This window comes from Marmota monax, unplaced genomic scaffold (genome assembly GCF_021218885.2).
Source record: "Marmota monax isolate L192 unplaced genomic scaffold, Marmota_monax_Labrador192_F-V1.1 WCK01_AAM20220418_F8-fsc00036, whole genome shotgun sequence".
Classification (NCBI taxonomy): Eukaryota; Metazoa; Chordata; class Mammalia; order Rodentia; family Sciuridae; genus Marmota; species Marmota monax.
Window position 1 is genome coordinate 10,939,360 of NW_026694491.1, and position 144,179 is coordinate 11,083,538.

The 144,179-nt window shown below is 36.8% G+C and overlaps 1 protein-coding gene and 1 pseudogene across 2 annotated transcripts; one reads left to right on the forward strand and one right to left on the reverse strand.

The window, feature by feature from the left end:
- Window positions 1-18,025: 18,025 nt before the first annotated feature.
- On the forward strand, window positions 18,026-103,132 carry Kitlg (KIT ligand). 2 transcript variants are annotated; one of them, XM_046419341.2, is made up of 10 exons: window positions 18,028-18,222; window positions 52,483-52,596; window positions 64,147-64,209; window positions 77,544-77,714; window positions 80,178-80,334; window positions 81,036-81,119; window positions 89,773-89,882; window positions 90,533-90,600; window positions 91,685-91,761; window positions 98,664-103,132. In XM_046419341.2, exons 1-9 carry the CDS (start codon window positions 18,208-18,210, stop codon window positions 91,722-91,724), a joined length of 822 nt encoding a protein of 273 aa, XP_046275297.1. In that variant the 5' UTR covers window positions 18,028-18,207; the 3' UTR covers window positions 91,725-91,761; window positions 98,664-103,132. The 2 variants fall into 2 exon arrangements, with proteins under 2 accessions (XP_046275298.1, XP_046275297.1); XM_046419342.2 differs by lacking the exon at window positions 81,036-81,119 and having other exon boundaries at window positions 18,026-18,222.
- A 33,781-nt stretch (window positions 103,133-136,913) lies between these two features.
- On the reverse strand, window positions 136,914-138,221 carry LOC124075724 (selenide, water dikinase 2-like; annotated as a pseudogene).
- Window positions 138,222-144,179: the final 5,958 nt, after the last annotated feature.

Below are 144,179 nucleotides of genomic sequence, written 5' to 3' on the forward strand. Positions count from 1 at the left end.
AAACAACTGGGTCCTATAGCATAGCCAACTTGATACATAAGGTTAAGCATCAGGTTAGTCCCTTAGGAAATTAAACTAAAATCATATTGAGATACCGTTTGTTATGGTTTGGATCTTAAATGGTCGTCTAAAGGTCATGTGTTGAAGACTTGGTTTCCAGATAATGGCTCCATTGGGAAGTGGTAAAAATTTTAGGACAGAGGGCCCAGTTGGAAGAAGTAAGTTATTGGGTTGTGCCTTTGAAGGGTGTATCTTGTCCTTACCTCCTCCATCTCTTTTTCCTCTCTTAGTACTCCCTGACCTCCATTAGGTGAGCAGCTTTCATTTGCCATACATTTCCTGCCATGATGTTCTGCCTCACTGTAGGCCCAAAAGCTACCAGGTCAAGTGAACATGGACTGAAATCTCTAGAACTTTTAAGTTATTCATCTTTCCTCCTTTCAAGTTCTTTATCTTGGTTTGTTGTTGTTGTTGTCACAGTAATGAAAAGCTGACTAACATACTTTTTAGAATAGCTAAAAGAAAAATATAACACCAACCACAAAGTAAACTAAAGATGTAGAGCAGCAGAAACTCCCATAAATTGCTAGTCAAAATGCACAGCTCTTAATAACTCATGTATAGGGGCAAGGCTTGTAGCTAAATGGTGGAGTACTTGCCTAGCACATGTGAGACACTGTGTTTGAACCTCAGCACTACATTAAAAATTTAGGGGAAATCATATAAAAAAATAAATAAAATAAAAGTATTGTGTCAAACACACACACATACACACACAAACAACTCACATAAAGAAAAAGAAGTCACAAAGGAAGATATAAAAAATTTTAAGATATGTCACAGGACAAGCAAAATTCCTGAGCTTTACATGTTATCAACAGAAAAATATGTACAGTCACATATCACTTAGTGATAAGGATACGTTCTGATAGATGCATCATGAGGTGGTTTTATCATTATGAAAACATCACAGAGAATACTTAACTAAGGCAGCTATAGCATCACTAGGCAACAGAGGACCATTATTGTATATGTGAAATACATATACAATAATGAAATGAAAATAAATGAAATAAATAAATAAATGAATGAAATGAAATAAATAAATAAATACATACATACATATACAATAATGAAATGAAAATAAATGAAATAAATAAATAAATAAATGAAAATATAGCATATTAAAATATATGGGATATAGTGAAAACATTACTTAGGAAAAAAATTATACCATCAAATGTTCACATTAAAAAAGAACTATCTCAAATTAATTTCTTAAATTTCTACCTTAAGAAACAATTTAAGAAAACTAGCCCTAAAACAAACAAAAAGAAATTAATAATGAAACCAAGAGAAAAATTAAAAAAAAAAAACTAAGAGAAAATAAAGTCAAAAGCTGGGTTCATTGAAATTATCAATAAAATTGATTAACTATTAGCCAGAGTCACCAAGAATAAAAGAGAAGACACAAATTACTAATATCAGAAATGAGAGAAGTGACATCTCTACAGATCCTATCCATAGAGTACTGAGAGACTATTGGGTGGAAAACTTATTCCATGAATTCTACCATTTAAATGAAATGGGAAAATTTCTTAAAAAACACAAACTCTCAAACCTTATTAAAAAAAAATACATAACCTGAAGTGTCCTATGTCTACCAAGAAGCTGAATTTACAGTTAAAAACTTTCCCAGAAGGAAAATTCTAGAAGCAGAGAGTAGACAGATTCTATTATACATTTAAAGAAAACCACCATTTGCCATTTATAGATGGTTTATATGGTCAAGAGTTCAGGAGCAGTTCCATTGGGTGATTCTGGTTGATAGTCTCTACATGGTTGCAGGTGACTGAGGCTGGGGTCACCTTACTGCCTTCTCTTTTCATATATCTGGACTTTGGCCTAGAAAAGCAAACAACTAAAAGCTAGGCCAGCTGGAGTTCCTTGAGAATCTCTCTCTGCATCACTTCTCCATGTAGTCTCTACAGTATTGTGGCAACATGCTAGCCAGAGTGAAAACATGGTTGCTCAGGATTCCAGAATGAAGAGCGGATGGCAGGGGCAAAATTCAGATGGCCTTCTGTGACCTCTTCTTAGAAGTACCATAGGATTAGTTGTGCTACATTCTATACATTGAGTCATTTACAAAGGCTCCTCAAGTTTTAAAGGGGTATGTGCAAGAGGAGGGAGACATAGATTCCACCACTTGGCAGGGAAGTTCTGAGGGTCTGCGGGACTGGAAATATTCTTGCAACCATTTTTGGAAAATACAATCCACAGCAGTAGGGCTCTTGCTGAATATAACTGAGATGGCAATTTTAACTCATGGTTCTGCTGCAATTAAGTTACTCTATTTAAATGGATCTAAAATCCATATTGAATGTATAAATGAAATGGTAGATTAATTTAGAATGGAAACTTAGTCATGTACACTTTAAAAAAGAAAACATTTAGGGTTGGGGTTATAGCTCAGTGGAAGATGCTTGCTTAGCACGTGTGAGGCGCTGGGTTCGATCCTCAGTACCATGTAAAGATAAATAAATAAAATAAAGATATTGTGTCCATTCTACAAATGAGGCTATTGGTGAGGGAGTCTTATCCAATCTGACTAATGTCCTTATAAGATGAGGAAATCTGAGAACATAGAGACGCCAGGGGTGTGTATGCACAGTGTGACAAGGCAGCAAGAGGACAAGTGAAGAAAAGTGGGTTTCAGAAGAACTGGCAGCAATTTGATCTTGAATTGTCATCCTCCAAAACTGTGAGAAAATTAATTTATTTTGTGTAAGTCATCCAGACTGTGGTATTTGTTATGGCAGCCTTAGCAAACTAATACAGTCACTCAGGCTACTATTTAAGTAGATGAGCGAAAGTATATATTTCTAATATCTTCTAATTATTGTATTAAGAATTTTCTATACCAAAGTCTAAGTGAATTGATGTGAAGTCTATTCTTTTTAGAGTCTTATTTTCCTGAATTTTCTACCTACATTTGTGCCCCTCGTGGGCTCATGCCTAAAATCTCTGGCTTTGTGTGTATGAGATCCTTTTATGAAATATAGTTCTAAGTTTAAATAATATTTCTTATTACATAAGTGTCCTTGGAAAAGCACAAGTATGATCTAAGAATAGATGTTTTATTATGAAGTCTACCTGAAGTTTAAATATCATTTTGGTTATAATTAATCTTAAAGAAAAAAAAAAACAGAACAAGGCTGTGGTGTCAGTGACAGAGCATGTGAGATTGAGTTAGTAGCCACGAAGGTCTTTCACACTTAAGATTGTGGATGCATTGCCTTTTCTGCCCAATGTCAATGCTACTGTCACATAATCAATATTTAGATATAAAATGGTAGGAGAAACAATAGTAAACATTTTATTTCAATTAAAGAAGGTAAATTATATTTGTACAATGTTTTTGTAAAAATCTGAAAATATTTGTGTTTGGATATTTGTAAATGCATGTTGACTTTTGTTCGTATGTCAGTTAAGCGAATTGATCAAACCATTTATTAACTGTGTGACCCTGGGTAAATTCCTTAATCTAAGACACTGTTCCCTCATCTATAAACTAAGCTAATAAAATACTAACTTCAAAGGACTTGAAGGAGGCAATTAAACAAGAAAACGTGTGTAAAACTGTTAGCAGAGTAACACAAGCTCAATAAAAGTTAGCAACTATAAGCACTTTTTACCATAAAGCTCAGAAGTTGGATCCCTCACAGAGAGACTCTGGTTACCTCAGGACCATGTCATATCTGGCAGTGTAGGCTCTGAGTGAGTTCTCTGGTCTGAATCAAGTTATACTGAACTAAATTGATTAATCGAGTTATACTGAACTTTGCTCAATGCTGCATTTTCATCACTTTCTAAAAATATTTTAATATTACCAACAAAATATTTATAAAGAGATACTGAAGTATTTAACCAGGGAAAAATTAATATATTAAGGAATCAAAGTCCATTCAAGCTTATTCTTATATGGTAAACACAATGTTTTGTTTCATTTGAATTTTATTTTTACATCTAATAACATGTATTTAAAACTTTAGTGCTTTTTTATTCTAATTTGTTATATATGACAACAGAATGCATTACAATTCATATAACACATATAGAACACAATTTTTTCATATCTCTGGTTGTACACAAAGTATATTCACACAATTCATATCTTCATACATGTACTTGGGGTAATGATGTCCATCTCATTCCACTGCCTTTTCTACCCTCTTGCTCCCTCCCTTCCCTTTCCACCCCTGTCCTATCTAGAGTTCGTCTAATCTCCCCATGTTCCCCCTAACCCCATTATGAATCAGCATCCTTATCAGAGAAAACATTCGCCATTTGGGTTTTGGGGATTGACCAACTTCACTTAGCATTATATTCTCTAACTCCATCTATTTACCTTCAAATGCCATGATTTTATTCTCTTTTAATGATGAATAATATTCCATTGTGTATGTGTATATATATATCACATTTTCTTTATCCATTCATCAAATGAAGGGCATCTAGGTTGGTTCCACAGTTTAGCTATTGTGAATTGAGCTGCTATAAACATTGATATGGCTTTATTCGTGTAGTATGCTGTTTTTAAGTCTATTGGGTATAGACTGAGGAGTGAAACTCAATGTTTTTTAACAACATGTAATCGGTAACCATTTTCTCTTCTAAATAGACATCTTTCAAAGAAAATTTAATATTTTTTAAAATTCCAGTTTACTTTGTTGACCAAAATATTTATTTTTTTCCTTAGTTATCTAGAGTAGATTCATTTGATTGTGATCTTTTACTTCTGAGACTAGCAGAACAATTTGCTAATTTTCAACTCCAAAGATCTGAAATCAGTTCAAAGCTCAAAGCTGATAGTGGTACAAATACTTTCAATTTAGCACAACGGTGTTCTCTCTGTTCTTCTCCAAATGTTACAGAAAATTCATCTTTTTTTTAACATTTAAAAACCTGAAACAATAAGCCAAGGATATCAGCGCCTCATAAAACCATAATAGGAAAGCCCATTTTGATTGTTTCTTGTTCCTCCAGGTTCATCCAAAGGATCGCTATTAAGAGATGCCACAATCATAGAACAGCAGTAATGTTGTGTAATGGGGACAACATTTAGGGATTCAAAATCTCCACTGCTTAAAATCATTTTTCTGATAAATACCCTAAGTTTTTCTAGATCTCAGCCTCTTTTTTTCTGGAAAATGGGACGTATGAGATACATGATGTATGTATGTCCTTACTGATGAGGGTATGATTATGCTTTGTAAAAATGAAAACAATCAAATATGAGATATTTTTAGTGCTACATGTTATGTCTACTGTGGCATGTTTTTCTCTATAAAAATAACTGTTATCAAATACTATCAAAAAATCCTACAAGGATTTAATAATGTAATTCTAATATTTACTGCATACCTACTATGTACTATTTATTGCCTAACTGAAAGAAAAAAAAAACTAGAGATCTTAAATACATTACAGCTTAATCTTTAAAATGCCACTACTTACTGGGTGCAGTGGCACCCTTCTGTAATCTGAGTGACTTGGGAAGCTGAGACAGAGAATTACAAGATCAAGGCCTGCCTGGGTAACTTAAGGAGACCATGTCTGAAAACTTAAAAAAAAAAAAAAGTTAAAAAAAGTTTCTGAAAAAGGGACTGGAGTTGTAGCCCAGTGGTCAAGAGCCCCTGGGTTTAACCCCAGTACCACAAATAAAATGGAATAAAATGCCACTACTAGATAGAGATTATTAACCTCATTGAGAGAACAGAATTACTAAGAGCATCAATCCTATATGTTTTGTCCCTATGGGCAGTAAAAAGTTTTCAGGCTACAGTCAGGAAATTTTATTATTCCCAGTTTATAGATGGTGCTTCTGAGGCTTAGACCTTGAGTTGCCCAAAGTCAAACAGAAGGCTAGTAACAGACAAAGGCAGACAATAACACTGCCCTGAGAAAGTTACTTGGAGTTCCATTCAACCTATGGAGAAACCCAGACTCAAGAAGATTAAAGATGCTCTTCTAAAGGTCCCAGGCAGGAAGTGGTGGAGCCAGGATTTAAACCCAGGTCTGCTGAATGCAAAGCTGATGTTCTTTCTACTACAACAGTATAAAAGAATCTAGGTTAGATAAGTGAGCCGCACCTCCTTCTTTCGTTTAATAAACAGTTGTAAAATAAATCATTTTGTGTTTTACAGCTTCCTGGTTCACTCCCCCACTCTCCACCCCCACACACCCAGCTAAGAAGCCCTTTCTCTGTTCTTCTATCTAATCCAACTGGTCTCCAAAAGTCAAACCTGTTCTATTTTGTTTCCACAGAGGAAGGTATGTGTAGCATTACTTTCTTTTTCTTTTCTTTTTACCAGCTCTCCTTATGTTGCTGAGTTCAAGGATTATCTTCCTTAACAATGCTAGATCTTTGATGTATTAGATTTAGGAGGACATCTTTGGCATAAGGATGAACTGACAAAAACTCTTTAGTGTGAAGTTCAAATAGAAAAACTTTGTGCCACTGCAAATAATCAAGTTTTTAGCCAATACTCTTTGTTCACAGTGTCCCAGGGTGCAGGCTGTTCTATAGTGAACCTTCTCCCTAGGAATCCTTCCTTCTTCAAATACTGTCTTTGGGTTCACTGTAGGTGCTTTCATATCTTATTTCTGTTCAATGCAAACTTTTTACTTTCTCTTTTTCTAGTGAGCACCCTTGGAAACCAGATGAAGGCAGCTTCTTTATCTTGATAGTTGATCAAGATAAACCGACAAACACAAAGGTTACAGAGATGATATTGTACAACCTATACTAAGGTCGGTAACCAGAAACCCAATAACAGTGATTAAGGGAAAAAACAGCTCAGATAATCTTCCGCTTCCAGTGTTTGCCCCAAAAAAGCAAAGTGCTAGCCTAACTATTTCCTTTGCTCTACATAAAAGAACCTTGTTCCGCTTTAGGAGCCCTTCATTGTCATGAAATCAGCCATTTGAATCAAAGTCCTTAAGGACATTTTGCTCGCTGAGCATACTGCTTTGAAAGGTGTCTAATTATCCTGTAGCACTGGGAGCTACCCAGCATGCCCTAGCACTTGACAAGTTGCTTTTTTACCTTTCAACCACATGAGAAAACCCTGCAATGTAAATACTGTAGTATCAGAGATACTTTACTCATTTCTCAGTCCACGAATGTGTCTATTGAACTGCAAAGAATTATTAAAGGATACAGTGAAACATCATGATTTAAAAGGATGGGCTTTTAGAGTCACTGAAACATAGGTCAAATCCCAAATTGGCCAAGCCTAGCTTTGTGACATGAGCCATCATTTAACTACCCTATGGCTCGGTTTCCTCATCTGTAAAATAAGGTAACTGCACCCACCTCACAAGTGGATTTGACTATCCTACTTCTCTTTCTCTAAATAATGACCACACTACACACAAATGACTTACCACAACCAAACAAAGAATAGCAGGAGCGTTGTGAGTATTAATGTATAGAATACAGTAGATATTAAATAATATATGTAAACTACTTAGCACTTGGTCAGTAAAACAATTATGAAATGACCTCAAGCCTATTTTGTATGCACATCTCTTAGGCTCTTCATGGTTATGTGGCCCTGGATCACATGGAAAGTAAATTACAGATCGAGTTTTGCCACATACATAGACATTAGTAATAATACACTGACATGTACACACAAATCAGGCCATAGAAAGTATTCTTTAAAGCTTAAGTTCCACTCTTGATATGATGAAATGCTACCATTAACTTCTTGCATGAAATATTCACTCACAACAAACACATCATTAGAAACCTGCCTGAATCAATAGCTGGAACCTGTCTGTTTAGGACTGAAGTCCCTAGTATTATTTCCACTGTTAAAATATTTGGTCCTCCTTCAATCCTTATACCATTCTCATGTTTATGTTTTCAAAATAATATTAGATAATCCATATATTCCAAAGAGCTTTAATTTTACCAATGAGACTTCTCTTCTTATATTGATGATGATCAATAAGTCAGTATCTTTGCCACCAAAAAAACACCCTATTTTCCTGTATAGTATGCTCTTTATGAATAAGAACAAACATTCTTATTGCTAATGTAGTTCCAGCATTCATGTATAAGCTAGATATGGGTGATATAGATTTTAATATCATAAGTGCTTGCATTAGTACCCTCTAGGGCATGAAACTTCTAGTTAAAGACACTTGCTGTCTACCTTTACACTGAAATTCTTAAATGCTTACAACACTTGGGAAATAGCCTCGTTCAAATAGCACAAGCAGAATTCCACTGCATATATTAAGGGAAACAAAAGGTATGATAATAGCTTTAATCAATCTAAGCATGCATTCTTTATAATTAAAAAAAACCCTACATATTTAAAAAGCCAATGATTGTGACAATGTTACATTATATTATGATAACTGCCTCACCTTGGGTGTAGTTCTGAGATGGTATCTGAGATGACCATGGGGGCCTCCATAACATGGAGTGAACAGCCCAGGATGGAAACAGAATAAAGAAAAGAAAGATAAGTAAGGGTGAGGGGTGTGTAGGGCTCATACAACAATCTCAGAGGTTTACTGGCCACTCAAAGTTTGGATCTCTAAATTCCAAAAGCCCTCAAGGCTTCTGGAGAATAGGTTGAAAATTGGTCAAGATCCCCATAACCTCTAAAGATGGGGTCACTGCAAGCAGGCAGTTTCTAGCTGAGAGAAAACACAAACAATGAGGAACATTGTTAACAAATGTCTTTTATCCAAACCTGATAAGTGGTCTGATGACGCTGAAGGGAGACATGAAAAATCTGCTACTTGTATGAGCAAGTTGCACATCCACTACAGAAAAAAAATAAATAAATAAATAAATAAAGTATCTGCAGTGACTATTTCAACTGCAGAACCCACAATAATAAAACTTATCTATTTCCTATCTGCCTTAATGTCAGGCCTATTCCATACACCCCCATCATTCCTGTTTATAATATTTATAGGAAGAGATAACAAGGGGAGTTGCATTACATGTTGTGATAGAACTTTTCAAAATACTACATTTTTCTATACTCGTGCACTATTTATTAACTTTGCCATTTCAAGAGTCGTACAGAACAAATGTGTCTAATGGGAAAAAATAAGCCATGCTCTAGAAACTTCTCATTTAAATGATTCATTAGGGGACACACATTTCAAAAGCAGAATATAAAAAAAGAACATTACCACAGTTGGAGCCACAAATCTCCCTTAAAAGCAAATAACTGAAAGGGATAACATCATCGCCAAAAACACTGACCTAAATTAATTGATCTAATACACATAAAATTTATGAGATATGAAAGTCGTAACCTAAAATTATGCAAAAATGTACATCATATGATATGTTTTAAATGGTTCTGGAGAAGAGGGGCATGTGGTGAAATATATAAAAGTTTTAGTACTATAAAGTATTTAAGCATCTAAAATATATGTATTCAAACCTCCTCCATTCTGAGAATACAGAATATAGAAAAGTAAATTCCCAGCATATACATATTACTGAGAAAAATCAATTTCACCTTTTCCTCTTCTCCAGAAATTCTTCTCTGAATTGTCTTAAAATCATTGTTGCATTAATAATAAATCAACACTTGTAGCTGAGTGTGGTGGTACACCTTTTTTTCCCAGCTACTTGTGAGACTGATCACTTAAGCAGAAGAGGTTGAGACCACACTGGGCAATGTAGGAAGACCCCCATCTCAAACAAGAAAACAAAAATTCTTTTTACCTCCTTCAGTGCTAAAATATTTACTTTTTGATCTTGCTGCTTTGACAGTACTGCTTCAGGACTATCTGGAACATTTTTCATAAGTCAAGTGTGGAAATAGGGATTCTATCCCACATACTATCATCAACCTGGGACCTCAATATTTTAATCAGCAGATTGGTTGTGTAACTACATTTTAACCCAAATTCTCTTTCAGTTTTAAAACTCATGTTCATAAAATGTCAAAATTTCTGAAATATCTGAGGATTAGGAAAAGACAAATGAAAATACTTATATAAGTTAAATAAAATGATCATTTTTTAATCCAAAAATAAATTTTAAGTAAAAAATAGTTTGTTAATTTATTAATTTATTTATTTACTTAATTTTTGGAGTACTAGGAATTGAACCCAGGGCCTCACACTCTGAGCAATATTCCCAGCACCATTTTACTTTATTTTGAGACAGAGTATTCATAGATTGCTTGAGCAGACCTCAAGTTTGCTATACTCCTGTTTCAACCTCCCAAGTAGCTATGATTATAGGCATGCATCTCTATGCCCAGCTTATCTTAAACGTTAATAATAAAAAATAAATGAAAGCATAGCTAACTTTTATCAAGTCCTGGCTGCATATTGTTGTTCTCATCAGATTTCCAGGACTCATTTTATTAAACTCAGTACATTTTGAGCAACATCCTTCTCCCCTTTACTGAAAGGAGGCTTGTGTTTTACAAATTAATTTTCCCATTAACAGTAAACCTAATTAAGGTTGTAAGGAATGAGCAACTATTCTGCTTCAAAGAGGAAGTGATATTTGAAACAGGCTTTCAATAGTGAAAAGGAGATTTCAGGCAGAAAATAGAAGAAAAGCTATTCCATGCTAAAGGAACAATGTAAGCACAGGAACAAAGGTATCAAAGAGGAAATGTTGAGATGTCCACTACAGGCATTTGGAAGGAGGTGGATAGTAAAATAGATGAGCATGGTAGCTATAAATATTGTGGCAAAATTATAAGGATTCTTAGATTCTATTCCCTAGGTACCAAGATTAAAAATATATTTATAGGCAGTGAAGTGGTGTGATGAAATTTTTCTGTGTGCAACTCTAATTTTGGCAGCAAGTTTGAAGTGAACCAAAAGACAAGAAGACCACTTGTCTGGGAATAGTTAAGGTGATATTCATAAAACTCTGAAGTAGGACAGTGATAACAGGAATGATGACATGCTTTGGAAGAAATTATTAAACATGTTAAAAATAATGTTTTGGAGGGAATTAGTTATTAACAAATTATTAATAAATTTTTTGGAGGACATAATGTGTTTTAGAGAAAATGTTAATTTTAGAGAAAGTCACTAGCACTATCTGGAGGTATTCAAAAATTTGCCAAGCAAATGGATTTATGAATAAATAACAGGAGTTATTTCTGCAAAGTTGAATTAGTAGTTTTGAAGTGTACCAGAAAATTCTCCAAAATACAGTGGGCTGGGAGCTGACCAGGCTGAGTGGCTCTGAGCTCCTGCCACTCCTACCGTCCACAACAGGTTGTCCTTGTACTTCCACCTGTTGGACATCCATGAGTTTCGCCAGAACAAATTCATGGACAAGCAGGAAAGAACAGCAGGAGAGCGTTTGAGAAATTCACAGAAAATAGCAAGGCAGTGTTACTTGAGTGGCATGAGTAGGCCTTAGCTGTAAGAGGCTCCATTATAAGAGTTCTTACAGCAAGAAAGACTGTTAAAAAAAAAAAAAAAAAAGACTTATGTTACTTGAGAAGAATTTTGGATGTCCAGGAAGGTGAAGAAGGGAGTTGACAATGAATCTTCTTCCTACAAGCTCCCAATTAAGTATTTCAACACACAAATCCACTGAAATGTATTTGATTTTAGAGGTAGAGGGAGAAATCATCATTTCCTAAATGCTTTGCAGGATCTGAGAGCCTGCAGATGCTGCCTTTATCTACCAAATAATGCAGAACTGACATTTGAAGGTCCACAAAGTGGCTGACCAATGCTGGTCAGGTGTACTCATGTTGCTACCTGTTTAAAATGGTGGAGGGATGATTTGACCAGGTACAGATCCAGTGGCTACCGAGAAAAGGTGAGCTTTGTTGTTGTTGTTGTTGTTTGGTTTTTAAAGTTGGAAAAGCCAAAAGAGTTTGTGCATACATCCTGCCTTTCCAAAGAAGGCGGCAGATGCAGACTCTCTTGGGTTCATTGCTAAGTGCTTGCTGCATCATTGAAGCTCTTGGCTTATTAATATCTACATTGTGATGTGTTTCCTGTATGTGAAAATGTGGTGAAGAGTGGAATGGTAATAAATGAGAGTTCTACTGCTCAGGAAACTCGCTGTGGAAGGGGTGGACATACGACCTTCTCTAGCCATTCTTGGAGAGTGAGGATGGAAATCCAAAGCCCCTTGCCCCAGCAGTATGGTGAGCCTTGGCTACCTTGCTGCTGGGTGTTTTGGAGAGGCGTTTTGCCAAGTATCTATTTATTGTTTCTTATTCCTTTGATTTGTATGTAATTTGGAGCGTCTTTATTTTAATGTAGTGCCAAACATTTAATAATGTTTTGAAAAGATGCATCATGTTTATTTCCCCTCACATTTCTACTAGAATATTTAAGTGTCACAGTGAATTCTCCTTGGCCTACCAGGAGTGACTTTCCTATCCTTTAACCAATCAGTGGATTCAATAGATCTGCTTCTAAATCGGCCCCAACAAGGAGCTGAGAGGAGTCAGAAAACACTTGGTGAATGACAGGCCCTACGGAAAGATACAGAATATAGTAATTCTCAAAACGAAAACAGGGATGCTCATAATGGAAGAAGAGTGATAGGAAGTCTTTTAGGCAGAGAAAAATAATCTTAACCATTGTCCATTTGTCTGGGTTAGATATTGTTTGTTCTACTTACCTATTGAAAGATGTTGAGCAAAACACTTTACTTTGTTGATCTTCAGTTTCCCTATTTATAGAGTATAAAAGTGATCTCCCTCACAATATTGTTGTGAGAAGTTAGTGACATAGTATAAACTAGGGGCTTATCCCAATTCCTGGCAAATCTGTAGCATCAACAACTAATCAGACCAATATTTAAGAGACTCATTGTTTTCTGCAAAGCGTTCTAGCTATTGAAGATAAAATAATGAGCAAAGACAGACATAATCCGTGACTTTAACCAAATAACCACTCGACTAAATATAAAACTGCACTGTTTTGTATAAGAGAGGGAATGCATGCTTGAGTTTCCGATGAGTTGACCTGAGGAAGAAAATATAGGACATATTGATGGAGTTGAGCTCTAAATGATGAGTAGATATTTACTAGGCAAAGTGATTCAAGGAAAGGCAGAAGGAAGGATATATGCAAATGCTCTGTGATGGAAGGAAGTTATGAAAAACATAGACAAAAGTCTTCTCCTCTGCACAAGGAGCTCAAAAGGAGTTGAATTTGAAGCTGCAGGGAGGGACCAAATCCAATAAGCTCTAAAGCTTAGTCAAGGTGCTTACTTCTTATCCCAAGAACAATAACAAGCCATAATGGAGTTATCAGCAGAGGAAGTGACATAATTAAAGAGTGATTCTTATCTTTTTAAAAAAATCTTCCTTAGTCATCCAAAATCAGAAGTGGATGCCATCCTTCTAATCTGTCTTGGTCACACAATACCAGTTTCAGTTTAGGGTGACATTCTTTCAAAAGAAGGATAATGAAAACAATTTGTGTCTAAAAGAGGAGTGCTGCAAGTGGTGAATGAACACAAGATGTTTTACATGAACAAAGCAAGACCTAAGAAGATGTATTTACTAAATCAATCATGCTTCTTACAACAACAAAAACAATAAAGCTCAAAAAGAATTTTAAAGTTTTCCAACAATTAATCAAAAAAAAGCATGAATGACTAACCAACGCAAAAAGTATGCAAGTAAAGACTAGATTATCATGAGAAGACTTTCTGCACAAGGTTTTAAATGCTGAACTCTCTGACCTGTATAATAGGACTATACTGCTTCCTTAAGAAAACATCCCCATGCCTTCTGTCTCCTGGGGACATAGCCCTGCCTCATGTTAACTTTTAAAGTAGCTCCCTGGTCCTCTTCAACTAAGGAACTGAATGCTAGCTTGTGTATTCTCTCAAAAGCAAGCTTTAAAGTCTGTTTTTTTCTGACCCACTTTTAACCTCTGGATGAATTTATCTACAATCTTTGATTTGCATACCAGCTCTTTTTAATCCCTTTGATATCTTCTTTAAATTCCTTTGACTTAATTTCAAATAACCTGATTATGCAACAAAACTGTAAAGCGGCAATACAAAGGAAACAAAATATCAGAGTTGCTATGGGATGAGTATGTCCTTTGGAATTTATGGCTGGAAACTTGGTATTCAGTCCAGCTGTGCTGAAGGGATACTTTTGCAGGGTAATTGGGTCATGAGTGCTTTGCCATCAAGACTGGATGTATCCTATGGGATATCACTGTGTTATCAAAGTGAACTCTCTGGCATGCTTGCTATTGAACCATGTGATACCTTCCACTATGTTATGATGTAGCAAGAAGGCCCTCACTGGATGCCAAGCAAATGACAGCGCCATCCTCTTAGGTCTAGCTAAGAATGATGAATTAAATAAACCTCTGTTCTTCATAAATTAACTCAGTGTGTGTTGTTTTGTTCTAGAAAAAGAAAAGGGGCTAAGACAAGAGTTATGGAAGGGAAAAGTAGCAATGATATTAATATGGCTAGAGCTTTGGAGTGGTATAGATTGGAAGAGAAACAGAGGTAAATGAGAGGTAAAAGAAGGGAAGGAGAAAGGAGAGTAAGTGCATTGTGTAAGATGAATGCAACATGCCAATAAAAAGAAATTGAACTGAATTTCTGATAGATCCACTGTCTGGTTTCTTTACCTAGCCCAGTTATTAGGTCATTCTTTCCTATTGGTCTCATAAAATTAGTATGATTTATGCTTCCCAGACTTCATTAAGTGTCATCATGAGTTTTGCCATATTCATTTTCCTTTACTACTATTTATTATTTACTTAATGTCACACATTAAATTCAGTTTAAATTGAAACTTTTTTTTCTAAGAGGAATAGGGATATGTTGGTTAAATGGTACAAAGCTTCAGATGAATAAGTTCTGGAGATTTATTGTACAGCATATTAACTATAGTTAATATTAATGGAAACTATACTTAAAAACTTCTTTAAAAAGTAGATTCTAAGTGTTCTCATTCCGACAAATAAGTATGCCAAGTGATAAATGTTAATCATCATTATTTAAAATTTCCCAGTGTACAATCAGACATTACACTGCACATGGCAAAAGTATGTATTTTTATTTGTCAATTATATCTTAATAAAACAGGGGAAAATAAAATACTTGATTTCAAAAAAAAAACCCAGCTTAATAAAGAAACAAATATTTGCTAAACTTCAATTATTAAAATTAAGCAAGCATTTTAAATTTCATATATAATGTATTTATACTTTTTTTTTTTGGTAGCAGTTATTGAACCCAGGGCACTTAACCACTGAGTCACACCCCAAGCCCCTTTTGTATTTTATTTAGATTCAGAGTCTCACTGAGTTTCTTAGGGCTTCCCTAAGCTGCTGAGGTTGGCCTGGAACTTGAATCCTCTGGCCTCAGCCTCCTGCTGAGATTATAGGGCTGTACCATCATGCCGGCCTAATTTTTGATAAAGGCTACACACACACACACACACACACACACACACAAATTCAAGCTATTACCAACTTTGAATCATGTTTTATATGCTATCTAAATATATTTTAAAATAGACATTTTAATATATATCCACTTTATAAACAAACAAGTTCATCTGTGTACCACCTAAAGTCATCTAGGGAACATTTATAGTTATGGATGTTTCATTGCTAAATCTTTGAGGCAAGGTCTTCTGGCCTGCAGTAGATCTGAAGCAGAAACAACCTTCCTCAAAACCATTTCCCTTTTCATGAGACATAACAGGGTAAGTTTCAGGAACACAGCTTCTTTGTACCTGGTAGATAGGCAGCTATTTGGAAGACTCTTAAAGCAAAGTGATACAGAAGGCTGGTTATTTAAAATTAGGATTACCAGGGAAAAATCATTCAGTCAAATGATTTTCTAATATAATATTTGTTGTCTTCCACCTTCTTTCCACCCCTTTTCAAAATGGTTTATAGCACCTTTCTGATTGAAAGTAAAAGCAATTATTTAATGCTTTCAACTTTTGTGGTTCTTTTCTCAAAAATTTGTTTTTGTAACTATGGAGGAGGAAACTCTTCTAGCTGGGTGTGCCCACAAGGTGAAGCAAATGAAGAGGGATGCAGTGATGTACTGACCTCATATCTGTTTCTGTTCTCCCTGAACTTGTTTATTGTTAAGTACAGTAGACTAATAGTCCCCCAAAGAGATCTATGTCATTATCCCCAGAAGCTGTGAATGCCATGTTACATGGCAGTTCCATGACAAGGGATAATTAGGCCATAGATAGGATTAAGTTTGGTAAACAATTGACCTTAAAATGGGGAGATTATCCTGGATTATCCAGGTAGGTTCAATGTAATCACAAGGGTCCTTAGAAGTGTAATAGGGAACAGGAAAGAGAGAGAGAGAGAGAGAGAGAGAGAGAGAGAGAGAGAGAGAGAGAGAGAGAGAGAGGAGGTGAGAATTGTTTGAGGTGAGGACTCAATTTAGCATTGCTGGCAGTTTTGAGCTGAGGATTGTAGACAAACTCTAGAAACTCTGAAAGGCAGGGAAACTCTCTCATAGTCTCCAGAAAGAAATGCAATCCTGCCAACAGCTTGGTTTTAGCCCAAAGAGACCATTTTGGACTTTTGACCTCCAACTCTAAGATGAATTTGTGAGCTTTAAGCCATTTCATTTATGGTGTTTTTTTACAGCAGCAAAAGAAAACTAACATGGTGAACTTCAAACTTCATCTAGATTTTCTTCTCACTACAGATTTGGCATATTTATTTTTAACAAAGGCAAGTGAACTAATTAAGGCAAATTTGGAATCTTATAGTCTTAAGAAAATAACTAATTCCCGAATTCATATACAATGCTTGCTCCAAAAGATCATTGAGGTTAATATCTAACATTTTCATTATCAAGCTAACAAAATGCTTTTTAATGTTCTTCAGTTTTAAGAATAAATATTGAAGCCTTTTGGATAATCAAATAGATATCTGCTCAAAATATTTTTAGAAGGCAGTACAGCCAAGGCTCTAGATTTATTTTAATCTTTTTGTGTGTCCTGGGATTGAAAGGGCTCGAGATTTAAATTAGCACTCTGCCATTTACTAGGTTGTTTCGGAAAATCAACCGGCCGTGTTTCACCATCCGTAAAATGGAAATTTAAAATAAAGGATCAATCTATACAATCGGTTTGTGGGAAAGATTTAATGAGAGAATTTATGTTTAAGTTCTTAGTCTGGTACACAGGAAATCGGGGCATCGCATACTGGTGTTAGCTATTACTATTACTGTTGCATTATCTTTCTGAATCCAAAAACTTCTCTAACAAAAAGTAGAGCTTTCAAAACCTGTGTTGTGTTAACGATCTGCACGTTTAATAATCTATCGTTTTTCTTTCAATTTTGGTTTCTAAAGACACTGCAGTAAATCATTCCTGAAAATAGCATCTCTCTTAGCAATACTTAACCCTGCGTCAATAATTCCTTTAATATTAAATATTCAACTCACTAAAGTAATTGTTTTTAAAAAATCGAGGGGGTAAGACATTGGCATAACTACGGATCCTAATTAAACTTTTTTTTTTTTTTTTAATTTCCCTAAGGCGAGGTGGGGTGAAGCGAACTCCTCTCGCGCACAGCCTTCGGCGTCCTCTCCGGTTCTGCCTCCAAGTAAAAGACGAAGCTCTCAGCTCTCTCCAACCGCGAGGAATTTCGTCTGTCCTCAGGCGGTGCCAGGTGAGTCCCGGCGAAGCCGGAGGCCAAGCTGGGACTCGCAGCGCCCTGCACGCGGCTGAGCGCGGCGGCAGCAGGTTGCTAAGCTTCTCCCAAAGCGCCCCCACACCCTCGTGGCAGCTCGCTGGTGCGCGCCTAGGCCCCCAGGCTGGGTACGCGCTTGGCCTAACCCGCCCAACTTCTGGGGCATTCACCGCACTCTGGCCGCCCTCCCGGGTCTCCGCCTTGCCCTTGCCCGCGTCTCTTCTCCCCGGGGCTCCGGAAGGGAAGGAGGCGTGTCCAGAGCAGGCGGGAGGGATCTGTATAAAAGCGCTGGCGGCGCGGTGGCCCGGGCTTCACTCGCCGCCTCGCGCTGGGACTGGGAGCGCTGCGGGAAGCACGGGCTGTAGAGAGGGCGCTGCGCTCGGGCTGCCCAATGCTCGGACTATCTGCCGCCGCTGCTCGTGCAATATGCTGGAGCCCCAGAACAGCTAAACGGAGTCGCCACATCGCTGCCTGGGCTGGATCGCAGCGCTGCCTTTCCTTATGAAGAAGACACAAGTGAGTAGGGCATGCCCGGGAGCTCACTGGCTTTCCAAGAAAATCGTGCCCCAAAGCCCCGAGGAGGCCGGCACTCCTTGAGACCGGTAACCGGTATATGCAGGGTTGCGCCTGCCGGGAGAGCCTAGAGGGTGCGGGGGAGGCTGGTGTGGTGTGCAAGCCAGAGCTACCCAGCCTGGAGGATCGGAGAGGAGTGGGAGTGATGAGAGGGAGTCGGTGTCAAGTTTGGAGCCGCAGCAGTTAAGTTTGGAGCTGTCAGTCAGAAACTGCATCCGATGGAAGGGTCGGTTCTTTGGCCTGGGAGTTTCAGTTATCACGGGAAAGCATGTCTTTGCACGGGAGCCGTTTTCCTGTGGATTCCGGGAGATTATGAAACAGCTCTCCACGTGCCATCCTTGCTCGCTGGAACCCAGATTTATTTGTGCAGTCCTAGGTGGGCGCGGGTCGAGCCTTGGACGCGGGTGCAGCGGCGGGAATGAACCCAACACTGAGCACCAAAGTGGCCGCGCTCCCCGGGGCGGGGAACCTGCCCGGCCGCGTGCGGAAACTTGGCTTCATGTGGCGTTTGCCTAGTTTGCAGCTCTGGGTGGGCCCTCCAGAGAGCTAGAGATGAAGTAACGCCTCCACAGTGCATGCACCTTCTTCCATTACAAAAGAGAAAAAGTTCTTCTTTTTTTAAATGGGCACATCTAATGATAGTTATTGAGATAATACCCAGTGTTGCTAAATTGTGCTTTGTACATGAAACACTGTGGGTAAAAGCAGTGCCCGGAGGTACAATTAGAGTCTTCCCCGCCCGCCTTGAAACAAATATCTGCCTGGACGTCTAGAAAGGGACGCCACTGTATCCCCATCCGCAGTTCTTTGAACCACTGAGGGTTCCTACCTTTTCTTACTTCTTCCTTTCAGAATTGTTCTGGTATTTGCGGAGGGTTGGGTAAGGCTGCCCTTTCACCCCCCAGAGGTTCTATAGGAGATTGCATTTCTGAAATGTGTGGAGGGATGGAAGTGGTGGGGGAAAAGGGAAATTGAGGATTTATGCAAATCGGTAGTTTAGAATGAAGGCGACAGTGTGTTGAAAATGCTTGATTAAACAACCCGCTTAACATCATGCTTTAAATAGATGCCTAGTCTTGGAGATGTACACATAAGGACGGAAGTAGCAAGAATAAAGTCCCTTCCACCTGTGTGGAAAAGGGCAGGACAGAGAGACAGTGCCTGGTGAAAAAGAAGTAGTCACCAGAACACTCTCCCAGAGTCTCTAAAATGAGGAAGAGAAGTGGAGTGCCTATCTCCTCTTTTGCAAGCCGGTTGTTTTTAGGCTTTGCACTGGACACCACACCTGGAATCACCATAGTGTGCTGTTGAAATGCAAATATTAAGGATTCTTGCAACAAGAAAAGTTTTATTGTAATCTTTTGATGTATCCGTGTTTTCTGCTTTGTAGAACAATAAGCAAGGGTGGGGAACCTATTGTTTTTATTGCTTTTTATAGTAGCATCTGCTGGCATGAATGGTGATGGTGAGATCTGGGTGGAGAAGCAGCTAGCTTCTAGTTCAGGAAGAGCCAAACCTTCCTATTTAAACAAGAAAACAGGAGACAGATCAGGTTAATGTCCAACACTCCAAAGACAGGCGATGCACTATCAAGTCACTTTGAGAGTTCGAAGGATGGATGATCCTTGCACCCTTGCTTTGCAAAACAAATGTGAGCTCTGTAATCTCCTTTCTCGCTTTGATTAAATGGCTGTGTCAATAGGATTACATGGAATAATTCCATTGAAAACTAGAAAGAGGTCAGTCTAGCCTGAACACTGCGGCTGTGGCCTCAGTGACTCAGTGCTGCCGACCAGAGACATTTGAGACAGCTAAGTATTTTAGAAATGTGACCTGTTCAGACCAAGTTAAAGTGCAGGCCCTTTGGGGGGACTTGCTGATGTTAAAGGGCTTGCAGGCAAAAGAGGGCAGTGCTCTTGTTGAATGAAGGCATTCATTGCCTAGGATCTAATGACCTTCAAGGTTTCCTTTAAGGATAGTTTTAACAATTCTACATTTCTGTCACTGAAAAGGGGGTCCCTGGAGATAGCACAGAATCAATAAAATAATCCATGGCATTAAAGGAGGGGATTAGATCCAGCTTCATGTCAAATTTTCTAACCCAAGAGTTAGAAGTTTTCTGTGTAGCTCTGCACAGATGAAGAATAACATAAGGAAATTGGACACTAACATTAATCTAATGTTATCTTTGTATCTATTAGTATACAGTTGTTTAAATAGTCACTTATAAACATGGCAGAGTTCCAGTATAGGCCAACTGGTTCTACACTCTCTCATTAACCACAAATGAAAAGACAATTTAGTAATATTTTTTACATATGTTAATTTGAATTACACAGTTCTTCAAGAATCATGGGGACACCAGGCATTTTGGCCTTTCAGTCAAGCTAAATAAGTGTGAAAATTCCATCAACAACCACTTGGGGTTTGATGAATGATTCTTTCATTTACTTAGCACCTGTGATATGCTTCATATTTGGAAAATAATTATACAGGCAATAATCATGTATAATAGTGACAATAAATTTAATTATAAGTCTGAAGAAATGTAGTGTTTTTTCATTTTTCAGATTTTTGTTTGCTTGTTTTTTTTTATCCATGCTGTGTGATTTTATAGTTCCCAAAGGAAATTGTGGCTCTGGCTAAGAAAGAGCATCTCTTTCAATATATAACCATTTTCTTAAACATTATAGTCTGATATATTAAATAACAATTGGGAAGCCATATTTCATAGCACCAGTGAAAATCTGGTTAAAAGTGCTGTCAGTTTAATGTGCTCAGTGCCACATTTATTGATGTTACACTTGCATTTTAGTTTCTTTACAGGTTTTGAGAGTTGTCATGACTGCTGTCAGTTTCAGTAATATTGAGATAGGAAAAAATTGTCTTGCAAATGGTGTAGAAAAAGCCATTTTAGATACACTAAAGCTCTCAGGGAAGAGGCAAATATAATGTTAGCTTTCACTAGGAAAAAAAAATCCTTTTCTTTCTTTTTTCCCTTTTTTTTTTTTCTATATGAAGTTTGCCATGCGAGTAACAATGCAAGTTTACTTTATAGAAAAAAAAAATTGTGAAAAGAGCATTTTTACATCTTGTCCTTATGATCACTCAACTTGGAATGTGTGCTTTGAATATTCCTAATTTATGTAGTTTTTAATTGACACATTCTGCCAAGAGTTTAAAACTCAAGTGCTAAGTCTATTACATTTAACATAAAACAGGGAAAATAACCATATGGAAATCTGAAGTTTTGTGCCAAACCAATTAAAATTGCTAAATTTTATTTAACTGCTGATTTGAAGATAGCAAATTGTGAGTCAGATTTGTTCTTTAATGATAGGTGATACAACTTGTACCATCACCTTTAATAACATTAAAAAAATTCCCTGCCCAGATATCTATGAGTTTTGGAGGTTTCTTGCATGGGGTGGGAATCCCACTACATGTGCCCCCTGGTTTTTCCCTGTCTGGGAGCACCTACAGTGCTGTGGGAGCTTTGTAGGCTTCAGCCTCTGAGGACTTAGATTCCAATTCCTGTTTTACCTCTAGAGACAGATGACCTTAGGCAAATGAAAGGGTTAAGCTTCTTGGGATTTCCGTTTTGTAGTCTGTCTGATTATAAAATAGTTATAAAAATTCTTCTCAGATGGTAGCTGTACAGACTGAAGGAGATTGCATAGATGTCTCTATCCCAGCACCGTGGCTGACTGTAGTTCCAGTCTGAAATTGTTGTTTCTGAGAAGAGAATTGCCTGCCTGCTAACTTTTATAGGCCAGAGGAAAAACTGGTCATTGCAAGTAGATGATGTTTAACCAACAAAGCAGAGACCCAAGTTTGCCTAAGTAAGGATCCTTCAATTCAGTGCCTCCCATTGTAGGTTGTTATCTAACTGTGGACTGTAATTAACACATGACAAACCAGGAATGTGTGAAAACGAAGGTGATATATGGACATGAGTCATGTGAAGTTCTTAGGTTTTTTTTTTTTTTAAAGTAAATATGAATGAGAGAATCAAAATACAACATAGAAACAGAAATGGAAATGCTGTCTCTGATTCAGTTCCTTATTGTCAATACTCTTGCTTTCTGAATTTTCCTTGTGTGATTTGGATGGTTTATTTTATTTTAGACTAAAGAACTTAGTCAGCTTCCTACCCCTGGTCTTGCACTTGATCTGCTGAGTGAGGCCATGCATTCATTTCTGCAGGGTGTCTTTGTTGTCCTTACCAGGCAACATGCAGTGACATTTTTTTTTTCTCATTATCCAAGTTTGGGACTCTTCCCACCCCCCAACCCCCTTTTCTCCATTACCTTAAAGTAAATTAGGGTAAGGCATTTGGATATAAATCTCTGAGCAGGGATCTTTTATCTTTCCTTTCTAGTACATGAATCATGAGCAGCTGCAGGAACTCTGTTTTTGGTCTTAGTCACCTGTGTAGTCAGAACAATTTATAAAACAAATTGAGAGAACACCAAGATACTTTTATAATATATGCTGCTTTCAGAGCTGTTTTGTATAGACTTTGTTTCATGGAAACCATTGACTGTAGCCTTACTGATTTATAGATGCAGCAAAATGTTTTTGCCTTTTCACTTAATTATGGGCACACTAAAAACTATTTACAGGGCTGGGAATTTGAGAGAATTATCATTATCCTATTCCTATCCCTATCTATTTCTGTCTGTCCAGAAAAAAAGAAGGGGTGGGGGTGATTTTCTTATAATTAGGCCTCATGGTTCTTTTTTTAAAATCACAATGTGTGTCATCTAAAGGAAAGCTGTTCTTTATGTAGCTCTCTTTGTCCTTTGCTACATTTTACTGTTTTTTCTAGGCTGCCATATTGGCTTGGGTATTAGGAGACTGTTCTTTTATTAACCTGAATAGTGAGTTGTATGACTTTGACAAATCATTTGAACCTCTCCAAATCTGTTCACCCAATTGAAAAAATGAGAAAGTAGGACTAGGTGATTTCTAAGTGCCTTCCAGTTCTAAAATTCTCTATTTCTAAAATACTAGTAAAATAAAAATTTGAACCAGATCTCATTTAAGCTTCCTTTAATTCTGAGGTTTATGTAGCCATTGCTTCAATATAAAATAAATGATAGCCATTGTTTTATGATTATAAACCATCCCATAGGAAGAAATTAAGGAGATTTAAATTTAGACTGTTCTACTTTTAGCCATTTCGCTTACTACTTGATATTTCTCTGTAACAAGAGCAGCATTTATACTTTCCTATTTTAGCAAAATCCATGGTTGAAGAGGACCTTTGGTTTCTTTCTTCTAGTCTTTTAAGTTCTATGAGTGAGGAAGAATCCTGAGGCAAAATCAGATAGCCCAAGGAGATAAATTAACAAGGTAATGCTTTCCTGTATTTGCCTGTCTTTTCTGCCCCTGAAGTCTTCAATGTCTGTGTGCATGGAGTTGGAATGGAGAGAACAAACCAAGGAGGAATCTGATGACATAATAGAAAAACTTTAGTTGGGAGAATTAGAGGAAATGGCTCTGCATTTGGCTTTGCCTTCAGGTTTGTGACCTTGGGCAAATCACCGAGTCTTAGTATCTCTGAATTATATCCAGAAGTTAATCCTGAGAGGATCGTGAAGATGAGACACTGCAGCTGGGGACACAAAGATGGAAAGAGGAGGGGACCTTGGGAGAGGGTTCCTGTGAATGATTCTTTGCCAAGTCCCCAGTTGCTTTGGCTTTTGCTAGAGTCCAGTACCATCCTGGAACTTCTCTTGCCCCTGTCCATCCTTTTCTTAGCTGAGAGCAAGTCCAGTATCCACAGCAGCTTTTTCTTAGAATCAGAAGCCATAGCTGTCCTTTTCTTTTTGTTGATATGCGAATATTCAAAGAGACCAGCTGGACCTTCCTCCAGCCAAGAGATCACAGATTCTTCTGAAAATAGGGTTGTGACTGTGATGGTGATGCTCTGCTTTGAGCCTGGTGAAGTCTAGTGAAGTACTGGTTAAAACAAAGTTCAGCTTGAGGCAGTCCTCCCATCAATTAAGCAAACAAACAAACAACAACAACAAAAGAAAAACACTTTATATGAATGCAGGAATTCAGTGTTCATCTGTAGCTGTTAGCCTTGACCTTAGGGCCCTTGAGGGCAGATTAGAGCATGGCCATAATGGGAGGGGGCAATTGGGTTGCCCTTTCTGTATTCCCAGTACACAGGCAGCAGATCAAAAGCCCCCCAGCTGTCTTGCAAAGAATGTCTTTGCTCTGTAGGGTGACCACACAAAAGGGTGTGAAAAGATGACAGCAAACCCATCCATCCAATGCCTGCTTTAGTGCCTCAGTCACCTTTGCAGAAAAGGTAATTCCACTGCATAATTGTTTCCCTGTGCAAACCCGAGGGATGTGTTGCATTTGTCTTGTATGCACATTATTGTGTTTTCTTCCAGGGTCTGAAGTTCATCCTGGGAACAAAAGCCCCGTGGGTGCTTAGAACTTCTGTCTCTTTTTCACCTTGACATAAAATCCCTGAAGCAAATGACCTTGCCATTTCTGGGTCTTCCCTAAACTCCACTGCTGAATTGCATCTCGTTACTGGCTCCTTTCCTCTAAAGGTGTATGTTCCAGGGGTCATGACTATTGTTGCCTCTAATAATCACCAAGGAATAGTGGTTGACTATTTTGAAGAAACCTCTTGGGACTCTACTGTGTCGAGCTAGCACACTGCTGTGTCCTGGGGGTTCCTTTCTCTAGACTGCCTTAGAGCTACAGAGAGAGTGTGCTTTGTTATAAAGGGCTTGCCGGGCTCCTGGGATATGTTGTCCGTGTGGATGTACTGCCTGTTAAAATTTATATTCAGGGCAGAACATTAGATGGAAGAGCTGGGGGAAGGGAGCATAGAGATGTTTCCATATAAAATAGTTTATAACACATTCTAGAAAACCTGAGGATTACAAAACAAACCTCAGTCGTCACACGTAGAGCCATTATTTATGCTTCATTGTAAATCCACAATTTAACACTTCCAAAATAGTAAGCACATTAGGTCTTTCAATTTTCGACGATAACCACCTAAGACGTCAGTGATTGCTTTGGCCTGGGTCTCTGGTGGTTTTAGAAAGCTTCTGTATTTGCTGGGCCCTACCCAGAGATCTTTGGTGTGTTCTCTCAGACAGAAAAATAACCCTAACACATAAGTCATTCTGCTGTTTATTTGTTGGAAAGATAAATTATCACCATACAGGGGAATGGATGTTACTCTCTGCTTCCAGGTGTTCCACATTGGGAACTGAAATACAGGGATGATAAAGGGGTTAGGGAACAATCAAAGAGGTAATTGGCATAGTGTTTTAAATATTTGAATGAAATTAATTCTATGAGAATAGGACAGAACTACAAAATAGGTATATGTAATTATTCCCTTGTTTTTGTAACAAATTATGTTGTCTTTTTTTTTTTAAGTTTTAAGATTTTTAAGTCCTGCTCAAGAAAAGTGTTTTTCAAACTTTAGTACACTTTGTTTATAATGAATGCACCAAAGCCATAGTACTCTGTGCCTTAGCAATATTTAGAAAACAGTGAAACTCTTTTCTATTTGAATGTTGGGTCTTTCTTTCTTTTTTTTACATCTTTTATTAAACTTGGTTGTTTTTATTTCATGTACATTTATATTTCACTGTAGACATAATAGCAAGTTTTTTTAATCTAATGCTCACAATGAGAACCTGTTATAAGACCTTTGCAGTTTTATATTTATTTACTTCTTACAATTTTAAACAGTTAGATAGACTTTTTAAATCCAAAACTGATTTGACCATTTGTTGTTTACACTTCTGTACAAATGTTACATGTAATTGATTCAGCTTGAAGGAATGAATTTACTATTATACAGATGAAGTGTTTGACATTTGAATAGGTAGTTATTTTAAATAGTTTCAACCATTGTTTTATCAAATTAAACCATCCTGACAGTAGAGCATGCCAGAATGGCACTTAGTAGAAAACACTTCCAAGGTTAATTAATTCATTGAACTTCTCTCCTGGGAGGTAGGTATTATTATTTTTTTTTAGAATCCCATTTCACAGATGAGGAAACCAAGATAAGGACTTGTTGCCCCTGCCAACTCTAGGTATTTGTCACAAAGATTGTCACCCAAGAGATTGGGCTGGTGCATTGTGTATCAGCCTGGCTTATTCAGTACTTCAGAGATCTGGCTGCAAGAACATTAAACCAAAACCAAATGCAATTCAGATAGTCACAACAGCTGCCTGCATTAGAATTTGGATAACAAAAATTTCACAATTGCTATTGCTTAGTGGAGTAACTCATCCTAGATGCTCAGTAAATATGCATGGAATGTTATGGAACAAATGTATACTTGATTCAGGTCATTAGCTGCTGATCCATTTTTTTTTTCTCCACTAACAACTGTACTAGTATATTATCTATACAGATGAGTTCAGTTGATTTGACAGGCTACTTTTTTCACCATTTATAGCTTTCATTTTCAGTGAACATGCAATTCATTTATTACTAAGTGAAACTAAAGATGATGTGGGTGAAGAGAAAGTATTAGAGTTACAAATGAATAATAGTACAGGTTCTGCCACTTACAAGCTCTATGTGACCTCAGGAAGCTTTTCTTACTGACCTTCATTTTCCTAATCTTTAAAATGGGCACAGAAATACCTAGTGACAGTGCTGGTGGTGATTAGATGAGATACACTAATATCACAGCAACTGGCACTTGATAGATAATCATTTCCTCCTCTGCCAGAATAGCAAATCTCAGAACATTTTAGTAGCACTCATATGCTATAAGAAGTCAATTCACTGTTAGTAATTCCTGGCTTTGGCTATAAGGCTTACATGCACAGATGAATTAAAATAATCCTTAGAGATTAATACATCATCTATGTTCTTTAACTCTCCTTAACAATCTTAGTAGATTAAAAAATGTTGCCCCCAAATTTATTTCCTTTATCTTTCTCCCCTTTCTGTGAAAGGGAACAATTACACAAACTGGGCCCAAAAACAAGTTAGAAGTAAGAGATCAGCTTATTGAATAAGAAAATAAGACTAGTTATCAAGTGAGTATCCATCGATTATATACCATGAATGAGGAGCTATACTACAAACTGTGCAGCTTTAACTCATTTGATTCTAGCAAAAATGTGATAAAGTACATACTATAATGACATGATACCTCCTTTTTTTCTTCCTTCCCCTCCTCCTTTTCTTAAACAAATAGGGGAAGTAAAGTTCAGAGATATTAGGAAAATTTGCCCAAGATTAAAAGGAAAAGAGCAAACAAGGAGCAGACCTTGGGTTTGAAGCCTGGTCTGTTGAATTCCAAAGCCTAGATTCCTCTTAATAACTGCAGTTCAGGGCATCCCTATTCAACTTGTGCTATTTTGGGGATCTGAACCATCCCCTGAAGACCCACATATTGAGGGGGTTTGGTCCCCAACCTGTGGTGTCATTGGGAGGTGGTGAAACCTTGAGGAAGTGGAGGTTAGTGGAAAGAAGTTGGGTCACTAGGTGTGGGCTTTCAAATGGAGATACTGGGACCCTGGCGTCTCCTTTTTTTCTTTTGGCTTCCTGGCTTCTATGAGGTGAAAAAGTGTTCTCTATCACACTCTTGCCATGATGTACTGTGCCACTGCAGGCCCAAACTGATGGGGCCAAGTGACCCCAGACTGCAACCTCTGAAACCACGTGCCAAAATAACCCTTAGTTTCTTATAAAATGATTGTCTCAGGATTTTTGTCACAGTGGTGGAAAACTGAGTAAGACAACCTGTAAGGCTTAAATTACTTTTTTTTTTTTTTAAAAAAAATTTGTATTTAGAGGTGATCATGGGTTTTGCTCATATACCAGGGAAACCTGAAAGCAAGCAAAGCTTAGGCTTCCGGTTGAGTGACAGGTTGCTTCAGATCCTTAACACTTCAGTGTTGCACAGAAGCATAAGTTGCTGAGATCAATCAATACTGTTGGCAAAATGCCAGGGGCCATACAGACTCGGCCGTGGCTCTCAGCAATAAGTGGTTGTGGAAGAGCATCACTCTAACAAGTCAGGGAGCCTGACCTGCATCAGCAGCCCCTCCCACTTCAGTCTCCTGAGCCTTCAAATGGAAACTTCATCCCAGATTCATCTGACTGTTGTAAACTGTAAAAATACCATTTTTCTTGATGGAAATAAGAGTTACTGCCAAAACCCTTAGTATCTTTCAAATAAAGTGGCCCTTGGTTGGCAGAGGGCCAATTTTAATTTTTTTTAATTTTTATTTTTTTGCAGTGTTGGGGATTGGACCCTAGGCCTCGCACTTGCTAAGAAATTACTCTGCCACTGAGCTGCATCTCTAACCCTCAAATATTTAAAAATTGTGTTTCAAAATAATTTCGTGGAAAAAGAAAGATGCATCAGAGATTACTTTTATCATTTTTTTGGACCTTATTTGTATGCTGTTGTTTAGAAAACTATTTAATATTGTCTTTGATTATGTCTGGGATTTAAAATCTCCCAGTCATTTGTGTTACAGTCTTTCCTTTGTAATTCTGTGTCACTGCAACTGCATTCATAGTACGAAATTATCTTCTGCATTAAAATTAAGATTTTTTTAAACAAATGACTATTGGAGCATCCGTAGCAAAAGCATTCCCTTGGAACTGACCCATCAGCAGTTTAGGGCAAGGTGAAGAGAAGCTTACTGGACTCGATCCTGCAGACTGATCCTCTACTTTGGATGGCTAAGTAGGCCACCATCTGAGCCTCAGTCTCCCCATCCACCAAACAGTGAAGATTGTACCTTTCTTATAGGTGGTTTCTCCTATATGGTTGCTAAATGAAGTAATCCACAAAAAGCACTTAGTTCAGTGCTTGACACAAAGGAAAGATTAAATAAATATTTTAGGTTGTTACTAATATGGCAAAAACTGGAATATAATGCTCATCCGTAGTGAGTACTGCTTTCTTAAGGGAAATGACAATAAATGCCGAGTCATCACTGCCACAGTGAAAGGGAAAGTTGGAGCAATTTATCCAAATAATGTAGAGCTCTGATTAATTTTTGTCTGGAGTAATTTAATTATTTTTATTTCTTTAGTAGAAACTGGAAAAAAAAAAAAAAAAAAACAAGAAGCCTAAAATATTTAGCATTATAATCTCAAGAGAGTTTACCTAGAGCAAAGTTACTTCTTTCTACCCTGTGTCCAAGGTCACAGAGTTAATCCATGGTGGTGCTGGCTCATGAACTAGAAATTCTGGGTCTGAAGACTGCATTCCTAAGATCAGTGCAATAACTAGAATTGGGGAGACAGGACATAAATTCTTCCTTCTTTGATACAGTGTGTGATTCCCTACATTTTTCCATCTGGGAGCATCCAAAGAAATACAGTCAATTGTCAGGAAGAAGGAAAAGAGCATTGCTTTTATGTCAAAAGCACTTAGGCTGAGGGTGGAGCTCAGTGTTAGAAAATTTGCCTAGCATGTGTAAGGCCCTGGGTTCAGTCTCCGGTACTGGGGGAAACACACACACACACACACACACACACCCCTAGGTTTTACCTCTGGCTCCTGAGTCTAGTTTGCAGTGGGATCTTAGGCAATTTATTTAACTTTGCTTAACCTTTTCTTAACCTTCTATAAAATGGAGAAGTAATCCTTTGCAGGTTTTCTCTTTCCATCCTTTTTTCTTTTTAAACCCTTCTTTCCTTTTTTTTACCCTAGAAATGATATGTTGTGTGCTTAATGTGACAGACACAGAATTGTGTTATCATATGAAGTATTTTTCAGATTTAATTTATATTTTCCTATCATACCATTAACTACTAAATTATATCTGTGCAAAGTATTTGACTCATTGTCCTCATGTAGAGTAGAAGGAACATGCATGTTGCAATAAGATAGAATGAGGCTTAAATCTCAATACTGGCTTAATTCCTAGTGTTGTTCACTAAGATCATAGTTATGTTATTTACTTTCTTTCTCTAGGCCTTAATATCTTAATTTTGATCAGGGCAATAGGGGTGATAGTACATAGTTTGGAGAATACAAAGATTAAAATGAGATAATATAGCAAAATTTCCTGACCCAGAAGTGATGCTCAATAAGTGGTATCTCTAAGTCCTTAGGGAAAGGTTTATGCCAGCAAACAGATCAGTATGCATTAGCCTGTGGACTCCGTGTCAGTTTATTCCATTTGTAGGATGCTATAAGAATTTAAAACATATTGTCATTAAGAACCAAAGCAAGATATGGGTAGTTATAGGAAATGGGATTGTGTAACTGTGAACTGAGATCCATGAAGTATCTGGACGTGTGTAACTAAGGATGCTTATACAAATCTTGGCTACCTCATAAGTCCTAAGAGTCAAGAGAGGCAGCAAGTAACAGTGAAGACCCAAAGACTGTCCTGTTCAGAAGCCTAGGGTCATATTATTCTAAACCTACAGTGATGAGAAATATAAACTTTCCAAATACCCGAAAACTTGACATTAATTAATGTCTTCCAGTATGAACCTCAAACTACTTTTAATAGTATGATTGTTAATAGCTATGGAGACTCAGATATGGAGGCTCCTCTTGTATGGTTTTGAGTCATTTAATTCTTATCCTTAGATTTTCTCTTTTGTAAAATAAGGCTTATAGTAGAGTCTAATTCCTAAGGTAGTTCTGAGGATTAAATGAGCTAATGCATGAAAAGGGCTAGCACCAAGACAGATACCAGAAAACCTGGGAAAAGGTTAGTTGCTTTCAAGTAAAATGAATTTTGCATTCAAAGGTTGTGGTTTTATTACTTTTTAAATATTTATTTCATAGGTGTAGAATTAACAATTTGGAAAAGTTTCCGTTATGAATTTGGGTACTATTTTCTTTTCAGTGATTTTTTTTTAAGTTTTGTTTTTTTTTTTTTTTTTTTGCTAGGAATGAAACCGAGCATGCTAAGCACACGCTCTACCATTGAGCCACCTCCTTGTCAGTAATTTTATTTAGAGTTTAAGAGCTTAATTGTCCAGGTTAATCTTCCAGTAAGTTTTGTATCAGTCAAGACAGACGCAAGTTACTTTTATCAGTGCATTTCTTCAGGTAAATAAGCATTCTGTTCTTTGACAGAACATTAAACTGTTATATTCCTTTGATGGAGTGCTGACTTGTTCAAGGCACTTCAGAAAAAGAGAAAACAGCTCCCATTTTCTAATATTTTATAATCCAAAAGTTGTTTCTAAAAAATTCTTGTCTAAATCTGATTTTTTATTTTTATTTTTTTGGTACTGAGGATTGCACCTAAGGGCGCTCAACCCACTGAGTCACATTCACACCCCTATTTTATTTGGAGACAGGGTCTCACTAAGTTGCTAAGTGCCTCGCTAAGTTGCTGAGACTGACTTTGAACTCGTGCTCCTCCTGCCTCAGCCTCCAGAGCCATTGGGATTACAGGTGTGCAACACTGCACCTGGCTTCTTGCTAAATCTTTGCATATGGATACCTCAGTGATTAATTTACCAAACTGGAAATGTGTGAAGTAAATTTGAGTTCAGTTCAGAGGAGGATCTAACAAAAAAAACTTAACCAAGACAAAACTGATGTAGAACCTTTTAGGTATGGAAAAAGGAAAAAAAAAAAAAAAAAAAGCAAACGTCTATTCTTTTAAGGTCCAAAGGAGGAGAAAGAGGGCGGAAGCATTGACGTGTATTATGTTTGCACATTGCTTAGGAGCAGAGTTAGATTTCAAAAGAGTTTAGTTTTGTAGCTTTCCCTGAAGATTTGTTTGATCCTAGTATTTGAGGGATAAAGCAGGAAAATCAGAACAAGTACTTGGTGACCGCGCAAGAGATCCATGTTCTAAATTCAGGTATCTTGTGTTGGTCTATGGTTTTATGCCTGTGAGGATATCCATTTCATCTTCTTACTCTATGACTTTAAAGATTCCTACTAGTGCACACAATGCAGAATGAAGAGAAGTCAGACCTTGCCACTAGGCTGGCTCACATTCTCCACTAACTGTATTACCTGTAGGATAAAGTCCAAATTCTCAGCATACCATACAGCGTACTCTGTGGCTTAGATGTTGCTTATCTCCACCACTCCCTGAGTGGTAGATTTCATTTCGTGTCATCTCACTATGTCCAGAGACATGCCCACCACACTGCCCTTGATCTCTAAGGCCCTGATACCTGACAGGCCCTTCCTTTGCCTAGCTCAGATGGTTCATCCTCCAGGAAGCCCTCTCCCTGTTTCCTGTTTGCCTTCTTCCTAATCCCACCCTGAACTCCTACATCATTAAAAAAAATTATATCACTGCTTATGTTATACTGAAATTATCTTTTTTACTTACCTTGTTAAATTACCTGATGTTCATGTCCCTAGCTAGTGATACTATGCCAAAATCTTGGCAAAGATTTTGAGTTAATGAATCATACCAGACGTATCTTTGAGGGAAAACATCCAACTAAGCATGGATCTGGCTTTCAATGATTTTATGCCTGCTGATCTCCATTGACACCAAGAAGAGTGAGGAGGAACTTTAAACATCACTGTTAGGCATTGGAGTCAGTTGGAGGAGACACAACTGTGTACACGGCAGCACTTTGCATAAATGTACATACATAATTCTCTTTAGAGAAAAAAAGTGATAAATGAGCCACTTGGGATGGTAGAAGATAGTGGGTAGAGTGAATTAAAAAGAAGAGGGTGAGGCAGTTGCTTCACCTTTTTTAAGAAAATAATACAATAGCTTACATGGCAAATACCTATTGAAACTTGCTAATTCAAGATACATAGAGGGATTACGAGCCAGAAAGGATTTCAAGACAGAAAATATTCATTTCATGTGCCAGATTCTGAACTATGAGCTAAGCATATTACTTACTTTATCTCCCCTAATCCTCCCTATCTTTGAGGGTGATAGTGGGATTATTCTATTTTATGGAAGATAAATGTGGGCTCAGAAAAGTTGAGCAAGTTTCTCAGCATTTCACAAGTGTCAGTCACCAAACCTGATCTGTTCCTAATCTCTTGCTTGCTATTAGTTAGATCATCTTCTCTTGCTTAAATAAAATGTTAAACAAAAATATTTTTCTTGATATAGAATTATTATAAGTGCAGTAAATGGATTCTTCCTCCCTAGATTACCAACATTGAAAATGCTTCCTTTAATAAGTTCCTCCTCACTTTCCTTGGTGTCAACTGAGATCAGCAGGCATAAAATCATAGATTGTGCTAGTTAATAGGTAGCCAGTGCAGTAGACAGGCACAGGATGTTGTGTAGTTTCGGATAACGATGCATGTAATTTCTGTCTAGAAGGTGCTGAAGGACAGAATTTATGACTATGTGACAAGTTTTAGTGGTTCCATTTGAATTACATTTGTAGATTGAAGACAGAGTTAATAAGTTTGGCAAAAATAATGTTTCACTACTTACAATCATTTATTTAAGTGTGGAGAAAGAAACTTGGAGAAGGTATTAACCAGGGGTGATATTTTCAGACTTCACGTGTAATTAGAAGACACCACCTGAGTGACTCAAGACAAAAATACTATTTCCTGATATCATGCTTTAAAATAATATTGCCCATATTTTATGTACTTTGAAAGTTCATTTTGGGGGAATACTATCTTATTTGCCAAGTTTTCAAAATTCTAAAGTGATAAAATTATGCAACCTTGTAATATGGACTATGTTCCTCTTTTTTTCTTCCTTTTTTTTTCCTTTCTAGTCAGGTAAGCTTCATTCAGCAAAGAATTAAAAGTTAACATTTCTAAAACCAATAAAACTTTTCAAGTTTTCAAGTTTTATAGTTGTATCACAAAGATCAAAGTATACCTCCTGCATCAATTTGCAAACAAAAGCTCCAAAAAAGACCATAAATGAGAAGAAAATATACAAAAATTGAGCAATGAAGGAGATGTGCAGAAAGGTTTGTGCAGATCTGGCAATTTAAATATACAGCAGCTGAAGCATATCATTCCAATCTCATTTAGCTGGATGCTCTGCTCATGAGCCCCTCTCTTCATTTCCTGAGGAAGTAGATCTCTATTCTCTCCCATATGGTGAGACAGTCTCTTTGCTTTCCAAACAGTCCTGTTTACATTTATTTCTCCATCCTCTTTTGATTCCTCAGCAAAACAGCTGCTTTGAAAAGAAGACCAAAGGATTATCTTGAGATGGTTACCCATTTACTGTTTCTGCTGCCCAGAAGGCAAAGTTCATTTCTTCTTTCCCCTAGTATTATTTAGAATAGGATTTGAGGCCTTGAAGTACATTTTCCATATTCTTCTTTTGTTTTTTTTTTGCACTTGGAAGGTGAGTTGATAGCCTTTCTAAAGCCATCCATGAGGACAAATTTCAGAACAAAGAAAAAAAATGTATTTACAAGATTAACTGAAAACCTTTAAAATAACAACTAATAATGCCAGTGCTCCTATCCTGATACATTCCTATCCTGATACATTGTAAAAAAAATCATCTCCATTTTTTAAATTTCTGATGTACCTCTTCTTTTCATTAATGAATTTAGAGGCTCTTAAAGAATCTTGTTATAGAGAATACTAGGCATAACTTCATAGATCTTGTTTAAAAATCAGAATAAAAATCTTGCCACTTAGTTGTGCTTCTTAGAGCAATGAAAAAGCAATAAGGTAGCCTATTTATATATTATCTACTTATTTGGTGTGGAGATGTGAGATGTCATTGAGTCTGCACATGTGTAGTCCCATGGCTTTCTGTTTCTGGCACACAAGTCACAGGAGAGGACAGCATCATCACTATGCCAGAGTCACTTTGAAGGAAGGGTAGCTGGTTGTGTTTCATGGAAGTAGGAATGGGTCTGTCAAGCTGACATAAAAAGGCTTCAGTTCTCTAAGCCCTTTTATGTGGGCTTTATGGGGGGATAACAGACAGATAAGGGTCAACCAATGCTTTGGCAAGAGATAAGATTAGCATTTAAAAGCTTAGCCTATGTCATCACTTCTGGATGTGTCTGGTCCTAAGTGAAATCTTATTCTACATCATTCCCAGCACAGAATCACCGTGCATTATTTTTATGAATGGCTGGTTTAGAAATTTTGATCAGTTGCAGTTCATTGGGGTGATTGGGGAAATTTATAATTGCATGGAATTTTGTAGACTTCTAGGAGATCTGCATACACAGTGTCTACGATCTACCCCTGTGAGGTATTTTTAGTCTTTTTGATGTTGTTCCCCCCCCCTTTTTTTCTTGTTAATATGCCTCCATAAGGCTAATAAAAGAAAATAACTCCACTTTATTATACTTATCTAGCTCCTTCAGAAAGGGAGCTCTGGAGACTTTACTGCCAGGTCAGCACTTTAACTTATCACACTTTGGCACCATCTACCAGGAGAGGCATTTTCCAGTGGTTGCTTATTCATTAAAAATTATTTAGTATTTATTATAATCGAGGAGACTATGTGCTAGAGGCCAGAGATACAATGATAAACAAAACAGTAACATTGTCCCTGATCTTCATAGAGCTTACAGTTTAACCTAGGTTTTAGATCCTATTTTTCCATTACCTGGACCTAGAAAAGTATTCAAAGTAGCAAGAAAATTAGAAATTCAAACTGAGAACCATTTAGTTAATTGATTAGCTGACTGTTAGGATTTGGTAGTTACTCGTTCCAAGAGTAAGAAATTTGACAATGGTTTATACCCAGTTGCTTAAGTAAACCCTTCTGTTTATCTTTCTTCATTCATTCATTCTAAAAATATTTACAAGGGGCTTCTCCAAACCCAGCACTACTCTAACCACTAGGGACTTAACAGAGGGGGACTGAAAGTCCCTCCCTTTATGGTGCTTACACTTAAGTGCAGGAGACAGATAAGCAAAGCTGGTTGGTGATGTTGTAATTCCATTGTGTAAATATGAACACCATCTGCTGAGGATCGAACTGTACATTATCCAGACTTCCTCTCTGCCCCATTTTATATACCCGAGTTTATTCTCAAGACAAGTGATTTAGATATTGCCACCACCAATGGTCTGTACTATTTAGAAGAGAATTTGATTGTTGTAGAATTCTTATGAGTCATTTAGTCACCGTGAGCTATGCATACAATCCACAGTGTGTATATACCATGAATAAAGATGGGGTCAAGGTGTGAGAGATAATAATAGTGGGTAATAATAATGCAATCCTCATTTTCACACCATTTACATTTCTATCAGGAGGAACAAACAATTAGTAAGTTAGTTGGGTTATTGAGGTAATTTTTGAGAATAAAAAATCGAGTTGATGGAAGGCTGGAGCTGTAGCTTAGTGGCAGAGCTCTTGTCTAGTGTGCATGGGTGAGGCACTGGGTTCCATCCTCAGTACCAAATAAAAATGAACAAATAACATAAAGGTGTTCTGTTCATCTGCAACTACAAATTTTTTAAAAAAATCATTTTGATGGAAATAAAACTGATATGATATGATATGATATGACAAGAACAGCTCTGTAAGGCAGGTTACATGGGAAGGTTTCCCTGAGAAGGTGATGTTCCAGATGAGTCCTGAATGATAAGAAGCACATGGTGTTGGCAGTAAGTACCAAGAGTTTGAGGCAGCAACATATTTAGGGGGATTCAGGAAAACAAGGGAGGCCTGCCTGGCTACAGCATCATGCAGAGAGAGCCCTTGGCAAGGGGTTGGTGTAGAGATGGTCCAGTCTGTGTTCTGTAGGCCTTGGTCCATAGTTCAAGTCTTACAGTAAGTGTAATGGAAATGGAGAGTTCAAGCAGGCAATGATGTTTTACATTCCCAGACATACTATTGTACCTATCAAGCTTAGAAGCAAAAAAAAAAGGCTATTTTCAGGTCTTCATAGTCCTTCAGTGATGAAGCCTGGAAGAAGCTTTAGTTGTACAAGATGAAATGGTAAGAAGTGCATGTTTTGAGCTTTATACTGCTGGTAGAGAATATGGTAGGACTTGACAGACCAGATGTGGAAATGGGAACAAAAATAATCAAGGTTGATGCCCATATTTTTGGCTTGAATCGTCATCTTTCAAATTTGGAAATGACATTATTGGGGGTGCTTATTCTACATATGGTTGAAAAGACAGAATTGAAAAGATCTATAACACTTATAAGACAATTGCCAGGCAATATATTAGGTTCTTACGTCCATCATTTCTTTTAATCCTTAACAAATGTGTTAAGCAGATTCTTTTATTATGCCCATGTTATAGATGAGGAAACTGAAGCACAGAAAGATCAAATAACTTCTAAAGGCCACGAGGCTAGTCAGGGCTGAATAGAGATGAAAATTTGGGCAGTCTAACTTTAGTAAATGCCTTCCAGCCCCCTTCCCAGTCCACTCTATCTCACTTCTCTGTGCATGAGCGCCATACACTTTGTTTTCTGCAGCTGTTTTGGATGTATTACTGAAGCTAAAGTTGACTTTTGAAACTCTACTATTTAGGTTAACATTCACCTATTGCCCAAACAATTTGGCCTTGCTTTTTCACCAGGTAGAAATGAGCCTCCCTCTACTTTGGAAGAGCTGATCTGAATCCAAGCCCAGGGAGCAATTTCACAACCTCTTTTATGACCTTTCTATTTGGTCTTTAATCTATGGGAAAGGCAGAGAATACGGGAAAGTGTGTCCTTCACCCTACAACTTTTAGGATTCTACCATTCAGGGATTAATGCTACTGGTAAAACAACAGCTAGCATTAACAGTCACCTAATGACCTCCTTTATCAACCAGTCCACTTGTGGGTACTTTACATAACATTGTCTTAATCTTCTCAAAAACCCAAAGACATTACCACAAGAAGATTGAGATGCAGAGAAGTGACATCATTTGTTTAGGGTTTAAGAATGTAAGTGACAGAACCAAGATTTGAATCCTGGTTTTGCTTTGATAAAGTTCTTTTGTTGTAAACATCAACATCAACGAATCTGCAATTGAAGTGTATCAGGGAAACACCAGGCATGTCAATGAATCTGCTGTTTAGGTGCATTGTTACCAGAAGGGCATGTCCAAGGCATGCCAAACATAGTAAATATTTTGCTTTGCTTTGGTAGAAGTGTATTAAAACTCTTATGGATTAGCAATCAAATTTTTTTTTTTAATTTAAAACAATCCTTATTTTACAAGTTGTAAACTGTAAAATTCCCGAGACCAAACTTTACGAAAAGTAAATGCTTAATAACTTTGTCCTTTTCTCTTGATTTTTTTTTTTTTTGCTTCAATGCAAACAGTACAATCCTAATAGTTAATTTAAAAAAGAAAGGGGTACATTGGAATGTATTGGATGCTTTATGCAACCATTGGATGAATTGCAGGCAGGAGCAGAAAGCTGAACTTGCTGAATGCTCCCAGCACTCAGAACCCAATTAAGTCCACTGCAGTCACTAAAGTTGTTTCGGCTGGTGCAGGAATCTGTTAGTGCTGCTGATTGCAAGTCTTGATGCCCGGATACACCCAGGCTAGCAAAATGAAGGCCCAGCATCCAGCCTCTCTTCTCAAGTATTTCCCTTCCCAATAGAAACCTTGCAAAGTTTTGCCTGCTTGGCAGAACCTCACTTCTGCAATCCCAGGATTGAAATGAGAAATGGAGCTTTTAGCTTTCAAGTCACTACAGTATAGGAACATAAGCTAGAACAGAAATGGAATGGGATTTGAAAGAGCAAATTCACCTTATCATCCACACCCACTATGCTTACTTCTCTTATATCAAGTTACTTGAAATCAGAAGCATCTAATGGATAGCCCTTGAACAAAATGCAACCTTGCATACCTTTTTAGACACTTTTGTTTATATATTTTTTTCTCTAGCCACATAGCTCTGTTGAGCTACTGAAAATAGTAGGTCTCAGACTTTAGAATACATAAGAGCTAGTGGTGCACTTGTTAAAAATATGCAATCCTGAGATGCACCCTGAGAAATGTGAATACCCTGTGGCACCCAGGAATCTGCATCCCAGATTATTTTTAAGGAAGCACTCCAAATGATTACGCTTTTCTCTAAACACAAGATGGCAACTCCCCTCTTTTCCTTTGGGGCACCTTCAGTGAGGGAGGGGAGGATTTCAGCGTTTATTCAGTTCAGCAAAAAGCAGTTGGTGTGTCCAGCACACATTGCATAATCTGGAAAGCTAGCTCCGTGACCTTTGCAAATCAGGCTTGTCATCTGATGTGATGGAGAAAATGATCAAGATTGTGCATGTTCTTTGAGCTCATGCCTTTAACCCCACTGGTTTTTGGTATTTGGAAGCAGTTACAGCAGAATATAAAGAGTTAGTTTATTTTAATCTGGTAAAAACCCTAAGTTTGGGGTTGGGGGAAGAACCCACAAATTTGTTTGAGACTGCCTGAGCTGCTGCTTCCTCAGATTACAGTTTTTTTGTTTTGTTTTGTTTTGTTTTGTTTTTAGAAATTGAAATGCCCTGTGAAACCATACTTGTCAGACTTTCAGGCTGATCTGATAATGCATCTGAACACACTTAATTGCATCCATTAAAAAAAATAAATAAATAAGAGGTTCTAGGAAGTTCAGGCACTCGTTTTCAGATTTGGCATTTGGGATCAGATGGCAGACGGGAGCCTGTACTCATTTTTCGTCACTGAATTGTTTGGAGTTCAAAAGATTTTACAGATTTTGAAGAATTGTAGGCTTTTGATTTACATGAGATCACACTTTGGGAAATGAGTCGCATATTTGGAAGAGTATAAATTGCACTTTAGCTGTTTTTGGACAGCTACAGTCCTCAGAATTTTGCATATTGTGGTACTTCAAATTTAAAACTAACTGGCATGAAAATAACACCATTCAAAGAAAACCAGTGTCCATGAAGTTCTGGAGAGGGGTATGTAGTTTTCAGAACTGACATGAAATTTTTGATTGTTTGGTTTGGTACTGGGGATAGATTGATACTGGGAATTGAACTCAGAGGTACTTGACCACTGAGCCACATCCCCAGCCCTACTTTGTATTTTATTTAGAGACAGGTCTCACTGAGTTGCTTAATGCTTCACTTTTGCTGAGGCTGGCTTTGAACTCAATCCTCCTGCCTCAGCTTCCTGAGCCACTGGGATTACAGGCAAGTGCCACCGTGCCTGGCTTGTTATGAAGTTTTTACTCTATTTCCATACTCTGGCCAGTATTGGACCAATTCCTCTATTTCTTTGAAAACACACATTTATAGCAAAAAGAGTCAGCAACAGATATGTAATTCTGTGTTCAAAATTTAGGTAGCATCCATCCGTTTTCTAAACTACTTCAGTTTGTTACTTATTAACATCACCATAAAGTTGATTAGAATTAGCCATTAACTAGCATCTTCCTTAGGTAAAGTGGGTTTCACTGTGCAGAGGGAGTTGCCTACTCTGCTTTGCTATGTTTATGAATAGCTAATGGCCTATGTTTCTATCATTATTATTAATGAAATGATCTGTACTGATGGCATGAATGTTTCTTTTAAAAATAACAAGTGCTTTTGAGGTGTTTTCACACCGGGACCTGGCCACTCATTAGTCACAGGTGAGTCATCCCCTATGCCTAGACTGTTTAAGAAAGAGAAATGCTGAGTTTGCCACATTAGCCCAACCTGCTGCTTCCCTTCCAAGATGGAAGTGAACTTTCCTCCCTTTCCAGATATTACTCATTCTCTTTGTCCTGTGGGGTGAACTATTCTAGCAGCTCTTTGCTGGTTCCTCCCACTGGTTCCCTGCTGTGGTCTGTCCACTGGGGTCTGATTTCAGTTCTATCACTCCAGGCACTCTGTGGACATTCATGTCTTCAAAGCCAGCTCTGCTAGGTGTTCTGCAGGAACCATAGTGTTGACTTCCAGTGCCAGGTATATTCATCGTATCCTCCCTTTAGATCTTGGTTTTCCATTGGCTGCAGTCAACTGGTTTGCCCCTCATGCATTAAGCGTCCCATTGTCTTAGTTCCTGTGTAGCTGATTCATGAGGCAAGACCTTCCTTATTTGGTGATAATCCCTTTCTCAAGTTGCATATCTGGCTCAGTGAATAATACCACTTTTAACCTAGTCACCCAAATTATAACCTGGGAGCCAGCTATTTGTGTCTCTTTTCCACCCCACCCACTTTCTGTCAGTCAACAGGGCTTCCCATTCTTTTTCCCACTCTTGAACTTGTCCATTTCTTTCCATTCTGACTGGCACTGCACTAACAGAGGCCCTTGTCTTGCCAACTCTGGATGACATCAGTGACCTCCTAATTGGCCTCCTGCCTCCCAGTTTGTTCCCCACCCCACCGATTACATTTTTCATTCTGATACCTGATAAACCTTTCAAAAATGAATTAGGTCTGGACATTCCCATGCTTAAATCCTGCATTGACACTTTAACCCCTCTAAGATAATCAAGATCAATGAGCACAGTATGGGGGGCTTCTGCATGTTCCCCTAGCCTCAAACATCACTACATATTCCTTGAAACCAACTCTCCAGTCATATTATAAACATGGAATTCTTGTTCCCTCACTACTGTGGACACCTGCTATTCTGCCAGCTCTTTTGGACTTTTGTTTGAAGAAGCTTCCGGGAGCTATCTTTGAACCTCTCCCTCGAAATAATTTGTTCATATATTGAACACCTGGTTTAATTGGAGGTCTATTGCCCCCAACTCAGGACAGGTTTAGCTGTACCTCCTGGGTCTTTCCTCTCTCAGAGTGTTCTCCAGTAGCCAGAGCTTCCTGAGGTTGATCACCAGACTTCTCTTTTATCTTATGTACTCATCAGAACTTTAATTATGGTTTTTGGGTAAGTGGCTTTGGGATAATCTAAAAGCACCCAATTTCCTTTTATCAAAAGGAACAATTTATCACATTAATTTGGGGTTTCTTCCCTCCCTCTAGCTGTGTAATTTTTCTTCTTTGTTTTTAAATTTTATGATGTTGGGGATTGAACCAGGACCTTGTACATTCAAGGCAAGCACTCTACCAACTGAGCTATGTCCTCAACCCCTTGTGTAATTTTTTTTAAGCTACACAACAAATATTGACTACTTTAAGCTACAGTTTAATGTAATTTGATTTACCTGCAATTTTCAACCTAGTAGTGACCTAATATTGTGGTTTCAGTTAAAGACTGATTCAGTTTAATGGAACTGTATGCCTTCCACAAAATAGACTTTTAAATAAAATGTGGTAGTTCTTTAAATGTAAATGAAATCAGTTTTGGTGTCTTACGGGCTTAGCATTTTTCTTTCCAGCATAATGTAGGTCTTGGATTTAAACCCAACTCAGGGATTCACTAACAGAGTGGCTGTAAGGAAGTTACTTCATCTTTCAGAATCCTGTTCTATTCACCAGCAGAATAGGGTGATAATATGAAGTAATGTCTCTCAATCACTCATCCTATGTGTGATCCTTAGGAGTCAATATTTGTTGAGTTATTTCTGTGTGTGTGTGTGTGTGTGTGTGTGTGTGTTACTGGGGATTGGACCCTGGGCCTTGTGCATATGAGGCAAGCACTCTACCAATTGAGCTATATCTCTAGCCCAACTTATTTCCTTTTAAGTAGAGTTTACATATATAACGAAGCCTGACTACCATAGGATGATTTTTCTCCCATAGATCAAATATAATTTTTAAAGTTCCTTATTACATTAAAGACATTTTTCTCCTTTTTTTTCTTTATAAGGAGTTCCATTCTAGGATGTATTTTTTTTGTTACATAACTTCATTTACCACATATTTTAGTGATCACCTATACTTCAACTTCAATTTTTTTTTTTTTTTTTGGTGTTGGGGGATTTGAACCCAGTGCCTCATGCATGCCAGGCAAGCATTTGCCACTGAGCCACATCCCCAGCTCAACATATTTTTATTTCACATCTTTTCAAAAGTATGGAAAGAGGTAGAAGAATTATCTTTCCAAGATTTTAGCACATCAATTTGGACTTCGAGCTTCATTGAGTTTCACTTGGCTATCCTATTAACATCTGCTTTACTGATAGCAGTAAATTTTAACAAACAAACAAATCTGCTAAATTTCTGCTTTGTCCCTTTGAGATTACTGGCCAACAGTGACAGAAGAAATTTGAGTCTCTGTAGGATGATTAGGTGCTTTCTTTATAATGTTAATTTTTTTTCAGCAATAAAAAATTCTGAAAAAGTCATAATTAAATTGTTGTTATTCCCCAAATTAGAATTCTATTGTTGGTTTACTTCAAGAATATTTTTAAAGGGCTGGGGTTATGACTCAGCGGCAGAGTGCTTTTCTAGCATGCATGAGGTACTGAGTTCCATCCTCAGCACCACACAAATTGTATTTATGTTTTTTTTTTTCCGAGGATATGGTTCATATGACCTCAAAAGACCTGAACCTAGAATGAACAGCCTTACCTGCATCTGGATAACTTACTTTTCTGGCTCCAGGTAGCTAAGCCAGTTGGCTGTCTTCCAAAGCACATTTGGGATACAAGGGAACCGCCTGCTTCCATAGTTGGAATGTGAGATTAAAGAAGAAATGAATGTTTTTGGCAGCAGCTGCTGTTTTGTTCTGGGCAGTTCTAATATCACTTTGTAAGTCTCTGCATAAATAAAAATGTGCTACACTCCACTGCCTTTTTGACTTGGTGTCTGTGGACTTTTGTTATATATATTTTAAAATTACTGCTCACATACATAGAAAAGGGTGTTTTTTTCTGTTTTGTTTTGAAATTTTAAAAATTGGAATATTCTGGTTTCTCAGACAGCCTGTCTTCCCCTGATGTTTGTGCATGTCCATTTTTACCCCTGCAATGGAGTCTATAGTGTGACTTCTTGTGTAACACAACATGTACAGATCAGCTAAATAGTTTGCTTTAGGAGAACTTTGCAGCTCCTGCTCCTGGCATGTGGCTTTTCACTGTAGGAAAAGTGCTGTGTTCCGGAGGGGCTGGTGATTGGGTGAATATTCCACTGGAGACTGCTGAGGTTGGTTCTCAACCAAAATGAGAATTAGGTAAGGCCTTTGTCTTCCGGGCCTTGAACCTCGTCTTCCTGTGACTTTCCCCACTCTTTTAAGTGCTCTTCTAGTATTATCTGCCACTGTTAAAACCTGCTCCTAGGGAAGGACCTGATATCTGTCACTTTCAATGGAGTATGACTTTTAGACACTTTCACCTCTCTCTACCAGGCTGTTTCTGTTGCATGATTCAGTCCTAACAGTGCATACAGATTTCTTATTAGTGTTTCCCCCTTATCATCCAAGTAATTTGAAAGCAACTATTAGTAATGGAAGGATTATTGCAATTTTCTGTTTTGTGGGGAGTATGTGGGGGGCACTTCTGATCCATGCCTCTAAATAAGAAAGAAAGTGGAGAGCTGCCATCAATAAGATTAGTTATGTGTCTGCAATGAAAGGTTATCTTGAAATGAGAGGTTATCATACAACGAGTGTGACCTAGAGAGAACAGTTGTACGATGCTAAAACAAAGTAGCCAAAGAAAAATGTCATCTGCAGACACGGAGAATGTTACAGAAAAAACAGTGAGATGATTACCCTAACAGAAAAGATACAATTTAGAGCAGAAGTCACAAAGAAGGGACATTTTGCGTCAGCACTGTATCTCCACTGGGGTGTGTGCATGCGTCTGTGGGCACACCCACGCAGTTAGGTACCCACATACCCTTGGTGGAGTTTACAGAAGTTGGAGAAAGAGGAAGAGAGAGAAAACAAAGATAAACATTTTGTTGATATATTAGCACACTTCACTTGATTGGAAGTCCGTTGTCTATTAACTGCAGCTACACTAAACACAGTTAAAAACTAAGAAGTGAATTGACAAAGGCATCAGAACCCTCTGTTTTCAGTGCCATTGGTGACAAGTTTTCAGTGTAAATTATCCGTGTGACTGAGGGTCATGCTTTCCTTCCACAAAGTAAACACACTTCAAAACAATATGTTGTGCATGGTACATGTAAGTTAATCTGTCAATTTTAAAAAATAAATTAAAAAAATAAAGGTCATATGTACTCTTTGTGTGGAGGGTTCACTCTATAAAACCCTTTCTGAGGCTGTTTTACACAAGCATTTCTGAAGTCCTTTTCTCCCTGGTTTCCTAGTGAATCCAAAGCCTCATAAACCACACAACGAATCATTGCATAGCCCCTCTGATTCTAACAGTTTTTCATTTGATTCCCACCCGAAGGTCATGAGACGGGTGAAGCAAGAATTTCTTACTCTTTTTTTTTTTTTTTTTTTTTTTTATGGGCTGATAAATGGATACTCAGGGGGATGAACGGATTGCTCGAGGTCACTCGGTAAGAGCTCAGAGGCTTTGAGATCCGTGTTCTGCCCATGGTTTCCAAAAGCATGTGTGGAGGTTTTTTCCCCTTTTGCCCTTGGAAACCTTTGTTCATACAAAATCTTACTTGGAGGCATGAACAAATAAAACAGAACAAAAGCTGGGCTTCTTTGCTAAAAATATGGGGGTTGGGGCGCAGAATTCTGGGAGGGCAGCTCACTTTCTTTACCCGGGATAGCTTGTATATCACTACACTCTGCTCTTCACTCATTCATTCATTTGGAAAGTGTGTTCATTGAGGTTTCCATTTTATTCTTCTATTGCTGCTCTAACAAGTGGCCACAAATTCAATGACTTAAAACACAAATGTATTATATTGTGGTTTTGGAGATCAGAAGTCCAAACAGGGGCATACTAGGCTAACACCAAGGTGTCAGTGGGACCACATCTCTTTAAAAAAGACACTAGGGGAGAATCTGTCTCTGTCCCTTTTCCAGCTTCTAGAAGCCGCCTGCATTCCTGACGCCTGGCAGCTTTCCTCTGTTTTCAGTGCCATTGGTGACAAGTTCTCATGTCCTGTTTCCTGACCCTTCTATTATATGTCTGATTACAGACAGGCAAGTTTCTCCATTTTTAAGGACCCAGATGAAAAGATTGGGCTCCCACAATCCAGAAGTGTCCCCATTTCTAGTTCCTTAAGGTCATCACATCCGCAAAGTGCTTTTTTTTTTTTTTTTTTTTTAGGAAAAAGGTAGTTTATTCACAAGTTAGCAGAGTTGCACCTGGGCATCTCTAGGGCTATTATGATGCCAGCCCCACCCCACCCCACCCCACCCCCACCAAAGAACCCATAACGGCTGGGCCGTGTGTTATTCTCATCAAGAAAGTCTGTGGCAGGCTGGAAATAGGCATGTTGGCAATAAGAATATGCTACAAGTGATGACCTGACAGTCTGGGGGAAACAGGAAAAGTACGAAACAAACAAAATCCAAAATAAAAATTTTAAAAACAGTCATTCAAACAAGTACAGTAATTTGGAACAACTGAACTTGGAGGAGAACAGTCACGACGACGCAACTGTGATGCTTTGCCAGTCTGCCTTTTATTTGATGAACTCGCATCATCAAAGGAAAGCAGAGTTTAATATTTCTGCCCACTGTTTAAGAGACCAGGAACGTGTGTGGGCTATATATTATAAAGCTTTCTGTATAGGATAATTAATACTGAAACTTCCATATAAAGAAGTAAGCGCTGTGTTTCTGCCCAGTCCGGAGGACACCATGAAAGTTTTACTACTGCTCTGCAGAATCTTCAGTGTTTCTAATTTGATTTCTCCTCTCTCCTAATGTTTAGCTGTGCTAGAATGAATGGTTGAATTTTTAAAAAGGGGAATCCTTCTTAACGGTAGCAACATGTATGCAAAATAAAATTACAACATGAGTTTATTTATATTGGCTTTAAAATAGAGCATTTCTATAACTACCATTTTTTTTTCAGGGATATTAGAGTATTATGAAGTTAGAATAGATTTAATTTTAGCCCTGACCAAGTGTGTTCCAAGAAAAATGACAACATCCTATCTTTATAGGTACTTGTATTTCACCGACACCAAAAAATTGAGGCTGTCCAGGTGAAATTATTTTGCAATTATTATAACAAATCTGTGTTAATATATTTCAAGAAACTATCAAAGGACATATTCTAAAAAAATATGATCATCTGGATAATGTAGAATATTCAGCTGTGCATAGAATATGGAAGAAACTTGCCTCCATATGCTTGGTATTTGCAAGATTATTAAAGTTCTAGAGATATGCTGTTAAAGTCCTCACAAATGATCTAACAGATTTCTAGGAGTGCTGGGACGGTCTCCAGTAGTTAAAAGGACAGGAACTAGAATCGGACACCCCTGAGTGTATATCCGGATTTCCTCATGCAGAAATCTTCAAATCTCTCTGTACCTCTATTTCCTCATCTTTAAAATCAGTATATTTGAAAGGTTTAAACTTTGTTAGTAGATGTGCAGAATGCTCGGTACATAGTCCATGTTCAAAAATTTTAGCTTTATTCACTCTATTGCTTAAACAAACAAAAAGTTCAGTACAGGCACTCACATTCCAGTGTCGTTCTGTGGACTCCTGATGAACTGCACTTGTACTTAAAGCCAGGCGCCCCACTTTGAGACCCTGATCTCACCCTTTGTCTACTCAAGGATGTGCTCCAGCAGTTCTCTCTCTTCTGACCTGCATCACCGAGGCTCTCCTGCTGGATCATCCCCAGAGGCACAGAGACATCCTTGTGTTTCTACCATCACAGAAATAAAAGTCTTCACCCCCACTTCCTTGATAGCTACCACCCCATTTGCTCTCCCTTGAAGGAAACTCTTCAGAAGAGCTGTCTGTGCTCACTATTTCTAGTTACTCTTTTCTTATCTTTCTTAAACCCACTTCAGACTGGCCTTCTTCTCATACTGCTTCAATAAAAATGTTCTTGTCGATGTCACCTGTAACCTCCATCTTGCTGAATCCAATATCTTCCCTCCCATTCCTTTCTGGGCTTTAACACTTCTGCCAGACCTCTGAAGATTGAAGCACTGTAAGATGCTTTGTTCTTTTACTTAGAGTCACTCCTCTAGTGATCTCACCCAGTCTTTTGCTTAAAAATCTCATTTATATATCAAAGGCAATCATATTTATGTTTCTAGGTGAAACCTTCTTCCTAAATCCAGATTGAAATGGCTTGATCTGGTATCATCACTGGAAGAACTCAAAGACATTTAGAAACTTACATACTCAAAACTTCTGACCTGTTCCACAAACCTTCTTCACCCCTAGCTTCCCCATTTCAGTTGGTGACAACTGACCTTCTAGTCATTCGTACCCAAATTCTTGAAGTTGTCTTTGACTCTTTTTTTTTTGGGGGGGGGGGTGTTATTAAGGATTGAACTGAGGGGCACTCAACCACTGAGCCACATCCCCAGCCCTATTTTGTATTTGATTTAGACACAGGGTCTCACTGAATTGCCTAGTGCCTTGCTTTTGCTGAGGCTGGCTTTGAACCCATGATCCTCCTGCCTCAGCCTCCCAAGCCCCTGAGATTATAGGCATGCACCACTGCAACTGGCTGTCTTTGACTTTCTTTCAGATCACACTCTATCTGTCAGGAAACCCTCCTGGCTCAGCCTACAGAAGATGTTGGGATCTCACCATTTCCACTCAATACATTACTACAGTTCTTTCTTGATTTGATTATTGCAGTAATTCTTAACTGGTTTCTCTCCTTTTTCTACTTATTTTTTTATCCTAAAGTATGGTTTTACTACAACAGTAAGAATGGTCTTCTACTTTATTTTGAAGTCTTCCTATCCTTCCTTTGCTCAAAATCCTGTAAGAAATGCTCTTTCAATTGTAGTAGAAATCAAGTCTGATTAATAGACTGCAATACCCTCTAACCTCCCCATTCTCCCTCTGACATCATCTTCAGCTCCATGGTTTACTCTTGCTGACCTGTGAATAAAGATTTCCTTAAATAGATCTTACAGACCTTGGCATCAGCTTTTCTCTCTGCCTGCAGTACTGTTCCCACAGGTATCTGTGTGGATCACCTTCCTAGCTCCATCTAGTCTTTAGTAAAATATTCCTTCTCATTTGAATACCCACCAATGCCTCTATTAAAAATTCCATGCTGTTTTCACACATACTGTAGTCTATAGAAGGAAAGAGATAAAGGCTAGCTCTGGGCTTTCTCTTTAGATTCAAGGATGCCTGGGGATTTGATCCTTCCTATAATCCTGCTTGCAACAAGAATTCAAGAAATATATACAGTAAAGCTTTTCAATCCAAAAGAATCTAGCTTGGTACCAGAGCAAGCACCAAGATGTACTTTATTGTTGAGACTGGTCCTGGTGGTGGATAGCCACTGTGGAAAATGAAAGGAAGCTCATCACATGCCCCTGAAGGGCTACTTAACTAGCAAGATTTAAGCCAAAGGGGTGGTCCTGAAGACCTAACAATATCTGTCATTATCACCCACGCCTCCAGTGGGCAGTGATTAGTGGACATGAGAGATGGCTTGGAAGTCATGAAACATCTGTTCTGTTGGTAGAGTACATGCTGGTTTTGGGGAAGATTGTGTGGGTCAGTTCCAGACCCCTGCATTAAAGCAAACGTGGAAATAAAGTGAGTCATTTTACATTTTTTTTCCATTTCCCAGTTCATATAAAAGTTGTGTTTTTTACTGTACTTGCTATGGTTGAGATATGAGGTGTTTTCCAAAAGCTCATGTTTAAGACAATGCAAGAAAGTTTAGAGGTGAAATGATTGGCTTATGATAGCCTTAACTAATCATTAATCTACTTGAATGGGTTAATCAGGTGGTAACTGTAGATGGGTGTAGTGTGGCTGCAGGAGGTAGGTAACTAGGGGCTTGCCTTTGGAATATGTATTTTGTCCCTGTTAAGCGAAATGCCCTCTCTGCTTTCTGATTGCCATGTCCCAAGCTGCTTTCCTCCTCCATACCTTTCTGCCCTGATGTTCTGCCTCACATTGGGCCCAGACCTGTGGAGTCAACTATCTATAAACTGAAACTGTGAGCCCCAAATGAACTTTTCTTAAAATTGTTCTCATCTGTTTTTTTTTTTTGGTCACAGCAGTGAAAAAGCTGACCAGAACAATACTGTAGACTATTAAGTGTGCAAAACATCATTTCAAAGTAAACAATGTTCATACCTTAATTAAAAATACTTTATTGCTAAAAAGTGAAAATAATCATCTGAGCTGTTGGAAAAGTTAGTACTAATAGATTTGATCAACACAAGGTTGCCACAACCCTTCAAAATTTGTAAAAACCACAATATCTGCACAGTGCAGTTAAGAAGAACACAAATACTGGGTGTCATTTTTGGTGTATCATGAGTGTGACCTGAGTTCACTACTGCTAATAGATCAAAGTAGGCATTTTAATCCCAACCCCCTTTACCAGGCTCAGAATTTTTTTTTTTTTGACATACCATATAATCTAGATATCTGTGTTTGTTCATGGTTTGTCTTCCCTTACAATTTGTTGAATGAATGAGTGAACAGATTTATTTTTTGATGTCCATTCAATGCCAGACATAAGACGTGATAAAGACTAGTAATGGAATTTGCACCTCTATGTTTCCTAGAAACTAGAATATGAGTATGATTAATAGTGAAATTGGCTAGCTTCAAAAATCCTTAGGGCCGTTTCCCAAGTCATGTCAGGAAAGAGTGCCTTGGAGAAATATGTTTCAAGAGGAGTTACATCTTAGCAATGACAAGATGAATGGAAGTTAGAATTTAATAGGAAGACTTTGTTATTGGGAAAAATTTTATGTTAGGATTGTCCCCAAAGTGAGATCCCCTAAACAAATTATATGCACAATTTGATCTTCTTTGTGGTCCAAGAGAGATGGTACTGGGAGGAACATGGCCCCACAGTGCTCATTGTAACCTTAAATAAAACCAAGTAGAGTTACCGATAAAGTAGAACACAATGGTAAAAGAATAAAAGGGTTTTAATTTTCTTTTTCTTTTTGTTCACATAGCATTGTTGCGTTGGAAATTTTAGTAAATCATCATCTTTTGGTCCAACATAATGATTCAGTAGTGTGCAGATATTAATTGAAAATAATTATTCAGCTCCTTTTAACATATGGCTAGCTACATCAATAAGAAAGATTTCTAGCCAGGAGCATCTGGGCTTTTGTGTAATTTCAAATGCCATAGATGAATGTTAGCTCATAAAAGCAATCACACATATTTTAAAATATCTTCCCATCTCCATGCCATTGCTCATGCTATTTTTTTTTCCTGGAATGGTCATTTTTTTCTTTATTGATGTATGCAAACTCCTCCTTGCCCCCCTTTCCCCAAATCCAGGCTTTCCTGGCATTGCCTTCCTGCCGTGGGTTCTCCCCTTTTAGGTCAATTGATTAATCGCTTTCTTCTCTGTGTTCCCAAAGCATTTATCACAGGGTGTGGAGGTTATTTATTTACCTGCCTCTGAGTTCCAAGAGCATCTTCATCTTTGTTTCCCTAGTGCCTGGCACAGTCCCTGTTCTTGTCCCATGATACATGTTCACCAAATGGTCATTGAATTAGAGAATTGGAATATTGTTACCACAGCCATTGATTCATCCAGCAAGTATTTAGTAAGGGCTTTTTATATGCAAGGAACTATGTCATTTGTTTTAAAGAAATATATAAGAGGCCCAAGTTCTTAAAACTGCTCAATATAGTTTAAATAAGGAAAAAATAAATCACACATAAAAGTAAATGTGATACATGGTAGAAAATGTTATTTTCACTGGGGTGTATATGTGTGTGCATGCTTATGTGATTGCTTCCTGACAGTTTTCAAAAAGATCTTCCTATTGGCTAAGGGAATATTTTCCCTTGTTAAATGACTCAAAAATCTGAATCCACACAATAATTCTTTTGCTGTCTCAGAAATTTGGTTGACTGTATTAGATCTAAAAATATCCTCTTCCTCACTTTAGTTTGGTGTGCTATCGTAGACAATTGCATCAAAGCCCTGATCAGGGGTTATGCTTCTACTTGCCAAATACTGTACATTTAAAGTCAAAAGAGAAGGTTTCTTTCAGTGCCTTAAGGTATGAATTTTATACATTCCCTGGTTTTTAGAAGTCATCCTAAGTGATAAGTCCTTCACATGTTGCTACAAGTTCATTCCTAATTGCCATTAGGAAATTGGCTGTAAAGAGCTTTTGACAAATTAACAGTAATGTCGTTGAAAGAGTAATTCAAACAAGATTTTAACTGGGAGTTTTTTGTTTGTTTGTTTGTTTGTTTGTTTTGCATTTTAGTTTGGTGAGAATAGTTTGAATGCTTAGCATTTAATTGCATTTATGCCAATAGCTTTTTAAAAAAATATATATAGTAGATTGACCTTGTCCACATCAAGGCATAATATGTAAATAGAAATAGTTTATATGATTACAGAATTTTAACTGATATTCACCAAAAAATGTTTCTGTTTTTGTTTAGACTTGGATTATCACTTGCATTTATCTTCAACTGCTCCTGTTTAATCCTCTGGTCAAAACTAAAGGGATCTGTGGGAATCCTGTGACTGATAATGTAAAAGACATCACAAAATTGGTAAGTAAGACATAGGGTGTGCTTTTAATTATCTGTGATTGGTGCTTGTCAATCAGAGATTTTGTTTTTCTTGTCCCAAATTTTATATTTTTCTAACAAGAAAAGGAATCATTGAGTTATTCTGAAGGCCTTCTAGGGAACAAATAGGGAAATACTCAAGGAGGATTTGGTGGTTTAGTTGGCCCTTGTATACCATAATGGTGATTTCTTTGCTGGTTTTGTCTCCTCAGTCAATGGCAGCAAAGGATCCTTGAGAGGTCACTAATGTGCTGAGGTCCAGCCCCAGTTTGTCCGTTATCTCTTGAGTGGGCTCCTCGTTGTCTGTCTTTTCCATATGCCTTTCTGCTCTTCTCTAACAATAGATCTGAGATGGCCACTCTCTCCTGTCACATATGGGTGGTGTTCGCTCCTCTTCAGTTGGAGCTGGAGGAACGATGCTTTATTGCCACATATGGAACAGAGTCCCTTCCCACTTTTGTCACACTAGAACTCTTCCCTCATCAAGAGTCTTTGTGCACTGGTGCCCCTTGGGCACTGCCAGCTTCCTGCTTTACTGCTTTTAAGACTCCAGCTAGAGAGAGCATAACACATCTGGAGTGCATGCTTCCAACTCTCTTGATGGAGGGCATACTCATTTGGACTACACTGTATGAGTTAAGATGAACAAGGTTTGAGAAGCATTTCTGTAAATTCCTGGTTCAAAATAGCCAGTTAGGGACCAGTCTGCTATTGACTTAGAGAACATAGTTAGTGTGACAATAGGGAAGAAATGAGGATTGTTAAATGGAGAAAAGAAAGAAAGTATACATACTGAGATAATAGTCTACAAAATAGAGGGGGCTTTGTTTATCCTTCGTGTTTTTGATATACATTCCTGGCTTATGTGTTTTATTTAGGGTTTATACTAAAACTTATAAACAGAAGCCTTAATTCAGAATTAGAAAAATAAAACACACACACACACACACACACACATAATTCCTAGGATGCCCAGACTGTCTAGGCTTAAAAGCATTCTTTGTCTAGCATGCATGTAGCCCTAGGTTCAATCTCCAGCACTACAAAATATATATATAGATAGATAGATTCATAGATACATAGATACATAGATGTGTTATTTCATGCAGCTGCTGAAGATGTATCCATGTTTACTTGATGGACTGGCAAGCAAAACAATATAACTTTTGCCTACTGTATATGCAGCTAGGTATTAAAGACAGGGATGAGGGAAAGTGGGTTTTTTTGTTTGTTTGTTTGTGGATCAGTTTGTATGTTTGTTCATTTTGTACTGGGGATTGAACCCGGAGACACTTTACCACTAACTACATCTTCAGTCCTTTTATATTTATTTTTTTATTTTGACATGGAATGTCACTAAGTTACACTGGTTGGCCTCAAACTCATGATTTTTCTGCCTCAGCCTCCCAAGTTACCAAGATTATAGTAGTACACCATCATGTCTAGCAAGGGGAAAGCAAGTTTTAAAACCATAGATGATGGTCCTCTCCCTTAAGTTTCTTGTTAGTTTATCACCCAAGAAACAATACTAAACAGACAATACGTATTTATGTTCTAAGTTTTTTGTCTGTCAGAAGGTGATCGTTGAATCCTTGGGTGAACGTGGTTGTGATGGACTCCACCTTGAGCATCAATGGCATCTGAGTGCTTATTAAACTTACAGGCAGCTGGGCACAGTGGCACATGCCTGTAATCCCAGTGGCTTGGGAGGCTGAGGCAGGAGAATCGTGAGTTCAAAGCCAGTCTCAACAACAGCAAGGTGCTAAGCAACTCAGTGAGATCCTATCTCTAAATAAAATATAAAATAGGACTGGGGATGTGGCTCAGTGGTTGAGTGCCCCTGAGTTTAATTCCTGGTTACCCCTGCCAAAAAAAAAAAAAAAAAAAAAATTACAGGTGCCTAGGCCCTACTCCAAGGAACTGAAACTGAGTCAACAAGTCTAGGAAAGATTTCAGGCATCTACATTTTTCGTGACTTTTTGAAAGGAGATTTAAGAAGCATTGCTATAGATGGTCTATTCTGTCAAGTTTAGAGAACAAAATACCTCTCAACCCTAAATTAACTTCAATTGGTATTATTGGCCAGTTACTCCTGTATTGCATAGATTCATAAGAATGTCAGGGTAATGCAAAGCTCCAAAGTATGCCTAAAGTAGGTCACTGGGAAATTGCAACTGTTGTGGAGCAGGCTGTATAACCTTGGAACTGAGAATGAGCTGAGGAGAACTGCTCTGTCCTAAGGAGCAAATTTCATGAATTTAGGGTCCAGTGAGGCATAGGTGAAGATGATGATGTATCTCACCACAGACTGAATATATCCGGGACTAATATGATATTTAAGAAAAATTGCTGTCAGGCATTATTATTTTCAAAGTATTTCAGGAATATGACTTAATAAGCACTACTTCCTGTGAAATGTCAAACTGATATTTTCAGGTAGCATAGGTAGGTATTACAAGCATCTTGCAAGATTTTCTATTCTTGTCTTTAACCATCTGTTTATTATCAACCTGTTACCAATCAGCTGATAAAGTAAGAAATGGCAAGAAACATTCATAAGATGAGAAAGGAGTGCCCAGAAAGGGATCTTAATTAACACTGACAGTAAACTATAATGTTCCTTACTCCAAGGGCAAATGTCAAATCAATAAGATTAAAAAATAAATAAATAAAGATGGGGATTTCCTCCTAGCAGTTGACTCAGGAGAAAACAATTTTAAGAGTTTCTCTAGTAAAAATATTATGTTTTCTCAGCTCATTCTTATTTTTAAATAAGTCACTTGAAAATAAGTCAAGTTAATAAAAAATAGGGTTCAGAAAAACACTTGTAATTGACTAAAGACCTACACAATTCACAGCTTGTGTTTTGTAGAGGAGGATATAGAAAAGTATAAAAAATCCTTTGCGCTCAGAGCACTGGGAGATAAGCCTTCTCAATAAAATATGTTTAATATGCTGATCACATGTTCTCTTTGTGCCTCTGTTTTCTTGTCAGTTATGATAGAGAGATTAATAATACTTAATCTTATAGAGCAATTGTGAGAATTAAGTCAGAAGAACAGTGGCTGAAACATAGTTAAGTGACCTCCAAATCTTAGCTATTCACAGTGGTAGTAATAGTGGTGGTATTTGTAAGATCACAGGATATTGGATCTGGAAGCCAATTTAGAGATAATCTAAACAATCTTCTTTATAAAGAAAGAAAGAAACTGAGACCCAAGGGTGGTGAAACCCAGCTCTCATTTCCAGTGCTGTCTGCAGGAGCAGTAGTTTTCAAACTGGCCACTAGAGCCATTCACCTTTTGTTTATGTATGTCAGTTTTCAAATAAGACTTGGTATGAAAAAAGATTCAAGTTTAAGAATGCATGACAGTTCCTCTTTAACCAGAGTTAGTCAGATATCACTCATGAATCATCCAATCCCAGTCTCTTAGGTATTTATTTAAATACAGCTACAAGGACACTACTGCAGAAATATTGAATGTCAACTTGTGAAGATGGGCTGTAGGAACTTTGATGCTTCCAATGAGCACCCCACGAGACAATAATTTGCTCAGAAGTTAGTGCTGCCATCCTAACTCATTCATTTTACTAATTCAAACAACAACATGCATGACTGTTGAGGTATGTGGTCCCTGTCATAGAATTTCTCTGAAGAATGGAAGGGCAAAGCATGTTGATGAAGTCAGGAATAGCAGATTATTTGAATACTGCCTCTGCAAGATTACCTGACTGTCAGACTTCAGAAAGATGACTGACCCTCTCTAAGATTCAGTTTCCTGAGTTTTAAAATTAGGAACATGGACATGATCAATAATTCTTAATCTAGGTCTTGTAAACTTCATTATGAGGAAAGAAAGTGTCCCTTTCATCAAATCTCAGAGAAGTCCGGGACTGCAGAGAAGAGAAAAACTACTAAATTAGAGAACGCTCAGCTTTAAATAATCTCATCCTGTAATGGTATTTCTTCATAATGGTGTACTTCTTGGTATAGTTCAGTAATGCCTGGACTGAAGGAGGTTGTACAGAGTAAGAGGAATTTGCTCTGCAGGCATAACCTGCATTTTATTTGCGGGAAAGCTTCCAGTAATGTTTTTCCTTGTGCTTACAGTAATTTCTTCAACTGTGCTTATTTCTTTGCATTCTCTACCAGTTCTGCCCTTGAATTAGGTGACAACTTGTACTATACCCCACAAACCTTAAGTTTGTTTGCTTGGGGTGATTCTCATGTCACTGAAGCACATGATTTATGGCTTTACATTTTTTTTTTTTAATTTCTTCTTGGACACTTTGTACTGCCCCTACAGTCCCCATGGCTTTTATTTGAAATCCTTCTGGCATGTTTACTTAGCATAATAGTTCATCTATTTACAGAACATTTTGCTTTGTTTCTGAAATATGTTGCAAGACTTGTTTTAAATGGCAAACTCAGACCAACCTAAGGAAAGAGTCAAGTATCTGGGAAGAGGATGAATCAAATGTTAAAAAGTTGTGTCTATGTATAGTTAGAGTACAGCTTTTAATACTTGTCAGTGTTCATGTAGAGAGGAATCCAAATATTGAAATAGTTGAAATTAGTTTTCCCTACTCTTTCTTTTGTTTGTGATGTTTTTTCTTCATTTGGGGGGAATTTAATTAAATGTGACTTTCTTACTTTAAAAAAATTGTCTTTAAATATCTGTCAAATGATGTATTTGTCTTTCTCAAAATGTTCTTAAAAGTAGGTTGCTGGGCTGGGGATGTGGCTCAAGCGGTAGCGCGCTCGCCTGGCATGCGTGCGGCCCGGGTTCGATCCTCAGCACCACATACAAACAAAGATGTTGTGTCCGCCGATAACTAAAAAAAAAAAAAATAAAAAATATTTAAAAAAAAAAAAAAAGTAGGTTGCTGTTCCATCACCATATTATAAAGGTGAAGTTGAATTAATGTCTTCAAGGTCAGCCTACAAGTCAGTAGCCTAGAATTGGAAAAAAAGAGCCCATAGTTTTCCTGGTCTTGTGGTAGACTCTTATTTTAAGTTGATGATATATATCAATACATGACTTTGGAGATTAACATAATGAGAAGTGATAATATATCCTCAGATAGCCAATTTTAACACTTTGGACTATTGTGATTAACTTTGATTTTTATTTTTCTTCAAATAGTATGTTTTTCAAATTGAATTGCCTTTGCATTCTAGTGAAGGATTTCTAGGTGAATTCTAAGCCTTTCTTCAAATGACATAAGCATGTCTTCTTTTTAAAAGTAGAGGTCTCATATATTGTGGTTTGATCTTTGAAGAGCAATAGTTTGTTAAATGAATAGTTTTTGAAGTTTATTTTTGTTGGATTGTAATATTTAACATTTCAATTTCTGCTACTGTAGTGAGTATAAGTTTATTTAAAGCTCATTTCAAGACTTCTAATACTTTGACAAAAATATTTTTAAAAATATTGATAAAAACTGTCTAGGTGGCTTGCTATCTTACCATTCACATAAATCTCATCACGAGAAAACAAAATTTTTATCTTCCTCCATATGATAAAACACTTGATGCTATTTCTTGCTGCCCCATGCCTTTTTAAAGTGGTAGTAATGGTGTGAGTATCCAGGTGCCAGGCAAAGGTCATTTTACTCTCCAAGGTCATATATTAATAAAATATACCATGGATTGTAGCCTTTGGTTTTCACAATCTTATCAGGTAATTTCACTCCCAGTTAGGAAGCTGAGATCTAGTGATGATTAGTAACCTGACATCATCACCTGGGAAACAGAAAGGTGAATAGGGGCTTGAACCTGGTGTGCCTAAGACCTCCTTGTCTTTGAAGCACAAGAACTCAGTTTCTATTATAATACATTCCCAGTACACTGAGATGAAAGTTTAAACTGTGTTTTATGAACTACCATTGTAATATATTGATTTATATTTCCAGAGTAATAATTACCTTATTGTGATTAGGAAGCTATCATATTGTAGAAGCTCTGTTAATACTACTTAATTGTAGTCATTATCATAAGTTGTATATATTGTCTTATTTCCTCTGTTAATAAGAAAATGCCACAGCCTTGGTAAGTTATAAAAAGATTTACTTTGGCTCACAGTTCTAGCACAAGATTGAAGGGCCACATCTGGTGATGCCTTCTTGTGGTACAGTCCCCGGGCAACGGTGTGTCACATGACAAGAGACAGGGAGCCAGAGCCAGACCTCATCAAACTGGCTTTTATAGTAGACCCATTCTTGAGGTCACCCATTAACTCATTAATTACACAAATAAATTAATACATTCCCTGAGAGCAGAGTCCTAACCACCTTTTGAAGGTCCCCCAGATCCCACCTCTTCATATCTCATAATGGAGATTAAATTTCAGCGTAAGTTTCAGAGGGAATAAACCTTGTTTAACCCATAGCACTATGAAATAGACGAAAAATCTTTTAAAAAAGTTTTTAATCTTCTATTTGATAAGAAACTAGGCATTTCTCACTGAAACAAGTCTTTTGAAGTTGTCATCTTAATATTCTTTTAAATCACTGAGTTACCTTTCAAAAAAGGAAAAAAAAACAACCTATCCAGATACCTTTGAAAACTACAGTGAGTTACCTAGTAAGTTAGATGCTTTCGTCAGTATTAATGGGAAATAATTTCTCAAGAGAAACAAACAAAAAAAGCATTTTCCTGTGTTAGTTCTAAAGCCTAAACCATCAGCATTGTAGTTAGCTGCTTTACATAAGTGAACTATGTATTTAGATAGAAGTGTTAAGTTTTTTTTCTCCTCTACATCCATGAATGTTGCTTGGTCTGATGAGACTGTGAAATGTGAACTCATTTCCCTAAAGGTTGAGATAACACTTAACATTTCATAAATAGTGTCAAGAGGATCATGAGTCACTACTACATTTTGATTCCTCCCTTGGACTTATGAGTGACAACTGAGACTAGTAAAGGTCTTGCCACAGATGTCCACGTGGCTGCTGATTTCATGAGACTTAAGGACCTTAATGACATTGAAACCACTGAGATCCAAAAATTTTAGATCAGTGACCTCAAGAGAAGGAGAAGGAGTTAAGCCTTCTGACTTTTGAGTTTTTTCTCTTGAGTCCAGATACCTGTAGGGTTTGATTTGCAGCCAGTGCTAATTTGTCTCACAAAGAATTTTTCTTGGATGAATTTCTAGCATTTTCTGAACTCTGCTCTTGTTTTTAGTTTTGTTTCTTTTTCCAGTGTCACTGAGTATGGTCAATCCTCAGAACATCCAACATCCAAAGAAAATAGCAAATGGGCCCTTCTAATAAAGTTAGCCCATCATCAAGTAACTTGTTTCTGTAATTTTATAGATTTTATAGTCTGGCATAATACTGACATCCTTGTGCTCCAAATCAAAACCATTTGGAATAATTTTGACCTTTGGTAAAATTTCCTATCAATTAAATTCTTCAATTAAATCACTCCCCCATTTTTAACCCTGAACTTAATTTAATAGAGTAGATTTAAATACGTAGCTTTACTTACTTATCTATTTAAATCTATCAACAGTGTATCTCCATGGAATGTAGGCCACGTTCTGCTTTTCTAGAGACTTCTAGTCGCTGTATCAAGATTTAACACATTTCTAGCACTTTACTAGGAGTCTGTTAACTTTCTGCCTATCTCTGTTCTCTCTTGACCTTCAGTCCATCCTTCCAGACTAATCTTCCTAAATATTGCTGTCATGCTTTTTCTCTGCCTGCCACATTCAGTGTGGCACTGGTCCTTTTAGAACAAAGTTAAACCAGACTGAATTTTAGTAATTATCTAGTTCACTCTCTTTGTTGTACAGAAAGGAGCAGAAGGCCCACAGAGGCAATGTGGTGTGCCTAAGGCTGAGGAACTTGCTCTAATAGTAGAACTGTTCCTAGTGAGTCTGTTCCTAGTGAGTAGAACTGTTCCTAGTGAGTAGAACTGTTCCTAGTGAGTCTCACAACCTCCCATTTGATCCCCTTAGGCCAGCATTCAGTAAGCTCCTCTCTAATAAAGTTACAGGACACATTTCTTTCTTTTCTTTCTTCATTTGTTTTTTACAGGGGATTGAACCTAGGAGGGTTCTATCTCTGAGCTACATCCACAGTACCTTCCCCCTTTTTAAGACAGAGTCTTTCTAAATTGTCAAGGCTGGCCTTGAACTTGTGATCCTCCTGTCTTCCTGCCTCAGCTTCCTGAGTGGCTGAGATACTAGGTGTGCACTACTATGCCTGGCTGATTCTTTTTTTAAAATACTGAACCCAGAGCCTTGCACATGCTAGGAAAGCACTGAGCTACATCCCCAACCCCCTGGTGTATTTCTTAGATCTTATCTAGATGGTCCCAAACACATCATGAGCTTTTAATTCATTGCCTTTGCACATGACCCTTATCTATTTAGAATATCCTACATCATTGCATTTAATACTCATTGACACTTATATCCATTCTTTTCACGAAAGTTATTTAATCCTTACAGAATTATTGGATAGATTCTTTTATAATTTCTATTTCATACATGTGGAAAATGAGGCTAACATAGATGAAGAACTTGCCCAAGACTTCTCTGAGTTATCATGTAGCAACACCAGGATCCAGTATAAGCAGTCTGTTTTCAGAACCTGTGCTGTCAGCCCCAACATCAAATAATGCTTCTAAGGAACATCTTCTAAGTGCCACGCTAAAGTCTCCCTCTACTCTATAAAACAGCACAGTGATCAACATACCTCAGAGAAGCTGAATTTATAGCAAGGTTATTTGTGCTTTCTGAATGCTATTTGACATACTGTAAGTGCTTAGAAAGTAATATATTAATGTGTGAAATGACCATAAATATCTACAGTTTGACTTTCTAAGTTCTCTTCCAAATATAATTGGAAAGGAACCAATGAAAGCTAAGAAAGTCGTTACAGGGAAACTACTCTGTAGCTCAGTGTGCAGGGCACCAGCTCATAAAGCAAGTTTACATTCTGCTTCTAGTAGTTAGTCCTGATGCCTATGACCTTGGAGATGCCAGATAACCTCTCCGGCTCTCTGTCCTCATTTGTAATATAAACTTAGTAAGATAAGTCATGTGGGTTGTAGTAGAGACTATATATGGAAATTTATAAATAGTAAAGCACTTTTCAAAAATAGTATTTTCTAAAATCCCACTACAAATTAAATGTCAATAAATCAGCTTCATTCAGAAACATCCCTCAAACGATAACAGTGTGGAGAGTTCAGCATCATGGTCAGAAAATTTCTTGTAAACTGTCTTTGGCTTCTTTGAATCAAATTTTGTATATAAATTACTCACCAAATGGAATTATCTAGCATATTCTTTATATTTTTTCTACCTTTTAGATATGTATGCTGAATCTAAGTTTTAGTAATATTTACTCAGTTGATGGTATATTTAGATTTTTTAAATAGTGTAAATTGTGCTTCAGAACAGGCTAGATGGTTGACAGCTCATGTTCAATCAGAATTCCTGCTCGGTTCTGCTGCATGTGGCATGGCTTCAGTTTACATGGTTGGTTCCTAACGAAAAAGCATGTTGCTGCTTGGTCTCATATTCCAGCTTTCACACCTGCAAAGGTGTCCATTGTGTCTTTGCTACCAGGGCTTATGTAAAATTACTAGGTCATTTCACTTTTCAAAGGTGGGGATGGAGCTTAAGAGGACAAAAGGAAGTATGAAAGAATGGTAGGAAGCTGATTGATTAATAGGAAGAAAATTAAGTGCAAAGGGCAAAAAAGACAATCCCTAAAACAAAAATGCCAGGTTCTGTAGCCACCCAGATGTGTTTCCAATAGGCACTAAGGATTCTACTCTTTTACTGGGGATGACATGAAGAGAGATAATGGTGGAGACTTCACAGTGGCATATACTCAGGGCAGGTGTCTAGAGAGGTGATGAAGTTGTGTAGTGAGGCAAGGGAGGCTCTGCTATTGGACCTGGATTTTAGTCCTGACTTAATGCCTAGTGGCCATGTAACCTTATTCAAATTACTTGACCTTGTTGAACCTCTGTTTCTTCATCTGTGTTAATGCAGCTTAAAGTGCTTGGCACACAGGAAATATTCAATAAAGACACTTTTACTATTGTATCATTAAGTGAACTGAAGAAGGAGCCAACGACCAGGTGTATTGGTGCAACAGTAAAATGAGTGTGAATTGGTACCACTGGCAGTTGGATGATGGGGGTACAGTGGAACCAGTTCCTACTTTGACTCCCCTCTGACTCCTAATGCCTTTGCCTGGATGGTTGTCTTACCAAGTTGTTCTCAGATTCTAGAAGCTATTGGCAAAGCCAAAATGCAGCATATGGCTTATGTTGTGAAAGACTTGTAAGAGATGACCTAGTCCTGCAAACATGCCTATGATCTCAGCTTCCTGTAGGGAAAAGACATCTTGAGAGACAGGCTGATGGGGTCAGATGTCTTCAAAATCATTTGTCTGTCTAGCTTTCAATAAAGAGCAAAATTGAATGTTTAAAATATTTTTGGCACATTCACCTATTAAATGATCATTTGACATAGGTATATGGATCTCCATTTTTCAATAGAGAGAAACCAACGTACAGAGAAATTAGATTAGTTACAAATTCCCTGGTCCCAAATCCTGTTGTGTTTTCACTTATGCTAGAATGAGTGATGTCAATACTACATTTGACATTATCATTTTTTTATTTTTTTAAATTTTAATTTGTTATATATGACAACAGGATGCATTACAATTCATGTTACACATACAGCACAATTTTTCATATCTCTGGTTGTACACAAAGTAGAGTCACATCCTTCGTGTCTTCATACATGTACTTAGGGTAGTGATGACTATCGAATTCCACTGTCTTTCCTACCCCTATGCCCACTTCCTCTCTTTTTCCCTTGACCCTATCTAGAGTTCATTTAATCCTCCCATCCCCCCACCCCCACAGAATATTATGGATCAGCATCCTTAAATCAGAGAAATTATTTGGCATTTGGTTTTTTGGGATTGGCTAATTTCATGTAGCATTATATTCTTCAGTTCCATCCATTTACCTGCGAATGCCATGATTTTTAAAACCTTCGAAAGTAACTAGGCAAACATTTGTGACATCTCAAGTGTTCAACCCAAAGTAAGTATATGTAGTTATGTTGTAAAATTCATTTTTTTCTAAATTATTGACGTGGTTCTTCCAACTTGAGCATCCACCAGAATGAATGCAGGACCTGTTACAATTCAGTAGTCTGATATGGCCCCCAAATTTGCATTTCTAGCAGCTTCCTGTTGATGGTAAAATTTTACTTTGAGCTCTTGCTTTGAGAATCACTCACTAAAGGGCATACTTTATTACTAATTCTATGGAGGAATAAGTTAGAAACTAGTTCTAGATGAGAATTCCAAGACTACAAATGGAAGTTGAAATTTGTATCATGTTTCCAAAACTCAGTAGGTCTAGTTACCCATAACTGAATTTGTTTTTTGGAGAATGTGTTTGACTATAAAGGGAAATGGAGGATAAATAATACGACTAATTGATGTGTTTGCAATCTCTCTCTTTCTCTCTTTTTATCTCTGTAGGTGGCAAATCTTCCAAAAGACTATCTGATAACCCTCAACTATGTCACCGGGATGGACGTTTTGGTATGTAAGCTGTACATCTCCAAGTCTCATTTTGGTAACTGAAAGAAGATATGGGATCATTTGTATCAGATAGGAAATCAGATAAGAAATTGCCTGCTGTTTAGGGTTTTGCTAATTGTCATGACTGGACAAAAAGTATCTTCGAAATTTGACTTTCAAAACATTTTTTTTTCCCTCAAGCAACTGCTAAACTTTATCAGTGATCATTTCAGCACACATGCCTTAGACCTGTACATAGAGGAAATAAGGTCACCTTCTTTAGGTCTGGCCATATAATTCTTTTTCCCTGATCTTCTCTCAAAAAGGTTGGAGTGTAAAATTATGTCATGGTTTTCTTACCTGAAGAGTCTTATATAAATCTCTCTCATTCCTATTTGAGAATATGAAACATTTTATTTCTGAACATATTAGCAGTACAGTAGATTCTTTGAATCTTAAAAGTATGTGCTTATGATTATAATACATTATTACTGAAATCTAAAAATTTTGTTTTGTACATTTAAGAAATTTTTCAAGCAGAAAGAACAGCATTACACACACACATACACACACACACACATATCAGAGCTTATCAGACCTACCCATTGTGCAATATTGGCTTCAAATAGATTTCCTCTTGAGGAAACATAATCACTAAAGCCTGTGTTTGCTTTTTCCCTATACCATGACTTCCAACTTTTTCTTAGTGATAGCAATTATTCTGAGCTAGAATTTTTCATTTCAGTGCATGTTTTCCCATGGAGTTATGTAAAAGATATAAATCAGTAACCCTGCCGCTGCTCTTCTGCTTTACCGAAAAGTATGCATCCATACATAAGCTATAGAGCTTTTCATATGTTAAGCCAATCCCCAAAACCCAAAGGTTGAATGTTTTATCTGATATGTGGAAGGTAACCCACAATAAGATTGGAGTAGGGGGAAAATAGAAGTTCAGTGGAGTAGACAAAGGGGAATGAAAAGAAGGGAGAGCTGGTGGGAAAAGGAAGACAGTGGAATGAACCTGACCTAACTTTCCTATGCACATATATGAATATGCCACAGTGAATTTCGCCATTGTGTATAAGCACAAAAAATTAATTTCAAAAACAATAACTATGGGTAAGTGGCAGAAAGATCAATAGAGAGGGAAGGGAAAGAGGGTGGGGAGAGGAAAGTGGAAGGAGAGTAAATGGGGTCTGAGTTAGAACAAGATATATTCCATGTTTTTATAATTATGTCAAAATTGATTCTACTGTGTGTAGTTAACAAAACAAAGCAAAAACAATAACAGAGAAATTCAGTGTAGGGGCTGAGGATTGTACCTTAGTGGTAGAGAGCTTGCAGGGCCCTGGTTTTAATTCACAGTACCACACACACACACATAAAGTTAATGATATTTAAAAGTTGCCATTTATATTTTTCATCATGCTTTTAACATGTTGTTTTATGTTCATTCATTTGGGTTCTTGGAGAAAATTTAAAACCATTTAGGCTACTCTCTTCTCTGCAACTCTCATCTTTCCATAATTTACCAAATACTTAATGTTTATGGGCTTTGTATAAGTTGTTTTATATTTTGAGTAACTTTTGTGGATCAATCAAAATTATTTACCAATTTAAAAACACATTACTATGTGCTTTTAAATGCCTTCAGACCCTACAGTGATATAGTGTAGCCAGTGTTCATGGCTACATGCGCGCGCGCGCGCACACACACACACACACACACACACGATTACTAATTAATTACTATATACATAATTTACTAATTAAAAAACATTTAATTAGTAAACATTTTAGCATGAAATGCCTGAAGTTCTTTAGAACTCTTTAGAACATGAATCTTCATGTGGAAACTTGTTACCCTTAAACCTAGCTCCAAGTCTGTTGAAGCAGGGAGAGTTCTCTGGAAATAGAGGTGTAGAATTATGGCATTCTGAAAGTTTATTCGTTCAGACCTTTGATCACTTGCTCAGCAAGTGTTTTGTTAAGGAAAACTACGGAGCCAGCACTTTGCTGGACACTTTAAGAAACACATATACATCAATTAGGCAATGACCTTATAAGCTTGAAAAATTTGGTTATATTGGAGATGGGAGTGGGGATTACCTGGTCTTTTTATAACCTTTTCCATTTGCAAAATGATTTCACACATTTTCTCCCTGGATGATTAGAAAAACCCTGTGAATTAGGTAGAATCCTATTATTATTCCTGTTTTATAAGTGATACACTGGGAGGTTTGTATTTTGCCTAAGGTTACACAACTAGAAAGTGACAGTCTTGGAAAGAAACCCCAGCCAGGCCTTCTGACCCTTAACCCTGGGATGCAGAAAGTGAGGATCCGAACAATTTCAAAAAATGCTGAGGAAAGTGCTGGGAGAGAAGGTTCTAGGTCACAAAGAACCATCCCTGCTCCTGACTACAGCAGCGGTTAAGATGGCAATTGCCAAATTTACTCAAACAATCCTGCAGTTCTTTGCAAAATAACTGTTAAACCGCAAAATAACTACATAGATTATTTTGTGCTGCTATAATCGTAGATGGTGCCAAATCATAGATTTTAGTGTTGGCTGGTGATAGCAAGAACCAGAGTTGTAAAAATAAAGCCGATTTATGGCCACATATTTTTGTGCATGTTTCTGTAATTGAGAAAAGTCCGCTATTATTTGATCTTGGCATGCTGTCCTGGAACTACTGCAGAAACATTGTTCTTGGCCACCATAGTTGGCAGGAAAAACATGCCCGTGCATAGGGCTTTGGGCAGAAACTGGGGTCTCACCCTTTATTTTACCTTCATTTAAAACTGTTCATTTCTGCCAAGACCAGAGGAGTTTCCCAGTGGAGAGGCCTCTGATTATTTGTCAGTGGTCAGAGTCCCAGCTGCTGCCCTATCTTTTGTCTTGAAACAATAGAGGGTGGAGTGGGAGTGGGTGCCAGAAAGATTCCCTGGGGCCAAAGCAGTAAAATTTTGCCTTAGGCACTAGACAGAAGAAAAGCTCTTGAATAGAATACAGTTAACTTTTACTTTTAAAAATCAGGTAAGTACTGCTGAAAGGGGGACTCTACTTTCCTAAGGACTTTCTTAGAAAATGACCCAGCAGATTCCCTCTGGCAAATAACAGGCTGTGATCAACCAGTTGGTATTTAAATCCAATGATAATTACCAATTCTATTTTAAAATCTTCAAAACTATAATATTACTAGGTGGTTAGGATTCCCTTTAACTTCTTAACCTTAAAAGTATCTAAACATTTGTTAGCCTTTTCATTTACCAGTAATGTTATCATAGAAAGAACAAAAATTGAGTTGCTGAATTTGTGCCACCCATCTGCATTTCATTCTGTTGTCTATAACACAAAATAAACTATGAGTTTCTTGTTTGAGTCAAAATTCTTTTTTTAATTAAAGTAAATTTTTAATTACTTTTTAAAACTAAAGTAAATTATATACACACAGTTTTCTTTTACCTTTCTATTTGGAAATAATTTTAAATTTACAGAAAAGTTGCAAGCATATACAAAGGGTATCATATACCCTTTAATCCAGATTCACCTGTTTTTAACATTCTGCCTCATTTACTTTATCAGCTACTGTTTTCTGGTGTGTGCACGTGTGTTATTCTTTTCCTGAACCCCTTGAATAAGTTGTGTCCGTCATGGCCATTTACCTCTAAATACTCCAGTATAGATTTCCTAAGTAACGAATGATTCTCTGAGCTACAGTAGATTTGCAACTTTAGTAAACTTAGCAATAATTATAATACTTTAGTCTATTGACTGTTTTTCAATTTTATCTCCCTTTTATAAAAATTTATTTTCCTCTGGTACAAGATCCAGTCTGGGATCATTTGCACTTGAGTATCAGCAGAATGATGGCTCCCCAAAAATGTCTTCTCCTATGAATATATCACCTTTTATGGCAAATGGGAGTTTGCAGATGTGACTTAGAGTGTTGTTAGAGGAATATTATTCTGGATTATCTGGGTGGTTCTAGTCTAATTTACAGGAGAATCTTTATAAAGGATGGTAGGTATATCAGAGCTGAAAAGGGAGATTTGAAAATGTTACTCTTATGGATTTTGAGGAGGAAGGGACCATAAGCCAAGGAACATTGGTAGGCTACAAAAGCTGGAAAAAAGTTCCTTTAGCACCTTCAGAAGATACAGAACCACAATGAGCACTTCAATTTTTTTTTTTTGTACCAGGGATTGAACCCAGGGTCACTTAATCATGAAGACACATCCCCAACCCTGTTTATATTTTATTTTGAGACAAGGTCTTGTTAAATTGTTTAAGCTCTCACTAAGTTGCTGAGGCTGGCTTTGAATTTACCATCCTCCTGCCTCAGCCTCCTGAACACAGGGATTATAGGCATGTGCCTCTGTGCCCAGCTTGATTTCAGCCTTCTAAGAGCTATTTTGTATCTCTCACCTGAAGAACTATTAAATAGAAATGTGTGTTCTTTTAAGTCACCAATTTTGTGGTGATTTGTTATAACAGCAATAGGAAATTAATAGGTCATGTAGATATGCCATTGAAGTTTTTGAATGAGACAGACCTCCTTTTGGTCAAGTGTCTCCTTCAGGTCTTTGATTGATGGAGCTTATGCATTCCAAGCCATGATGCTTCCTGTGCTGCCTCAGATTATCACATCCAGAGGCACAAAATGTCCATCTTCCCCCTTCTGTCATCTGGTTAAAGTGTTCAACCATTTCTGTACAATTAGCCATCTTTGGGGAAACACTTTTAAGAGCATGTAAACGCACTTATCCTCATCAGTGTTTCTCCTATAGCTGGGACGGGGCTCAGTGGTGGAGCTCTTGCCTGGCTTGTATAAGGCCCTGGCTTTGGTCCTCAGCACCACACATTAAAAAGTTTCTCCCGGGGGCTGGGGATGTGGCTCAAGCGGTAGCGCGCTCTCCTGGCGTTCGTGCGGCCCAGGTTTGATCCTCAGCACCACATACAAACAAAGATGTTGTGTGTGCCGAAAACTAAAAAATAGATATTAAAATTCTCTCTCTCCCTCTCTCTCACTCTCTCTTTAAAAAAAAAAAAAAGTTTCTCCCATAGACTGAACATTTGTGGATGATTCTTACCTGAAGCAATTCTTACTGTCAAATCTTATATCCATTTTTAATTAATATTTTTAAATTTTTTTTCTGATACTATTTTTTAAAGATATGACTAAATGGGGGAGGTGAATGACCACTTATAATACTGCTCAAACAATAAACCTCCCAGCCTTCTTCCCTCTGCTGCGTCTTTCCTCCAGTACGTACGTAAGGCTTCATTTCTGGGCTTGTCCACCTTCATTTGTCTGGCCCTCCTGCCAGTGGGCCCTTCCCACTCCTTTGCTATCCATGATCTGTTGACATTTTGACTCGCACTAAGTAAAAAGAGTGACTTTAAAAAAAAAATAATAATACATTTCATCATTTCACACCTCCCCCTCCTTCTTGGCATGTCTCAAATGACTTCCCACCAGTTCTTAAAAACAGGGGAAAGACTTTCCTTCGGCAAGGCCTCCACAACGCACCTCTTCATATCCTTTTTCAGTCTCTGGTCCTCACATGTTCCCTCACATCTTCTTCCATTTCCATGTGTGTGGCTTTCTTTGTACCTGGAATTCTGCATGGTCCCATGTCTATATGACTCCTGACTCTTTCCTAGTTCAGTCCCCTGTTTCCCCCACCTCCTCAACAACACCAGCCCGTCCTCTTTTCAGGGCACTCCTCAGAGTATCAGTTTCCTATCTGTTGTGGGATTATTTCATTGGTAATCTTCCACCTACCTGTAAACTTTATGGTGGGAGTTATTTTCTTTTTGCTCTGTCTTCTATCAGTGCCTAATGGATGGTAGGCCCTTAGTAAATATTTTCTGAAAGGAAGTGAATAAAGGAATGAAGAGGGACAGTCCCCTGATGTACAGTTACTTGTAATTTCCTTGAGATGCACATTGGAACTGAATAGAGTACAGAAGATTGTTCTGACGAAGTGCCTAAAACTCATCCTGCAGTATCTGCACTTCAACATTATTGTTATCTTCTTTCAGATAAGTGTGATTTAATGGAGGCTCTTGGATATAAGTCTTGTATTATGCAATTTCAAGGAATCGTGATTTTCTTGAGCTTTCTGTTCTGCTATTCTTTATTGAGTCACTTCTGTATGTTAGAATCTTCCCATTGTTCCCATTTACTGAAGACTGAAAGCCAAATTCCTGAACCTGATGATTTTGACTCCCCCATAATCTAGCCTCACCCTAACCATCTCATCTAGTATATGAGTATATGCTCCAATAGCATATGCCATTCCCCAACACAAACTTGCCATCTGAGCTAGATGCATCTCTGCCTCTTGAAATTACCATGCATATTCCAACTCCAGGACTTTGCTGGGGACTGCTCCCCTTTGCCAAGGATGTCCTTTATTCTCTCATCTGTTCATCCAAATTCTATCCATAAGATCATGGCATATCTTGAAGCTGAACATATCCTAGTGGCTATCTCCTCCAAGGTTATCTTAAGGTCTGTCTTTCTTAGAAGGCTTTTTTCTGTTCTTCTGGAATATGCTTTCTCTCCTCTCTATATATGTTTGGCCAGGGAGACCTTGTGTCATACCTCCTCTGTACGGAGCATTTTGCTTGATGTTAGAGACACCACGGTTAGCAACACTGATACTATACCCATCATAGGGACCTAACTTTATAGTTATCTTCTAATTTCTGTAGAGTTTGTTCAGAATCTATTCATTTAGGTTCAAGCTTAAATCACAACTTAATATTGTATATACTGTGCATCTAAAAGTTTTGTTGTGAGAAATAAGATATAAAAAACCTGAGGTATGTTATGCATATAGTAGTAATTGCCTGATGGCATTAATATTATTTTTGTTATGTTTTCTCTTTTTTACTGTATCTTAGTTATCTAAAGAGCAGAGATGAAATTGTTTACTTCTTTCTATTTCCTCACTTGTTTGGACAACCCAGTGCATATAGTAGCTACTCAGAAACTACTTGCTAATATGCATTTTAACTAGTAGAAAAAATATCAGATTTCCAAGTATTGATGGAGCTCATCTGAGTAATTTAGATTCTCTTATTCTTGGTAACAATAATGAACTGAAGCTAACCCCACACATGTACACACATGTGCACACACACAGTCCTATTATTACAGGGATGGTAAGAATAGTATGCCACCCAAATTTAGAATATGGACAGGACTGGAACCAGGATTAGAAAGCTGTCAGGTTTTGCTTTCCTCATCTTTGAGTCTTTCCAGATTTTTCTTATATCTGTACAGAAGGGTTCTTCTTTGTTCAGGTTACCCAGGAGAATGTAACTGCCCCAGAACTCCAAAATTCACCTTATAGTTTCATCTCTGCTCAGAGACTAATTGCAGTTCCTATCACTACTATCAGGGACTTTGGGCAGGGACTTTCTGATTGACCTATTGGTCGTGTATCTAGTGTTATTCAGTTGACTCTGTGTTTTGCACTGTAAGATGCATCCTGACAGTCCATCCCTATGATGTACAATACTTTTACTTCCTATAGAAAAAGAAGCCCAGTAAGCAAATCTGCTTGTCTGCCTCCCATGTAATAATAAAGAGTCTTAAAGAAATAAGCATAAAATGAATAAAATAGGACATTAAGTACTTTTTTCAATCAGTGCTTTGTATACTCAAACTACAGTACAGGAGCCCATCTTAAAAAATGATATAGTAAAACACTGTTCAGAACATCCAGGCCATTATTGTCTGATAGAAATACAAAGGGAGCCACAAATATAATCTTAAATTTTTTCAGTAGCCACATTTAAAAAGCAAAAAGGAACAGTGCAATTAAGTATGATACATTTTAGTTGGCTTAATATGCACAAATATAATCACTTAACCTTCTAGTTAATATAAAAATTATTAATGGAATTTTTGTATATTATTCAAAGTCAACTGTAGATTTTACACCTGTGTCTTATTCCAGTTCAGACACTGAATTTTCATCAGAAATATTTACTTCATATTTAGATCTTTATAAAATTCAGTGCTGAAAGATGCAGATTCACATACCTAAGTTTTTCCAAATATACTTTAAAAGGTTTCCAGTTATTGGTTTTTAAATACAAAGAAATTAAATAGATTCATAGTTTAGTAAAGTTAAAATTCTATTGCCTCAGCCTTGTTTTGAGTGACAAGTTATTGTACGTGAGTAGTAACTCCCGTACTGACCTGAACAGATTAGATCAACCCCTTTACTTTATAGATGAAGAAACTGAAGCCCTAAATAGATTAAGTGACCTCCTTAAAATCACAAAGTCAGTTGACAGATTTGAGACTCAAATCCAAGCCTCTGGTCTATTAATCATTGTTGCCCTCACTCCCATGAAGTCCCTTTACTGTGCTATTTTAGGTCTGCCTCAGGGGCCATTTTTAGACCTGCCCTGGGAAATAGCATGGATTTATAGTGCTTGGGTTGATTAGCATCTTAATCAGCTGGAGATTTTTAAATCACTATAATTCAAACAAGAAAATACAGTTAGCCTACTAAAAAGTGAATACAGAAAGATCCAAATGAATTGTTGAGGAAGAGAACTGAAATAAATTGTTAGTAAACCCAAAAGTCAACATTTCAGAAGGTCTCCATTAGCAATGTGAATGCACAGTGTTTTGCCAAGTGCTTTAGGAGGAAGTTTTGAATTTCTCACCCATGGAAGAAGTTCACTACTGGCAATTGGCAATCGGCATTTCCCCTCAATGACATGGAGAAAATTGCATTTCCTTGTATGACTGGATTCACTGAAACAAGACAGAAAGAGCCATTTCCATTTTCAAGAGATTTCTTCATTGCACCTTAGAGCTAGTGTGTCTGGTTCAGATGTGGGAACCGAGTGGTGGTGAACCCAGTAGGAAGCGGGTTCCAGGTGTTTGCACTGTGGCCCTTCTCACTGCTAGAAGTACTAGGTGAGTGCATGAGAATCCTGGTTTCTAATGTTTCTGATGAAACCACGGACAAGCCACTTGACTGCTCTCAGAAATGGATGGGACGGAACCAGATGCTCTCAGGCATTCCTTCCAGATACTGGAATTCTAATGACAAGGCTCCAGATGAGTCCGACTGCTCAGCCTGGGGTTGATACTGAAAGCATAAGTAAGAAAGGAAGGCTTCATTCCTTGGGCACATTCTTCTAATTCTGGTAAGACTGCGGTTTGACACAAGAAAACAAAAGCGATCAAGCTTTTGAGATTAGTTGGATTGGAGCCTGGGTGAATATTCCTTGTGAATATCATGCAAAGGTCACAATCCAGGGCTTATTTCCCTCAGAGTCTCTGGTTAGTATTTACCCCTCATCTCCTTCAGAGAGAACTCTCACTGGTCAATACCAACTTCAAACCCAATCGGAAATCACATAGGAATCTCTATGAACAGCTGCCAAATGGAAAGTAGTATGAAGCACACCAATGAACAAATATTACAGATATATTGTCGCTATTAGCTTTTAATAACATAAATCTTTTAGTGACTACACTTAGACATTCTGTCTGCATCTAACACTGATGTGAAATCATGTGTCAAATTTCTTTCAACTAATAAATGAAATAGGGAGTGGAGAAGAGAAAGCTCACCAGACTTGGCCAATCCCCAGGACATTTTTAAAGCGCATGGTTAATTTTATCCGGGGTCTCAAATTGACCAGTTCTGGGATTATAAAGGTGTTACATCACCCATATTGTGGAATTCATTTAACATATTTTTATAATTTTGGTTTGGTCTTGGAATGTGCATGGATACTTATGTGGTTTCCCTTTGGCCATATTCCTAGTTGTGTTTAGGATACTTTTAATTATATTTGATTTATTTTCATTGTATTTTTTATTTAATCATTTAGAAAAATCATGGATTCGGTACTCATGGTACTTTAAAATCACTAAGGAAGTTAATAATTTTTAACAAAATCATCAGTGGTAGTGACTTGCCAGAAGGTCAGAGTTACTGGTTCAACATCATGGAGTCTATTAACATTCTAGAATAATATGTATCCTAAATACATAGGAATAAAAAGCTCATGTGTTCTAGTAGTTCTAGACAGGACTACTCTAATTAACTTGAGAACAATGGTTAGAAATTATGTGGAGTCAAGGAAACATCCAGGCAGATTGTGCGTCAGGGTGAATAAAATATCAAGTTCCGTGTGCTTACGGAGATCAAAAACTCTTTTCTATGTCGTTTCATTGACACCTCATGTGACTATTAATTTTCCTAATCCCTGCCATTCTTCCAGCAAAAGACAAAACATTATATCTTATGTTCCTATAATAAATGTGGTGAGTTAATATTTATTTAAAACTAAAGTTTAAAATGGTCTCTGAAAGAAATCATAATAACGCTATTTATTAAGGCAAACACAAAATTGCATGTGTTAATTTGACAACATTTAATCATCTATTTCATAATCACAATCTTGGAATAATTGAGAAACAGAAAGGCTCCTTGCATCTCACAAATGAAATGCCTACTTCATTGTGTTTTGTTCTCTTCACGAATCATTTGACTATATTTAATGAAAAAAAAATGAAAGCGCTTGATGTTCTAGTCAAAACTGGTTTCCTCTCTTTCAGGCAGGCAGGTCAAAACAGGCTGACATTTAATATTATTTGTTTACCTTGGTTTTATCTTTAATGCATCCGAGAATCTTAAAAAGCAAATACATAGCTGGTTAAACAAACTAAATGAAAAGATAGAACTTTGATGACACATTCTTTTCCAAGGAAATTGTGTTGCAAGCAAGGATTAATAATGAATAAAGGGTCTTAGAAATATGTTTTTTCAGTGGTGTAGTTAAGAAGTTCACATCAATTGTCAATAAATTGTCCATATCTTTAGAAGGATAAACTTTGGGGTAGGATTAGATTCTAGGATTTCTGTGACCTAACTAGAAGACATCACAGGATTGGAGTTGAATATTTTACTGAAAAAAAAAATTGGTTGTTCAGAATGTTGATTTAAGTATGTGAAAATGGGGAAAGGAAGGGTTATAGCTAAATGGAAAGTAGAACACAAAATATAAACATAAAGTTCAGTTGAAAATAAATATAAATAGAAGTGGCTGTAGGTACTCCAGAATTTCCCACCTTGAAAATAAGAAACAAACAAAAATATTTTCTACTTTAACCACAAAGAAAGTAGCAAGAGAAAGGATGAGACACACACATGCACACATACACACACACACACACACATAGACACACACACACAGAGAAGAAAGGAAGGATTGTAAAAAGCAACCCATTCATTTAGAGCAATAACCATAGAATCAAAAGGAGAGTCTTAATTCAAAACAAGAGAATTTGATTTGGGCACTTATTATTCAGAAGATCAAGGAGAAAGATAGACAATGATATTTATAATGTGGAACAAAGAAAGTTTTAAGAAATGAATGCATGAAATTTATTTGTCATAGAAAAATTTTCACAGTTATAGTTGAATGATATCTGGTGAAGATATTTGTCCTACCATATAAATACTATTCAAACAGTATTATAGTATATGCAGCATTCCATACCCTGTCAGACCTTACTTGTAGGGATGACTACTAACAAGAAACACTAACACCTCCTAGTAGGAGAGAAACCTGCAGAGCAATTCAGCACCCAAGGGTCGACTGACAGATATGAAAGACTTGTTAATGATGCATGTATGAACTTGCATGTGCTTAAGATAAGTGGTTCTTTAACAAAGAATCTTTCCTGAAATTCTTTGGAAGCATAGTCCTTGGAGAACTTGGTTAGGAGTTGAATCAGCTGCTTGTCTTAATTTCCCATTGGGTTTTTTGTTTTCTTTTTTCTTTTTTTAATCATTCTTATCTGAAGCCAGAGCCAATAATCCTAAACATTTTGAATAATATTTAACTTTTCTAGGACTTGGAGCTTACCTATCTATAGATAAACCAGTTTTTTTTTTTTCTGGTTGTAATATGTAATATGTCTGCTAAATGCATATAAAATAACTCCCTTGTGTAACTTAGAATTAAATAAATTACTTGACTTTCCTTACACAGGTATTCTGTTGGTAAGTAAAGAAGTAAGGTTTAGTGATATGATTCATTTTTCATGGCTTTGTACTCTTTTCTAATGATACAGAATGCTGACTTTGAGCAAAATGTTAACCGAAAACAAAGCATTCCATTTTTCTCATTGGTAGACCTATATTGCAAAGGTTTTATTATGCAAAAAAATTATATTCATCTATTAATGTTATTAAATTTTGAATTTTGCAATAAAAATCTTATAGAAATGTGTGCTGGATGTATTTGTTCTCATTCACTTTTTTTTTTTTTTTTTTACTTGTGCTTCTTTTCAACAAGGCATTGGGAATACCACAGGGAACAAGTTTTATTTTAAAAATATGCTGCCCTCATGCAACGTATATTCATATTATCTACATTATCTCCTCACAACTATGCTTCATGGAAGGTTTCATTTTTCTCATTTCATACACAGGCAATGTGCAGTTCAGAGAGCTTATTATATAGCTTGCCTGGAGTTTCTCAACCAGAATTAAGCCCGAGTATGCCTGATTCCAGGTCTTGAGCATTGATCTAACCAATGGGCAAAAGTGGCTTCCCAGGCTAGGTAGGCTCCATGCTTGGTTTAATGTTCTACTATCACAATCTTGAAATTCTTAATAGTGTTTGAACAAGGTTTTGAATGCAAGCTTTTGAACAATGAATACATTTTCATTTTGCACTGGATCCCAGAAATAACATAGCTGGTCCTACCACTAGGCAAAAGTGCTTCTGTTCAGATCTCAGATCACATTCCTGCCAGGGCTGTGTTTTTTTGTTTTTTGTTTTTTTAACAATCCCACACGAATATATCTACTTAGAAGCCTTGAAATCTATCAAGTTCTTTAGAATCTTAAGGTATTATTAATCAATTATTTTATATTTCAGTCAACAAAAAGACAGGGAATTCTTTGAGGGCCTAGACTCTCTCCCACAGCAATATTTTGTAATTTGTTCTGCATCTAACACTCTTTTGAGAACACAGTCAGTAAGCCATGAATTTCCATTAATATTTGAACTTTGCCAATGGTAAGGATTGGCTCTCTATTACCTTAATTTTCTTCCACAGCAAAGCACACATTGTTACCATCAGTGGTTTTCTCTGGTCTTTTTGCATTTGTCAATTTTGAAACGGGATATTAGATCTGTGTTGAGCAAAATCCAAGAATTGACCTGTTCTTCTATAAGAAAATTCTTTGTCCCACAGTCAGTGACGTGAAGCACTGACTTCTGAGGAGGACTCCAAGTTCACTGCATTTATTAAAACAGATTCTTTGTCTCCCCTCTGTGTCTTCCAGCCTAGCCATTGTTGGTTACACGAGATGGTAATACAGTTGTCAGTCAGCCTGACTAATCTTCTGGACAAGTTTTCAAATATTTCTGAAGGCTTGAGTAACTATTCTATCATAGACAAACTTGGGAAAATAGTGGATGACCTTGTGGAGTGCGTGGAAGAAAACTCACCTAAGGTACTTCTGTCTTCATTGAGATTGTTTTTTTTTTTTTTTTGTTATTCTTCTCTAAAACCTATGCCAAAAATTGATGGTTTTGAGGAAAAAGGGGCATCTTGATTTTGTGTTATTTTGAACTTATAAACTTTGTGTTTAAAAACATTGTAAGTTAAGCATAGAAAACAAATGTTTGTAGTTATATTTCAGTAACAAGATGTACATTCATGCTAAATATTGTCACCTAATATAAAAATAAGAGTTCTTTATACTATAATGTAAATTCAGCTCTTCCTTTACTTTTATTTCATACGAAATTTACAAAACCTTCCTATTAGGTTCCAAAGTTTATTTAAATGGGAAATTTCTGGTATGAAGGCTTACACTTGCTCTTGTATCCATAATGTAACTACCTCATATGTCACAACAAAAAAGTGTACTTTGGTCCATTAGAGTCATTGGATAATGAGTCATCACCAACCTCAGGATGTGGGCATGACATTACTTTGACTTCTAAGCATAAGGGATAGGGAGTGTACCCCAAAACTTAAGAAATTAGATGTTGATCCAAATTTCAAGTCTCTCACTAATTCACTTTGTGTACCTAACTTCTCTACGCCTTGCTTTCTTTATGCCTAAAATGTGGATAGTGGCAGAACTCTGTCCTCAAGGTTGACATTATAGGATCTGTGATACGAGCTTTAATACCATATCTGGAAAATAAATGTTAATAAATTTTGACATCATTGTTGTTTATAGCACTGTTTCTATGATACACTAGGGCTTTATAAGAAACCTGCTTTGCTGTAGAGCTCAACTGATCAAAGTTTAACTTTCCAGATTTCTAGAAGCTTAAACCCAAAGGATTGTTGTGTTATTATTTTTGGTTTGCTTTGCAGTATTCATGGTAGAATCTAGGGACACTTTATAACTGAGCCCCTAGCCTTTTTTAGTTTTTATTTTGAAACAGGGTCTCACTAAATTGACAAGGCTGGCCTTGAACTTGTGATCCTTTTGTCTCAGCTTCCCAAGTTACTGGAATTACAGGTATAGGCCACCATGCCTAGCTAAACTCAAAGTTTTAAACATGAATCTGTTTCTTAATACCTAGATGCCCTCTCTACTCTCCCATTCAAATCCAGCTACTCTCTAAGACCTAGTGTCAGTGCCACTTAATGCTTCCCAATCTTAAAATATTTATCATACTAACAACCTAATATTTACATTTTATTGTTTCTGTTGCCTCACTTTGTATTTTCTGAAGCCAGAATGTACCTGTCATCTTCTATCTTAGCACTAGCATCTCTTTTTTTATAATAGTGTGCTAATGGCATTCATAAGAAGCAAAGATCACAAAAGGAGGGTATATTATACAAGGTGTCAGAAAACAACACATATATTGGAGCTTTAAAGATGAGTTAGGTGTTCAATAAATGGAAATGTCGTGAAGAGTATTACAAATAATGAAGAAAATGCATTTACCAAACGTGGCATTTTGGCTGGAACCAAGGAGATTGCAGATGGCGTGGAGATTTTCCATGGTATTTCTCAGTTGTTTTGGAGAGTAAATTAACATATATAAGGCACAGAGAATAGCACAGTAAGTGATGTAGATGTGTTTGTTATTATTACCTATTTTTCTTTGCAGACAACCATCCATTTATACTTCCCTAAAATGTAGTTTTGATTTGTCTTTATGAATAAATTAATCATACAGTTCTTATTCTTTTATGACTTGCTTTTTTTTACTTGACCATTATGTCTACAGGATGTATTTAACTTTGATGCATATAGCCATTGTTAATTTTTTTACTGCTCATAGACCATTCCATTGATTCAATATACCACTATTTATTAAGCCATTCTTCTATTGCTTGGCATAAGGGTTACAAACATTGAAGCTAGGAACTTTCTATATAACTTTCATGTCTGATGGTGCATATGTGCAAGAGTTTCACTAGGGAATTTACCTAGGAGTGGAATTTCTGAATCATAGGTTGGTCCCATGTATCCCTATATATCAAATATAACAACTTACTGTATATCATATAAAAGCTTTTTCATTCCAATCCTTTCAAATAGTTGGTATCAGACTTTTATCTTTGGATATTGGATCATGTGTTATAGAGGGGTCTTTTAAAAAATCAATACCAATATTTTTAATGAGCATCTATACAAAAAGTCCTCCGTTTGTTTCAGGATTATTTCACTGATAGGATACTGTGCTCATTGTCCCCTTCCCTCTCCTTCTGTTGCTTTGGTCATGAGTCAAGTCCCAAACAGGCCTGATGGTTCACTATCCTACATTACCTATTTGAATTATGCACATTCAAAGAACTGTTTAAAAATGTTAGCTTTTAGAATTCATATACTTGAATCTGTGAAGGACTTATTTGCAATCTATTATCTTGACCTCAGTTAAGTCTGTATACTATTTGAAAAATATAATCTTGGTTTTATTGTTTTGATTTTTTTTCCCTCTAGAATGTAAAAGAATCATCTAAGAGGCCAGAACCCAGGCTCTTTACTCCTGAAGAATTCTTTAGGATTTTTAATAGATCCATTGATGCCTTCAAGGACTTTATGGTGGCATCTGAAACTAGTGATTGTGTGCTTTCTTCAACGTTAAGTCCTGAAAAAGGTGAGACACACTGCATCTCCAATCTAAATGTAAATAGCATGCTCGAACTTTGTATGAGTAAGAATCTACTTGTGAACCAAATATATGTGTAGCTAAAGCAAATATTGATGGCATTAAAGAAACTAATGATTGTAGCTTTGTTGGTTTCTAAAGGAAAACAATATTCAATCATTTTTTTAATTAAATAATTGTTTGTGAGTAATTAATATATGAGATAATTGCTCATATTGTTTTCTTACCTGATTATTTACTGATAGTGTACAATTATATTATTTTTCACCTTCAGTTTTCTTAATGTTCCCTTCTCAAATCTTTCCTTTAAGAATCTAAAAATCTGAGTCATGAATTGTGATCCTCACCAGTTACTTTGAATAGATACTCTTTTGGTTCTACCTTTTGATCCCTATAACAAAACCCCAATTTCATTGATTTCCTTTTTTAAATGACAAATTACAACAACTTGTCATTCGCATTGATCACGTATGTATGCAATGTAATCAATATTTGTTCTATAATTCCTCTGGTGAATTTCTTAATAAAATAGAAGAGGAGGACTCCGTAGGAAATAAATAGGATCCGAATGATCTAGATTTGGGAAGTGGACCTGGCACTGGTACTTGGTATTATACTTCACCTTTTAGGGACTCTGTAATTTATATAAATCACCATGTAACACTGACACATTATTGCTTTCTATTTAGATTCCAGAGTCAGTGTCACAAAACCATTTATGTTACCCCCTGTTGCAGCCAGCTCCCTTAGGAATGACAGCAGTAGCAGTAATAGTAAGTACATGTATCTGACTTAATGCATGCATGGCTCCAATTAGCCTCCATAGGAGTATTGCATGGGCTTTAAAGGAAATTTATAGAATTAGTATCATTAATACCTTTCTGTTACTATTATTCCTCTTATGGTCTTCCTGAGAATTAAATATTTGGTTTGTAGAACTGGGTTTCCTTAGAGCTTGAGAAAATGTTTAGAGAACAGGGCCAATAAATTTTCTGTTAATATTATTTTAAATAAGGCATGAAGTTAATTTTAGAAATATGATTTAGACTTATCATTGTAGACTTAAAATATATTTTGTGGATAATGGGCCTGACAAAATGGAATTTTAAGATAGAAAGTACAAATGCTGGTGGTATAGAATTCCAAGGATATTTTCAGTGTTGTGTTATCTGTGTATCAGTATTCACTATTGTGTGTTTGGAAATTTGGTGATTTTGTTATTTTAACATAAATGTATATGTTGGAAAATATACTTCTTTCCCTGAAATTCTTTTCCTCTTTGGCCATGAATCCAGGTTTCTAGGAGACTATTTGCTCTTTTCAAATCTAGGCAAAGATTGTTATAAAAGTTATTGGATTTGCAAATATGCTGTAGCCCCATGGAAACTGCAGAAAGAAAATAACAGTCATCCCTAAGACTTATAAATGGACCACTGTCCTTTGTTCATGGACGAGGAGACCTTTACATACAAAAAGAAGTGATTTATTACAAATTCACAATAGCTTGTCTACAGTATAGAATATTTCCCATCAAAATTTGACCTGAACTGAGATGAAGTTACCTATCCTAAAAATTAACATTTATACATTTCAATACAGAAGTAATAACATGCTTGATTGTTAGGATGCTGCCCAGAACTCACTGGGAGTAGTCTACAATATATAATATTTGCAGAACAGAGTCTTCTAAAATCTAAAATTCTGAATTACATATATAACACATCAGATGTGAAAAGCTTCAAAGAAGAACCGGAGATTCACATATCTGTGTCAATGTAGGCCTTTTGTACTAACTATGTGTAGTCTTCAAAGAAGCAACTTTTAGCTTCTTGAATTCTGTTTATATTTCATTGATTTTTAGTCTTTATTTTTTCCTTCCTTCTACTTGGTTTGGGTTTAATTTACTCAACTTATTTTAGCTCCTGAAGGTGAGAAAATGTGATCATTTTTAAACTATTTTTTTCTAATTTCTTGAAGGTATATATTTCCTTATAAGCACAGCTTTTGCCACATCCCACACATTTTTACATGTTGTGTTTTCATTTTAATTTTTTTCAATACTTTTTAATTTTTGTGACTTTTTTCTGGTTTCTAAATTAATTCTGTGATTGTCAGAGAAGATATTCTGTAATATTTTGAAATTTATTGAGAATTATATGTGTTATTCAACTACTTGGTAGAACATTTTCAAATACTGCCAAAGTGGTTTGATACCTTTGTTCGTATCTTGCATTTCTTACTAAATGTTTTACTTATTTTTTATCAGTTACTGAGAAAGATGAATTAAATTTCTTTTTGATTGTGGATTTGACTGATTCTCTGATTCTTAGTTTTTTGCTTCATATATTTTTGAAGCTATATCATTATGTGCATACACATTTATTATTGATTATCTTCCCTAATTTACTGACCCTTTGATCTTATTGAAATATTCCTCAACACATAGTGTGTATATATACATATATACATATATATACCCACTATCAGATATATAGTAAAGCCAATCTTTTTTATGCTTAGGGATTTTGTAGTGAATCTTTTCCCCCCTTTTTATTGCTGCCTTGTAATTATACATAACAGTGGGATTCATTGTTACATATTCATACTCCCACACTTAGTATATTTTGTTTCTTTATTTCCAATCTATTGTCTTTAATTTTAATTTATATTTATAATAGAAAAAAAGAGCACTGTAGCTTGGCCTTCTTATTTTGTCTGGTCTACATATGATTTTTAATTAAAGTGTTTCATTCATCGATATATGTAATAAATTATTGGTATGGTTGGACTTGAATATGCTCTTTGTTTACTTATTTGCTATTTGACCCATTTTTACTGATAGTCTGTTCCTTCTTTCAACCTTTTGTTGAGTTAATGCTTCTTCTTAGCATTCCATTGAAACTATGATTTGCTTTTAAGTCACACCTCTTTTGTAGTTGTTTCAGCAGTTAAAATGTATATTTTAACTTGTAATATTCTAAGTTAATATTGTCCCATTTTAAAAAATATATAAAAAATTTATCCATACCCATTTTTGTATCTATTTATATCTATGTCAGTTCTAAATTCTATAATACAGTCTTGAAATTGTTGCACACACAATTATATGTCTTTTATAGGAAGCAAGAGAAAAAAATGTATTGCCTCTTCCATCCACATTGATTACATTTTTTACTTTTAATTCTTTCTTGGAAATTCAAGTTTCTATCTAGTGTTAATTTCTTCCAAGCTCCTTTACCATTAAGTACAGAAATGCTGGCAACAAATACTCTTTTTCTTTTAATTGGAAAATATTTTCTTGATTTTGTCTTACATGGTACAGGTACTTTTTACTAGATATCAAGATCTGTGTTAACAGAATTTTTTTTCCTCTCAGTTCTTTAAAAATATCATTACATTGTCTTCCTATGGCGCACACACACGTGTGTGTGTGTGTGCGTGTGTATATAAAAGTAGCCATCATTTGTATTATATTTCTTCGTGTGTACTAGATCTTTTTTTTCCTCCTTTCAAGTTTTTTTGTTTTTGTTTTTTTAGCAGTTTAACTAGTGTATGCCTATGAGAAGTGTTCTACTTTGTATTTCTCTTTCTTGGGATTTGTAGAGCTTTTTGAGTCCATAAGTTTATTTTCTCCCCAAACAGGAAAAATTTGGCTCTAATTTTTGCACTTATTTTCTGCTCTTTCTCTTGAACTTTTTTTTTTTTTTTTGGTATTGGGGATTGAACCCAGCATGCTTAACCACTGAACCATACCCTGCCCTTCTTTTAAAAAAAATATTATATTAAAATTCATATAATATTTTATTTAGAGACAGAGTGTTAACTGAGTTTCTTAGGGCCTCATTAAGTTGCTGAGGTTGGCTTTGAATCTTCCTGCCTCAGCCTCCTAAGCTTCTGGGATTAGAGGCAGCACCACCAAACCTGGAAGTACTTCTTCTTCTGTAATACCAATCACATACATTTAGGCAGTTTGACACTGCGTCATAGGTTGCAGAAGTTCTGTTCATCTTTTATCCTCTTTTCTCTCTGTTGTTCTGAGTGAGTACTTTTCACTTGTCTGTTTTCTAGTTCATTGGATTTTTCTTCTGCCATCCATAAAAGTGCTAAATTCTTCATCAAGTGAATTTTTTTCTTAATTTATAATTTGTGTTCTAGAATTTCCATTTAATTACTTTTATATTTTGCTGATATTTTCCATCTACATATTTATTATGATAATATTTTCTTTTTTTTTTTCCTTAAACATTACAAGAGCTGTTATAAAGTTCCTGTCTCCAAATTTCAACGTGTAGACCATCTTAGCTTTAGTTTCTTTTGCCTTTTTCTCTCTTTAAATAATTAGTAATTTTTGAATATATGCTAAATATTATGGATACTCTATTGTTAAGCATCTTCCTGATTTTGTAGCATTTCCTTAAAGGCCATTATGTTTTGTTCTGATAGGAGGTTCACTTATTTATATAGATGAGCTTTATCTTCTTTCCAGGCTTGTTTTTAAACTTTCTTGGAGAGAGGGAGCAGCTAGTAGTCTTATTTTAACTTGTGGGGTTCGGGGGTGGGGGGGGAGCGGTGCTGGGAACCCAGGGCCTCACACATGCCAGACAGTGCTTTGCAACTAAACTATATCCTTAGCCCTTTTGAGACAGGGTCTCACTGAATTGCTCAGGGTCTTGCTAAGTTGCTGAGTCTAGCCTCTAACTTGCATTCTTCCTACCTCAGTCTCTTAAGTCACTGGGATTACAGGTTTGTTCTTCTGTGCCTGTTTTAGTAGCCTTATTTTTGAGGCCCAGGATTTCCGAGACATTTCTAGACTACTAAGAAAAATCTCAACAATTTTACTTGTCAGAACTCCTTTTTCCCCATTGGTATGTGACTGTCAAGGTCTCTGGTAAGATTATAGCAATTATAGCTTCCTAGGAGTTGTGTTTTTGCCCAGTTTTATGATGTCTCTCCGTGTGCATGTACAACTTATTATCTGACAAGTAGCTGAAGGTAACTTGTCTAGAGATCAGTGGTGCCACTTTGCACAGCTCTCTTCTTGCAAATAACCTAGCTCTATGGCCATGGCTGTATCAACAAACCTGAATTTGAACCTCTAACTCCCTATCTTGGTGAGCCCATTGAGACTTGGGCACTATCTTGCGCCTCTCAATTTGAAGGTGCCTCCCAGTCAGGAGTGCCAAAATCCAGACAGCCAGGACTATCATGGATCTTACTTTATATATTTTTCCTCTTAGGAATTACACTTTTGGACTTCATGTCAGCTGATTTCTGAAAAAAATTGCTTCGTAAAATTTGTCCAGAATTATAATTACTTATGTTGGGAAGGCTAGCCCACTACCATCATGGGTGGAAGCAAAAGTCTTTCCTATTGACTTTCAAAGAAACTGAATGTAAAAATTCTATTCAGTCCTGAGCCCCTGAGCCTGAAGGTACTTTTTTAAATTGCAAGATGAATGGACAGCCTTTTTTTTGTTTGTTTTGTTTTTTAATTTGTTGTGCTTTTTTTTCCTTTTTAAAAAAATATGGATCTTGCATTGTCAACAGCTTTTGGCTAGGTATAATGTCACTCATAAATGTGCCACTTAGACACCAATGCACAAGTCAATATTTGTTGTGTTCACATTCTAAACAGCAGAGATGTAAATAAAATGTCTAGTAGGGTAAATGATATGTATAACAAACAAATTCTATAAATTTTTTTACTTGAAGAATAAAGGAGATGGGATTTTTTTGGGGGTAGGGAAGGGTCAGAGAAATTTGAAAAAGGCATGATAGTTTTTAGGGAGAAGACTTAAAACCTGGCCATGAGAGAGGGTCAGAGCATATGAAAGGTGAGAGTATATAAGGGAGACTCATGGGATAATAAACAAGCATACTATTTATACAAAGAGAATTACATGTACAATGTAATAGTAACATCCTTTATGCCAAGTAAAAATATGTCTAAGAGTTATTTAAGTTTGAGCTCCTTACAAACTGTGTAAATTATATGGAAAGAAATCCTTACCTTGACATTACCCTGTACATCTTCTACAAATAGTTTTGAACCCAACCACCTGGACTCACATGGTGCCCGTAGCTCTTGGCTTGCTGTGTGACCTTAAACAAATTACTTAAACCCTCTGACTTCTCAGTCAATTGGCAGGTGATGACACCTCCTTCACAGAGTTTCTATGAGTTGTAAATGAGTTAGTACACGTGTTAGAGGTGTTAGAGGCATGCCTGTCATCTAATTAAGAGTTCATCAGTGATTATGAGAATGATTTGATGCAGTAAGACCTCAGATCAGTAATTATTATAAGCACTTGGTTTGGGATCTGCATCTAGAAGGATTTGCCTGTTTCCTAAGCACCAAAAGACCCATGTTCATTGGTGTGGAGTTCCTAAGCAGGCTTACTCTAAAAAGAAGTTTAGCAAGATAGTCAAACTGGGGCCCTTTACCACTGAGCTATATCCTCAGCACTTTTTAATTTTTATCTTTGAGACAGGGTCTCACTAAGTTGCACGGGCTGGCCTCCAATATGTGATCCTCCTGTCTCAGCCTCCCAGATCGCTGGGATTAGAGGTTTTCATCAACACACCTGGCCACAGCACTATTTGTTTTGCGTGTTCTATTTTTCTAGTTTTCAATTATTATTAATCAAATTAGACAAGTCAGTTCTTAAGCAGTTTGAACAGTGGACAGTCTCAGTAATAATGAGACACAATTAATACAGTAATAACCCAGGAGTTTGGGATTACTCAAATCTTGTCCAGATGAGCTCTCCCTCTCCACAAAGTCTCTGCAACCAGTCTTTGGATAAAAGTAAATCTTTGCTACCACCATTTGGGTTTTGAATCCAAATCCCCTTCATATGGGCTTTGAGGCAAGCAATTTTAACCTCATCAATTCCTAGTGGCAAGAGTGGGAGTCCTCCCTGAGGGGTAAGCAAGCCTTTTATGATAAAGTGTTTGTTTTTTTCTGTCTCTGCAAAAGGGACCTAGTATCCCTGCAGAACTGAAGCCTTATGCATTCATGACTGAAATAACAAAAGTAAGGGTAACATTGACCTCTATTGGAAATAGAAGGCGCCACTCAATAGCTGTCAATTCATTCTTCTCCCTGTTTTTAGAGTCCCTGTCCTTTCCCCTGTCTTCTAGGAAGACTGTTGCTGCAGTATTAGCCCATAGCCTAGGGATGGAACTGTCAACTGATAGAAGTCACAGCACTACAGAGAGGAATGTGTGCTTTCCTTAGCAAGGACTCCCTCATGGCTGAGTTTGAAGCCCCTCCTTTAGCCCCTTCAACCTACCTGAGAAAGGCTCAAGGTAGTGAGTTCTAGAACAGCTCACCATCTGGTAATGTCTCTATGCCTTTTCTAGTGAGCCTGGTCTTTCTCCTGGTCTGAGTGGTAAAATCCAAGACGCTGGTTTGGCCTTTGGATAGAATAGGAGGAACAGGATGCTAGGCTGCCTTGATACCAACATCTGGTTAACCAAGCATTAGTCATGGAGCTCTCCTTAACAGCATCTTAACTTAGTGGAATTTTCCACTGGTTTGGGGGCAGAGTATCAATAACTTCCTTTGTTCGTTCTCTGTACATTGGTTAGGGCCTCTCCAGGAAGTCACCTAATCAAATTCGTCATTATTATGCACTCAACAATCCCAATGGACAGTGGAGACCACAGCAGGCTATTCACCAAGGAGCTTCCCAGAAACAAAGAACCAAATTATTTTAGATATTAATATTAAAATTCCTAAAATGGTAGTAATTGCTTTAAGCCTGAATCTATTTTCTCATAGAAAACACTTTTATAAATGGTACTTACATCCCAGACTATTTTAAGGAGGGTAATCTTCCTTAAAATAACTAACTTAATGTGATAATCAGTACTGCTTCAATTGTACCAAATCTCATTTTATCATTCAAGTTTATTTTGGTGAGAAAATTTATATTGAGGTCTAATTTGAGGTGCCTGAAACAGCATTTGTGGGACTATAAGATTTGTGGGACAAATCTGGAGTAGGCCAGAAGAACTATTAGTTCAGTCTCAAGGAGGGGATTCTTGATTAGGTAAATGAGGACCCCACTTGCTGTACATCCCTACCCAGCCCCAGGTACTTAATACTACATGCATATTCCTCACCATCCTCTCCCCTCCAACAACCACACATGCATGTGAGCACACATGCAAACATCTTATCAACAGAGTCTCTTTGGAAACAGGAGTCATGTGATCAGGAAATTTTCTGCTCCCAGCTCACAGATGCTAGGGAGTGGGAGGTGGGAGGAAATGGGCAATTCCTGTTCTCACTACAGTAGATAACACCTATATGCTACCTCTTAGATAAAATCCATGAGTTTATCTTTCTCCCCTTGTAGACATTGAGTAGCACACACAGTAAATTCGTTCTTTGTATTAGGTGTTTTAGGTGCGCTCGATGCTGACCCAAATACTGGTGAAAAATCAACTAGAAAGAGTTACTTTACCTTGAGTTAGTTTACATTTTGATCATATAATGATTGGGAAATTTATAATTTCTAAATTCTTTGAAAGAAAACATCAAATTTAACTCTTACAAACCAACAAATATGTGTGTTTCCAAACAATTTGATCTTTGTAAGCAGGCATACAGAAAAATCTGTCAACATTTTATTTATGTTTTATTTAATTCATGAATCACTCTGCCTATCATAGAAAAGGGAGGCAGGATCATGAAAGTTGTCCCAAGCCAATCCTGTGTGTCTTCTTTGTCACTGTTACTTTTTTTGACATACTTATTATAAGGCGACCCTGGTGGCTTCAACCATTTTCTGTTATATTGTTTCAAGCTTTCCCATGTAAAAAGTGAAAAATTCAACCAGTAGACCATCCATAGTAGTTGGCATTCAGTAAGTGTGTGTTGAAGGTATGAATGAGCAAATAACCATAATTATAAGCATGAAGTACCCAAATTACTATAACTACAGTATACATTTAATGACTTTAAGATTTTCAGCCAGGTAGACTTCACTGAGTGTATACAGACCCTAATCCAGCTTTTAAAATGTTATCTTTAAAATCTAGGAATAAGATGGCAAGAGTGAGAAAGTGAAAAGACATTAGAAGATAAAGACATAGATAGAATTGTTTGATAGAGAACCCTTTCACCCCTGGAAGTATGCAAAGGCTGTGTTCCATGTGCATGAACATTAACCAACTTAAATCTCTTTCTCTCTGTGTGGTTTCTTTCTTTTTAAAATGCATTCATCTTTTGGAGATTAATGGACTTACATTGTCTTGCAAAAATAAAACTCAAGAGAAAAAAAATCAGACTTTTGAGTACTTTAAGCAGATATAGGTCAAGAGTACATATGGAAACACTTGAGAACAACCACAGGGTAAGAGGAAAACCTGTAGGATGGATCCTCTGGATTCATGACTGTGTTCTTTAAATCACAGGGAAAGCAGCAAATTCCATCGAAGACCCCAGCCTGCAATGGGCAGCCATGGCTTTGCCAGCATTCTTTTCTCTTGTAATTGGCTTTGCTTTTGGAGCCTTATACTGGAAGGTAAGTTTGCTATTTTCCTCTTGATCAATTTTACATATTTATTTGTTCATACTTTATATACATATCACTAACAATCTTCCCTTTTCCAAAAAAAGATCCTGTTGAGAAAACAATGCATCTTACCTTAACTTATAGTCTCAACAAAATTTAAATTTTAGAGAAGTTTTCACTGTTCCTCATGCTTTGGAGATAATCCCTCTGGCTAAGAACACCTGTAGTCTACAGCACAATGCTTAAAGAACAGGATCAGGATCGGGCTTAAGAGTTGAACTAAATATAAAAAGGAAGAAAATATGATGGGAATCATACAATATGCGTAATAACCAAATAAATGCCATTTGCATTAGTGCTCTTTTGTTCTCTTATTGAAGCCTGTCTGAAATTATAAAATGTGCTAAATCATTATGACTCCGCTTTTAGAAATGTCTTTTGAATTTGATTACTGCTCAAATCTGACAGTTTCTTTTTTTACTCTTTCACCCCAACATCCTAAAAATGTTGAGTTGATATCACATGCACTTTTCATAACTTTTTGCTGCAAAAATATTTTGCATGCTGAAAAAACTGTTACAGAACTATTGACATTAAGATAAAAGACCACCTACCTCTTAACTTCATTTTTATAATATATGTCTTTGCTCTTTTTCCAGAAGAGACAACCAAATCTCACAAGGGCAGGTGAAAATATACAGATTAACGAAGAGGATAATGAGATAAGGTATTGTGTTTTGTTAAATGTGTTCACAAGCAGGCTCGACATTGTCATTACTAGGTATTGTGCATGCACATGCTCATTACATCTTTGAGAAGTTGTTAATCTTATGATGAAGGTTCGTGATGTGTCCCAAATCCTCTTCTATGACTCTGACCTTTCACTGTCTCTTCAGCCTTACATTATTTACCTGTATAACACCTTCTCATAATTATCTCTTAGGTACCTTTGCTTATTCTTTCTTTTCTACACTATCACAAAGAAATACAGTTCTTTGGCCGAGTCATCTCTGTCACTCTCTGTATTATTTGTTGTCTAAATTGCTGCCACAGAATCTCTAGCCCTTCTAAATTCAGTCTTTGTTATATTCTTCCTTAAATCCTTGTCTGAAATGTCATTTCCTCTTCAAAATGTTTTTATTGACTTTCTCTTGCTTACTTTATATGTTTTATGTCACTCTGATTTTAAGAGCCTTTAACTTTTCTCAACATGCATTATTATAGCTGACCTTGATAACTCTTGTACCATACTCCATATCTCCCAGGAATAATATTTCATTTTTATTTACCTGTGGTTGTAATTTTCAAAATGGATTTTTGTGTGTATGTTGTACTGTGGGTCAAACCCAAGGCCTTGCCATGCTAGTCAAGTGTTCTACCAGCTACATCCCAACCCTTTTTATATTTTATTTTGACACAGGGTCTCACTAAATTGTATGGGCTGGCCTTGAACTTGAGATCCTCCTCCCTCCACCTCCCAAATAGCTGATATGAAAGCCAATGTGCCCAGCAGTTTCAACATGTTACTTTCTCTCATTGTGTCTGTGTCTATGTACACGCATATTAAGTGCACATAAGCATCTTTAGTATGTACTTAAAAGAGTTTTTTTTTATCTTCTTGGGAAGACTGTTGAGACAGATAAAGTTACCTTCTTTCCTGTAGTTGTATTTCTGAAGTTAAGGTTCCCCACCCAATTTTGCAGTGTTTTGCTACTTTATTTACAGATAAATAGCCTTTTACAATACCCAGATTATACCATACTTCAGAATCTCTGACTGAAAGCACATAAAGAATTTTTCTTGTTTTTCAGTATGTTGCAAGAAAAAGAGAGAGAGTTTCAAGAAGTGTAATCGTGGCTTGTATCAACACTGTTACCTTCATACATTGGTAAGTTTGTACAATTCAGGCTGAAATATTTAGTAAGAACTATATAACATCTTAGAGGCCATAATTTAGAAACAAACTTTATTGTTATATCCTCTATCAAGCAGATGTCAGTATTTTAACGGAAGTTGTAACATAATTGAGTTGTGCATATCTTACTCTTTGTGTATTCTCAAGTTTTCAGAGATAAAGCAGGGTTAGTCCTGATTCATCTTATATGGGAGATATACAAAAAAATTAACAGCTGACATTTACTTGGAGTATATTTGAGGTTAAAAAAACTAGACAAAAGAAATAGAGCAAATTAGGAGTAAAATAAAATATGATTAGTAGAGGAAAAATAAATAAAACCAATTTCATTTAGGTGGAACCACCATAACATGACAGTGTCAACATTTGATAGGTGCTAAAGAAGAGAAAACCAAAAATGTTTCTCTGCCACTTTAAGGAAGAGGAAAAAAAGTAAAAATATTGTACAGTCAGCAGAGTAAAACTATCAAAAGAAAGAGCCACCTGTCACATGACTGGTAGTAAGTATGGCTCATTGCAATCCAGAGAGCAGGATGCACTGAGGATAAACCAGTGACAGATACCTGCTATGCTTGTGTGGTATGGGGAGGGACTGTGCAAGGAAGGAGAGTAAGGCTTGGCCCAAAGGGCCCAATGTTCATCATCTCCTGACCTGTCTATTTTCCCTGCTCCCAAGCTGTAGATGTAGTTAGGGGACACCTCAATGGCATTAGTTAGATCCAGTATCAATTCATGTCCTCCCCAACTTCCATTTCTGCTGCCTGGCTCTAAGTGTGCTCTTGGTCCTTGAATCCTGAGCACATCAACTCAGTGGTATACGAAGGACCTTGATTCCTCCCTGCACTGCCTGGTCTCAGAGGACCGTGCACTCTTGGAGCTTATTCTCAATGCTGTCTGTGCTGAGCCTTCCTCTTCCTTACTGACCTTCCAGCTTTCACTTCTGTCCCAGATTCAGACATTTATCTCCAGATTGAGTCTTCCCCCCCAGGGAGCTGGGCTAAAGTCTCTTGCTTCCTCTAGGAACTCACTTTTATTGTTTTAAAAGATCATTCTTCAGCCACTCAACATAATATGATATTGTAATTGCTGAGCCTATTTCTTGAACACTTAATCCTGTTGCTGCAAACACTTCTTTATTTTCCTTCAATCATAGCGTCAGTCCCTGTGTCCAAAGCATGGATAGCACTCTCTCTTTTCTATTCCCATCTTAGCTTCTTTCTTGGCTCATTTTTTTTTTCTATTCTTTACTGGACCCTTTCTATTTTCTAGAGCAATATTAACCAACCAGAAATCATTGTTTTTCTTGGCAGCCCTTTTCTCTGTCCTTTAATCCCAACTCAAGCCTCATTATTTCTTTCCTGCCCTTTCAGTTTTCTTAAGCAAGACGTCCACAAACCACACATTAAATGGCTCATTGGTTCATAAAAGCTCAATTACTGACCTCTGTTGTTTGGATTTGGAAGGCATTGTGGGGATTCTGTTTGGGCACACAGATTTTCAGTCATGTGACTTTAATTGTGGCATTTGTCCTGTGACATTTGGAGAATGAGTTATGACAGGGAAACCCAGGCCACCTGTTTAGGAGGGAGAAAGAAGGCATTTTTTTTCTAAATTTATTTTTTAGTTGTAGTTGGATTCAATACTTTTATTTTATGTATTTATTTTTATGTGATGCTGAGGATCCAACCCAGGGCCTCGCACATGCTAGGTGAGCGCTATACCGCTGAGCCACAACCCCAGCCCAGAAAGAAGGCATTTTAAAACAACATAGTCAAAAAAACTTATGCATATTTCTACTAGTCAGATAGCATGCAGGGACAGGAGCTGTATCTGCCTGGCTTTTGCTGTATCCTCAGCAAAATTGTGTTGTTTGTGCATTGTCGACACTTGATAAATGTTTGCTAAATGAGAGACTGAGTGAATGAATGAGGCCTATATAAAAATTTAACTGAGTGGTAAGGTAGATAGTTCTGAAGTAGGGCTTGTTTCTATCATGTGTCTGTGTATATATGTGTGTGTTTACTTTGTCGGTTTTGGTCAATGGGACAGTAAGATGTGCACATCAAGGAGGAATATAGTTATATGAGAAGTCTACTGTTAATTTTATTTTCCTTAAAAGTATGAAATATTACTTGTAGATATAATAAATCAAATTAGACAAGTAAAAGAAGCCCCAAATTGTTCAGAAATAAACTTGTCATACCTACTGAGCAGTTAATGTAAAATGGATGGTGGTTGTTATAAGTCAGAAACTGATTCTCCTTCATAGAGTCCCTTACTCCATCTCTACAAAGCCCTCTCAAGGGCCAGCGCGGATATCTCCACTCCACCCCCCAAAATCTGACTTCCCACTATAAGGAATCTCTATTGTGACTCAGGTTACATTTCACATGACTCATGGTTACTTAGACATTTTGTGTCTTTTTGAAACCATAAGCTCTCAGAGAGCAGTATTTGTTTCTTTTAATTTTGGAATTCCACTAAATCATATTACTTATACTTTGTACATACCAGTAGTGAATAAATACTTGTTGAATAAATGAATGAAGAGATGAATGAATATCTCAAAGAATGGTAATAATAATGTGAGCATAACACTTATGAAAATAAAAAGACAAACTTGAGTATTTATGTGGTTAAATAAGAATTCAAGTGCTGAGAGAAAAGTAGGGAATAGTTAGGGCAGGGAAGCATCTCGTCACCACGAACTGCAAATCCCAAAGTCAAAATATGTGTATATCATTTTTAACAACTTATTGACTACCATGGTATACAGTAAAGCCTACACTGTGGCCTGTGCCAATACAGGTTAAAAACACTCCAGGGGTCTTTAAGTCTACTTAGGTAAGATTGTGATACAGGGAGAGGCTCAAGAGAGCAAAATATGATGTGCAGAACAGGAAATCATCCAATAATAGTAAAAATAGTAACAAGTGACAAGATAGAAAAAAATGTGGAATTGTAATTATTTATTTTAAAAAATTAGTTGTAATTTAGATTGTAATTGCTCTCTTAGTTAATGAGGAAAGGGAAACACAGGGAATGGCTCAAGTTTATGATATGGATTTCTCCTTGAAATAGAAATTCCACTAACTAAAAGCAAATCAAGGCAAACATTGGAACACTAAAATATAAATCATATGGAATAGTTAATTCTCCAAAGGAAATAACCCATAATTTGGAAACAAAAGATTAGAAGGATCTAATATTGAAATATAAGGAAAGAAAATGGAAGGAATTAAGTAATGAGCTAGAAACAAAAATAGTGGCTTCTACTGAAATTGTGTTTATTTGGCATCAAACATGAAAACATTTACATGAGAAATTAAGGATCTACTTTTTTCACCTGGCTAATGCCAATATCCATATGTGGCTGTGTACAAGATCTCTTCGTGTATTCGGTTGTATGTAGCACAATTTAAAAGAAAGAAAATCTAAATAACAACATTAAAAGCTGTATTTATGTTAGTATACTTTGGGAAAGTTTTGCTCTTTATTCTTCCACAAATGTGATTATAACAAACTTTCATATGCGAATTGGTGGACACAAAGCTTAATGGGATCGAGTTATGTCAAATTGTATAGCCTACAAAAGGCAATAAGACATATGTATAATAACCAGTTCTAAAAGTAAACTATAAGATTATGAAGTTTAGAAGATAACTAAAGGAGTTGACAAAATGCAATCAGAGATCAGAGTTGGAGCTTCTGCCTATGGTTGTACACGGTGTGAATCAACTCTAGATGTTGGTGTGGATGGCGTCCCTTAGAATTATTCCATACACAAGCATATATGGCTCACCTTATTGAAAGGGACAGAGAAATCACGAGGAACAAAAGGACTTTGTTTTGTCAGTGATGGAGGTGGCATTAGGTCTTGGATGATTGGTAAGATTTTATTGTTTCTAAGAAAGGGTTCACCTAGATACTGCAAATGGCATAAACTAAGTCAGGAAGGCCCAAAAGTATAAACTGTTTAAAGGTCACTTTGTACAGCTGGTCACACATAAAAGGTTAAAATGCTGAGAAGAAAGGTGGGCATCATTTTGAAAGGTGGTCTTAATTCTAGGACTATAGCTTATGTTCCATCAGACAATCTAAAGAGCTGTTTGAGAGGTTAGAAAAGAGGTAGGTGACACAGTCACAGCAAAGGTTTAGGAAAAGTAATTGGGATGGTTTAGCCAGGATGGGAATATTTAAGTGGAGGATAGAAGACTATCTAAGAGGCCCTGTCTTCCAGTTGGATGTAAGAAAATGACCACCTGAATGGACATAGGAAAGTATAGACAGTTTTGGAGATATTGCAATAAAAGAATCATCAACAAATCCTAGGTTCAAATGGCATTTGAAGTTTGACAGGATCCAACAATGATTTGGGACCTAGCAGCTAGCAGTGTTATTGAAAGAAAAAGGGAGGTTAGGAGAAGGTGTTGATACATATCGTTGAAACTGACCAGTGGCCAAATGTGTCAGTTGAGATTTGGAATTTGGGAATCATCTACAAAATTTCTTGAGACCTTGAGAGTAGGACTCAGGTCCTTGGTTACAGAGAAGGCCCAGTCCAGTTTATAATAAATGCAGCATGTGCTCAGTTAGCAGTTTCTTGACTTACACAGCCTGGTAAGTGGAGAAATACATTCTCATTGTAGGTAAGGCATGTCGAGAGATTCATTTAAAAAAAAAAAAAAGCAAGCTAACATGAGAAAGTAGATCTTAGAAATGGAATAAGGACAAGCTCAAGTCAAGTCTGGACCTTTAGGTCACAGGATTTGGGAATGGTAGATTCCCAGTTATCAAGATCTCTGACTCTTTACCAGAGATTTTCTAAAAGTTTCTTGAGCTTTGGGAATGGTGTTTTTGAGCTTTCTTTCATAGCCACATTATAAAGTAGAGTATTAGAAAGGGTTAGACCTGAGTCCAAGTCTTGGATCTGTAACTTAACTAGTTATAGGATCTTAGATAAGTCAGTGAGTGTCTTTTAACCCTTGGTTTCTCATATACTAAAAATGGTATAAACTAAATCAGAAAAAAAAAAACAAAACTACAAACTGCGGTCAGAGGTCACTTTGATATTTGGTCAACAATGTACCACATATTTGATGGTGGTCCCATAAGATTATAATAAACCTAAGTGTGCAGCAGGCTATGCCATCTTGGTTGATACAAGTATGCTCTATGATATTTGCACAACAACAAAACCACCTAATGACTCATTTCTCGGAACACATCCCCATCATTAAGCGACACATCACTATATCATGAGAGGATAATAATACTCATCCTGCTTATTGCATGAGGTTGTTATAAAAAAAATTCAGGGTATCATTACAAAAATTGTAGTTTAGTTCTATGTGAAAGCAGTTTTCAGCCTTAAAGTTTGTTTTCTTTACTAGGGGACCCAGGGACAAAATCAAAAATAGATTTTCAATCTTACTTCTTTACATTTAATTAACTCTAGAATCTAAAATTTTTTAGACCTTTAAAAAATAGTCTTTTGATTTTTTAGATTCCCTTTTGCTTTTCTAACATGCTTTATTTTTAAAATATCTTCTATATTTTGATTTTCTGAAGTTTTAAAGTCTCTTAATTTTTCTTTTTGGATTGAATTCTGCTTTCTTACATACCACTTCTCTAGTTTCTAGACCTCTCTGGTAAATTAATATGAAATAATATAGCTTTTTAGATGTATGACAAAAATACTAAAAGTACTGCAATTATTATTCTTCACACTATGAAATTTTGTATATATTTTGTGTAATGATCGCAATATTTTGAAACCAGTAGTCGTTGAGTTTAGAATTGCTTAATAAGCACAAAAGTAAGAAAAGAGAGTATGTAGGGAAGAAGAGAAATGCAAAACAATTTATTTAGCCGACGTGATTGAAGATAAAAATGAAGGCACTCTATAAATTTTTTAAAAAGTAGATAAGGATGTACAAAAACTTTACTGGAAAATTGAAAATCCTGGAAGCTCAGTGGTTTCCCGCCACTGAACAGGTAAAACACAGTATGTCATTTTGTGCTTCCCTAAATATAATAGGTTGTAGTGATGCCAAAATGAAACTCTCCCGGGACATTGTCAGTGTGTAGTGCCAGGATTTCTTTTTTTTTTTTTTTGAGTGGAAATATTAAAGGAGATATTGGTGCTGATATTTCCTCTGTTGGGAGAAGTGATTTGTAGAACCTAACTAGATGGTCAGGATACTGGAGCTGCTTAGTGACTATGAAGCTGTTAGTTGTCAGTGGCCTCTGACCTGCTTCTCTACCTGTCCCAGGTATCTGTTTCATGTTATTCCCTCTATCTAGACTTCTCCACTCTTCATTCTCCAGACTCTGCTTAGTTCTTCACTGCTTCTCCGCACATCATTGGTCTATTACCTTTTGTAGCCTTGCTAGAGAAACTCCGACCTAAAGAGATTGATAAATCTTTCATCACACACACTGAGATAACTGGTGGTGTCCCTGAGATAATTGGTGGTAAGAAAGCCAAAGGGAACTCATGTGTCCATTTTTATGTTCAACAAATATTTACTGAGTGTATACTATGTATCAGGCCACTGTTAATAGAAGTTGAGGCACAACAGTAAAAATGATAGACAGTTCCCTGCCCTTATGGAGTTTATATTCTAATGGAAGGATGTAGGCAATAAATAAGATCATTTCAGATAATGTTAAGTGTTCCCAGGGAGATCAGAGAGGGTGGGCTGATCACTACAGCTAAGAAAATAATTTATCCATTTCTTTAAGGTGAAGTGTAACAGATTATAAATCTGTTACTCATTCTGGGGCTTTGTATGAATTTAGCTATTGAAAAAAGAAGGCAGAAAGAAAACACACCATAATCTCTCTCTCTTTTTTTCCCCCTTTCCCTCTAGGCTGGTAACAGTTCATGTTTGCTTCATTAATGAAGCAGCTTTAAACAAATTCCTATTCTGTCTGAAGTGACAGACCTCATCTTTATCTGTTCTCGCTACCCATGACTTTATATGGATGATTCAGAAATTGGAACAGAGTGTTTTACTGTGAAACTGGCAATGCATTAATCATCTATAAAGAAGAACTTGCATGGAGCAGGACTCTATTTCAGGACCTGGGGGTCTTGTGGTCTCATTCAGAACTTGCAAGTGATGATGGGCGAGAAAGCATGTGTCCCAGTCTGCAGGCACCATTTTTGCGGCTCCAGAAATGTCTAAGTGCTGAGAAACCACACGGCTTTACTCTACAGTTACCACCTGAAGCCTGTAGTCGTTCTGGTCTCTGCAAGTAGATGTCAGCCGGGATAGTAGGGGGAATACATTTTTTTCTAAAAGGGATCTAGAAAACTATCTTAAAAAAAAAAAAAGAGTAAAATCTCAGTTGTATCAGCTACAGTCAGGTGTGGGAAGCTGTGGGAACAGAGGGGTTGGAACAGGTGTTCAGTCTTGTAGTTCCTGATTAAAAAGAAGGGTCTGGTCCTGATCTCTTCTGACACAGACATGCACACCCATATCCCACTAGATTCATGGACATGGTGGCTGGCTGGTTCTATCTATGCAGGGGAGTCAGTGCTGAATTAGAACCATAATGCTTTGGCATAGGGAAGACTCTCAGCATCGTCCCAGGAAGAATCTATGAACACTGCCCAGCAGAAGAATGTTCCCAGGAGGATCTTTGGCACCCCTCGTGAAGTTGGCCTTTTCTCTTGACCATTCTATAGCATGTAAATTGTGTTTGCAAAATATATTATGACAGGCTTATATTCTAAAACTATCACACAGTTGTGTAAATGGACTTGAGAGAAAATGCTGAATGTACAAAGGTCCCATTTTCAATTTCCACCATGGGAGAGAGTAAAAAGTAAATTACGATATTTAGCATCTAAGGTTAGAAAACCATACCCACATGCTAAATGGGTATTGAAAAACTAGGTTACTTGGCTTTTACAAGAATGCAAGGAATCAGGAAACTTTATTTATAGTGTAATCACCATTATCTGTTTAAAGGAACCATTTATTTAAAATCAGGCACTCTATATTCATTAAGGTTTATGGATTAAAAATAAACAAAAAGAGAGCTTTATGTAGTTATGCATGTCAGTTTGCTATTTAAAATGTGTGATGGCGTTTGTCATGTTAAGAGTGAAATCGGCAGAATTCCCAATATGTAAATTGTACTTTTAAGCCAGAATTTGTAAGACATTATGTTAATTCCCCTGGTCAATTTTTTAATAGTTGAAAGAACTTCTGACTAAAATCAAAGAATGATTTTTCTTAGAGTTTTTACTTTGATAAGGTTCTTCTTGCAGATCATGAACAAATACATAAAAGAATCCAAAGCTTTTCATTCTAAATCCTTGTGATAACACCAGTGCCATGTACTATAACCATAAGCTGACCATTTTCAATGTAGTTATACAAAAGGGCATGAAAAATTAACTGCTAGCTTTCCTTTGATTTCAAAGGTCCAAGAATTTCTAGTGTAGTTGGATTGTAGCTCGTCTTCACAGCTAATCTACATACAGTTTCAGTACGTGGCCTTTGCTCTTTTTTTATACCAAAGAGCTCAGCTGATTTCTAGGGTCCCTTTCTTGTCCAACGTGCTGTGCTTCCTCAAGTGCAGGCCATTTCTTTAAGATACAATCCAAGTGCATTGGGAAGCTGCATTAACTTATTCAGTCCCTCAGATACCCCGTGGTACAAATGATTAGTAATAAAATTAGAGATAGTTTAATTGCTGAAAGGACCTAGCTCAGTGTGTGGCATTGATTGTTTTGAGGAAAATAGACATAGGTTAACATGAGTTTTAGGTGTAGGTGGTATATAGATGGAAAAGATTGATACTTCTCAGTCTAATAGCTTGATTTATTTATCCAGTGGTTTCAGTTTCCTTGGGCATGTGAAAATGCTATTTCCTAGCTTGAGAGTTCCTTAAATATAGTTTTGTTCTCAAAGCTAGTAGTTGGATTTTAACACTGAAGGACATGATAATAATCAATAGAGCTAAGTAAACAAACTTAGCAGGTTATGAAATCTGACATGGTAAAGAGGGAAGAGTGTATCCTGTCTATTAAATGTATTGGTTCATTGAGAGTTACATGGATTGCCAATTTTTGAAACACTAAAGTATAATAAAACGCATGAATAATAGAAAAATGCTCAACATTATTTTGGATGCTAGCTGCTTGGACATTAACTATGTCATATCTGCTTTGAGATTAAAAATTACATATATGTAGATATATAAATAAATATATCTTTGCTTATTTTATCCCATATGTGTTCAAATATCCTTTATTATAAATTATGGAAAACTTACACTGAGATGATAAACCATGAAATCACCTTTGAAATTGGTGCCATGTATCTAATAGTTCTCTCTTGTAATATTTCAAAATTGTCTTTTAATTAAAATGATCTCATATGTCTGCAGATTCTCAATTATACTGAAAGCTCTGCACCTCTTTGGTAGAAACCACGTCTGTAATAAAACAGGCTCTGTGATAAATGGGGCCTGCATGCCCAGTGCTAGTGAAGTGATCTTCTTAGATATGGTTTTATAATCTAATGTGCTTGCCACACTGCCACTTTTAATGAGTCAGAGGCAAATTGATTTTTTATTACAATAATAGAACAAGTAAACTAGCTCTTTAAAAAGGATTACTTTTGTGAAAAAATGAAAATATGAACAAGTATATGTCCACAATGAAGTATTTGCTTTTAGTAAGAACTAGACAGACACATTTCACTGAGCATTAAGGTATCTAGAGAAACTTTGTAGCATATTTTGCTATTCTAATTCTAATTGGGGTTAGAAATGAACAGAAAAATCCATTCTGAAATCATGGATATTTCCTAATGTCCTTCTACAGCTAGGTTTTGGTTTCAAAATCTAATTCTAATATGGAGCTTCTAGTCATTCCGTATCTATTCTTCATTCAGAAATGTATCCTTCATAAATGCAGTTTGGTATAGTGATATGGATGTTGGAAAAGATTTTCAGGAGCCTCTACTCTGCCTTTGTGGCAAATGACCTTCCTTCTTTTGATCTCATTTTTCAAATGACCTTCCTTCTTTTGATCTCATTTTTCTGTTCATCTGTACGGTAAACTTGGAGGTTGCTTCTCTTCTCTGAGGGTGAGTCCTTATTGCTTATGATGGACAAAGCAGAAAATAGAACAGAAACTCTCCCATACAAACATCCAACTATGATCTCTGAATAAGCATCTTGATCTTAAAAAGTCATTGCTGGTTTTTTTTCTAATGTAAATAGGGTCCATTAGTAAAAGTGAAATTCAGTCTCAAGTAGGGTGAATTGGGTAACCATTTACATGAGAGATGGCTTTTATCTTTGCTTAAATAAATATTTTGGATCACCTCTGAGGAATGAAAACAAGTAGTACATTTTAGTAAGGAAGAGATAAAAGGAGATGCATATAACATTAGGAAATACACCAAATTAAGCCTTTAAATGACCTTATTTTATTGAAAGCTCACAGTAGAAGATGTAAGATGCTCATAAAGTTTATACATGCCAAAAGATATTTTAGGACCAATATATAAAAGGATAATCCATAAATTACATTTTAGATTTGGACGGTGGGACAAGAATTTTAAAGTGAGCCAGCTTATCTTTGAAATAACATTATTTTGAAATTGGCTTTAAAATATTTTATTTGTGGAGTTTGATCACACAATTCATAGGGTTGCTGCTTTCCATTAACTAATCTTGAAATGCCTTTTTAAAGACAAATAATGGTATTTTCATTTTATAGCAAGGTGTTTCAGAAGTAATCCATATTAAAATGGATGCTTATGATCCTAAAATGTTTGCTAAGCATTGTAAAAATGTACAACTGCCATCTCCAACTACATTTTATAATGTTATTTTTTAATAAAATTAAGATAATAATTGTTGAAAATAAAAACCATGGTGTTTTCATTTACTTGATTTCTGACCTGTAAGACTTAATGTAATTTTCCAATTGAAATAGCCTATTTCCTGTACTCTAAGGATCAATGTGTGATTATAGTGTCCACTTGCCACTGTTTTCTAAATCATTGGACTTGAAAAGTATTCAGATATTTAGATGGATGCACAGATGTATCTCTAGTTCAGTCATAGATTGGAGTTTGCATATTGTAATGTAAATGTATGTCAACACTATTCTAAATAGTTTTATTATGACTGAAGTTTAATTAAATAAAAAAGGTTGTAAAATGTGATGTGTATGTGTATATACTGTATGTGTACTTTTTAAAATAGGTATGTGTCCTGACCCTTTTTTATACAGGTTTGACTTTGAAATTACATTATATATACATATACTTTATTGTTCTAAATAAAGAATTTTATGCACTATGGTAAATTTGCCCTATCATTTAATATCTTAAGGAGATCACACATGTTCACAGCATGGCTGGGTATCTCGCTTATATTCAGCTTACAAACTTAATTCCATATTTTCTATGTAAACCTTTGTCGTCAATCTACATTGTAGAAATATGGATAAGAAATTGTAATTCAATAAAGTCATTAAACTAAACAAAAGTAATCCAGGAAGATAAAGGTGTTTTAACACTTGATCTCAAGAGTTTTATAACAATTGGGAAAGATATGAAAATCAATGTAATACAAATGAGGTCACACTAAGTGACCACTTACATGCAAAACTGAGATCCAGTTTATGTTCTGGGGGACACAAAAGAAGGAAAAACGATGCGGAATTGGGGAGACGTGATAAAGTTGGTGTTCAGGCTCAGACTTATGAGGATAACTCTAACTACAAATTTTGATAGAAAATGAAAATTAACCCTAGTCTTAGTAGCATTTTCCAAAGCAAAACTTGTAAAATTTCTCACCTTATTCTATCAACTCAAACAGCCCTGTCTTGAGCATAAACTGTATAAAGAGATAAGAGAAGACTCTTGGATGCCACAAAAAGAAATGCAGACACTATCTTAGGATTCAAAAGAATGTGTGCTACTGAGAAAAGGAATGGCAAGACCAAACCCCATTATGGCTTCTGTGGTTTAGGCAGTAAACAAACATCCTGCTTAACCCCTAGTTGGTATATGACTCTGAAGACCACATCCTGCATCTTTATGACACCTTACTTATTTTTTTTCATCACATTATTGAAGTAAAGTTGAAGTACAATAAAATGCACATATTTGAAGTATAGAATTCAATCAGTTTTGACAACTCTGTAACCAACACAATTAAGATAAAAAAAAAACATTTCCATTACTTTTTTGAATTTGAAATCATGTGGCCTTTGTTTCCTGCATGATTTATTACACTAGAAATCATCACCTTCAATAAATGGGATGGATTCAAAATAAAAATCTTCTTGGCAAAGGAAACAATAGCATGGAGAGAGAGCCTACAGAATGGGAGGAAATCTTTACCCCATGCACCTCAGATAGAGCATTCATCTTCAGGATACATAAAGAACTCAAAAAAACTTAACACCAAAAAAACAGATAACACAATCAACAAATGGGCTGAGGAACTGAGCAGACACTTCACAGAAAAAGAAATACAATCAACAAATATATGAAAAATATATTCAACATCTTAAGCAATTAATGAAATGCAAATCAAAACTACACTTGATCTCACTCCAGTCAGAATGACAATTATCAAGAATACAAGCAACAAAAAATGTTGGCAAGGATGTGGCGGAAAGGGAACCCTTATACATTGCTAGTAGGACTGCAAATTTGTGTAACCACTGTGAAAAGCAGTGTGGAGATTTCTTAAGAAACTCAAAATGGCACTACCATTTAACTCAATTATCCCACTATTTGGTTTATACCCAGAGGACTTAAAATCGGCATATTACAGTGATGTGGTCACATTAAAGTTTATAGCAGCTCAACTCATAATAGCTGTTATGTATAACTAATTAAAACAAATTTTTAAAAACGTGGCTAAGACAGAGGTTCTTTGGTTTTCTATCCCCTTTTTCTCCTTGCACACTTCTGGCTCTAATTTGGCTCCTCCGTTGCCACGGTAGCCAACAGTTTCAGAACACAGACTTCTGACAGTTCCTCTTAGTCACTGGACTCAGGATCTGAAGGACTTCATGTAGCCTGTGTCTGCCTCAGGAGTTGGCAGCATCTCTTTCCCACAGGAAGTCAGAAAAGCCAGACTTGACAGAGTCTCCAATGTGTGTGTGTGTGTGTGTGTGTGTGTGTGTGTGTGAGAGAGAGAGAGAGAGAGAGAGTCATTTGTGTGTATTCTCTTCCCCAGTGACCTACTGGTGTATCATAGGAAATGCTGGACTAAAGATGCCATCAGATGATGGGAGGATAGACATTTAAACAGCTGCATCTTTTCTAGAAAGTAATTTAGTATCAAATATCATAACTTTAATATATTTGTAATCTTTAATCCAATACCCCAACCTATAGGACTATGAAAAGAGGAAGAAATTTGTGCATAAGGGGGTTTACTATTATTAATGAGACCATTGTTAATGGTCTTAAAAATCTAAGGGCCATAGGTCACCTAAATCAATGATCAATAATAAGTATTCACCAAAAAGAATTCATGAGAAAGTGATTAAGAATTACAAAATAGCCATATATATGTGTTTCCTGCAGGCTGTGCCATAAAAGTTACATCTCACTTTCTTTGATATGTCATCAATATATATATGGATGTGTGCATACATGTATAATTTGTACACATATGTATATATAAAGAAAAAGAAGATTATAAATGAATGCATGAAACTGTTTTCCTGATGGTTATCATTCCCCCTGGATGGTGGGATAAGGGTATTTACTTTCTTTTTTTTTACTTTCCTGTATTATTCATGTTTTATACAACTATCTTTTATGATAGGTACTTCTTTCAACTGTAGTAAGAAGACCAAGCAAGAGAGGTATCAGCTGGTGATACTCAGTGCAGAGGGTTATTATACAATAAAATACGTTTTTAAAGGGGAAAAACTGCCTCTTCTGCCCTTGACTAGAGAGTGCAAATATAGGATAGTTATGAGTGGATAAAGGAAAAGATATGATTTGCTAAAGTACATGACTCTCTTCCCAATATCACCTGCTAATGTTTTTCTTCAAAAGTTTCCAGTGTTGAGGGAGACTGGGCATTTGAGTCCTTGGACTCCACGGGAGACTCATCCTTCAGCACCAACTTCCCTGACATGGAGCAATGCATTTCAGAATCCAAATCCAACCAGAGCCTCTCTGTAGGCTGTTTCCCCTATGAGGACAGCATTGACTGTGAGGATACCATACCCTGTGAAGATGTGACTTCTGAGGGTTCTTCCTACCACTTCCTCCCTCCGGTCCAAGGGGTCAGGGGAACCAAAAGTGTAAGGAGACCCCTGAGGAGACAAAATCAAATTCAGGACAACTCAGAGAAGCTTGGCAGAGAAGCCATCAAGGTCTTGGATGCCTATCTGTCTGGCACCATGAAGACTCAGTAGCTATTTGGGCTCTAAAGAAAGAGTACCAGAAGGTGGACAAGTGCCCCCAGAAGAGGATAAACCAGACCCTCTGGGACCTGGATGATCTAATAAAAAAATCTTAAGCATTCTGGACAATCAGAAAGATGACCAAGGCGATGACCCTGTGCTCTCTGGTGCCCCTCAGGAGGAGGAACTCCAGCCATCCAGCAGTGTCTCTCCTCATATCTGTGAGGTCAGTCATCAGGAACTTGAAGCTTGTTAGAACTTGCCCAAGTGTAAACCACCCGAAAATGGAGACATCAACCAGTTCCTAGAAGTGCCTCCTGGGCTTGAAGATGATGAAATTGTTGAGGTGAGCACAGAGCTGTCTCATCATAGAGCAAGGGTTAGACCTGGTGGGGGTGCCAGGCTGGACAGCATGGAGTCACTGTACCTGCTGTGAAACAGAGGTGGACCCCAGTGTCTGAGCAGATGAGCAGTGGGAGAAGGACAGCAGCAGTGTGGGGGAAATGCCAAGGAGCACTGAGAGAGAAAAGAGAGGGGAGCAACAAAGAGGAGGATTAATGATAACACAAATGTGTGTGTGTGTGTGTGTGTGTATAATGATTAATGAGTACTGAAACTTTGCATTTTCAGTTGGCTATTTTGTTAAAAATATAAATCAGATATCCATAAATGAATCGATATTGATTCCATTGCTGTTGTCATTGTAAGTCTCTAACTCATCCTCTTTGTCTTGGCAGATGGAAAGCCAGATAACCAGCACTGCAGAGACTTCCTCAGTCTCATCAGAGCCTTTGAAGGGGGGAGGACATGCCTTCAGATGAAGAAAACATGCTGTCTGAATTTCGGGTTTGGCTCCCACTGGCTCAAGAAGCGAGTGGTCTCCTCCCTACCAGGGAGAAAGCACTCCCATTCTGCTGGCACTAAAGAGAAGACATTTATTTGGAGGCAATAAAGTCCAATCTCAAGAATCTCTGTAGTTAGGAAACCCTATATACCCAGAATTTTAATCATTTTGATAGACCCTACTGTACAATTACCATGGTTTTATGATTTCCCAATAAACACAACAAATGTTCCTGTTATTTCTTTCTTCCTCCTCTTCTAGCATAACATCTGGGCCCAGGTTGAAAGAATGTATGTTGTCTGGAAGATCGAAATTCATTCTCAGGACATTTTAGGTAGTATTATTCTTCCTAAACAGAAGGCAAGATTTTTTTCTTTCTCCCTATACCCCTTCTTACTGTATTTCCCCCCTTTGGTCTATTTTTCATGCATTTAACCTCTTTTATCATTAACTCATACCTACACTGCCAGAAGGGAGCAGGACACCTGTGACTCCCCCATGGCTGGATGGTATTGGTGGAACTTCTGGGCCTTGAGCAAGTGGCAGCAGGTAGTGAGTCACTGGCAAGTTCACTTGAAGCAATAATGTTCAGACTCTCAGAAAGCAGTTCTGATGACCCTGGGGAATCAGACTGGTTCTAGCATGTTATTCTAAAATGTTCTGGCATGTTGATTGGTTCTAGCAAGTTGGCTGGCATAAGTAGTCCACGGAGGAGGAAGGTAAGGACTGTGGATGCTACTGCATCACCCTACGCCTGGTATTCTTCATTCCTAAGATGAGGGAGATGGTACCCCAGACCTCGGAGGGTTGTTGGGAGAAGGAATGAGATCAAAGAAGCCCTTGATAAATACTGTGGCTTCTGGTTGTGGTGGTGGTGTTCCTGAGGATCTCCCAGGAAGACCTGATTCAAGATGTAGCCAACAGAAAGATTTGGAGTCAACTCTCATGGAGCTATTTCCTGCACTAAAGCCATTTGACCAAAACTTAAGGTTTTCCGCAGATCTTGATTTATCCAAGTCTTCTCTCAACCCACTGCACTGTGGTCTCTGAAATTCCTTTGCAAGTATCATTAAAATTGTCCCCACAGGTCAACTTCTTTGAGGAAGCTTGGACTCATCCTTTTTGCTGACTCTTCCTGTGTTGCCAATTCACCTCCCCCACGGCCACCATCATCTTCCTCACTCACCCACAGGTTCCCTTAAAGGTGGTCCTCTTCCAGCTTGTACTATACCCTGGTGACCTTCATTGTTCATACTGTGAAAAGCCTGAGTATTTAGTCTTAAAGGCCTTCCTTTCCTCTGTTTCACCCTCCTTATCTCCTTCCTGCCTTCCACAGACATTGAGCACATAAAAACCTCACTAGCTGAACATACCAAAAAAGATATCTGGATCTTTGGGCTCAAAGGGTTTCTTATTAAGAGTTAAAGCCATATAAACATGACTGTAATAGGTTGTGGGTGAGAGTAGTCTGTAACAGGTATAGGAAGGTCAAGAATAATTCAACATGGGAGGCTTGATTTTGAAAGTTTTCATCTAAAGCATCACATGAAATACATTTATATTGGTATTTTTTCCCTGCATTTTTTATTGTTGAAATACATATAAAGTCTACCACTTCAATTGTTTTTATGTGTGCAATTCAGATGTATTGTTTATATCCCTACGTCCATATGTTTTATTCCCAAAGCAAAGCAATATATTAATATAAAATAGCATTAAAGCATGCATAAAGTAAACATTAAGTTGAGAATAATGTATGTGAGAGATGTGGGACACAAAGGGAACATCAAAGAGGGAAAACATGGGCCTAAGTTTTATCTATAATGTACTCTTATTAAAAAATAATGAATTAAATATGGCAAAATGTTAGGGCCTGACAATCTCAACTTTTATTATATCATTTTCCATATTCTAATGTATTTTTCTTATACCTTTTTTTATCTTGACTCAGTTTAAACTTCCAGAGAATTTGGAAGCAGACTGACAGGCATCCATGTATCCCACAGCCCACAGCTCCAATGCTGACATCTTACACAACTAGCACAATAAGCAGACCAGGATGTGAACTTTGGTGCAATACCATTAACTAAGACAAGGGCAATACTGGAATTGCCCCAGTTCTTTCACTAACGTCTTCTTCCTACTCTCAGATCTCATAATTCTACATCATGCACAACCAGAAGAATGAGAAGTTATACTCCATCTATATATCATGTGTCAAAATGCATTCTGTCATGTATAACAATAACAAAAAGTTTTTTTAAAAAACGTTGCTTTTGGCAAGTCAGGTGACTACAGATTTATTTTTTTTAAAGCAGGACAAAACAATTTCTTGCTACTAATTTCATCATGATGAATACCTATGTTTTTAGCTTTTCACAGCACAAATATACAATATAAATCTTCCAAAGAAGTTTCTCACCTCATTAAATAAATATAGGTTGCCAGTAGAAATTTATTTACCAATCATGCTTGGACTCCTTGAAAAATTTTGTTTGCACATGTTCTGCCGATCAAACTTATATTGGTGAATGCCTCTTTTCACACGCCTCTGTACCATCACAGAGCACCAGGGACCTTACATCTCCATCTGCATTTGTTGCACCCACTCTGCCCCTTCAAAAGCACTGAAATTTCAAGTTCTCTGTAATCCATCCTGGTATGAAGACCTGCTAGTAGAATAAATTCAGGAGCCGACCATTATATTTCCCCTAATTCAGCTATGGATGAATTTAAATCAATTGTTTTCCTCTTCCTGGCATGTTTACATATAAAGCTTCCAGCTGAGATTTAAAGCTCTAGGTTTTTAAAATTTATGGTTATATAAAACACAGATTATTTCCCTTAAACTTTTGTAATTGTACAGTCCCATACTGTTAAGTGTATTCATGTTGTTATGCAGCAGAGCTCCATAGCTTTTTTATCTTGCAAAACTAAAACTAAAACTCTATACATACTGAACAACAGCTCATCCTTTCCCCCTATCTCTACCCCTAAGTGACCATCATTCAACCTTTTGATTCTGTGGATTTGATTACTTTAGTTGCCTGATCTAAGAGGAATCATGGACTATCTGTCTTTGTGGCTGGCTTATTTCATTTGACATAGTATCCTCAAGGTTCATTGTGTTGTAGCATGGGACAGGGTTTTCTTATTTTTCAAGGTGGAATAATATTCCATGTGTGTACACCATATTTTCTTCATCCATTCATCTACTAGGGGACATTTAGTTTGCTCCCACTTTTTGGCTATTACGACTAGTGCTACAATTAGCACTTTGAGATCTTTTTTTCCATACTTCAAAATATATAACTAGAAGTGGGATTACTGGATCCATACAGTAATTCTATTAATAGTTTTTTGAGTTATCTTTATTCTGTTTTCCATAGTGCTCTATACCATTTTACATCCCCACCAACTAGAATGTTTCTTACATATTCATATTCATATTCATGTCCTAGATAATATTTATTTTTCTATAATATATTATAAATATTTTCTTTTCAAATTTGAATGTTTTTTTAGTTTTCATTATGATGTCTTTTTTCTTATGATAGCTTTGTGTTTTGACTTAGTTTAATACACCATTTTTCTATTTTCATTTTTCTTCTAAGTCTAAGGACATAAAACTATTGTATTTTTTAAACAAATCTAAAAATATTTAGGTATTTATTTGTAATTTATTTTTTAGTATGGCAAGAGGAAACTTTATTTTCCTTATAAGTATTTAGTTTTCTTCTCTGGTTTGGAAATATCATTTCTGTCATACAAAATTCTCACATAGAGCAGACATTTCCAACACAGTGGCCATGGTTTCCTGCTTCCTGACTCTGAGAGTTAGGAAGTTAATTCATGCAGCAAGCATATAACTGAATATATTAAGTGGGCAAAGACCATCATAGTCTCAGTTACGACCAAGAAGGGATTGTAAAATAAATGAAGAACACAGAGCCTTGTTTGGAAGAGATTACCATCTACTCAGCAAATACAAAATACCTGGTAATAACAAATACCAAGATAATACCAGTAGTAAGAAAGGATACCAAGGACAACAACATATTTGTATATAAAGTACAGATTCCAGTGCTGTGGAATCCCCTGTGAACCATCCGTGACTCCCTGGGCGGGGGGGGGGGGGGGGGGTGAATTTTGAGTGATTTTTAGAATGTAGAGAAAACCACTGCTTGGTTGGAAAGTACAAGTCTAAGTTGGAAAGTACTAGTCTAGAAGGTGGTTAAGGATGAATACAAATAGAGGGAACTTTTGCATGTATCCATGTAGAGGTGATAACAAATAAGAAAAGTGTCAAAAATGAATAGATTAGTAAATTTAGTAGACTAATAAACTAGACTAGCTAGCAGGCTAGTAAAAGGCAGTGTTGTACATGGTTAAACATGAAGACTATAAACCAAAGCTCCCTGAGTTTGAGTATTGATTCTGCCACTTACTGCCTTTCTAACCTCAGAAAACTTTCTGAATGATCTATGCCTCAACTTCCACATCAAATTTAGGGCTAAAAGCATTTGCAAGTATAAAGTACTCAGCATGGTATCTATCACATTCTAAGCATGCTCAAAAAATACTTAATTTTAGCATTAATTCTCCTCTTGCTTGGCCCATGGGGCATGAAGTTCTTCCAAGGGGAGTATCTTCCAAGGAACCAGCAAATGGGTTTAATTGTGGACTGAGTTAGCTCTCCCAGCAGTCCTCAGTAATGAGGTGGGTGCTCAGTTCCCCAAAGATGGAGATGTGTGCAGGTTAGGTGTTGGGGCAATGAAGCTAAATTGCCTCTGAATCCAGATTCCTGAGGTTATGGTGTGGGAATGTAAGCCAGTTATCTGACTGCACATGTTATATGTTCTTCTGTAAAATGAGGCAAACAATGAGACTTAGCTGACAGGTTCTTTAAGGATAAAAGAAACTAACGTGGAATGTGGGAACGTGGAAATCAGCACCAGACCCTGCATATACTTAAGGAGGCTATGATCACTCATGGCAGCTAAGGCAGCCTGTGGGCACTTGCCAGGCTGCATCTCTTAGTAGGTGTTCCTCCCCAACCTAGCTCTGCCTATTTCTTACATCATGCCATGAAAATTCTGAAACAGAGCCAACTACAACAATCTTTTTGAACAGAATCTAGAAATTTAAGATCAGTCAATAGTGCAAAATGTAAGAAAGTCATGATAAACTTTAAGTACTATCTTATTGAATGAAAATAGAGACAAATGTTTGGGAAAGATCTTACAAAACTGACAGATCCCAATGTGCTAAGGTTCTTTTAGATAAGATAGCTTTATTTCTTTGTTTTGTTCTACTATTATGTAAGGTGTGTGTGTGTGTGTGCGCGCGCATGTGTTTGTGTATGTGTGTATTTTCAGGTGAGCTTGATCCTATGCCTCTTTTTTGACAAATATATAAGGAGTCATGACGGCTTCCATCCAGATTTCAAAGGAAGACCTAGAGGCCAGGTAAAGTGTTGCTGGGTGAAATTCCCTGTGGGCTATCCCTGAGAGATCATTGCTTAAAATTGTAAAGGTGAAGCTGAAGCCAGGACAGAGGCCCCAGAAAGTAAAAGTTGCCAGTAACATGGAGTGTCAGCTGAGCAAAGCTGGGGGCTGCAGAGACCACCAAACCAAAACAGAAACCATGTGCACTGCAACCAAGCCCTTAGGAACTTCCTAAGTAATACCTCAGAGTCAAGCGTCCTGGTTACTATAGGTGGACTCAAGGGGTCTCTTTGCCTAGCTGGATCTTGGTCTTATTTTTGACTCAGTCCTTCTTCTGTGCCCTGTTTCTTCATTTTGAAATGACAATGATTATTCTGTGCCACTGTAGTTTGAATATATGAAATAGTGTTTTGATTTTTACAGGGGATCACATCCAAGAATTTGTCTTGAGTTTCAAGAAAGACTTGGGCTTTGACTGGACTTTTGGGAAATTCCAGAGATGTTGAGACTATGAGACTCTTGGAGATAAACTAATTCATCTTTCTCTATGAGAAGGACATGAGCTATTTAGGAGATAGGGACTGCAAATTGATGCAAACACTCTGGGAAGCAGTTTGGAAATTTCTCAGAAAACTTGGAATTAAACTACCATTTGACCCAGTTATTCCACTCTTCAGTTTATAACAGAAGGACTTAGAATCAGCATTTTACAGTGATGCAGCCACATCAATGTTAATAACAGCTCAACTCACAATAGCTAAACTGTGTCACAAGCCAACCTAGGTGCCCTTCAACAGACAAATGGATAAAGAAAATGTGGTATATATACACAATGGAATATTACTGAGCCTGAACGAAGAATGAAATTATGGTATTTGCCAGCAAATGGATGGAGCCAGAGAATATCATGCTAAGTGAAATAAGCCAATAAAAAAAGCTAAATATTTTTCTCTAATATACAGATGCTAATTAACAATAATGGTGAAAATCTAGAGAAGAATAGAGTTACTTTAGAGTAGGTAGAGAGGAGTGAAGTGAGGGGAGAAGGTATGGGAGCAGGAAGGATGGTAGAATGAATCAGACCTTAATACCCTATGTGCACTTATGATTACATGACCAGTGGGATTCTACATCATGTACCACCAGAAAAATGAAAAATTACACTCCATTTATATATGATGTATCATCGTGCATCCTACTATTAATTTAATTAATTTACTAATTAACTAATTAATTTAAAACTAATTTTTTTAAAAAATGGACATTCAAGGCAGGAAGAAACCTGAGTTCTGATGACCAGCTCATTGATATCTATTGAGTTACAGTTTTTAATAAAAAATTGCCAGAGCATCAGAGAAAGAAAGAAAAAGAAAAAAGAAAGAAAGAAAGAAAACACCTTGAGATATATAGAACCCCATTTCCACACGTCAACCACTTCACAATTAAATGGTGCACTTAGAAGTATCTCACAGATAAGAAAGCATAAGAAAATAAATAAAAAGTGCTTTGAACTAAGTGATAATAAAATCTTAAAATATCAGAAACCCTGAGATTATACAGTGCTTAGAGAAACATTTATAACTTAAAGTACTTGTATCAGAAACTTTGTAGATAAACACATTATTTTCAAATTAGGTAGTAGGAAGGAAAAAATAAGGGTACGGTAGAAACATATAAAATAGAGAAGAAATAATACATCTAAAAGTTGATAAAAATTAAACAAATCTAATCAAGAAAAAAGCAAGAACACAAAAATTAATACTGATGGAGAGGGAGCTATCAAAATAACCATACAGATGCTAAAAATATGTGAAGGTAATATTACAGTTGCATGCCAACTTATGTGATATCTTAAATAACATGGTCTAAAATTAGAGAAAGATGCATATGCTGCTGAGAAGAAAATGAATTCAGTCATTGATGAATGAAATATTCTATATATGTCTGTAAAGTCTAAATTATCAATTGTATTGTTTAGTTCTATAGCTTCTTATTTATTTATTTATTTATTTATGAATGACAGCGGAATGCATTACAATTCTTATTACACACATAGAGCACAATTTTTCATATCTCCGGTTGTACACAAAGTATATTCACACCAATTCATGTCTTCATACCTGTACTTTGGATAATAATGATCATCACATCCCATCATCATTAATAACCCCATGAGTTTTTGTTTGAAGGGTCTACCCAGTGGTGACAGAGGCATGTTAAAGTTACCCAGTATTATTGTGTTGTGATCTATTTGATTCTTGAAACTGAGAAGGAGTTGTTTGATGTACATAGATGCTCCATTGTTTAGGGCATAAATATTTATGATTGTTATATCTTATTGGTGTATAATTCCCTTAAGCAGTATGAAATGTCCTTCTGTCCCTTCTGATTAACTCTGACTTGAAGTCCACTTTGTCTGATATGAGGATAGAAACCCTTGCTTGTTTACAAGATCCATGTGAATATGTTTTTTTTTTTCCCATCCTTTCACCTTTAGTCTGGGGGTGTCTTTACTTATAAGGTGAGTCACTTGAAGGGACAGAAGGACATTTCATACTGCCTAAGGGAATTATACACCAATAGGATATAACAATCATAAATATTTATGCCCCAAACAAACATATTTCTCAGAAGTTGCATTCATGGTCTCTTAACATCTTTTCTACATGGTTGACTTTGTTTTCAAGATTATATATTTTGTCTTCAGTGACTGAAACTCTCTTCCAAGTGGTCTAGTCTGTTGGTGATGCTTTTTATTGAATTCATAATTTGGCTTATTGATTTCTTCACTGCAAGAATTTCTTGCTTGATTTGTTTTCAGAATCTCTATCTCTTTATTGAAGAAATCTTTCACTTCCTGTATTTTTTTGTTTCTGATTTCACTCCTTAGGTTGTCCTTTACTTTGCAGATCAGTTTGACTATGTACATTCTAAATTCCTTCTCTGACATTTCTTTTGTGGTGTCATTTGATTCTGTTATTGAAGTATCTTGGTTTGAGATGATGTGTTTCCTTGCTTTTCCATGTAATTTGTGTGTCTACCCATCTAGCAGTATAATCTAAGGTAGTAGAGTTTTATCCAGTGGACTTGTGGTGTCCCTGAATATTTCCAGTTAGGGGGAGACAGTTAGGGAGAGACAAATAATAACAACCAATGCAAACAATATATGGTATTAAATCAAATAGCTCATATTGTGGTGTCTACAATGTTAATTATCATAATAAACAGAAATGATGTGATCAGTTATTGCCTATAGTAAGAACAGCAAGTTTGCAAAGGGGTTTACAATTTCAGATGGTGGACAGGGAGAGAATAGAAGTGATATAGAATGTGATGATTATGAGGGAGGAGGATAGAAGAAAGAGTGAAAGAGAGAAAAATAGTGATTGACTGTTAGTGGAAGAAAAAGAGAAAGAGAATCAAAGGAAACAGGCAAGAGAAAAAAATATATGTATAAAGTAAAAATTTTTAAAAATATTAAAAATACAAGAATACAAAAAAAAACTAAGATATGCTAATCAAACATCCTAGTCTGCAAAACACTGATCCAGGAAAAATAATTGGCTTCAAAAATACTAGAAATGAAAAAAAAAAATAAATGTGAGTATGTATAAATGTCCATGTACCATTAAGGTCATAATTAAACAGAGAAAAGAAAAAGAAAAAAAAAAAACTCAATGAAAAATTAAATAATTCTTTCCACTGGAGTTCAAAAGATTCTCAGCTTCTCTTCTCAGCAGTTTTAGGTGGGGTTGTCTGGAGCGTGATGCTCCACCCTCTGTATTAATGGAGTGAGAGAGGTAATCACATAGGCAGAATTCCTAGAGGTGGGGTTCAGGCTTAGGTGGCCTCCAGGCTTTTTGCTGAATGCCAGTTAGTCTGGAGATTTTAAGTAAGTGCATCTTCAAGGTCCAGTAATTGCTAGTCCATGATAGAAGGCTGTACCCCAGGGATATCCCCTGAGTTCCACTCATGTGGTGGAGGAGCCATTCTTAGTCCCCTATGTCACCTGCAGCCCTCACATTGCCTGGTCTTGTGTTCAGTCCTCAAACTCAATCCCTCCTTCCCTTGCCCTTCCAAGTTCCTGGCCAGATGTGTCTCTTCCAGCAGGTCCTGCAAGCAGCCAGACTGTAGGAGGAGGGGTAGAGCTAGGTGGGTTTCCATGACCAGTTGTCCCCTGTGTACAGTTCTCTCCACGTTTGATTTTCTCCTCATCACTTAAGCACACTGTATGGAATACAATGTGTGTTTACTGGGCCTGTATTTTGGTGCAAACTCAGGTTTTTCCAGGAATTGGCTTCTTCAGCTGCCGGCCCACTCTCCACACCTGCAAAATAGTTCCTTCTTTTTTCTTCCACACCCTGCTTGGAGAGACAGCAGCTTCTTTCCTGCACAAGAATTGCTCAGCATGCCTTTCTGTTTAGTCACTCGATGTTCTTGATCTCTAAATGCTCTGAACTCAGAAACACCTCAATTTTTCTAAAAATGAGGGTTCCTTTAATTCCCTTATCCCTTATCCCTCTACTTCGCTCATGGAGGAATAGCTCTGGCTAGGGCTTCTGATCTAGCCATGGATGTGATTATGCTGTCAGGAATTTCTTCCTTATATTATTATATCCAACCTCCTGTATCCTAGGTATTCTTTGAAGGTCCAGTTCCAGTTTTAAATTCCAGTAAAGTTTCCCTCCTTTCTTTTTCTTTTTTTTTTTTTTTTTGGTTCATCCATCTTACTGAGAAGCTGCCTGTCTGCTTCCTTGGTTTCACTCTACGGAGTAGCCAGGAAAACAACCTTCTCCATCTTGTATTCCGCCATCTTGAAAACCCTTTATGACACCATACTTATTTATCCACTATTTCTTTTTAGAGCTATTTGTAGATTATTCCTCTCTCCCTGCTTCATATTGCAAGCTTTCACCAATATAAACCCAGATGACTACTGCAATAGCCTCCTACTTGATTATACTCCTTTGCCTTAGTCCTTTTTCATGTGTGGTGAATAACATGAAGAACTCCAATGACAGTTTTCTCAAGTTAAAAGACTTAAATGGCTTCCATTTTCAGGATAAAATGTGAATTCCTCAACATGCCTTAAAAAGGTCCTACTTGGTCCATCTCATAATTTCTTTTTGGTTTGTTTTTGGACTGCTGTTTGTCTTCTAAGCCATGAGCAAAATTAGGTCTGGGTCCATAAATACTTATTAGTGCAAACAATTTGTGGAATTGAATTGAAACAAGCTGACTAAATAGCAATCACTGATTACACTTCCTGATAAATTAAAAGTTATTTCTTAAAACTTTATTACGGACAATTTGAAATATATGCAGAAATAGAAAAGACCGTATAATGAATTCACTTGTAACCCTAATTATGCTTCAACTTTTCTCTGCTCCTGGATAATATTTTTTTAATCTAAATTTTGCATCTCTACCTCTTTACCACTTCCCTTTCATATTATTTTTAGGCAAATATCTAAAATCATTTGATCTAATACAATGTAAATGCCCCTTGAAGTGTTGTTAAACTATGTTGTCTAAAGAATAACAAAGAAAAAAATTCAACACATGGTCAGTACAGATACAACTTTTTTTCCCCTAATATTTTACATTCACAGTTTGTTGAATCCACCAATGTGGAACCTGCTGATAAGGGCTGACAGTATTCACATTTTAGTTGTTTCATGTTATACACTGCAACACTGCTCTAAAGCTAGTATAAAGTACAGGAAAATTCTCCCTTCAACATTAAATTTAACTACTGTCATAGGCACATAGGCATCACTGATAACTGTATCTTGCTATCTTCTAGAAGTTTTTTTTTTTTCTGAAAAAAAAATGATATATACATATATTTAAAAAAATGATATATACATATATATGCACTGTTAAGTCTCCACTTTGTGTTTTCCAATTTTTAGAAGAATATGGAACATTGGTCCAGATAAACCTTTATCCATTATAACATAGCAACCAGGAAATTATAGATGGTATGAACGTTGTAATATGATGTGTGCCTTTTGGCATTCCAGTCCATAATCAGCAAATTCATCATACTAAGAACTTCTTCTTCATCATCTTCACAAAATGACTGTAAGGACCTAGGAGCCTCTTATCCCTCTCATTTGCTATCACTGGGTCTGAAGATGGGATCTCCATTCCTCATTGTCATTCAAGGGGTCATCTTTTCTGGTCTTCAGACCCTTGTAGATTTGAATCTCCTATTATCAGATTCCATATCCAATGTCACTTCTTGTTCCTTGCATGTACTAATTCCCAGGTTTTCCCATCTGGTTTCTTATTGGTTTTGGCATCTAGATCACTGCCTCTTGATTCATTTTACTCTGTCTTAATTCCTGGGATTTTTAATACATACATAAATGATCCTTTCAAAATCTTGCCCTTTTAGGTCTTTGGACTTTTCCTTTTCCTTTTCCTCAACCCTATTTTAGTCAGTCTGTTTTGTGGCTATTCTTTTGACATTACTGCCATGAACTGCAACCCATTCACATCTCAGTTGCACATATTCCATCTCTGACCACCAGTTGTATCTTTTCAATTTGCCCCTTCAAATATTTTCCACCCCAACAATTCATTGACCTACTGGGCCCGTCGATCTATTGATTCTGCCATTTCACACTAGTTGTCCACCTTTGATGTCCTCTTTTTTTCTCCTTAGATAGCTGTTAAAAAACCTATGATCCAGCATTATGATAATTCCCCTGGATACATCTTCTACTTCCTTGATACCTCTCCTTTCCTAATTTTTGCTTGTCAAACAACCATACCCCTACTCAAATTCAACTTTCCACTTATCTTGGCCTACACTTGGAGCACAATACATCATCGTGCCTACTGATTTCTTTATAAGTTACTTCCTGTGAATTTTAAGGAATACTTTTGCCACTAAGCAACTATATTGTATTTCCCTAGCTCATTTGTTTCTTCTCAAAGGTATTTTGTACATTATTTTCTCTTCCAAAATATTCACCTCATTCCCCATTCTTACTCTGAGATAATAATCTTGATGGCTATTTCACATCAAAAATTGAAATAATAAAAGAATTTCCCTAAGCTTCTAGAAATTTTGAAGGAGTGACAGCACTGGGGATTAAAACCAGGGCCCTGTCCATGTTAAGTATACACTCTACCACTGAGCTATACCCTCAAGCCCAGAAGTTCCCAGGGCTTTTTCTGATTGCCATGTGCTGAGCTGCTTTCCTTTGCCATTTCTTTTGCCAGAATGGTCTGCCTCATCTAGGTCCCAGAGCAATGGAGTCAGCCATCTACAGACTGGGACCTCTGAAACCCTGAGCCTCAAATAAAGTTTTCTTCCTCTAATTATTTTTGTCAGATTTTTTTGGTGGGGGGGGCACAGCAATGAAAAAACTTACTAAAACAAGGGCCAATTGTGTACACTTATAAACAAACTATACTTTTTTTTCTGTTAATGGTGAAGAAAAAAAAATTAATGAAATTGCTTTGTTTGTAGAGCCAGAAACTCTGTATCTGAGCTTATATGTTTTATGCTTCTTAATGTCCTAACTTGACAAATCATAATGAAGTTTATCTATCATTGTAGCATTCTATAGACTTGTTTAATTGCCCTAAAAATCTTTTGTTCATGTACTCAATGATCTTACTTCCCCCAAACTTCTGGAAATCACTGGGGTTTTTTTGTTGTTGTTTTTTGTTTTTGTTTTGTTGTTGTTGTTGTTGTTGTTTGTTTGTTTTTGCTTTGGGCTTTTTGTTGTTGTTGCTGTTGTTTCCTTTTTTTTTTCTCTTTATAGCTTTAACTTTTTCCAGAATACTATATAAATGAAATCCTAGAATATAAACCTTTTCAAAGTGGCTTATTTCATTTTACAATATGTATATAAGATTCATTTGTCTCTTATGACTGGGTAGCTCATTTCTGAATGTACATCACAGTTTGTTCATACAGTCACCTATGTGAAGGACATGTTGGTTAGCTCCAATTTTTGATGAATATTCACAAAACTGCTTTAAGCATTACTGTGCAGGTTTTTGTGTGGACATGTTTCCAAATCAAGCATAATTGCTGGATTACATGGTAAGACTATGTTTAAGTTTGATAGAGACTGCCAGTCTTCCCCAGTGGCTGTGCCATTTTGTAATCCAGCAGCTGTAAATGAGAGTTCCTGCTGCTCCTCATCTTTGCCAGCAATTGTTATTGTCGATTTTTTGGATTTTAGCCATTCTAATAGGTGGGTAATAGTATATCATTATTGTTTCAATTCCTTAGTGACAAATGATGTTGAGCACCTTTTCATATGCTTATTTGCCATCTGTATATCTTTAGTAAGGTTTCTGTTCAAATCCTTTGTCCACTTTTAAATTTGCTAGTTTGTTTTCTCATGGTTGAGTTTTAAGAGTTCTTTGTATATTTTGAATACAAGCTCATTGTTAGATATGTGTTTTGCACATATTTTATCCCAGTCTGTGGCTTGTCTTTTCATTCTCCTAACAATGTTTTCACAGAGCAGCTGCAAGCATTAAGGAAAAAAAAAAGTCATGTAAAAACAGAGTATGTCTCTTATCAATTCATTCCATAATCTCATTGGAGAAAAAAGTTTCCACAGTACCTGAACTTGATTATTGTATTTTGCACCTGCCCCATTTTCCTCTTTGTTTTTCCTTGTTGATAGAGTATTTTAAACACTTGCAAAGTTGGATTTTCAAGTTTTTGTGTGATGATTTGCTTTGTGCTCTTAAAGCCCAGAAATCTAATGACATTTTCAGTTTCAAAAATACATTTTTAAAGATACAAAACAAAAAAACCAAAACACATGAGAAGTAAAAGTTGGCAAAAAGTCATATGCATTTAACTACAATTTGGAAAGCTATTTTAAAATGTTTCATAAAAATAATTGAAAAATTACAAAAACTCCTGATTCTAACTTACAAAATGAATATAAAGGATAAATCTATGTCATATTTATATTTATTTATTAAAGGGCCAAGATAATATTTAGATAAAAAAATAAGTAGATATGAAAAAAAACAGTAAAAAATAATTGAGAAAATTAAATTATTCTTACACTGAGAATCAAACAGTAACAAAAAAATGTATCACATCAAAAGCTATAATTTGCCAACAGGAAAAGAGAACTTTCCAGTTGGAGTTATGAGCAGACATTTAAATTGATTTACAATCAAATTAATGAAAAAATGGATTACTAGAACACAATGGCAAATATCTTAAATTTTTTACTAACATGATACAAAATATTACATTGATGAAAAACAACATAAACTCATAATACATCTCCACAACAAGAGTATCAGCTCTAAACTGGTTAAGGAGTGTCATCAATACAACACATATTTGAAATTAATCACAATAAAAGAATAAATGTCCTAAAATCTTACAACTTACATGTAGAGGAAAGACAAAACTTTACAGAGCTTTCCACCAATCTGACAATTCTATAAATTCCTATAACAGTGACAAAATGAACTGTGAAGATGAAACTTTCTACATCACTAATAGTTAAAAAAAAAAGTTGATCAGTGCTATGCAGATGCTAACACACAACAGCAGGGAGGCGGGAATAGAAGTTCATTGGAATAAACAAAGGGGAAAGAAGAAAAGGGAGGAGGATGGGAATAGGAAAGACAATAGAATGAATTAGACATAACTTTCCTGTGTTCACAGATGGTACACAACCAGTGTAATTCCACATCCTGTACAACCATATGAATGGGAAGTATACTCCATGTGTCTATATTATGTCAAAATATACTCTTCTGTAATGTATATCTAAAAAGAACAGATAATTTAAAAAAAAACTTGATCAGTGCTAGTGGTGCAATGATGGGAATATTGAATTATATTTCTATATAAGATATAAAGTAATTTTTATATTTAGATATAATAAAAGAGTATGCAGGCACAAAGAAGAAAATGATTGTTATAGAGATGTGTTGGCAGCAACATTTTATCCAGAGGGTTGACACAATTTATCTATTGGGATTTTTAGAACTGAAATCCTCTCCACCTCAAATCCTTTGTTACACCAAATCAGTTTTCATTTCCATTATTCTTGAAACTGTTCATGAAGATCTCCATGTAATTAATTCCAGTGGGCAATTCTGTGTGTTCAGTTCCTGTGCTTTCCATGATACACTTTCCTATTCTTGCTTTATCTTACTTAGTAGTTTCAGGCTGTCCCTTGTTTCCTTGCTTATCCTCAGTTATCTGTGTTGGAGTGCTTGGTATTCAGTTATTGACTTTCTTCAGCTTTCAGCATACATGTTTCCTGGTGATATTCAGTCTGTTGTGTTGGAATGAAACAGATATGATGAGTACACCCAATCTAGCCTAGACCTTCTCCTCTTGAACAAGAGTGTTACCTCAAACTTAGCATCCAAAACAGACTGAAGTGCGAAAGAACCAAAAGTGAACCAAGAAAGCACAAAACCCCTATTTGATTCAATTTCTTAGAGTCAATTGAGGCTAATTATCCAAATGACATCCTTGAAATATTAAGAATTATAGCCTAGATATACACTTCTCCTAATTGAAAAATACTATTGCTAGTATTAATTGCTATAGTTAAAAATTATTTATGGGTAGATAAGGAAAACTCAATTAATGAGTATTAAGCTACAATTACTTAGGAGCTAAAAGTTTCAGTGTACAGAACAGTAGGTTAACTGTAAGTAATAATGCAGTATAAATTTCAAAACTCTAGGAGAAAGGATTTTGAATGTTTTTTTTCTATAAAGAAATAAGTTTGAAGAAATAGGTGTTTAACCTGATTTAAGTTTTGCACAAGATATATATGTATCAAAATAGCACATGGTGTATTTTTATTACATGTACAATTTTTATGTTTTTATGTGTCAGTTAAAGTACATCTCATATAAACTTTAAAAAATATTTATTCAACAGTAAAATATTTATACAAATAATCAATATTTGTGCTGTGACTTAAGTGTATCTAAAGGTATAATGATCTTTTCAGAAAATAGTTAATTTAGTACTTGTATATTTACAAATATTCTAATTTTCATAAGCACTCAAGGTACCATGCTTATGTGGAACCAGGAATATTCTATAGGATTTTTATGTCAAGCAAAAGGAAATTACATATGCAATTAGCAACTTCATATAATTTTATATAATGTAAAATACTTGTCATACAAAATCTTTTAAAATATATTCGTATCATATTCCTCCTAAATGCTTTTAGAAAATGATGTAGCCTTAAATATCTCTGTTTAAGAATAACTCACTCACTACAACATTTCAGATATTTGCTGGTGAAAACTACTGTGAAATAAAATTGTCTTCCTCTATTCTTTATGCACAACTGTTTTTTAATTTAAGGTTGAGCTAACCTACAGGAAGTGCTTCTTTTGAAGGGACAGAAAGAGGGCAAGTGAAGCTTTCGTTTGTAGCCTATAATACTCTGAAGGAGCACTTTGTCCTAATGAAATCATTAAACGATGCACTTCAAAGGTAGAAGGTTAAGTATTCTAAAACAAACACAGTCATTTATATAAAAAATACATTTTGAAATATATACAATAGTACTTCAGACTTTCTTTAAGTCTATAAGGTATCAAATTTATTGAATTATCCGAATATTAAAATGTCAGTGGTTTTTAACTGAATATCCATTCATTTCAGACTTTAATACACTAAAAAAGACTATTTTAAAATATGACTGTATTTTGCTCAGACCAAAAGCCAAAGCTCTTTGATGACCTGTCTGACTTCACCTTCTTCCACTTTCTCTTTGACTCACTCTGCTCTAGCTATGTTGGTCTCTTTGGGGGTCGTAATATGCTCCCATCTTGGGGTATTTGCACCAACTGCTCTCAGCTTGGAACATTCTCCCTCCAGGGATCTACATGACTCGCTCTCCCACTTCTCTAAATCTTGTCATCTTCTCAGTGAAGACCAACCTATATACCTAATTTAAAATAGCAAAACACCCCTCTCAGACCAATTTACTGTGTTCTAGTTTGGGTTTTTTTTTTTTTTTTTTGGTCACAGTATTCATCACCTTCCTGCAGGGATGATCTCAAATTTTATCATGCTGCCACTTTTCTTTCAATTTTTTCACATTACTTCTGGCTTAAAGAAATATCTAACTATTCTATTTATTAAATAATTAGGTCTATACAAATTTATAATCATTTTTGTCCTAACAACTTAATAGTCATTTGAAGAAACAATACACATATTTGAAAGAAAATAATATCTATACTTTATTCTGAAGTGATGACAATTGCTTACTAATAGGATGTGTGTGCCTGCTAGGCACTGAATAGCTTTTCAATGCTTAGAATCAAAATGGACAATACCACTCTTCATTTCCTAATACACATTGACTTTTGTGTGGTACTTCCTTGTTATCATAAGCACTAAAACACAGGCTTTGAAAAGATGTTGCTGAAAAAAATTCAGCATAATCAAATGTTGAAAGTATGAGCCACCTCAGCTAGAAATGAATGGGTATTTTAGTTAAGTTAGTTTAGTTAGTTTTGTGTTTGTCTGAGAGACAAATATACCATATATATATATATAAAACAAAATACCTTAGTCTAGATAATTTATCAATAATAGAAATTTCTTGCTCACAGTTGTACAGAGTAGGAAGTTCAAAGTCAAGGAACTGGCAGATTTGGTATCTGGTGACAGCCCATTCTTCTCAGATGGTACCTGCTAGCTGTGTCTTTACATGGAAGAAAGAACACAATGGACAAACACACTGATTTACATTTATAAGGGCACTGACCCCATTTGTGAGGGTTGGTTTCTTAAGACTTAATAATTTCTCAAAAGACCCAAAATATGAATTGGGGGAGGGCACCAACATTCAGACTACTGAAAATTTAAATAAAATTTAAATAATCTTGTAATTTTGCTACAATATATTAGGATATCTTGGCACATAGTTTGGGAACCAAGGCTCAACATATTATGTACTTACTTACTAGGTGAATTATCAGGTACTTTCTCCATCACCATCCCTCATAATAGAATGTGTCCTAGCACAGGGGTTTTAAACTATTTTTTTCCTTTCCATATCCCAAACTCCTTGAGAAGTAAGTCATGGCATATGCAGTAACTTAGCAATGATTTGTGAAATAGATGATTATTGGTATTACAGTTTATTAGCTAAAAATGTCCACCCAAGAGGACGTATGTTAGGCAATATGACAATGTTCAGAGGTGAAAAGATTGGTTTCTAAAAGGTATAACCTCATCACTGGATGAGTCCACTTGATGGGTTAATAATGTGAATGGACAACTAGATGTTAACAATAGGCAGGTGGGGTATGACTGGAAGAAGTAGGTCACTGGGGGTGTGCCCTTGTACCATATCCATCTCTGTACCTTTCTTCCCTCTCTCTCTTTCCCCTTCCTGGATGCCATAAGCTAAGCATTTTTCCTGAGTCATAACCTTCCACCATGATTTTTGTCTGGAACATTGGAGTTGGGCAAACATGGACTGAGACCTCTGAAACTGTGAGCCAAAATAAACTTTTCATTCTCATGTATTTTGGTCACAATTACAAAAAGCTAACACAACTGGTCATTTATATTTCTTTTTCTGTTAATTCTCTGTTTACATTTTTGTTAATTTTTCTTTCAGATGTTTGTCATTTTTCTATTTGTTTGAGAATATTTTTTGCTTATCTGGGAAATTAATCCTTTTTAATAAAATGTTCAGCAAATATTTTTCCCAGTTTACCTTTCTTCTTTGGATATTTTTATGGTAATTTTTTGTATGCTCAATTCTGTCATTTCTTTCCCATTATATTTCATAGGTGATATTTTACGTTTAAACAGACTTTGCCTATTTCATGATAATAAAGAAAAAGAAGGTACCCAGTTTTAAAAATGTTTAATAGTTTCTTTTATTATTGTTGCCATGATGATGATGATGATGATTTTGATTGTTTTGTTATTAGCAGGAATTTATTTGGACTCTAAGTTATGGATCCAACTTAATTTGCATCCAAATGGCTAGCCAGCTGTCTCACCATTACCTATTGAATAATTGATCTTTCCCCACAGATTTGAAATAACAGCTTAGCTGCACACCAAATTCCCATGTGTATTTTGGATTTATTTCTGAAACTGTCAATTCTGTTTTATCTGTCAATTTGTGCTTTCTTGATCACCAACCTATTTGATTCACTACGGTCCTGAAAATTTGTTTTAGGTTAGCTCCACAAACTAATAAACCTCTAAATTGAGTTGTGAGGAGTATAACATATTACCCTCTAAAACTATCCTTAAAAAGTTAATGCTAACAAACAACTTGGCAAGAATTAGAAATCAGAATTCAAACTGGATCTAAACAACCGTTCTCCGGAAGGCTTCTTTTTTATCCTTTTATCTCAGTTCCGGGCACACTGTGGGCACAGAGAATTTCAATGAATCAAATAACTTCTAACATTGGAAACAGGGTGGGATGAATGAACTTCTTATAATTGAAGTATAGAAAAGACTAGCAATGACAACAGTTTTCTGTCCATAACCCCCTACCTGGTTAGTCATTGTTTTCACATGATTGTTATAACAATGGTGTCATGAATTGCTATGTTCTCAGCGAATAGCCCCAAACCTTACAATAGGCAATTAGAAATACAAAGCAAAATATTAATAATCTATCTTTAATTGATATTTCTAAATGAATATGTACTTTGCTCATGTTGTTATACTTGAACAGCATAAATTATCACAGCTAAAGAGCATCATATCCTCTAAGTATAGCCTATAAAGACTCAAGAACATTGTATGCATCTATAAGAATTCAAAGAAGATGCATAAACATATGCAAATAATTTAAGGTGGCTTTTGGCAAACAGATATATATATATATATATATATATATATATATATATATATACACATATACATTCAGAATTTAATATTGGCTTTAAAACTTTTCAAAAAATTTCAGCACCCTATCTACATGTTCTCATGAGTAATTATATTTCCTTAATGCCTGTTTCCCTGTACAAGTCCATGAAGCCAAAGGGGTCTAACAATGTGGATTACACAGTTCTGCCCCTTCTATCTCTACCTTTACATACATGTGAGACTTGGGCTCTTGGCCAACAACAAATACAAGGACATTTTTCTTTACCCTTGGCAATGCAATGTGCTTCCTTAAGCTGATGAAAATATATTCATTGGAAAATAATCACAACAACCCTTCTTATTTAGAACTAGTAGCACAGATTAAACATACAAAAGGGCAAATGGACCAATTAAGGTAAAGAGCACTGAAACAGAAAGGTGCTACGTGAGGCTTTTATCAAATTGAAATAAGTATATCCCAAACACCAATTTTTTGGTCACCGATTTTTGAGGAGTCTTATTTGTAATCACTTATACTGTGTCATGAGGCTAAGACTAAGCAGTGGTATTATATGTATTATTTTTGTTCCCAAAGTTGTCATTGAAATGTCTGGGGCATTCATACCATTGAAAATATAATTCTGTCAGCATAGTCAGGTAGAAGCATTTCCAACTTCTATAGAAAATGGACAAAGCTGAGATGTTTCCTGTGCCAATTAGTAATTTTGCTGAGCAAGAAGGAAGTGTGTCTAAAGATGCCTGAATAAGAACCCAGCAAGCCCAGTATTTGAATGAGAACAACCCAGCAAGCTCTTGGGCTTTTGGCTCCCATACAGACCACAATAAAGAGTTCTCAGGAAGGTCATCCAAATCCAATGAACCATACGGATTATGTGGGAGGGAAGTAGTTGTGTGGCTTATTCCCTTCAGCAAATGTCCAGGGGAGGACATTTGCCAAAGCCTGGCACTATAGAGCTTATAAATATTTTCCAGCTGAACTTATGAATACTGCTTTTCAAACATCAGACAATTGGTGCAAAGAATAAGTTGAGTGAAACCTATGAATTGTCTGAAAATTCAATGAAGTTGCAAATTTGTACTTGGAAGTAACATACATACTTTAAACACATAATTTGATTTAGATTCAGGATACAAGTGGGACACTTAACTGGTGATTTGCCTATGCTGTGGTTCAATACAACCATTTGAGAAATGGCTCACTTTTGAGGATTTTAGCAACACTTAATTTTAAAGAACACAAACTGGATTACAATATACTTCATATGACTTCTTATGTTTAATTGATCTAATAATTTTGCTAGAACTCTGTACTTTTTTTAGGCCCTAACTTGTTCTGAACTCTAAGAACACTGTTTTATTTATTTTTTGTTGTTTTTAAACTATATTTTTACTAATATGCAAGTTTATTCAATTTTCTTCTCCTTTTCAATCTTATTTTCTACTGACATTATCAATTTAGTTTTCCTGTTCTGTGAAATGAAGTTTAATGTAATTTTCAGATTGCATTTAATATATACACATCTCTTATGCCTGATGGAGAAATGGAAGTCAACAAATATGTGTTGCCTAGCTGACTGTAGTAGATTATACCTGTAATCCTGGATATTTAGAAGCTTAGGCAGATGATCACAAGTTTGAGGCCAGCTGGCAACTTAGTGAGACCCTGTCTCAAAGTAAAAAATGAAAAGGGTTGAGGAAGTAGCTTAGTGGTAGAGCACCCTGGGTTCAATCCCCAGTATTTAAAAAAAAAAAAGTGATTGCTTAGTGAGTCTGCTAAACACTTGAAAGTCATAGGTACATTAAGATAAATAAAATTCAGGTTTGTATTTAATTCTCTTCTCAAGTCTGTTCTCAACCCAGCACTCAGAGTGAACCTTTTAAAATAAAAGTCAGATCTTGTCATTCTCTGTCCAAACTCTATTCAGAGTCAGTGGCTTATGAGGTACTGTATAATCCCACCTCTGTTTCTGATTCTTCTCTCCCTGCCATTCCTGACCCACATACTAATGGACTTGCTCACTTGCTCTTCAATGGCACACTAATATTGAGCATCACAAATACACTCTTGCCTCACTTCCTCCCAGATACCTGCTTACTTTCTTACATTTTTAAAATCTTTGCTCAAAATACCATCTTCTTAGTGAGATCTTCCCTGACCATCCCACTTTATTTTACAGGGAGAAAAGAGAAATGACAGAGACAGAGAGATTAATTATAGCAACTAACTTGCAAGATTATGGAGCCAAGTCCCATGGTCTTCCATTAGTAGGCTAGGGAGCCAGGAATGTTGGTGGTGATTGTATTTGAGTTTGAAGACCTGGAGCATCCATGACAAAAGGCAGGGAAAAATGGATGTTGCAGCTCAGAGAACAAATGTGCTTTCTTTGCCTTTTTGTTTGATTTAGTTCTTCAACAAATTAGAAAATATCCTGGTACTTAGGTGAGGACATATTTTCTTTACTTAGTCCACCAACTCAAATGCTAATCTTTTCTGGAAAAAGCTCCCAGACATCCCCAGAAATAACGTTTTATGAGTCATCTGGGCATCCTTTAACCCAGTCAAGGTGATTCATAAGATTAATCATCATTAAAAAAATGCCACGAAGGATATGAGGTTAAATGAATCTTGCTTGTGGAATAAGGAAGGCTTTATGAAAGATATGACAACTTGGTTTGGCTTTAAAGGGAAGTAGATTTTTTTAATTATATAAAGGTGAAAGGGGGACATCCTAATCATGGACAATAATGCATCAGAATGATTTCAATAAGCTAGTAGTAGAAAAAGTGACTAAAAGTGATTCAGTCGATGATGAAATGCATTGACTCATACAGTTGGAGTCCTGAGATCAGGGAAGCTTCATGGTTGTCATTATTCAATGGCTTTTGCCCTCTTTCCATATAATACCTCATCTTCGGAGTGGTATTTTCTTCAGGCTGGCTGTACTCATCTGAGCTAAATAAACTGTAATAGTTCCAATATTCAAACCCTCACTTGGTGACATTCAGAGGAAAAGAGAAAGCTCTCAGAAGAGCAGGTACTCTTTTTCCCCCCTTAGGTACCAAGTCTATTCCTAAATTAATCACTGTGCATATACAATAGACCAGGTATGCATACACAACATACAGTAGACCACTATCAGGCTAATAGTGTTAGCCTGATATAAATAAATATCAATCATTCTGAAGTGGAAGTGGATTGCTATGTTTGGATGGAAATAATCATGGTCCCTCTTGGATCTGAGGGTAGGGCCATTTCCCTCTCAATCCATGTTTACTAACCAATGGGTAGGAGGGTTGTTGGGAAAGTCATCATAATATCTTTAACAGTAGATTATGTGTTTCCAGAAGGAGGCTTTAAAAAAAAATGAAAGGAATTGGTTATGTAAAGTGAAACCAGAGTTTGAGATGAAACTTGATTCTCTACTTCTGTTGGTGGGTGGTGTGTAAACTGCAGGCCTCCTTAGCCTAGAAAGTCCATTTTAGCTTTAGCAGCTAATCACAGCAGGAGATGACTACCTTCATCACCAGGGCTGGATTCTCCTCCACTATTATCCAATGGCTTGTTGTAGCTCCCTCCAGTGTTGCAATAGACCCCAGCAGCTCACCAGCCTATTTCCAGGTTCTTTTTTTTTTTTTTTAGTTGCTCAAGACAATACAATGATCTTGATATATCATACATTTGATTCAAATAGGGTATGAATTCTCATTTTTCCACGTGTACAAATTGCAGGATCACATTGGTTATACATCCATGTGTATACATACAGCAATCCTAGTGTCAGTTGTATTCTGCTGCCCTCCCTATCCCCCTTCCCCTCCCCTCCCCTCCCATCACTATTCTCTACCCATTCTACTGTGACACTTATCTCTCTCTCTCTTTATTTTTTTCTTCCCTTCCCCTCACACCATCCTATATGTATTTTGTGAGGGTCATGAGGGTCTCCTTCCATCTTCCGTGCAATTCCCCTTCTCCCTCCCTTTCCCTCCCATCTCTTTTCCTTGTTTCATGGTAATCTTCTTCTCATGCTCTTCCTTCCTACTCTGTTTTGAGTCACCTCCCTTATATCCAAGAAGACGTTGGGCATTTGTTTTCTATTTCCAGGTTCTTATCTCACAAATCTAAGGAATGAGACTCAAGGGGAAACAGAAGGCAAGAGTGAAAGGAGAAGGATTTATTTAAGTGCAAAGAATAGAAACAGAACTCTTGCAGGGACAAGAGGGGACCCTGATAGGGTTTGTCATCTAAGTGTGCCCATCTAAGGGTTTATGTAGCACTTGAACCAAAGCAATTAGTCCAAATTTATGCTAATAAAGGTCTGGAAAGTACTAACACTATTGGCTAACCCTTGAGTCAGAACCTCCACTCAGACTGGCCACACTTTCATTTTCTTGCCACTTCCCTGAAATTCCAGATTTCCAGGAGTTTGAGGTCAGGGATTATGGATTCTGGGGTGGGGGATTTGGTGCTATGAAACTGTGTGGAGTGGGCATCAGCACTGGGCCCCGGGCCCTGGCTTGCAGCTTGCTCTAGTCCATCCAGGCCACTGTTCTGCAGCTCTGGGACAAGGACTTGGCTTTGAAAAGGTCAGTTGAGGCCAGATTAGGTAGGGACTTGTATAACTAAATAAAAAGATTGGACTTTATTGAGGGAGCTGCCAAAAAAGCCTTAAAAAGTTATTTTAAGCAAGAAAGCGATAATATAAAACTCTGGTACAATATAAAAACTATGTTGGAAAAGTTTGGGGGAAGAAAATCTTCTATGATTCTTATTGCGATAGCCAGCTTGCAGGGGGTAAAGAGAAAGGAGATTAAATGGGCCAATATTTTTCACACAATATCAACAAAAATTTGAAATTAATTAGATAGACTATGGTTGATAAATAAAGAAAAAAATAAAGTGATTTTGAGGTTTATATGTTGGAGATACAAAGAAGAATGAGAGTTTTCAATAAGAAAGAGAACTAGAGAACTTGAGATAAGAAAGAGTATATTAGAGAGTGTTATGGGAAAAAATTCTATGAGAAAATGAGTCAAAAAGATGGTGAGAAAATTGAAAAACTTTTGGGAAAGAGTAGGATGAATTCTTTCTCAGAGACAGGATGTTGTGTCTGTTTTGATCACATGACATTCATTTTTCCTTCTTCATGACACCCAATTACCTCTTGGAGAGTACTGCTTCTCCATCCGATACAGTTCAGTGGGTCAGTCCTTGGAGGTCTTTCTTCTCCTTAGCCAACAAGCAACTTCTATAACCCAAGTCAAATCACTTGGGTTCTTTCTCCGTAGATATCAAATAGTAGAGAGAGTGATAAGAGACTAGAAATGGGTTCATCAAAAATGTCAGGCCTGGAATGCCAAGCTGTTTTTGCCATCAAACAAATCATTTTTAAATTCCCTCTGGGATTTCCTTGGTTCCCATGAAATTTCAAATCTGCTTCAGGCTTTCTTGGTACCATGATCTAACTATATCCTTCAGATAAATTTTATTTTTCTCTGGAAAAGTTTATTTGTGTTACCCTAGCCAAAAAACTTTGGTTGGAGAGGTGGGGGGAAGGAGGGAGGAAGGGAGGAAGAGAGAGAGAGAGAGGATCTTTGAAAGAGTAATATGTTCGAACGAGTAAATATTGATGATTCTCTTATAAGGTAAACAACTCTAAGGTGCATATAAAATAGTTATCACTTTTGGGATTCAGGGGCTTGAGAAGAGCCTTAGAAGAGCCAGAGAATCTTTTCTTTGTTTTTGTTTTTGGTCTTTTAACTGCCACCAAAAAGAATGGGTTAGAAACCAATAAGGATGATGAAGAGAATAAGATATTTCATTGAATCTGAAAAACATAAGATTTTGATGGCTCTCAAAAAAACATAATCTGCAAATTTAGTAGCATCTAGAAATCATGGAAAGGTATTAGAGAATAAAATCTTTAGGGATTAGAGAAGAAAAATCAGAATCAGATTCAGGGATTAATGGAGTATATCCTACACTAAACAGTCAAGAGAGTAAAAGAAAGAAAAGGATTAGTACATATCTATACTTGACATGATGAGCTCTAGGATTCTAGTCCAGGTGGCTTTCTAGATCCTACCTTTGAGGGCAAGTAGAATCAATAACATCCGAACCTAAAAGGTTGTAGAAAGGCAGGATTCAGGATTAAGCAATTCTGAATATTTATCCAGATGTCTATAGGCAGCAAAGACTAAAGGAAAACTCAGCCAATGACCTAAGAGGGAAAAATAAGTTTATAACCTTAAATGAAGTGCTGAGCCTCAATCCCAGGATCAACAAGTGCCAAAAATGTAAAAAATGTGTTATAAATTTAGAAATTTGGGATATATAGACCAGACCAAGATTTGTTGTGATCCAAGTGATTTTGGAGGATCAAGGCAAAGCTTCATACCTGCTTGTTGAAAGGACATGTAATAATAGATTAGTGAAGCTGAGATGTTTGCCAACTAGTAGCCAGTAATAAATAAGTTGGAGGATAGGGGAAGCCATTACAGAAGCAAAACCAAAGTTACTAAAATTGAAAGAGAAGAGGTGGAAAAATAGTAGAGCCCATTCAGAAAGATAAATTTCAGGATTGACGATGTAGACAGCCATTTGAATGGGCCAAGGGGGAAAGTTGCTATTGCAAGGAAATGGACCCAGAGTATATAGTGAGTCATAAGCATAAAGATTAATTATGATTGTTGAAAAGTTGTAAGAAGAAAAGGTGAAGAAAAAAGTGTCAACATCCTTTGTAAGGCAAATTTCAGGCAGATCAGTCAATAATGAAGGGACAGATGGAGAGGTCAGAGCCAAGAGAGACTGAGACTGTGACTGAGGTGACTGAGACTGTGTGTGTAGACTGCTAGTGCGAAAGATTGCACTAAGAATCCTGGTTTTGTAGTAACTCTTGTTTTTGTTTTCCTTTACTGGGTCTTTAGGCCAATCCTGTCTTCTTGAAATGTAATGATTTCCATGAAGAGACCTGTATCATCATTGCAGGACCAAGACTTCTATATATAGACAAGGTCCTCCTGAGGGCATTAAGTTCCCTTCCTGAGGGATAGCCATGGAGGAAGGTAGTGAAGTCCTATGACAGGTGGAGCTAACGTGCTGGGCACTGCAGCTACATGAGGCAGACAATAAAGAGCCTTGGGCAGGTTGCATGGCAGAATAACAACATATCTAGCTTAAAATCCACATCCTTCTTACGGAAAAGATGCTTAAGAATTTTAAGATGATTAATAGTAGTCAAAAGCATAGACTTTGGGATAAGAGAAATCTCGATTAAAATATTGGCTCTGCTACTTAATGATGTGTAACTTCAACAACTTCCTTATCTCTCTGAGCTTGTTTGATCCTCTTTCAAATTGCTAACGATATTTCATTATATCATCTATGTCTGTGAAATAAACCTATAATTCTTCCCTCATTATGTATGATCATTTTGTGAGCAGACGTCAAAGACCCAGTGAGTGAGTATTCATTAAATAGTAGCTTAAAACAAAATCTAACCAATTGGATCAAAGTAGTTTTTCAAATTCCTATATTTTTCTCTCTTAATATCATATTTTTAAAATTTTAATAATTTTTCTGATTTATTTTTTCCTGGTTCATTTTGTTTATAATCTAACACATTCAATCTATGGCCATTTTTTTTTCATTTCTTCATTTCTTATTTTAGTATTTATATCATGGCATAAATCTTGCCTTATATCATTATTGTAATTATTTCTTTGATAATGTAAATTCAGTGGATATTATATATCCAGTGAAAATGCAAAAAGCCAATCACTCTCTTACTCTCAACCTTCCAGTCACTTCCCATCATAGTAAACATGACACTAGAAGCTCCTGCCACGTAATTCAAAACACCCTTCATCAGGTCTTGATTATTTCTAATGGAATTTCCTTCAGGCCTCTCCATTCATCCCTACTCCAGCTTCTCCATCCCATCAGATTTCAGGACCTTGATGTTTCTAGGACAATCTAAGTGCATTCTCATCGCAGAGTATTTCATCTTGTTATTTCCTTTTTCAGAAATGCTCTTCCCCAGATAGGGTGGACAGCCAGCTTCTTTACTCCATTCTTGATACTCCCAAAATGTCACATTCCCCACATCAGGCCTTCTCTTATCAACCAGTACAAAAGAGCATGTCTGCCTGTGCATTCATGCCCATTCTGACTTTCTTTCCCCCTCTTCTCACAATAATTACTGTTTCCAGACATTATGGTTTACTTAGGAGTTACCTTGCTTTTTTGTTTTTGTTTTTGTTTTTTGCCTTGTAGCTTTTTCTCCTCTAAGGGAAGCACTATGGCAATGACCTTCATCACAATGGTTAAAATAGTCATTATTTCAGTCAATTAAAGTTCACCAGAGAAGTTGAAGAGAGTTGTACAGTTTTGAAAAAGATTGAATTATTTTTCCAGCAAACATTTTATTTATTCAGCTAGAAATTGTTCTAAAAATTGATGGAATCATCAGAAAATTTTAGCACAAATTTCAACATCTTAATGACCACCAAGGCCTCAGCTTTGGGCTTGCTTTGCCTCTCCTAATCCTTAATGGGGTGAGAGGAAGAGAGGGATCATTAACTCAGAAAAAGTCAGATGTTGCTTACTCACCTTTCCCAGTCAATGGACAAGCTTCTCAATTCTTGTCCAGAGCAAAAAAGAGCCAATACTTCAGGAAAGTCTAATAAACAGTTTGAATTGTGAAAAATGTGTTATAAATTTAGAAATTTGGGATATATAGACCAGACCAAGATTTGTTGTGATCCAAGTGATTTTGGAGGATCAAGGCATGTTGTTGAAAGGACATGTAATAATAGATTGTTAATAATGATGTGTTATAGAATTAATCAATCTCTCTCTCTCTCTCTCTCTCTCTCTCTCTCTCTCTCTCTTTTTGATACTGGTAATTGAACTCAAGGGCACTCGACCACTGAGCCACATCTCCAGCCCTATTTTGTATTTTATTGAGAAACAGGGTCTCACAAAGTTGCTTAGTGGCTTGCTTTTTGCTGAGGCTGGCTTTGAACTCACAATCCTCCTGTCTCAGCCTCCCAAGCTGCTGGGATTACAGGCGTGCACCACTGTTCCCAGCAGATATAGAATGTGTTTTAACAATGTAGATTTATCAACAGTATCGATCAAAATCCACTGCTTCTGATCTAATTATTTTATTTTTGCAATTTACTGTTTTTTTCTCTCAATGTAATTTTAATAAATAATTTTATTTCCTGTGCAAAGATAATAATAATAATTATCCCAGCACAAAGAAAAATCCCTCATTCTGCTGTGGAAAGAAAAAAAAACCATATTTTTCTGCTCCCTATCCATCTAAGAGATGAACACACATCCCCTCAACATTCAAAATATTATTCTTGGCCTTGGAATGCACATAGAGGCAGTTTTCGATAGGCTCATGCAAGTCACCCAGAATGGACAGCTGGAACCCCTGCAGGCAGTATTGCCTTCTTAGGAAATTTCTTAAAATCAACTCTTGAGAATTGTCTGATTGTGTACTAAGGATCTAAGATCTCAACAACATCTGCTGTTCTATCTTACAAAATAAACTCAGTGGAAATTTTGGAACTGTCCTGGTAAAGAACATTAGCAGCCTTGACCCCACCAGGCAGGATTTCTATAACTCGAGGCTTGGCAATTTTCTTGGCAGTCCTTTTCCCCTTTTCCACAATACCAACAATCTATGCCTGGCAACCCTTGGAAAATTTGATGGCAGAACAAAAGCAAACCACCTATTCTCTCAGTAGACAAATCAGTAATACCCTGGAGGTTTCGGCTGAGATTCCTGGGAGAAGTCCAAACTGCCCACTGGCCTTGTGGATGGTAGCCATCTTGGCAACAATGCTGATGATGAATGCCAAAAGACATCTCCTTTCTCTGTTGTTTTACAAGGTTCTGAGAATGCCCAAGTATGCCAAAGCCTGTGATATCTGTGGCTGCATGGGCATTACTCTGTGCATTAGTCAAGTGGCAGTTCTGTTTAGGATAGCCACACTGATCAGAGCTTCCTGATAGACCTTTTTTTTTTTTTCTTATTCCATGTTTCAGGATTATCCAGCCTCTATTGGGCCCTTACAGCAACTTGAGTTCCCAAGGGTTTGATTAACACAAGCACCTCCTGAACAACAACAGCGCTGTCTGATATTGAGTTCTGGCCAATATATCACAGTGGCAACTCTGCCAATGATAATCCAAATGTTGACCAGTGCGATCACCAGTCATTGTGGTCCCTCCTTGCTCAGCAGGATCCCAAAGCCTTGGGTCATGAGTGGTATTACTTTCTTCTTGTTCCTCCTCACTCACTAACTGGCTGACACTGAGTAACATTAACACATCCTCATGTTCAGTAATGCTCATGGCCTAGAGGTCTTGGCATGTTTGGCCAAGCAATGTACCCCATGCTGTAGGAACCTTCCATCAAGGGGTAAAAGAAGCCATAGATCTGCACCAGTGGCAGGCCCAGTAACTCAAAGGAATGACATAAGAGTCCAATCCAATGCCCAGGGCTGGAAAGGCTGGGACAAGGCCAGTCAGGGCTAATGGAGATGACAGGATGGCTTATGGAATTGCCAATTTCCAGCCACAGCTGAGGCCCAGGCCCTACTGGGGCTATGATTACAGCCCTGTCAGTCCCACAGGAGTTTGAGCTGCATCCCCTGGGGGACCTTGCAGATTCAGCTCTTCCTACCTGGGAAGACTGTCAGCCGCCAACTGGAGATGAGTCCCAGCACCAGGGGATTAAAGGACCAGGATTTATAGAAGCCTCTGCCAAGAAAGCCCACAGAGTGGGAGAAACCTTGTGTCACCACCATCATCTCTTGGCTGGCCCCCATAACTTCCGCCATTGCACCTGCCTGTCAGGGAGGAGAGGGAGAGGAGAAGGCCCCCTTATGATCTACTCATGTTAATAGGAAATAACAATCAAACATTGTCCTCAGAGATTCTCCTGTGCTTCACAGACTCAAATGTACACTATCTTCCTCTAAACACCAATTTAAGTGACAAATTTTCATGTGCACATTTTGGGGAAGGTGATTTTCACATCCTAAAGATTGGAAAACACCTGGCACATCAATACTTCTCAGATAATTTTTGCTATCATGTAACAGTTCTCCTCCAAAAAGTTTTAGAAGTAATCTAAACTATTCTGCCAGATAAATAGCATAGACTTTGAAAAGTGAAGTTGGTACACTTCCCAAATACCATTTAACAAAACATTTTCCCTGCAAGAATGAACTGGACTATAGCACTCAGAACGACTACAATTTAGCATTTTTTCAGCAATTTTTATGTGCCAAGCACTATGCTGAATACTGTTATTTGCTTTGTTGAAGTATTTCAACAACTTAAAGGATAGCTACTATTCTCATCTCCATTTAATGGATAAAACAGAGAAATTGGTTTCTTAATTGAATCATCTAAGTTACTAATAAGTGAATGTCCTAGATTGAATAATGTACCCCCAAATTTATGTCTACTTAGATACTTAGAATGAGACCTTATTTAGAAATAGCAGATGCAATTGACTGAGATTAGATCATAATGAAATTGTGGGTCCTAAATCCAATGACTGGTATCCTTATTAGAAGGCTGTGTGAAGAAAAGACATAAAAAGAGGCCATATAATTACAGAGGTAGAGATCAGAGCAATGCATTTACAATCCAAGAATTGTCAGAGACACCAGCAATGAGGAAAGAGGCATGGGACCACCAGACCCACCAGAAGGAATCGGCCATGTGACAGTTCATTTCAGATTTCTGGACTCAAGAGCTGTAAGAGAATAAATTTCTGCTGTTTTAAGTCACCCAACATGTGGTAATTTTTTTAAACAACAATTTGACATAAAAGAATAGAATTAACAATCATCTTAAATCCAGGTCTGCTTGATATCAAAAGCTAAACTTTCTGTCCTTTTACTGCATTAATCTCAGAATGTTTTTTATTTATTTCCATTATAACACTAATCACCTTTTATAGCAGTCATCAATAAGGATAGGGGATATGTATTTATAAAATTTATTTTTTTTATTTTTTACCAGGGTATAGAGTTGACAAATAAAAATCATACACAATTATCCCTTGGTGTCTGCAGGGACTGTTTCTAGGAATCCCTGCAGGTGCCCAAATCCACAAATGTTCAAGTCCCTCCTCCCATGTATTCTAAAACATCTCTAGATAACCTATAATATCTAATCCAATGCAAATGTTATGTAACTTTATTACACTATATTGTCTGTAGAACAATGACAAGGAAAAAAAAGTCTGTATCTGGTCTGTGTATATACAACTTATTATAGGTCTAACTATTCATTCAGTATATGTAAGCAGCAATGTAATATTTCTGAACCACAGTAGGTTGAATCCATAGATGCAGAACCCTGAATGAGGATGGTCCACTGTGTTTGTTTCTAGGATGTGTGGGAAGATGTCTTAGTCATCCTTTATTCCTCAGACTTTGCATAATACCTGACTCATAACACAAATGACTAGTCATGAAAAAAATGAATGAATATCCATTCCTTCCTTCCTTGCTCTCCTCACACATAGCAATACTAAATGTTAACAGTGAAGGAAACAATGTAACTAAATTATATACATTTTCAGAGTTTATGAGTTTAATTTTAAATTAATGCCTCATTCTTAAAGTTCATGTTCTATGAATTATCTATTTGGGTTTTTATTTCATTCTTCATAGTATGCCTTGTTATGGGTCGGATTTAAAGCAGTTACTTTATAACCATGCAATAAAATAAACTAACATAAAATAATTATCTGTGAAAATGGAACTCTGGTGACTCAGAAGAAAAATGCAACTCAAACTCAGTCTCTCCTACTATACACTCTCAGTGCAGAACACTTCTGTGTGCTCAAAATGTCAGGATTATACAGTGAACATCAGCTGGGCAACTTCTTATTCAATTCAATTCAAATCTTACTGGCCTGGAGACAGCGTCAGATCCCACAGGTTGAGGGCTCACTACCACAAAATGGTCCTCATTCAGACACTAGTCACAATTCCTGGCCTCGGGAACCTCTGACAAATGGCTACAAATTGAGGTTTTTACCACTCCTTGTTTAGGCTTCATTAATTTGTTAGAGTGGTTCATAGAATTCAGGGACACATTTACTTGCATTCACTGGTTTACTATAAACAACATATTAAATGATTCAACTAAGCAGCCAGATGAAGAAATGTGTCAGCTGATGGAAGAGTCCCAAGCTCAGGAGCTTCTGTTCCCAGTCCAGCTGTGCCACCCTCCTTCCCATGTCCAGCTGGGCCACCTTCCTGGAATGCAGGTGAATCCATGTTCGTCCTCCATGTGTACAGCTATATAAAAGCTCTCTGACCCTGTCCTTTGAGGTTTTTACGGAGACCTCCTTGCATAGGTATGACTGAAGCATGGACAACAGGGTGGAAATGTGATTGGACAAAACTGTAAGAGACTGAGGAGGGGGACCAAGCAAGGCCTTTCTGTCTAAATTCCTATTGGCCTCTCTGAGCGGCAGTCCTTCCTCCAAGGAATGGAACAGGATTCCTTCTGAAATGAAGGTCTTATGATATGCTACCAAATTCGTTCAGATAATTATCTCTATGGTCAATTCCAAGAGAGAAAGGTGAGGGGAGATTAGAGTTTCCATGACCTTCATTGGAGAGAAGGAACCAGGAACTGTGGACAAAGACACGCACACACACACACACACACACACACACACACACACATATATATATATATATATAGAGAGAGAGAGAGAGAGAGAGAGAGAGAATCACAGGAACAAATTGCAGAACAAGAAAATAATTAATGCAAAGGAAAAAGTGAAGTTTGATTAAAAAAAAAGGCATCAATTCTTGACCTTGTGAAATATGGCTCAGATGTTTGATGCTAAATGTTGCAACAGGAATGCTAGAATAAGATGTGCCTAGAGTGGTCTTCAATTTAAACATCCCAGTTACTCAGGATGCCTTCAATGTATGATTCCTGGCTAGAAACCAGGATGGAGATTTCTCCCACAAATCTACATAAAGAAGAGAATTTTAGCACTGGATTTTTAGCTCTGCTGCCATGGGTAGCAGGACTCTGTTATATAGACTTTGAAATTGTACAAAACTACCTTCAAATCTTGACTCCACCACCTACCAATTGTAGGATCTTGAAAAAGTTATTGAGTTATTTCCATTTTTGCTAATTGGGATTAATAAAAATTGCCATATTGTATTTCTTTGAGGATCAAAAGACGTAATACAAAGCTTGGTTAGTGCTGGGAGCCATTAGCCAAGTAGGTATGACAATTTCCTTGCCAGCGTACCCCATGTTGCAGTGACATTGAATGTAGGTGACCTTGCTCAAGGACCAGGGCGGATTAGGGTGTTCCTGGTTTAAGATAATCGGGTTTAGGGCGTTCCAGTTTAGGGCGTTCCAGGTTTAAGATTATTCCTCCTGGGAATAGGGCGTATCCTGCTGCCTGAGTTCCCCTTGAGTTCTCACGGGATTCAGACAGTATATTTTGGAGATAGAAGCCCAGTGGAGGTGGATTTGGGCAGAGAACGTGGATTTCCCCAGAACGTGATTGTAGACGGCTGGTGTGAGTTCGGGAATAAAGAGTTGCTGTTTGAATCTACAAGCTGTGTGGTGGCTCGTGATTGTGTGCCCAGCCAGACTTCGGTATTTGTGCCCAGCCAGACTGCGGCAGGTTAGGGGAGATGCTTCCTGCTAGTTCTCTCTTAATAAATTATTGTTTTCACCATAGACTTCTAAGCAACCCTTTGTGAATCTTATTGCCATTTTCTACTGCCCATCAAAAATGATGCTCATTTTAGCAACTCATAAGCTATTGAGTTGTAATTCTACATTTTCATAGTCACTTATACACTGGTTTATATTTAGTGATATTGCCATATATGATGCATTTAACTTACAAATATTCCATTTAAATAATTTTTTTAGGCATTGAAAAGGTAATGATATTCTAAGTGTGAGCAGTGCTGTTCACCATTTTACTCAATGAACAGGCCTTAGATTGAATCTGAAATGAGATTCTGGATGCTGCTTATTTAAACCTAGAAATCTCTCATGATTTCTATTTGTCCCATTGTGCAAACGTCTCACAACAATAAGCTGATTCAGATGTTTAAAGACAAATATTTGTTGACTATCACAGCCCCTACACAAAAGCCAATCACTTCGTTTAGTAAGATCTCAGAAATTCATTCCAACTCTGGAGGAAAAACTAGTTGCATTGAGCTAATTGTGAGATAGTTAATTCCTAGTAGATTGTGAACCGTAATTTTGATTGTTTGTGGACACAATCTAGAAATATTTTTTTTCTAGTTGTAAGTGGTCACAATGCCTTTATTTTTATTTATTTATTTTTATGTGGTGCTGAGGATTGAACCCAGGGCCTCACCCATGCTAGGCGAGCGCTCTACCACTGAGCCACAACCCCAGCCCCTAGAAATATTTTAAAACCTAGTTTGTACTAAAAGCATTCACATTATACCCTATTTTGCCAGTTAGAAAACAGATGCTGAATAAGTCAAAATAGGAAGCAAGAGAGAAAGAGGGAGAAGGGGAGAGAACCAGCTAGGGTGTGAAGACTTGCTGGTTACATAAAACCAAACATTCACAGCAATATTCTCTCTGTCTTCATCTGTGATATCAAGACCTTTATCCCTGGTCTTCTCTTCCTAGCTGGGAGGTTAGTTTCTCCTGGGAATTTCTCTTGCTTCCTTTCTGTTCTTTTCTTACCAGAATTAAGACAGCTCAGCACATTCTTTTGTCCAGGGTGTTGGACTGCCTCAGTCTCAGAGGGATACAGAGAAAAGCACACTAGATAAGGGTTAGGAGGTCTGAGACCCATTTGTGCTGCCCAACTGTACAACATCTGGCAACATGCCTGACTTCTCTCTCTGGGGGTTGGTGCTTTCATACCTTCATTGAGAGCAGGACTAGATGATCATCATACGTTGTGAGGATGAACTGCTTTTGGATTTGTATTTTACCTTTCAGTCTTTCCCTGATCATGAGACAGAAGTAGTCTCCACCCATGACCCCTGATTGGGTTTCATCTCCCATGTGATGAAAAACTCTTCCCTCTTTCCAAAGTTAAAAGTTTACAGTTCCATGATGGGACTAATTTTTTAGGAGTTTTTAGCTCCTCCTCAATAAAAGAGGATTCTCTGCATTTCTATTTTATATTCACATCTGAACCATATGTGAACAATATACAGTAACTTCTCTGTATGTTTTATAATTGTTTTAATATTAAACAAATTAGAAACAATTTTACTGGTGTATCTTAGGTTGATGTTTTCAGAAAGGCCTGGCACTAAAGTGATACATTTTTAGAAGTATGGGATTTCAGCTTTGAAGATTGGCTAAGGGACCATGGCTAATTATGACAAGCCACCCGTTGCCTACATACTCATCCCCTACCCATTCTTCCTTGAAAATAGAAACCCAGATAAGTTTGACTAACATGCCAAGTTTAGCCCCATAAGGACAGCAGATCCCAATCCCAGTTCTTATCTGAATTCGAGTAAAACCATTCCTCTCCTCTCTACAGTACCCACAGGGACCTATCTCTGGAGTCTCATGTGCAGTTCTCCTAAAGGTGATGAACAGAAAGGATGGGGATACAGTTTTCTAAGAAGTGCTGTTCTTTTCACAAACAGTTGGTGTGGCTCTTTTTGAGCTCTTCTCTTCATGCCTAAGAGTAGACCTAAAAACCTCCATGCACTGTTACCATCTTGTGACTATGTGGCAATAGAGAGGAGGACAAAAGCTAATGATGTTGACTGTCC

Bases quoted from the DNA above. Each gene is read 5' to 3' on its own strand.
- Kitlg (XM_046419341.2), top strand. The intron at 52,597-64,146 runs GTAAGTAAGACA...TTATCTCTGTAG, and splicing joins TAAAAGACATCACAAAATTG to GTGGCAAATCTTCCAAAAGA. The intron at 80,335-81,035 runs GTGAGACACACT...CTTTCTATTTAG, and splicing joins AACGTTAAGTCCTGAAAAAG to ATTCCAGAGTCAGTGTCACA.